This window comes from Rattus norvegicus, chromosome 4, assembly GCF_036323735.1.
Source record: "Rattus norvegicus strain BN/NHsdMcwi chromosome 4, GRCr8, whole genome shotgun sequence".
In the NCBI taxonomy this organism is placed as follows: Eukaryota; Metazoa; Chordata; class Mammalia; order Rodentia; family Muridae; genus Rattus; species Rattus norvegicus.
In genome coordinates this window covers 36,019,503-36,163,681 of record NC_086022.1, presented here as the reverse complement: position 1 = coordinate 36,163,681, position 144,179 = coordinate 36,019,503, and the positions used below count along the sequence as shown (strand labels likewise).

General features: G+C 40.3%; 1 protein-coding gene and 1 long non-coding RNA gene across 2 annotated transcripts; both read right to left on the bottom strand.

Moving 5' to 3' along the window:
- Positions 1-36,513: 36,513 nt before the first annotated feature.
- Sdhaf3 (succinate dehydrogenase complex assembly factor 3) lies at positions 36,514-96,719 on the bottom strand. Its single transcript, NM_001412565.1, has 2 exons — positions 96,530-96,719; positions 36,514-37,041 (listed from the first exon to the last, which is right to left on the bottom strand). Exons 1-2 carry the CDS (start codon positions 96,701-96,703, stop codon positions 36,838-36,840), a joined length of 378 nt encoding a protein of 125 aa, NP_001399494.1. The 5' UTR covers positions 96,704-96,719; the 3' UTR covers positions 36,514-36,837.
- Positions 96,720-118,142: 21,423 nt separating this feature from the next.
- On the bottom strand, positions 118,143-120,372 carry LOC134486725 (uncharacterized). The gene is made up of 2 exons (XR_010066097.1): positions 118,715-120,372; positions 118,143-118,354 (listed from the first exon to the last, which is right to left on the bottom strand). It is a non-coding gene; the product is annotated as an uncharacterized LOC134486725 (long non-coding RNA).
- Positions 120,373-144,179: the final 23,807 nt, after the last annotated feature.

Genomic DNA, 144,179 nt, shown 5'->3' with positions numbered 1-144,179 from the left:
AGAGCCCAGGTCCAGACGGGTTTAGTGCAGAATTCTATCAGACCTTCATAGAAGACCTCATACCAATACTGTCCAAACTATTCCCCAAAATTGAAAGACACAGCACTACCAAATTCCTTCTATGAAACCACAATTACTCTTATACCAAAACCACACAAAAACCCAAGAAAGAAAGAGAACTTCAGACCAATTTCCCTTACGAATATCGACACAAAAATACTGAATAAAATTCTTGCAAACAGAATCCAAGAACACATCAAAACGATCATCCATCATGATCAAATAGGCTTCATCCCAGTGATGCAGGGATGGTTTAATATACAAAAATCCATCAATGTAATCCACTATATAAACAAACTCAAAGAAAAGAACCACATGGTCATTTCATTAGATGCTGAGAAAGCATTTGAGAAAATTCAACACCCCTTCATGATAAAAGTCCTGGAAAGATCAGGAATTCAAGGCCCATATCTAAACATAGTAAAAGCAATATACAGCAAACCAGTAGCTAATATCAAACTAAATGGAGAGAAGCTTTAAGCAATTCCACTAAAATCAAGTAGGAGACAAGGCTGCCCACCCTTTCCCTACTTATTCAATATAGTACTCAAAGTCCTAGCCAGAGCAATCAGAAAGTGAAAAGAGGTCAAAGGGATACAAAATGGAAGGGAAGAAATCAAAACATCACTATTTGCAGATGATATGATAGTGTACTTAAATGACCCCAAAAGGTATGGGGGCATATGGACAGGAAACTGGGAAGCGAATAACATTTGAAATGTAAGTAAAGAAATATATCTAATAAAAAAAAATTTTTAAAAAAAATCTGAGCTCTAAATTTATATAAATCCCAAGCAAGCATATCAGAAAGTTGATGGGTTTTTCCAAGGGGAATGAAAACTGCATTTAGATATTAACAAGATATGAATAAGAAATGTTTTAATGCTAAGAATAAGCACATAAGTTTGTGAAGAAGGCAATTACATTCATATAAGGCTAAAAAAGTTCAGCAACAGTTATAAAGGTAGAAGTATGCAGTATGTTAATATAATTTCTATTAACATTTCTTTTCTTTAAAACACTGCTCAGAGACAAAAATACGGATCAGTGGTAGAGTGCTTGCCAACTTGCCTAGATACATGAGGCTTTGGATGACTTGCACTTGATTTCTAGCATGGATCAAGGGAAAAAGAAAAACATGGCATATGTATGTGGCTAATCTAGAATCTCAGACACTATAAGAAGTTGTGTATGATTAGTTTGTTTACCGTATAGAATCCAGATAAATTCTTCCACTACAAAGATAGAGCACCTACCTTTCTGGGCCTATGGGATAAAATGTATTAAGATTTGTCTTAATGTCTGGACAGTTCTGAAATCTGACTTGGAAATTTGAGTCTATTTCTATTTCTCCTTGACACCGGCTTCTTCTGCAAAGTGTTTGGACAGTCACCTTAAAATATTGCTGCAGCAACTAGAGTTAATGCTCACAAATGACATCAGCAATAGTTATAGCAACCACAGAATTGGCTATCGGTATTAAGAAGAGCTTTATTTGGACTTTTATTGAGATATCTATAAAAAACCCAACCTCGCTTTCTGAGTTTTGGAGCATCTTAAATTTTTATAATGTCTTGTTTTGTAACGTGGATCATGTTACCACAACAGATAATCGAACAGTATAATTAAGTACAGGCTTTGGATCACGCTATATCAGTTTACCTTTCCAAGCTGCTGGAGCCTGGTGGCCAACTATGTCTGTATAGCTGAGCCCCAATGCAAATTTTAGACACCACGCTATAAGCATCTGTCATATCATGTTGGAAACATGTCAGAAATTACCACCGTCCCTGATTCCACTGCACCAGGCCCTCTCCTCCCTTGGCTGACTCTGACTTTCATTTCTATTCTGTTGCTGTGAAGGTGGCTTTGAGAAGAACAGACCAGAGTGCATTCTACAGACTTCTCTAATGAACTGCAAATCTTAGGGAGGACTTGGTAAATTCTGAACTTGTCAGTGCTGGAAGGATAAAGGTGACCTTGAATACTCTGGAACTCTGCAGTGGATGACAGAAATAAGGATTTTGTGAGCTGCTCCCTAGTCTTTCAATCTTCATTGCAGCTTTTCCACAACCTACAGTTAGCTCAATAAAAAATTTACTTGATAACAAAACAGAAGCAAAACCAATCCACCAGAAAATGTTCAGTCAGGGTAAAGCAGACAGAGGCTCAATTTATTAAGTTACAAGAAAAAGATTGTCAAAATAACTCAGGGAAGGCCTGGTATTGATGCTAAATAAATGCTTCTTCAAATTGATTTTTTGTCAGGCATTTGATCATAATGAGGAAAGTAACCAATCACAGCATAATGACTTTCTGTAGTTTGTTAATCCTCCATCAGAATGACTTGAAGAACTGGTAGAATTTCTCAATGAATAGAGCGACTTGCCACCAAGCTAGACTATCTGAGTTTGATCCTAAGGACATATGTGGTAGGAAGAAAACAACTTCTCCAAAATGTCTTTACCTCCATATATACACATGTGTATGTATACACACACACACACACACACACACACACACACACACACACACACACACAAAATTAAGATTTTTAGAATTACTGTTTGAGAAAATTAGCACAGGCACCAGGCTTTGTGGAATGGGTGAGATACAGAGCTGCTTTCAAATATGGGAGGCAAAGGAGACAAGAGTAGGCCCCAGAGTCAAACAGTGATCAGAGAAAATGCTACTGGCCAAAGGACTAACACATTATACTTTATGAATTGTAAAGAACCCTCAGCTTGAGAATAGGACCACAAGTAATAAGTGTGAGTCACATTCTGGACCCATGCATAGCTGCTCAGCCAGCACCCTAAGCTGGGCCTGCCACTAGCCTATGAACACTTGTCTCACTTTATCTACAATCCATCTGTCACATCCTTCTAGCCTATCCTAAAATCCCATGATATATCCAGATACCCAGACCCGTAACACCTTCCACAACCCCCAACCAGCTTAGAGCTGTGATTGTCACTCCCAATTCCCCTCATCTACACAAGGTTGATCTGCCTCTTCCCCACTTGCTCTCTCTAACATGCTTCTTAGACAGAGGCCGTCACACATCTTCCCAAGCTCGCTCTTTTCAAGACCATGTTTGCTGGGTACCAGGCAGTCCCTGCTGGGTACCAGTCAATCCTGATTTCTGTCATCATTATCCCCACTCCGTTACTGTACTTTCTGCTTCTGTCTTGATGCTGTTTGTTCCTTTCCTTTTCTGGGGCCTTGCAGATTTCTGGTTTATCTTTGTAACTCGCTTTCTTTCTAGAAACATGATCTTAAAGCCAATTAGTTGAGTAAAGTAAGAAAAAATAGAGTCATGTCTTTTTACATAAAATTAATGTATTGACTGGAATTGTTTTGTTCTTAGAAAATAATGACACCATTTAACTTAATTTTCCCTATCATGTTTCCACATTTACAAAGGAAAAAACTTTTCTTTCACACAAAATTAAGTCCGTCATATGGGATGGCATACTTTGTTTACATGTGTTACCTTTTGGACATTGTCACTTCTCATAGCATGATGTTGTACAGTGATCTCTGCTTGCTGGATTCAATAAATCCGTACCGATTTAGAAACTTATTTACAACAAAATATTAGAAGAACTTACAACATTAAAAACAGCCTGGCTGCATTGTTCCATATTAAGCAAATTCATTATGAAGTATCTGATTTAAGGGAAAATGTTCTCACCTCAAAATCACCTATGTCCTGGTTGTCAGTGTGTTTGCTGAAAGATACAACTATGCTCCCTTGGAGTTCGGTTGTGCTTGGCCTGGTAGATGGGATTAGAAGAGATGGCTCAGGGGGTTGGGGATTTAGCTCAGTGGTAGAGTGCTTGCCTAGCAAGCAGAAGGCCCTGGGTTCGGTCCCCAGCTCCGAAAAAAAAAAAAAAAAGAAAAAAGAAAAAAAAAAGTGCGTGCAGAAGAGATGGCTCAGTGGCTACTCTTGTAGCAGATCTGTGTTTGGTTCCCAGTACTCACATGGTAGCTCACAACTGTCTGTAACTCCAGTTCCAGATGATCCAACACCCACTTGTGGCTACCAAAGGTACAGAGAACACACTGAGCAAGATACATACACCTGTAGGGAGAACCCTAAACAATGAGACACAGAAAATAAAAATAAAAAACTCTTTAGAAGAACAAGGGCTCACTTACCCAGGGTTTGGCTCACTTTTCAAAGAAATTCCCAAGGACATACTCACACAAATGTAGGGTCTTAGATAAAAATAGTCCTTTGATGGAAGAAACATGAAGACTCCTTTTCCAGTCCTCTTCCCAGAGGATGCTTCTTCACAGGCAACAGTAAGGGCCCAACCTAGAATGCTGTCTTGTTTGTACAGGTCTAGAGAAGGCCAGATGCCATGCTAGTTAAGATGTGAAATCCTCCAGCTTCATTCATCTCTGCATTTGTTCTCTAAACAGAATTACATCCAAAAAAGTTATTTCTCTTTTTCCCTTCGAATGAAAAATTAATATTCATTCACCTAATATTTCATTTTAAAGACAGTTTACCACTTCATAACAGTCTGCCTTAGTCATACAGTATTCTGACAAAAGCCTATAATGTCTGTGTCATCTAATTCCTCCTTGCATGCTCTAAAACCTACAGAGAACTGTGAAGGCAATTCACCTTTGTCCACCATTAGTACCTACCATTGTGTCATCTGCTACTACCATTGCTGGTGCGACAGGTGTGTTCCCAAGGTCTCTTCAGGGCTTCTAGTCAGAGCCAAACTGCCGATGACAAATGTCAAAAATGCCTAGGGCCTGTCTTGTGCATTGAAGCCAATACATACCCTCCTCATATCTTAGACCTTCAATATCCCATCATCCCTTTCATCATATATCCCCAAGAATTAATTAACCTGCTTTTCCCTTGTTATTGACTAAAACTATTTAATATTAGGTCAGAAAATTTAAAAGAACCAAAGCAGGTACAAGAGTCCCACAAAGCAAGATCTTTACTTGAATTAGGTAGCAAGAACCATAGTCAGGGACAACAACACAGGACAGGACAACTCGGGAGCTGACAGTTGTCTTAGTATTTGAGCAGATGACAAAAATCATTGTACTCAGGCCATACCTGATTGATTGATCAGGGCCGCAGAACAAACTTGGATGCTGAATTGTGAACCCATGCTAGAGTGTTATAGAGCTTTTAAAACCAAAATATAAGGGGTTGGGGATTTAGCTCAGTGATAGAGAGCTTGCCTAGCAAGCGCAAGCCCCTGGGTTCGGTCCCCAGCTCCGGAAAAAACAAAAACAAAACAAAAAAAAAAAAACAAATAAAACCAAAATATACGCTTCCTGGTTGCTGCCGCTGCAGAGAGCCCCTGGGCAGCACCCCACGAGCGAACCTGAGCCTCGGGACCACAGGTAAGACCAAAATTTCTGCTGCACGAAAGCTGCCTGGTGAGCTTGGGACACACGGAAGCAGAATTTCTCTAGGACCGGGCACGTTCTGTGTTTAGCGGAAGTCCCACACCAGCGGATCCCGGCCCGCAGCAGCTCTCTGCTCCCAGACCCGGTGAGAGAGAGACCCAACCGCCTGGTCAGGTGGGCACTCCTGAGGCTGCAGAGCGGAAGAGACCACCAACACTGCTCACCCCTGCCCACATCCCTGGCCCAAGAGGAAACTGTATAAGGCCTCTGGGCTCCCGTGGGGGAGGGCCCAAGAGCGGCAGGACCCCTGCGCCTGAGACACCGCCGGAACCTGAAAGAAACACACCGGATAAACAGTTTTCTGCACCCAAATCCCGTGGGAGGGAGAGCTAAACCTTCAGAGAGGCAGACAAGCCTGGGAAACCAGAAGAGACTGCTCCCTGCACACACATCGCGGACGCCAGAGGAAAAAGCCAAAGACCATCTGGAACCCTGGTGCACTGAAGCTCCCGGAAGGGGCGGCACAGGTCTTCCTGGTTGCTGCCGCTGCAGAGAGCCCGTGGGCAGCACCCCATGAGCGAACTTGAGCCTCAGGACCACAGGTAAGACCAAATGTTCTGCTGCAAGAAAGCTGCCTGGTGAACTCAAGACACAGGCCCACAGGAACAGCTGAAGACCTGTAGAGAGGAAAAACTACACGCCCGAAAGCAGAACACTCTGTCCCCATAACTGACTGAAAGAGAGGAAAACAGGTCTACAGCACTCCTGACACACAGGCTTATAGGACAGTCTAGCCACTGTCAGAAATAGCAGAACAAAGTAACACTAGAGATAATCTGATGGCGAGAGGCAAGCTCAGGAACCCTAGCAACAGAAACCAAGACTACATGCCATCATCGGAGCCCAATTCTCCCACCAAAGCAAACACGGAATATCCAAACACACCAGAAAAGCAAGATCTAGTTTCAAAATCATATTTGATCATGATGCTGGAGGACTTCAAGAAAGACATGAACACACTTAGGGAAGCACAGGAAAACATTAATAAACAAGTAAAAGCCTACAGAGAGGAATCGCAAAAATCCCTGAAAGAATTCCAGGAAAACACAAACAAACAGTTGAAGGAATTAAATATGGAAATAGAAGCAATCAGGAAAGAACACATGGAAACAACCCTGGATATAGAAAACCAAAAGAAGAGACAAGGAGCTGTAGATACAAGCTTCACCAACAGAATACAAGAGATGGAAGAGAGAATCTCAGGAGCAGAAGATTCCATAGAAATCATTGACTCAACTGTCAAAGATAATGTAAAGCGGAAAAAGCTACTGGTCCAAAACATACAGGAAATCCAGGACTCAATGAGAAGATCAAACCTAAGGATAATAGGTATAGAAGAGAGTGAAGACTCCCAGCTCAAAGGACCAGTAAATATCTTCAACAAAATCATAGAAGAAAACTTCCCTAACCTAAAAAAAGAGATACCCATAGACATACAAGAAGCCTACAGAACTCCAAATAGATTGGACCAGAAAAGAAACACCTCCCGTCACATAATTGTCAAAACACCAAACGCACAAAATAAGGAAAGAATATTAAAAGCAGTAAGGGAAAAAGGTCAAGTAACATATAAAGGGAGACCTATCAGAATCACACCAGACTTCTCGCCAGAAACTATGAAGGCCAGAAGATCCTGGACTGATGTTATACAGACCCTAAGAGAACACAAATGCCAGCCCAGGTTACTGTATCCAGCAAAACTCTCAATTAACATTGATGGAGAAACCAAGATATTCCATGACAAAACCAAATTTACACAATATCTTTCTACAAATCCAGCACTACAAAGGATAATAAATGGTAAAGCCCAACATAAGGAGGCAAGCTATACCCTAGAAGAAGCAAGAAACTAATCGTCTTGGCAACAAAACAAAGAGAATGAAAGCACACAAACATAACCTCACATCCAAATATGAATATAAAGGGAAACAATAATCACTATTCCTTAATATCTCTCAATATCAATGGCCTCAACTCCCCAATAAAAAGACATAGATTAACAAACTGGATACGCAACGAGGACCCTGCATTCTGCTGCCTACAGGAAACACACCTCAGAGACAAAGACAGACATTACCTCAGAGTGAAAGGCTGGAAAACAACTTTCCAAGCAAATGGTCAAAAGAAGCAAGCTGGAGTAGCCATTCTAATATCAAATAAAATCAATTTCCAACTAAAAGTCATCAAAAAAGATAAGGAAGGACACTTCATATTCATCAAAGGAAAAATCCACCAAGATGAACTCTCAATCCTAAATATCTATGCCCCAAATACAAGGGCACCTACATATGTAAAAGAAACCTTACTAAAGCTCAAAACACACATTGCACCTCACACAATAATAGTGGGAGATTTCAACACCCCACTCTCATCAATGGACAGATCATGGAAACAGAAATTAAACAGTGATGTCGACAGACTAAGAGAAGTCATGAGCCAAATGGACTGAACGGATATTTATAGAACATTCTATCCTAAAGCAAAAGGATATACCTTCTTCTCAGCTCCTCATGGTACTTTCTCCAAAATTGACCATATAATTGGTCAAAAAACGGGCCTCAACAGGTACAGAAAGATAGAAATAATCCCATGCGTGCTATCGGACCACCACGGCCTAAAACTGGTCTTCAATAACAATAAGGGGAGAATGCCCACATATACATGGAAATTGAACAATGCTCTACTCAATGATAACCTGGTCAAGGAAGAAATAAAGAAATTAAAAACTTTTTAGAATTTAATGAAAATGAAGATACAACATACTCAAACTTATGGGACACAATGAAAGCTGTGCTAAGAGGAAAACTCATAGCGCTGAGTGCCTGCAGAAAGAAACAGGAAAGAGCATATGTCAGCAGCTTGACAGCACACCTAAAAGCTCTAGAACAAAAAGAAGCAAATACACCCAGGAGGAGTAGAAGGCAGGAAATAATCAAACTCAGAGCTGAAATCAACCAAGTAGAAACAAAAAGGACCATAGAAAGAATCAACAGAACCAAAAGTTGGTTCTTTGAGAAAATCAACAAGATAGATAAACCCTTAGCCAGACTAACGAGAGGACACAGAGAGTGCGTCCAAATTAACAAAATCAGAAATGAAAAGGGAGACATAACTACAGATTCAGAGGAAATTCAAAAAATCATCAGATCTTACTATAAAAACCTATATTCAACAAAATTTGAAAATCTTCAGGAAATGGACAATTTCCTAGACAGATACCAGGTATCGAAGTTAAATCAGGAACAGATAAACCAGTTAAACAACCCCATAACTCCTAAGGAAATAGAAGCAGTCATTAAAGGTCTCCCAACCAAAAAGAGCCCAGGTCCAGACGGGTTTAGTGCAGAATTCTATCAAACCTTCATAGAAGACCTCATACCAATATTATCCAAACTATTCCACAAAATTGAAACAGATGGAGCCCTACCGAATTCCTTCTACGAAGCCACAATTACTCTTATACCTAAACCACACAAAGACACAACAAAGAAAGAGAACTTCAGACCAATTTCCCTTATGAATATCGACGCAAAAATACTCAATAAAATTCTGGCAAACCGAATCCAAGAGCACATCAAAACAATCATCCACCATTGTCAAGTAGGCTTCATCCCAGGCATGCAGGGATGGTTTAATATACGGAAAACCATCAACGTGATCCATTATATAAACAAACTGAAAGAACAGAACCACATGATCATTTCATTAGATGCTGAGAAAGCATTTGACAAAATTCAACACCCCTTCATGATAAAAGTCCTGGAAAGAATAGGAATTCAAGGCCCATACCTAAACATAGTAAAAGCCATATACAGCAAACCAGTTGCTAACATTAAACTAAATGGAGAGAAACTTGAAGCAATCCCACTAAAATCAGGGACTAGACAAGGCTGCCCACTCTCTCCCTACTTATTCAATATAGTTCTTGAAGTTCTAGCCAGAGCAATCAGACAACAAAAGGAGATCAAGGGGATACAGATCGGAAAAGAAGAGGTCAAAATATCACTATTTGCAGACGACATGATAGTATATTTAAGTGATCCCAAAAGTTCCACCAGAGAACTACTAAAGCTGATAAACAACTTCAGCAAAGTGGCTGGGTATAAAATTAACTCAAATAAATCAGTTGCCTTCCTCTATACAAAAGAGAAACAAGCCGAGAAAGAAATTAGGGAAACGACACCCTTCATAATAGACCCAAATAATATAAAGTACCTCGGTGTGACTTTAACAAAGCAAGTAAAAGATCTGTACAATAAGAACTTCAAGACACTGAGGAAAGAAATTGAAGAAGACCTCAGAAGATGGAAAGATCTCCCATGCTCATGGATTGGCAGGATTAATATAGTAAAAATGGCCATTTTACCAAAAGCAATCTACAGATTCAATGCAATCCCCATCAAAATACCAATCCAATTCTTCAAAGAGTTAGACAGAACAATTTGCAAATTCATCTGGAATAACAAAAAACCCAGGATAGCTAAAGCTATCCTCAACAATAAGAGGACTTCAGGGGGAATCACTATCCCTGAACTCAAGCAGTATTACAGAGCAATAGTGATAAAAACTGCATGGTATTGGTACAGAGACAGACAGATAGACCAATGGAATAGAATTGAAGACCCAGAAATGAACCCACACACCTATGGTCACTTGATTTTTGACAAAGGAGCCAAAACCATCCAATGGAAAAAAGATAGCATTTTCAGCAAATGGTGCTGGTTCAACTGGAGGGCAACATGTAGAAGAATGCAGATCGATCCATGCTTATCACCCTGTACAAAGCTTAAGTCCAAGTGGATCAAGGACCTCCACATCAAACCAGACACACTCAAACTAATAGAAGAAAAACTAGGGAAGCATCTGGAACACATGGGCACTGGAAAAAATTTCCTGAACAAAACACCAATGGCTTATGCTCTAAGATCAAGAATCGACAAATGGGATCTCATAAAACTGCAAAGCTTCTGTAAGGCAAAGGACACTGTGGTTAGGACAAAACGGCAACCAACAGATTGGGAAAAGATCTTTACCAATCCTACAACAGATAGAGGCCTTATATCCAAAATATACAAAGAACTCAAGAAGTTAGACCGCAGGGAAACAAATAACCCTATTAAAAAATGGGGTTCAGAGCTAAACAAAGAATTCACAGCTGAGGAATGCCGAATGGCTGAGAAACACCTAAAGAAATGTTCAACATCTTTAGTCATAAGGGAAATGCAAATCAAAACAACCCTGAGATTTCACCTCACACCAGTGAGAATGGCTAAGATCAAAAACTCAGGTGACAGCAGATGCTGGCGAGGATGTGGAGAAAGAGGAACACTCCTCCATTGTTGGTGGGATTGCAGACTGGTAAAACCATTCTGGAAATCAGTCTGGAGGTTCCTCAGAAAATTGGACATTGAACTGCCTGAGGATCCAGCTATACCTCTCTTGGGCATATACCCAAAAGATGCCTCAACATATAAAAGAGACACGTGCTCCACTATGTTCATCGCAGCCTTATTTATAATAGCCAGAAGCTGGAAAGAACCCAGATGCCCTTCAACAGAGGAATGGATACAGAAAATGTGGTACATCTACACAATGGAATATTACTCAGCTATCAAAAACAACGAGTTTATGAAATTCGTAGGCAAATGGTTGGAACTGGAAAATATCATCCTGAGTGAGCTAACCCAATCACAGAAAGACATACATGGTATGCACTCATTGATAAGTGGCTATTAGCCCAAATGCTTGAATTACCCTAGATCCCTAGAACAAACGAAACTCAAAACGGATGATCAAAATGTGAATGCTTCACTCCTTCTTTAAATGAGGAAAAAGAATACCCTTGGCAGGGAAGGGAGAGGCAAAGATTAAAACAGAGACTGAAGGAACACCCATTCAGAACCTGCCCCACATGTGGCCCATACATATACAGCCACCCAATTAGACAAGATGGATGAAGCAAAGAAGTGCAGACCGACAGGAGCCGGATGTAGATCTCTCCTGAGAGACACAGCCAGAATACAGCAAATACAGAGGCGAATGCCAGCAGCAAACCACTGAACTGAGAATAGGTCCCCTATTGAAGGAATCAGAGAAAGAACTGGAAGAGCTTGAAGGGGCTCGAGACCCCAAAAGTACAACAATGCCAAGCAATCAGAGCTTCCAGGGACTAAGCCACTACCTAAAGACTATACATGGACTGACCCTGGACTCTGACCCCATAGGTAGCAATGAATATCCTAGTAAGAGCACCAGTGGAAGGGGAAGCCCTGGGTCCTGCTAAGACTGAACCCCCAGTGAACTATTCTATGGGGGGAGGGCGGCAATGGGGGGAGGGTTGGGAGGGGAACACCCATAAGGGAGGGGAGGGGGGAGGGGGATGTTTGCCCGGAAACCGGGAAAGGGAATAACACTCGAAATGTATATAAGAAATACTCAAGTTAATAAAAAAAAAAAAAGGGAAAAAAAACCAAAATATACAAATATCTGTGCCAAATTACAGTTATATTTTTCCAATTGTGATTCAGGGACAGGGGACTTTAGAAATATGTCTTTGTGGTATGTTTATTTTGTTCCTATTCGTTGGGTCTTTCAACTATGGTGGGGCAATTTGCCTGTCATTCATATGGCAACTTGCCAACCAGGAAATCAGTTACCCACCTGTATATCTCCCCACCTCTCTACCAAGTAGGATGTCAGTTAAACGAAGGCCTTGGGAACTTAAACTTTATTTGACTCCTATTCAAAATGGAAGTTTTATTCAAAATGACTTCAGTTTTGTTCCTTCTTATATTAGAAGGTGAGCTGCCAGCAGCTTGGTGTAATATATTTTAAAAACTGTAATGAATATTTCTAAATCTAACACCTGAATTAGACATGGATAAAATCTACACGGTAGTTCATTCCACTGACAGGTATAAAGCCCTCTGTTCAATGAGTTATCATTCACTTAAGTAATAAAAAAAATGTTCTACCTGAGAGATATCTTTACACCTCTTGACAGATGGGTGGATTTCCTGATTTGCTTGTATGTCTTTTCCCTAATAGTTCAATTCTGGATGCTATTAATTAATCCTGCCTGTGATTTTTACTTATAAATCAGAATTCATCTGCATCTGCTGTAGGGTTTCATCTACAGTCAAAATGTTGATGTCCTAACCCCTCTGTGTTATAACATGAGCTTATGGAGTATAGGGTTCCTGAAGAAGAAATGGATAACAATGAACTCATTCCAGAGGATGTTAGAACTTAATCAAATATAAGCAGAATCTTTATATGAAGGGAGAAGATTTGTACAAGGATGCTGTGTGAAGAGGGCCATGTGAGAACTGAATTAGACTTGGAGTTTTACTTTAACAAGACAAAGAACACTTGGTTCTACTTGAAGCTAAAATAAACATGGATAGTTCTTCCCCTAGAGTTTTTGAAGGGATTGTGGCCTGCTGACAGTTTTATTTCAGACATCTTGCCTTGAAAATTTAAAAAAAGGAAAGGTTTGTTTCTTGAGCCACATTCTCTGTGGTACTTGGTTATAGCTGCCTTGGTAAATAACACATCAACCAAGTAATAACTTTGCCAACGATGCACTAGTCATTTTACCCAACAACTCCCTATTAGGTGTCCATTGCTGACTCAAAATGTATTTACTAGGAACACTAAGATCAATGGCATGGTCTCATTGTTCCCCAGAAACCTCAGTCCCAGTGAAGTGGGGAGGGCTAGGCAAAAGCCAGCTCTAAGCAGAGATGCATCATATGAGTAAACAATGTACAGTGCCTAAACAAACTGGGGAAAACACCATACAGGTGTTGCGATAAAAATTTAAAAAGTGGCAGAACCTGTTCCTGCAACTTCTCACTCCAAGAAGCTCTGGCTGTTTCTCTACTAGCCGCTTTCACACACTGTCCCATTGGTGGGTAAAATCAAAGTTCCAGAAACTCATAATTTAGCAATTCGATTTATATGTTAATAATCAATCAACAATACATCCACACAATAAATTCACTGCCAATTAATAAAGATTTAAACCACCCACCTAGACAAGATAAAATTGACCTAGTCCACCTGGATCTGGATCATCCTGCTCCGTGTTGTCTCCATCTTGAGTTCTCTTGCTCCTCCTCCTCCTCCTCCTCCTCCTCCTCCTCCTCCTCCTCCTCCTCCTCCTCCTCCTCCTTTCTCCTTCCTAGACTTTTTCCTGGCCTACCCTTCCTTCTCATCCAATGATAGGCTTTGCCTTATCCTGGACCTGCCTTGCTGCATAATGACATCATCCTACAGAGAGGTGACACAACATGTGTGTAGAAACAACTTGGAATTTGGTAGAAATGGGGGGGATGAGAAGAAAGGCCAGCATTCAGACAAAAAAAAAAAATCACGCGGACATTTTGCTGACATAGTCAAAGGAATCACTGGCCACATTCAATTCTATGGCAATGACTTCCTATAGTAGCATTGTGAAAACAAACCATGTAGTCTCTGCCTTCTGATATTCAGACACTTAAACTATCCTCTTACTCATTTTCTTAGAAGAGATATGGCAAAGTGAAATCACAGAGTCCTTCAAACACTCATCAAGTCTGGTTCAAAGAAGGTTCAATTCTGCTCCCTCAACTCCTCACCTGAAAGAATTATTTTAGCACTCAATGTCTTCTATAAATAATAGGACCCAGAAGAGACACCCCGTGTCAGGAGTCGGGTTCTGGTACTGAGACGCAGTAGCACTGCTGCTGCTAATGGGACCGGAAGAGGACCCTTCTATCTCTGCCAGATGAAGTAGCTGACTAGCAACAGCTATGGGGACTAAATGAGAGTTACATGCGTTCATTCATGTGGTGTCAATCTGTACAAGATTGATTCGTTTGCTTTTTATGCAGAGCTCAGAGAGAACAGTGCCAATTACTTCCACAGATAGCAAAGAACAATCCTGATGAGGAGGGCCTTAAGCATAGCTGTTCCTTTTAGAATAAAGCCCTTTTTTTTGCCTTTATCCGCCCTCTATCTCTCCGTCTCTTTCTTTTTGCCTCTCTGTGTCTCTCTTTCTCTGTGTGTCTCCTTTCCTCCCTCCCTCCCTCCATCTATCCTTCCTCCCTTATTTGCTATGCTTCCTCCTACCCTCCTTCTTAGAAAAAAAATTCAGAAATTGAAAAGCTACAACTAAAACAGAAAGGTCACATTCTTCCCAAGCTTTTCCCACCACCAACACAGAAATAACTAGTCTTAACATACCTACTGCTTTTTACTTGCCAGGTGCCATGCCACAAAACAATTCATAATTCATATTCTTTGACAGAGATATTCTCACTTGTACTGCGCAGCAAGTGGGGAAACTGAGATGTGATGTTAGATGACTTACAGTGGCACAATTAGGAGAATGGCAATACTCAAGTCAAGCCTATTTCAGCTCATCACCAGCAGTCCAGATAGGGCTTCTTGGCGTGCCTAGTTAAAACAAATGCAGAGATCTGCATCTCACATGCTCCAGACAGTGCCATCAGTAACCCTCTCCTGAGTTGAAATGCTATGCTGTTGCCTGGAAGACTATGTCTGGCAAAGAGTCTGCTCCTTCTAAGGAACAGAAAACAAGGTCTTTACAGGATGAAAGTCCAAATGCATGGTGGGCTCAAATGCTGTTTCATCAACTATGAATAAATCTAGAAAAACTGGTTTCCCACTAGAACTTTAGCCTACTGTTTTTAGCATACAAGAAAGTTAGGATCTGAGCATGGCTCTTCTCCACCATGAGTATTTGGTGTTCTAGTAGATGCTTCATTGATATTACAAGTGGGAGGGTTCTTTTTGTTACTATCCTGTTTTACAGGAAACATTTGAGACATATGTTTAGTATGTTTGAATTTATTCAGAACAAAAGCATCATGCATGCTTCTTCACTTGAAATTCAAATTTAAGCAAGTGTCTTTTGTTCTCTTTCATTGTTGTGTTTTGCTGTTGTACTGACTCTGGCAATGCTCCCTTTCCACATGTCCAAATACCAGCCCAGAGGCTATATGTCCTATCACTTTTTCTGGCATGGCAGTAATAGCAAACCTCTGCTAGTTTTTATTCCCTTCTCCCTTCCCCTGATAAACCAGTAGACATCAGGATGTCTTCTCATAGAAAGGAAGTAGAAAAAAAATGTTCTTTTCAAGAACTTTCCTCGACACTCTCACCCTTCCCAGTACAACCTCAGGATTTTAGTCTGAACTTTAAAGTCTTTTCCCATTGATGCATATTTTGCTGCTTTAATTGCTGATTGTTCAGTGTAAATTTTCATCTTATATCATCATGAAGCCCTCTTTCAGCTGGCTTGCTTTATGTATTTGTTTGTTTGGTTGGTTTTGCTTCATTAGCAGCAGAATTTTTTTGTGATTAAAAAAAATTTTGAGCCCAAATCATCAAGTACAAAGTAGTTGCTTAGTTTTTAACTTCATGACGTCATCACAGCTTGGTCTTAAGGTTTTGTTTTGCTTTGTTTTGTTGTTTTGTTTTTTCAAAGTGTAAAGTGAATAAACGTGTAACCCTAAGGAAGACTTAGGGTCATATTTTCATGTCACTGTGGTCAACAAATGAAAGAACTTTTTGTAATTATTTCCATAGTAGTTGGTAAGGTTTCAAACGGCCTCTCTGGGCCCCAGCTTTTCTAGCCTTCTCATATTTTCCTCATCCCCAAGTCAGCAAAGGTTCTCAAATGCTTGCAGTAAAAGTGTTTGTTGATTTCCCATACTATAGCCTTGCCACAAAACTAAGTCAGAGAGCAAAAATCCTGCAGACCATTTAGAGAACTAAGGAACTCAAGGTCTAGGCTAAGTCACTGAGTTTACAACTGAAAGCCATAGGGACACATGGAGAACAGAGAAGACAAAAACTTAAACACAAACTTAACACTCATATTGGTCAACTGCACAACCTCAGCAGAAGTAGTTTTCAACTATATAGGAAGTCAGCCCACTTATCGTTCACATTTCATAGAATATGCTCTGCTCTCTGTCACATTAATCATCTACTGTATTTGTCAGACTTGATTGTTTTCCTAAATGAAACTGACCCTCACTCTCAAGAAGACCAAACTGCATCTGATAAGTATTCAAAGGAATTAGCTGAGTGTATTCATTCCTGATCTCCTCTGAATTATCAATGTTTTCTGGACTACATGCCTCAACACAATTAGGTTTTAATCCATAGAAATTGTTAAATGATGGGTGGATGGGTTTGTAGCAACAATTACAGTGAAGTAAGTCCCATTTGTCAGAGAGAGGCAAAAAACTTGCCCTGATTTAACCAATACATCTTTCTCTGTTGCTTCTATAGCCCTTATGTCGCATTTTATGGCTTTCTGAAGTTCGTCATCCTGAAGACATAATTAACTGAACACCTTCCCTTTCCTACACAAAACCTAAGGACTCTGTGAGGAAAGTGAAGTAAAGTAGAAAGAGCAAACAGAGGGAAATAAAAGACTATATGTGTACAGCTTAATCTGTTGCATTTTGTGTGTGCGTGCCAGAATTCTTGCATGAGTTTTCAACTCCAAGTAACAAACCAGTCCTTCTCATCAGCATACCTGTAGAACACACTGGCTTAGATCATGAAATGAATCACACCCTCCCTCCTCACATTTTTATATTAAAGCTCAGTGTAACTGCATTTGGGAAGTTTTTGTTTGGTTGGTTTGCTTTGCTTTGCAGAGAAAATTAAAGTTACATGAGATTAAGGCTGCTGGCAATTTGATCTTGGACTTCTCAGCTCCAGAACCCAGACACTAAATTCCTGGTATTTTAGAGGACAAGCCTATCCTCTGTCCACAGGTACTTTCATGGCAGACTCTTGCAGGCAATGTCACTTGGTCTCAAAAGTAGATGATACATCAACTAATGAAATTTGTTTTAATGTAGTCCTATTTGCTTAATGCAACTACTTTCATATAAAGTAAGGTATCCAAAATAGTTTAAAAATATTTAGATACTTTAGGGGTTAGGGATTTAGCTCAGTGATAGAGCGCTTGCCTAGGAAGCGCAAGGCCCTGGGTTCGGTCCCCAGCTCCGAGAAAGAAAAAAAAAAACAAAAAACAAAAAACAAAAAAAAAAGAACCGAAAAAAATTTTTAGATACTTTAAACCTTTAGAAGTATTATGTTAATATGAAATATTGAACAAATCTGAAAATGGATCAAAGATAACTAAGACCTATGTTTGTGATATGGGGTGGTTTTTTTCTAGATAGCAGTTATAATCTCTTTTGTCAAGTGAACTTCCTAATAGCACAGAACAGTGATGTGGAGTAGAGTTACCCCAAATGATAGAAGTACTTACTGTGCCTAAACTAACTGCTACGACAAAAAGTTTGCAGATACTAAAAACCAAATTGAACATATGATTTGTCCCAATTGCAGCCCAGGGAAAAGAATACCCGAGGCCCAGCCCTAGGTTCCCATGCCAGGTATTGTGTAGTTAATATCACTTTAGCTTTTCACCCATCAGACCATGTGGTACAGGTCCTATTAAGATCCACACAACATAATTCTAACATCACCCCTCTTTGGTTTCCCAAATTACTGATACCCAGTAAACTCAACATCAGTTTCTCAACTTCCTTTATTCAGGCTTCTGCATTTGGTGAGCGAAATGGTTACTAGCTAAACTATCAATCTTATTCCAGCTTCAGGAATACTTGAATATAATTTATCATTAGTTAAACTTATTGAAAGAGCAACTGTAGTTAAATGGAAAATCCAAATGTTATATGCCTAAACTTTGTATGCCTAGTTGTCAAGATCATTTATTATACATACCACAGTTTATAAACTGTGGCTCCACCAAAAAATAAGAACTTGGCCCATCTTCCAGATATTCTTTAGTAGTCAACAAAGCTTTTGTTTGGGGATCCTAAACCCTATGGCTTCTTCTGCTGGTGTGACCCACGCTCACCTCAGCATCTCATTTATTGTAGCAGAGTATGTTCCAGTGCAAGTGACAGGAGATATTAGGAGTGACATCTGGGGCTCTATGACTCTAGATATTTTTTCCTCCATATCTTAAACCAATATCATGTTGTCCTTGGTAAGCCTATTATGTCTTAGAAGTTTGTGCCAATGTTCTTGTATTCATGTTCAGCCAGCCACACCCACCAGCATGAGACTTGGAAGCTAAAGTGAGCACCAGGTGGCATATGGGTAGAGCCAGCAAATCCTCTAGTAGAAACAATAACAGAAGCATTTGGATTTTCTGGAGTAATCCTTCTGCTATCTCATCTTTAAACTCCTATGTGTGATCAGCAAGCTAGCACAATAGAAACCCCCTCCCCACCCAACTACAGCCAGCTCAGATACAATACATCACACAGTTAAAGTGTTTGTTTTTGGTGTTGTGAATTCTAGAGGCCAACCATTCTAGAAGTTGCTAACTCTGTAGAGAGGTTTCTTTTCCTGCTGTTAAGAATCTTAATTCACAGAGTTAGAACTTTCGCCCTTTTACACTAAAGCAATTGTTGCAAAAATGTTTTATGACTCTTAGTTCAGATTTAATGTCTATGTAAAGCTCTAGTGAAAACCCACCTACAAACTATAAGGTATACAATTTGTTTTTCAGGCTATTGCCTGAAAACGGAGAGTCCCAACGTGCTACTTAAAACTAGTTTACGATTCCCACGTGTGCACACACATGATGAGGCAGGAAGACCTACAGTACTGAAGAGCGCTTCTTAAGGTTGGCTCTGACTTATTGGCCAGTCCATGTCACATCAGCAGGATATAGATTCCAGTACTCTATGGAGCAATTAACAGACGTGTGTTTATGGACCAATATGTGTTCTTAAGCTTTGAAACATTGTGAAAGCTACAGAGAAAGCAGGAATCATCTGGGGAAAGACAGGGAAGTAAAAAAGCTGTATAATCAAGGGAGAAATGGGAGAATCAAGCAAGCTTGAAATGTAAAGAAACCAACTGACAGGACATACTTGCATGAATATTGGTGATTACATGGATAAAGAACAGATATACTGAGACATAAAGCATCTTAAACAGACTCCTAATCTTTCATTCTACTGTTGTTCTGCCTGTCATGAACCAGAGGAAACCAGTAAAGCAATAACTAGGATTCCTTCATTGCGCAGATGTCTCCATATGGTTTCCAAATTTAAACACTCAAATTATGTGGCTACAGATATATGACCATAGCTTAGGAAGTTCCAACTGAAAAGTGTTACAACTGACTCCTTCTAACATTGTGTCCATGAAAATTCATGGGACTGTATGCCCACCTATTAATTTACTTACATACTCACTTATACACTTTTTAGTTACAATTTACCCCTAATTTCTGTCTAAATGAATAATACATTGTGGTGGTTTGAATATGCTTGGTCCATAGGAAGCACTATTATGAGGTGTGGCCTTGTTGGAATAGGTGTAAAGAAAAAGTGTTAGAGGAAGTGTGTCACTGAGTAGATGGGCTTTGCAGTCTCCTAGTGCTCAAGTTTTGCCCAGTGCAGTGCTCGAGTTCTGCCTGCAAAAGAGAGCTTCCTCCTAGCTACTTGTAGAATAGAGTCTCCTCCTGGCTACCTTCAGATCAAGATGTAGAACTCTCAACTCCTCCAGCAGCACCATGTCTGCCTGCACACTTCCGTGCTTTTCACCCTGATGATAATTGACTGAACCTTTGAACATATAAACCAGCCCCAATTTAATGTTGTCCTTATAACAGCTGCCTTGGTAATGGTGTCTCTTCACAGCAATGAAACCATAATTAAGACATACATTCTATTTGCATAGGACAAATAACTGTTCCTTTCTTAGAATCAAGGTTAATAGAAGTCTGTTTTTTATGGCTCCAGGAATGCAACCCAGAGCCTTGTGCATGTTAAGGAAGTACTCTACCACTGAGGTACATGCCTAATCCATAACATTGCTTTTGATCACATACATACATACATACAACTATGATTTGCAAATTTACTATTTAAAATGTAGTAAGAAGCTGTACATAGGTTCTGTTACAAACACTCCCTCATTGTGGCCAACCTAGATACCTTTATTGTTGAGTGCCTAATCTATCAATATCAGAGATCACTGATGAGTCTCTGGTATGCCAAAATTCCATAGGGGAGCAGAGAGTACATGATTGAGGTGAGGCAGATCGAGTACATAATTGTTGTCTCTATTTGAATGTAGCAATCTGATCTCATTGGAATAGACATGTATTTGGGATGTGAACTGACTTTCCCTGCTTATAGTGCTTTGTCAGAAGCACAATCATTGCTTGTTGGGTCAGTGGTTGGATCCATCTCTCTGCTAAGTCAATGGCTATGTATTGCTTCATTCACCACTCTGCTTTTATTAATCAGAGACTCCATTTCAGAAAACACACACATTGAGTTCATTAGGCTTCTAATTCAAATCACCAAGAAGCCATTAACCTAACAGAAGGGGTGATTGTGCCACTAATCAAACAAGTGAAGAAGATGCTAATCAACTGACCTGGGCAATTGATTCTGATGCCAAGAGGAAAGGGTGTGTGTGGGGGTGTGGGGGTGCTGCCTTAATTTGATGTAGCAAGAACTATGCGTGGAATCTAATGAATACTTGATACCCAGGGATTTGTGCACAAATAAAGCTTCAGAATGTCTCACTGAATACAAACATTTGTTTACCTGCTGAGAGTATAGCTGACAACAGAGGAAACATGATCAATAGGAGAGGAAGGAGATTAAAAACTGTTGCCTTGTGAGCACTGTAGCAGTAGTTACAGACATAAGGATGTATAAACAGATATTTTATTCTTTGCTCATTATTTAATTGAGTACGCATCTCTCTGTATGTTTCTATCTTCCTCACATCATTCTCATTTTATGCAAGTTTTGTTGTCGGTGGCATTTGTAATTTGGCCGTTAGATGACTAAATATTGAGGTGGAACAATGACTAATTTTGATGAATAATTATTATTGCCCAGAAATACTGTGCTTACTTATAAATGTTGGTGTCTTTGTGACTGGGACTTTGGGCATTTCATTTTGAAAGAAAAATGAACATATCTTTATGCATACAGTTCAGAGTTGTACTTCTGGGTGAGGACATGAAGTTGTATGTGCTGTGTTTAGAAGCCATGTGTATAGAAACATGATCACGTAGAGAGCGAGCAAAGGAGAGGGTGTCACCAATGGCTCCATCTCCCTTCTCCACCCTGCTTTTTCATTCTGAGGTATTGCCAAATGGTTTTTGGTGGTTTTATTTTGTTTGATTTGGTTGCTGTACTGTTCACCCATGGGAGTGAGCCTGGAGCCTCATACATACTTGGCAAGTACTCTAGTCCTGGATATATCAACCCCACCATCCCAGCCCTGCCAAATGCTTTTGCTAGGCTATGCCAACAAAGAGTACTGAGGAAAAACTACTGGCTGGAGAGGGAAGAGGCTTGCATTTCCTGATATTCCTGTTCCTTATTCTCAATGCACCACCCAGGCTCACTTTCTTGTTCTAGAAGAACTAGTGGAAAATTTGAAGCTAACTTTCTATTTCTAGAACTCACAAAAGTGATATTATCACAGTCTATGGAAGAGATGGCTAGTGAGCCATGCCTTACCCTTCTCAGAAGCACATGTTTCTGCTATGTTAGGCTTGGCCACTAAAGCTTTGAAAACGTGGTCATTTTAACCTCTTCAGTTTAGCTTTTCTGCCCTTGAACTGATGGCTGCTTCCTATATAGGCTGTCCCTGTACTGTCTCAAGGAACTCTTCTTGTTCTATCAGATCATCAATAGTCAACAATTTTTCATGTTAAACTCTCTTAGTTTTTGTCCCCTGACTGGACTCTACATGATACTAAGCACAGTCTGCATCACGGAGCATTTGCAGTACCAATTAAGGGTTTGTATTTATCCCAAATAAGATAACATTGAAGGATTTTTAAAAGAGTATATACAAATACTGTATACAAGTGTAAGACTGTATACAAGTGTAAATTTGAGAAAAATTATTACCATTGCCCCTTAGAGAATAGACTAGAGATTGCAGTGGCAATCAGGAGAGTATTGCAGAAATAGGAATGAAATTGTGGATGGTCTGATGGCTGCTTTTCTTTCAGAGGACCTGGGTTTTGCTTCCAACAGAAAGTGACAGCTCCCAACTGTCTTTAACTTCAGTTCCTGGATGTCCAACTTCCTCTTCCGGCAATCCCAGGCATCAGATGCACATAATACATATGCATCAATGCAGGAAAACACTCATATGCATAAATAAAAACATTTAAAAATTTGTATAAAGGGAAATTCAAATGAGATAGTGACCTGAACTAAGTAAGTGAAACCATAGACAGAAATCATGTGAATAATAGTTATTAGAATCCACAGGACTTGAGGCAAGGACTGCATAAAGGTAGAAAGGGAAAAAAACTTGACTAATGTGGAAATGAGAAAACAGTGCTTATCTAAGATGACACTTAACTCTGATAATGGCAGAGGCTAAGTCATCCAATGCAGAAACAAAAGGCAAATGTGGAAGGAAAATCAGGGTTAGAGCCCTCGGATGAACTGATTATCAAACTGAACTTGGAGCTTGGGATAGCTTAAGGTAGCTGTTCAATGGACAGAAGGATTCATAGATGTGTAGATTATGGCAAAGACTTTGGACCTAGAGACTGAGATTTGGGGAAAGTGAAGACATATCAGTCAAAGGAACTTGAGGAATATCCAAAGGCAATTAAGAAGAGATCTGTGGGCAGAATCTTAAGAACAAAATAGGAGAGAATGGGCATAATTATTTAGAATATGGATAGATTTCTCTTTTTTGGTCCAGATTTAGGGTCTATTTCTATGATCCTGGGTCCTTAGGGGCTTAGACGTTCTAATACTCTCCTTCTTTGGAAAGGGTTGTTACCATCTATCATTTGCTTCCTAGCCTGCCATGTCCCAGTACAGCAGACTCTGGTAAAGTTTTTTCTATCTATGGATATGACTGTTTAGATGAACAGAAAGGGGTACTTCATGTAGAACTGAGGCAGAAGTACTTAAGGGAATACCAAGACATCTGTGACCCATGCGAAAACCTCTAAGTGCTATGTGTCTTTGATGCAAATGTCTCAAGAGTCACTTGCTAGATCACAAGCAGTCGGTACTAACCAACTGGTCATCTTTACCAATCCAGTTGCATTTTCTTTTGGGAAGAAATATAATAGTGTAATGAATATACAGTTGCTGCCCAACATGAAAGAGTGACCATCTCACATGGCCCCGCTGACATGGACAGTGAATATCTAGGGTTTTGTTACCTCCTGCTCATGTCCTGATGTCCTCACCCATCAGCCTTTATTCATGCACCTCATAATAGACTCTGTAAAACTTATTAATGTAGGTGGGGGGAGCATTGACGAATGCTACATTTGTGGAACAGTCAGAGAACTTGAGAGAGTCAATTCTCTCCCTCTCCTATGTGGATTCCAGCTACTACACTCAAGTTGTCTGACTTGGCAGTGGGTGCCTTTACCTGCTGAGCCAGCTCACCAACTCCATGCTTACTTCTTGTGCCCTCTGAATACAGACAACTTCCACTCCAAACTGTGGCCCAGCAGCCATAGCCCTGAAGACATTCATACTACATACTGAGAACTGTCTACCAGAAAGCAGATCTCCAAAGCCCAACTTGCTTTATAACTACACCTGTCAATGCTATTGCACCTGTCAGAGGCCAAGCTCCTGCTTGCTCAGTATCCAGAGAAGGTACACCTGGGACAACATAGCAAACCGTGTGCCAATACTCTCTCCACTAAGATCTTTTCAAGTCTGTTCTTCCTTGGCAACTGTCCTAATTTGCTTTCCATTACTGTAATAAACACCATGACCAAAAGCAACTTTAAGATGAGAGGTTTGTTTGACATATGTATTCCAGTCACAGTTGATCACAGAGAGAAGTCAAGCAGCAGTAGAGGCAGAAACTATTGAGGAAAACTGCCTACTGGCTTGCTCTCTTATATAACTCAGGGCCCCCTGCCCACAAATGGTATCACTCATGGTGAGCTGAGGTTTCCCACATCTGTTGTGAAACAAGAAAATGCCCTATAGGCTTACCTTCAGACAATCCGATCGAGGCAATACCCCAACTAAGGTTCTTTCTTCCCAGATATATTAAGGTTTATGACAGGTTGACAAAATTATCAGGAACAGAACCATTAGCATTAGGATGATATTCTGTATAGTTCTTTTGATATCTCTAGCCACTCCTCTATTCAGGATTCTACATTAAGTTTTTTTTGAATCCTTACCAATATATTATTTTTAGACATTATTTTATTAAACATGTGTCTATTGAGAACCTACAATGTGGTCAGTCAACAAATCAAACGTCAAAGCCTTAAGGAACACACTGAGTTGTCTATAAGAAAGATAAGATTGGGCAAAACGTTAAGTGACATGGAGTATATCTTTGACTCTACAAGACCCAATGCTAAACTTGGAGATCAAATTCCAAGTTTTTCTGCTTTAAAGAAGTTGGTTTTTGTTTGCTTCAACTTGTTGTGTTGTGTTATTGTTGTTGTTTTATGTGTTTATATATGTGTGCTGAGATAGAGAGACAGAGACAGACAGAGACAAAGACACACAGAGAAAGAGAGCACATGAAGTTGAAGTTGGGTGGGTAGGGAGATGGGAAGGATCTGAGGGAAAAACATGATCAAAATATATTGTATGAAAAATTAAATAAAAATAAATGAATAAGGAATTGATGTAAAATATCGATTAATCTAAATCCAAGATGAATATTTTTAGTCTGCTGTTTAAATCAAATGGCTTTTGAGTGAGTTTGTCTTACACGTTCATTGTGACATACATTTTACATGTAAAATTATACTGTTCTTACAGCTCTGTCTTGGGTTTTCCAACGTGAGTGGCAGCCTTCACTGGCTATGTGTTACTATTCAGTTTAGTATTTTTTTCAAGTTGCTTGGAAATCATTATTCAATATTCACCTTCTTTCAGCTTTTGTACTAAGATAATTTGAAACCCTCAAAGGGTATGCAATTTGAGGTATCTGACATTGAACCCTATTTTATACTTACTAAACTAATACAAGTTAATCTTATAATTTGCTCAACAATAACCCATTTTTTTACAGGCCATAATTATTCCTAGCAGATCTCACAGATTTTTAAATAAGAAATGAAGCAGGATAAGTCATTTTTTTTAATTCACTGATGCTGAGAGTCAGGATACATTATTTGAACTGACGCATTCTGAAAAATGAAGGAATGGAAAGTGCGGTGAGAGACCCCACTTCAGCTTCTTCATACAGACAACTCTGTTACAGTATATAAAGCTAATTCAGCTATAAAAGTCTTCTAGATGTTTTTCTACCAAGTGTCCTACCAAGAGAATAGAGACTGGAAGGAAAGTTCGAAGAAGCAACCACCCAACATTCACTAAAAAAAAGCAACTTTTTTCCTTGTATTGAAATTAGATTTTTTTTTCTAAAATAATTTCCTGATATCCCCTCCCTCTACTACTCCAAGCTCCTCTGCACCTACCTGTCCACCTCAATCCACCCACATTCTGTCTCTCATTAGAAAGCAAACAAACTTCTAAGGTGTCTTAGTCAGGGTTTATATTCCTGAACAAAACATCATGACCAAGAAGCAAGCTGGGGAGAAAGGGTTTATTCAGCTTACACTTCCACATTGCTGTTCATCACCAAAGGAAGTCAGGACTGGAACTCAAGCAGGTCAGGAAGCAGGAGCTGATGCAGAGGCCATGGAGGGATGTTACTGGCTTGCTTCCCCTGGCTTGCTCAGCTTGCTCTCTTATAGAACCCAGGACTACCAGTCCAGGGATGGCACCATCCACAATGGGCCTTCCTTCCTTGATCACTAGTTGAGAAAATGCCTTACAGCTGGACCTCCTGGAAGCATTTCCACAACTGAGGCTCCTTTCTCTGTGATAATGCCAGTTTGTGTCAAGTTGACACACAAAACCAGCCAGTACATTAGGGATAATAATAAATTTAATATACATAATATGATAAAGTAAAACCAAAACTAACACATCAGGATTGGACAAAACAAACAAATAGAAAGAAAATAGCCCAAGAGAAGGCAAAAGAAAGAGACCCACAGATTCACATAGTAAGAAATTGCATAAAAACACTAAACTGGAAGACATAGTGTATATGCAAAGGGACTGGTGCAGACCTGTGCACACTGTCATAGTCTCGGTGAGTTCAGATGTGTTTGGTTATATTGACTTAGAGGGCCTTATTTTCTTGGTGTCCTGTATCCTCTGACGCTCTTATATTATTCCTGCCTCTTCTGCAAGGTTCCCTGAGGCCTGTGGGGAAGGATTTGATAGAAACATCCCTTTAAGGCTGAGTTTTCTTAAGTTTCTTATTTCTGTATTCATGGCTGTCTATGGGTCTCTCTATTTGCTGGTTCAGAAGGAAGCTTCTCTGATGATGGCTGAGTAAGGCACTGATCTATGAGTATAGCAGAATGTCATTAAAAATCATTTTACTGCTGTGTTTGTTTGTTGTGGGGTTGTTTGTTTATTTAGAACAGAGTTAATTTACTTTTACCCAGGATCTCTGAGCTATCTAGTCTCAGGTTTCTAGTCATTGAAACGGTGTTAGGTATGGGTTTTATTTCCAAGAGTGGACCTTAAGTCAAATTAGATATGGATTGGTTACTCCCACAAGATTATGCCACCATTGCCCTAGCATATCTCATGGGCAGGACCCCAGATAGATCAAAGACTTGGTGACAGTGTGGGTGTTTACATTTCTCTTTTGGTAGCATACAGAGTACCTTCCTGTACCAAAGAGACTAGCATATAGGGATGAAATCTCTATGTAGGAACCAGGTTGACTTCTCCATGTTCAGTGAGTGGTGTAGCTGTTGTCTTCAACAATGGGGCCTTGCCTTCAGTTTGTGGAGATCAACCTATATTCTAGGTAACAGAATGGGTAGTTTGGGGATTCCTATGGGACTCCTTTGGCCAACAACTCAAGACAACTGATATAAAAGCCTTCATCCTATATGAGTAGCACGGATTACAGATAGATATCAACAGTAACAAAAATCTTAACAGATTCATGAAAACCAAACAGCTCACTACTGAACAAGAAAAAAAATGGGTCAAGGAATAAATTAAAAATAAATAAAAATTTATTTTAGAATTGGATGAAACTGAAAACACAGCATAAGCAAACTTATGAGGTATAATGAAGATGGTACTAAGAGGCCAGATCATGCTTAAAATTATTGCCATTTTATAAAACCTGTGAGGGTCTGAAGTTCGCTAAACCTCCTTTGATAGTGCTCTTTAAGTTAGGGCAAATTTAAGGGAATTTTAAAGGAAAATGTGTATTCAAGGTACGTTCATATAAATTATTATGCAGGCTAATAATCATAAAACGAGCTATCCAAATGATTCCTACTAAACACTTTTGCTCATCTAAAATATCTAAACTGATAGAAAGTTGAACACTAACACCTTATGGTAAGTAATACAGTCCTTACTTCCCATTGTCTGTACTACTCCCAGAACATGTGCTTTTTCTTTCTTGAAGTCTCCTCTTCTCAGTAAAATTTTTGTTTATTGGGGGAAAAAAAGAAGCCAGATCATAGCACTAAGTGACTACATCAAAAAAAAGGAGAAATCTCATAATAATAACTTAATAGCACACCTGAGAGCTCTGGATGAAGAAGAAGAAATCAGACCCAAAAAGGAATAGATGGAAAGAAAAAAAATAATCAAACTCAAGGCTAATGTAAATAAAATAAAAACAAATAAGAAAAACAACATGAAGAATCAATGAAACAAAAAGTTGGTTCTTTAGGAAAATCAGAAAGATTAATAAACCTTTACAGAAGTTACAAAAATAAGGACCTAAAATGAAGACATAACAAATACTGAGGAAATCATAGAATCAGGATGTGCTTAAAAAACCTTTATTCCACCAAATTGGAAAAGCTAAAAGAAATGTATAATTCTCTCAGTAGGTAACACTTACCAAAATTAAAACAAGAACAGGTAAGCAATTGAAATAAATCTGTAAGTCCTAGTTAAATAGAAGTTATTAATAGTCTCTCCTTGAAATAAAAAAGGCCAGGACCAGATGGTTTCATCTCAGAATTGTACCAGACTTCCAAAGAAGAGTTAACACCAATATTCATCAAATTATTCCACAAAAAAGAAATAGAAGGAATATTGGCCAATTCATTTTTTGAGGTCATAATTGCCCTGATACCCAAACCATATAAAAAGAAAGAAAAATAATTACATACAGACCAATTCCCCTTATGAATAGATGCAAAATTTCCCTGTAAATAATTTGCAAAACAAATCCAAGAATACATCAAAAAGATCTTCCCTGATGACCAATTTGACTTCATCCCAGGGATGCAGGGATAGCTAAATACGTGTAAATCAATAGATGTAATCCACCATATAAACTGACTGGAAGACAAAACTGTATGATCATCTCATTAGATGCAGAAAAGTTCTTTGATAAAATTCCAACATCCTTTCTTGATAAAAGTTCTGGAGAGTTTAGGGATACAAGGGAAATACCTAAACATAATAAAGGCAATTTATCTCAAGCCTATAACCAACATCATCAAATTGAGTGGAGAGAAATTTCACTAAAATCAGGAAGCAATTTTACTAAAATCAGGAACAAGACAAATCCACTCTCTCTATACATATTCAATAGCGTACTTGAAGTCTAGGCAATAAGACAACTGAGAGAGATAAATGGGATACAAATAGGAAGGGACAAAATAAAATATATTTATTTGCAGACGATACAATAGGATATATAAGTGACCGTAAAATTTTCACTAGGAAATCCCTACTGCCAATAAACACTTTCAGCAAAATGGCAGGATCCAGAATTAACACACAAATATATACAAATGTATATAAAATGGCAAATGGACGTAGAAAAAACCATTAGGGAAATGACACCTTTCAAAATAACCTAGAAAATTTTAAAATTATTTTGAAGTAACTCTAACCAAGGAGGTGAAAGACTTGTATGACAAACACTTCAAGAAAGGAACTGAAGATATCAGGAAACAGATCTTCCATGCTTGTGGATCAGTAGGATATAGTGATAATAGCCAGACTACTAAAGGCAATGTATAGATTCAATCCAATCCCCATCAAAATTGCAACACAATTCCTCATAGAACTTAATAGGACAATTTTCAGCTTCATATGGGAACACACACACACACACTACCAAAAGCAATCCTGAATAATAAAAGAACAGTTGGAGGTATCACCATCCTCAGTTTCAAGTTGTAATACAAAGTATGTAAAAAACAAAAGAAAGGAAAAGGCATAGTATTGGCAAAGAAATAGACATATTGATCAAAGGAATAGAAATGAAGACCCAGAAGTAAGTTTCCACACCTGTAAACAACAAATAGCACACACACACACACACACACACACACACACACACACACACACACACACACTGTTGTAATAGTGACTTAACAGTTATGGGGAAAAAAATCTTCATGTGAGTGGCCCTCTATTGTGGTAATGGGAGATCCCAGCATGCTAGACTTCTGCAGAATAAACACTCTTTGCATTTACATATATTCGAATCTGGGTTATCATTCTTCAAATCATGGTCCCTTCCAATACTGTTCTGCTAAAGGGATGTAGCTATAAAATTCTGAATATAGACATTTTGCTATATTCATAAGTCAGTGCCTTCCTCATCCGTCATCAGAGGAGCTTCCTCTTGCAGCAGATGGGGACAAATACAGAGACCCACAGCCAAACAATGTACAGAGAGTGAGAGACCTTGGAACTCTCAGCTCTAGATGGGATGTCTCCATTAGCTTCCTCCCCTCAGAGCTCAGGGAACCATGCTGAAGAGGATGCAGAAATGTATAAAAGCTGGAGGAGATGGACAGCCTTGCCTTTCCCTGAACATTAAAGAGATGCTGCCAATGATTCATGTTTGCTGCAGACATCTGTAGAAATCCTCTAATTTGATTGAAGTGCCCTTCACACCTAATTTAAAAGGATTTTCATCATGAATAAAAGCAGAATGTTTAACAAATGCTTCTGTACCTTTCATCTGATCATGACTAACTCCTTTAGTTTGGTTATGAGGAATATGATCACAATTGTTTTTCTCATTTAGGAATGGATTCCCGGCATAAACCTGACCAGGTCATGAACTTATTTGCTAGATTTGTCTCAATAATTCTTCTCCATACACGTTCATAGGTGAAATTGGCCACTAGTTTTTCCCTTCTCATACTTCACGTGGTGCATGATAAAGCTAACAGGGGGAGTCCTCCTCTCTTTCTGCTCAGTGAAAAAGCTTCAGTTTAGAATTGTTTCTTTCTTGATACTTGGCAGTGCTTAGCCAAAGATTATTTAGGCTTGACCTTTTCTTTCTGGAATCATTATAAACTTTTGACGATATGTCTTTCATTGCTGTAGCAACATCTTTTTAGTGTATTTTGGTAACCTTAAGTTTTGAAAAGTTTGTCAATTTCTTCTGGATGTTATAAATGTGTTTTTAAGTTGTTTTTAATATCCTATCTATTGAATGTTACAACAGAAATAGCTGCATCCTCCTTTGTTCCTGTATGAGTTACTTTTTCTTTCTGTTAATCAACATTCCTCCAGATCTACCAATGATACAATCAATGATTGATTGTTTTTTTAAAAAATAATTTTTTAAAATTTATCCTTCTTGGCTTAATCATTATTTCCTTCTGTGGTTTATTTTTCAAAATTACTAATGTAGGTATATCCTTTTAGGTTTTTGAGGCAGGATCTCTCATGTAGCCAAGGCTGACTTTAAACTTACCACATAGTGGAAGATGACCTTGAACTGATGTTCTTCTTGTTTCCATCTCCTCCCAGGTGCTGGAATTTTGGGTGTCTGCTACCCTGCCTGGCTAAGATATATACTTCTCATATAAAACCTCTCTTTGTAGACACATTGGAGTGGATCAATTTACTCCAAGTGTTGTATTTTTTGTGTTAGCCCATATATCTTATTGGTCATTTTCATGGCTGATGAGTTTGTTACATTCCTGGTTTCTTCATTGACATGTGAATTACTGGGAATTGTGTTAGCCTTCTAAAGTATGAGGCCGCTTGATCACTTTCTTGCCATGTAAATAAAACTTTGAATTATCTTCCTAGTAAAGTTATAGCAATGATTTTGCCACTTTTATCATACACATAAAATTTCATCTGGCTTGTATGAAATTCAATATATCATGCTTCAGATGCAATTTTTCCTAACAGCATAAGTCATTTTCTTCTTCAACTACTTAAAATTGCCTTTAACTGGATCACTTTATCCTTTTTCTTTAATGAAAACAATTAATGACATTTTGCGTTATATCCATCATTATATCCCTTTGTTGTTGTTGTTGTTGACACCACAGTATCAATGCCATTACCTTTAGAAATCTACTTCAGCTCAGAGTCATGGTCGGAGGTGGAGGGACTGGATCTGGTAATGGTTGGTCTTCTTACTGACAGAATCCAAAGGCTATAGAAGTACCACATGGAGATTAAGGATGCCTTTTGTTTTGTCTCTTTGTCTTCTCTTATAAAGTCACCAGTACTCAGTCACGGGAGGGGGAGGGGGCTCTACCTTGCTGATTCTGTATAGTCCTGAAGCTCTCCCAAAGGCAGATTCTGTCTACCCTTCTAGTGCCTCACAGTGAAGATTACCCCAGACATGAGTTTCCAAGAAAATGGCCATTGTCAAACCAAAGCATCTATTTACTTTTATTTTTCAATTAAAATCTTGTTCCTTTATTTTTCTGTTTTCCTTATTTCATAATGTTTTTACCATTTCATTTATTTTTCTCCTACCTTCAAATCTGTATACTAAGTTCTGTATGGCTATTTAAAATTGCAATGCTATAAATCACTCATACTTAAAATTAACCAATACCAATACTCTTCTTTCAAAGTATCCAAATTTACACCAGCTGTGATTGTTACCCAATGTATTACTCTCCATGTTTATTTTAATTCTCTCATCTTTAACTACATGAAACATCAATATTCCTTCATACAGTAAATATATGCCTTAGACTCACCCATATTGAGATAGACTGAGAGAAGGTGAGGTGTTTTATTTTACTAAGAATTTTCAGGTGACACACTTACCTAATGTCTATATATGGTCTATCATCACTCTTGAAATATATTTGATTGATACAAAATTTTAAGTTGAAGCCATTTTTCTTCCCACAAATTAACAACAGCCATTCAGGTGGTTTCTGATGTCCATTACTGCTCTTGAGAAGTCAGGGAAATGTTTGACTGCAAACTTTACTGCACAGTGGTCACTATATCTGCCCACTGGATCTTCAATCACAATTTGTACTACCAAGAGTCTGGGCAGACATATTTATAAAGTCTACTATATATGAAATCCATTTACTATTGGTAGTATCAAGGGTCATGAATAGTCTTAAGATTCATAACCACCTAGTCCAAAGCTCAGAAGAGCAGATGAGGGTGGACTTTCTCATTTACACATACCTGGCTTACACTGTATTTAAGGGTCCTCTAGAGGCAGTTCACTGTGAGATTCATATCCTAAGGGTGACCTGATATGTGTTGAGCCAAGAGGCAGGCTGCTCTAAATGGTTTCCTTTTGTTTCAGGATTTACATGACTAATGGTTTCCAAGTACCTTCTGAGAACTATAAAGGAGGAGGAAAGAGGGCTATGATTGGGCCACCAGGACTGTTCAAGGACTTGGCTTGCACTCCCTGATACTCTTTTGAAGGTTATCTGGACTTTGGCCTGCATTTAAGTCCGTGCTCCATGCTGTCATTAGAAACCATGTAGAAATCTGTGATCTGTGCTTCTGTCAGCTGTAAAGGGCAAAGAAGCAACCTTTGCTGTGGTATCAATGACTGTAGACTCACAGTGGAGACACAAGCTTCTGTCACAACTCTTCCCTGTAAACCCCTGAAACAGTAAAAGCCTAGACAGGAAACTATCAAAGAGAACTCTTGTAAATGTGATAAGGACAATGAAGTATAACTCTCCACACTGATGGCTTCTGGCAGCAGAGCAGGTTGGGAAGAACTGTTTTCCTTAAGGGGCTGGCCACTGGGAGTTTGACCATGGTCCAATGAATATATGAGCAAAATAAATTAGACTTCTTCCTTTTTTTCTGGGGCATCTCAAGGGTGGGGGTGGACCAAGGAAGACTAGGAGGTGTGATTGGGGTACATGATATGAAATTCACAAATAATATGTTGGGGGGAAAGTATTTTGGGGTTATTTCCTATAGGTATGAATTAGTGAGGCTTTCACATGCTAGATGTTGTTTCATGAACTCTGATACTTTCATGCACAACAGCCTCGGCATCTTTTGTCCTGAATTTTTAACAATTCTTATTTAAGGCCCTCCTAATCTATAAAGCCCATTGAAGGTTTTGTTGTGGTTGTTTTTGTTTTAAATTCCATCTCTATTTCTCTAAGTTCTATTTTGGTCTTTCAAACATGTGATGTTTTATTTCCTACAGCCATTTTAACTACCTTTTACTTGCAAATGTTTCATTCTGTATTGTACTTTTGCTAATCCCAACACCAGAGACTCCAGGAGGTGTGTCTCTATTGTCTTATTTATGAGGCTAATTTACCTTATGGGTTTATTTAAACTTGGACAATTATTTGTGGCTCTGGTATCTTCCCAAATGGTTTACATTTCTCAGGTACTTACTGGACATCACTTTATAGAAACTTTATAGAATAAAAGTATTGTTTTAGCCACAAATTGAATTTGTAATGACCAGCAACTCTGCCCAAGTATTCAGAAGGCTTTCTTCTCCCTTACTCTGCTAGTGTACAGTCATAATGGTACTGGCTTCAAGGAAAAACAATCTTCTTGAGATTTTCCACATCAGACGGGCTCTGAGCTGTGTGTTTGGCACACACTGTATTCAGGGACAGTCAAATCAAACCTGAAACACCCTCAGGCAGAGGGCTTCCGCATTTCTACTTGTAGAAGTTGGCTTTCAAGTTCCTTTGTCCCTTAGGATACCAATAACTTGAGTGTTCCTTTCTATCCCACCTAAAAGTTTGAGCTCCAGTAAGAAAGGTGATCAGTTGTATAAAGTCCACCATGTTACTGAAAAGAAAATCTATTGCTTTATGAAAAGTCTGTTTCAAAGCATCTCTTCTTGGTTACTAACAACACCAGTGATTTTTCCATGTCTCAAAATACCTTTGTAAACCAACATTGTTGGCCGAACAGGGTGATTAATCTCCCTCACAGGCTTAGGTCCCCTGGTGAAGGAGCCCATGTGGCAACCAGGAGAGCAAGTTTCTAATGATACTGGTGGAAGTGTGCCAGGCTCTCAAGTTTGGACCATACGTTTGTTCTTTTGAGCAGATCAAGTTCTAAGGCCAGCTAGATGGATGAGGAAGGAGCTACACACTTATAGACAGAAATGGCTGTCAAGAGCGGCAGAGAGCTAGGGCTACTGTGCACTCTACCACGTGGCGTTATCAGAACTCCTGAGGAGGAGACCTCTAGGGAAATGTAACATCTAAGCTGAACTGCAGACTAACTCATGAATCGGGTATATGTTAATATCATTTGGTTATTGAGAAGGGAGGAAAACTAAGTTTAATTTTTAATATTAGAAAGATCACATATAAAAAGCATATAAATTTTAGAAATAAGGGTTAGTTCAGTGTAGGAGGTATGAAGATCCTTGTGCTCACAGATAATAGGCAAACATGGAATGTTAAACACACAGGGGTGGTCCTTTAAACGGCTGCACTGGCTGTTACCTGCCCAGCAGGTTAATAGCCTGTTGACCTGAAAGGAAAATTATACAGATTTAAGGTTTAAAAATATGAAGTTAAAAGAGTATGTTTCAACTCAGGACTAAACACTGTGAAAAGCAAGTCCAGGCAGCCCCGCCCTGCCGCTAGAACTAACAGACCATAAAAGGAAAGGAATACAGAACAGACCAGGAGTACCGGATCTGACCCACAGGCCACCTGGCAGGAAGAGATAAGCCCCCAGCCCCCGACATCCAGGATGCCCCAAACCTGCCAATGTGTGTAGCTATACCTTATTACCTCATCAGGTGAAATAGCCAATCATATGTGAACATGTCTATGTGCCTCGTTTGAATCCACCAATCCCCATAACTATGCATCTGCTTCTGTACGCCCGCTTCTGCTTCCCCAATCCCTATAAAAGCCCCATGCTGGAGCTGCTGGGCGCGCAAGTCCTCCGAAGAGACTGTGTGCCCGCAGGTACCTGTGTTTTCCAATAAACCCTCTTGCTGATTGCATCCGAGTGGACTCGGCTCGGTCATTGGGCGCTTGGGACTCCTCCTGAGGGAAAGGTCCTCTCCGGGGGTCTTTCAGACCTAGACCACACAGGATTCTCCCCAGACCCTTAACTCCAAGACCCTTATCATGAGCTTGTTTTTCTCAATCTAAAGAACCTATCTTTATACAAGTGTCACAGGTAGTTGATCTAAAGAACCCATCTTCCCTCTACTAATCCACTCCTTTTAAGACTAGGTCTCCTACTGAGTCTGACACTTGCTGCTTCAGCTACACTGGCTGGTGGGCTGCAGGGATGTTCCTGTCCCCGCTTTCTCATCACTAGGATTAAAGACCTGCATCTCCATACCTGCTTTTCACATGGGTACTAGAATCTGAACTCAGGACTCGTGCTCTTGCAGCAAACACTTTACGAGTTGAGCTTTCTGCCTGGCCCAAATTGTGTCACTTCAGTATCCAATAGGTCGCCCAACATAATGCAGGTTTTGATAAATTAATTTAAAATGTATGGGTCAACTTAGTATTTTTCATCTCCCCAACCTTTAGACAATAGCTGATATTCTTAATGATTGAATCTTAAAGCTTTTCTTAATGCTTTCACTGTGACTCAAAGAGGAAATTCTGAGTGATAGCTAGGTATGGACAACTAAAGGAAAATAGTGGGACTTTCAGAATCACAATGTCTAATAATAAACTTATTGGAATTCCACATCTTCTGTTATTATATGTTTATTTAACTGATGAAGCGAGAGACAAATCAGGGGGCTAAGGTTTGATGGGAATAGAATTTAAAACAAATTCATATACAAAAAATTTTCAGCATAATTCCAAAGTGTACTTTCTTCAGTCCAGAAGTTAAATTCCATAAAACTACATTCCATACAGTAAGTAAATGTCGTTGCACTGATGGCATAGTGCGCCATTTGTGATCTTGATCATGCATTGTTCATACTGTGCAAAAATAAGACAATTCCATGAAGCAGAAAGAGTATACTTTTAGAGTCGATGAATAGAGGAGGTGCGTTAAGATTACTGTATCACAAGTGTGGTTTTGTAGACTCGGTGATACTGAACTGCCGATTCGGCTTAGTAGCTTCCTGCATTAGCTCCTGCAACTGTCCGATTTGCTCATCACGAAAGTCATTGAGTTTTTCTTCTGGGAGAGAAGTGCCAAAGCATGCTTTTCCGCTTGAACTTTGTCTGCTGTCCTTAGCTTGTTGCCACAACACTGCTGCATATGTCTAGTGAAGACACACAGAGAAAGAATGGTTAGATATGCACACTTCCTGAGCCAGAGTATGGCAATTTCTCATTCCCAAGTCACCAGCTGGGCTCCATCACTAAATTTTCTGCAGTTGATTAAACAGATACAAACAGTCACAGTTTTAGTCTTCAGACATGATTTCAAGTAGATCTTATTTTAGGATTCTAAACCATTTTTTGCAGACATTAGGAAAGTCCTTAATCTGCAAACGATTGGTAGAGGTCTGCCTTAGAAGTCAGATGGTGTACAAAACCACAGACACCTAAGTATATACATGCTTAGAAAGCTTAGAAATGGACCTCAGAATCCAGGAAGAGGGCTATTCCTCTCTCTGCTTTACCTAAACATTTTAATCACTACACAAAGTCTTTAAACCTCTTAATATTTAACATTCATCACTGTGAAGATCTCTATGTTTAATAGTGTAATTTAGCTTTTAGTGGTTGGCCTAGTATTCTATTAGTCTCTGCAGTCCTCCAAAGGGAAACAGATGCACCAGCAATTTTCAGTTCACAAAGTTAATGATTTGGTATTCATACTGAGTGAATAGCTAAAATGGGGGCTACTCAACCTGGTCTGGACATTTGAGTTGTTCATAACTACTAGACTTGCCAACTGTTGGGGTATGGGATTAGCCATGCACTGACCACTTAGACCCCAGTCTCAGATATGTTGAAAATGTATTGAATGCTTGATTCAGAGTGATCAATCAGGACCACAGAAAAGCACTTGGGAGCCTAAGTGTGGTACCAATCTTATAGGAATTTTATAGGAAAAAACAGGTGCCAAAGTATAAAAGGCAGGCAGGGAAGTGGTACATGTTTGGCTAACTAGACCTTTAAGCTGATTGGTCTTAGTAAAGTAAGAGGGGCGGTACATGAGCAACATGGAGGTTGCATACAAAATAGCTGCAGTTATGTCAGACCATATCATCAACATCACTGAAGGAACTTTGGTTTTAATTCCATACATCTCCCTACATTAGAAATATTTTCTCAATACTTTGCCAAAATTCACCTCATAAAATAGCACATATCATAAGCTTCATCAACTCTGCTTCTAAGTTTAGGCCACTAAACAGGGTTTCTCAATTTGGGCACAAGTGGGGTTTTGGATAATTTGGTTAATTCTTTTGCTATGGGTAAAACCTTTTTTAATGTTGTTGGATTTTAGAACATCTCTGACCTCTAACTACTAAATGCTAGTAGCACCCATTCCCCAGTCAAAGATGTCTTTAAATATTGCCTGTGTCTTCTGGCAGACAGAAAAATTTCATGGTTGAAAACTATTCCCAAGGAAGCTTCTGAACGCGTAAATAAATAGCACACACACACATTTCCACAGAGATATCATTGTTTAAAGGAACAGTCTATTTATACTTCAAGAAAAGAAAATTTATCCAAACTATGGATGATAAAGAAGTAACAGCAATAAGGTAAGCAAAGAAGTATAGCTATTACAAATACGGCCTGTGTACCAACATGGACTCATCTCTTTATGAAAGGAGGGGTACTCTAAAAAAGCATGCCTAAGGAACAATTAAGAAATGGCAAAGTCAAATTAAACTCACATGAATATAAAGGGGTTTTAAAGAAGGCAAAAGAGCCTAAGCAAAATTTGGAATACATCGATTTTCAAACTCTTTATGAAACTATAGTAAACAAAATAGTATGGTATTGGCTCTGTGGAAAACTGGGAGCCAAAGGCTGCAAGTTATAGTCCTTGGTTCAGTACTGCTGAGTGGAATCCTAGAATGACTGAGTACACTTTAGGGAGAGGCATTTTTCTCTAGGTCCAATACTTTTCTTTCTGGTTGAGAATAAAAGGAGTACAAATTACCTATCAAAACTATTAAGAAAGTGCTGGTATATTAGCCTTCCAGCAACCCCTGAGAGTAGTAGTACAATCTATACTTGCTTTTTGCCTTTTAAGGAAATGTGAGTACAGAACTCAAAAAAAAAAAAAAAATCAGAGCTGACCAACAGCCAAAACCAACACAAACGAAAACTGTGGAGCGGGCTGTGGAGGCGCACACCTTTATCCCAGCACTTGGAAGGCAGAGACAGGCAGGTCTCTGTAAACTGGGCTGGCCTGAAACTCACAGAGTAAGTTCCAGGGCAACCAAGGCTACACAGAGAAACCCACAGACAAGTGATTTAAAGTAACACACCTCCTTGAGAAGCAAAATCAATAGAAACACCTCTCCCCATAAGAACCTGAAAGCTACCAGAATAGTCGAACACTAGGATTTAGAGCCCCTCAGCCAAGTCATTTAGACAGACTAGTTCAGAAGTACTCAGCGGGTCACTGGGACTATGAAAATAAATTTAAGTTTTGGTTCTTTCTGACCAGATTTTCAAGTCACTGACAGAATATCCTTTCTGTTTACAGTGTGTGCTAGCACCAGAAAATAACATATGATATTTCTTCGCTCCTAAATCACATTGATTACAGAAAACAAGGCCGAGAAACAATACCGCTATCATTTTTTTCACATAGCCTCAGTGAAATTGGGGCCCAGGCCCCTCTGTCCTGGTCAGTAACCCTAGTTCCAGACTCATAGCTGAGAAACACAGTGTGCAAGTGTGCAAAGGTCTTTGTTAGGACAAGGTAAGGGAATGTTCAAGAAAAAAATGGTTCACAAATGCTCTTTCCATTGTCTAATAGGAATTCTCTATCCTTGGTACTGGACATGTACAGATGAAAACAGCCACAGCATCAGGAATGGTGAGTCAGCACATCGAGGAAGCACACTCTTGTGGAGAGCTCAATGACAACACTGCTCTGACAGTAATCAATGTAATACGTGCAAAAGATGCCATGCAACACATATAGTCATAAGACTCTTTTTTTTTTCATCTTTATTAAATTGGGTATTTCTTATTTACATTTCAAATGTTAGGAAACCCTTTCCCGGTTTCCATGCCAACATCCCCCTAACCCCTCCCGCTCCCAATCTATATGGGTGTTCCTCTCCCCACCCTCCCCCCTTTACCGCCCTCCCCGCAACAATCCCATTCACTGAGGTAGTTTTAAAACACATTTTCCTGGTTATCTGAAAGAGCCATGGTGCTAAATGTATTATTTGTATACTTGTTTTTATATAGCTACTTTTGCTTTTAGAAAAAAATATTGTTACTCATGTTGCATCATGGCACTTATTCTTGTAAATCCTATAAAATATCATCTTTAATTTTGTTGATTCTCTATATATGATTATGATGTAGTCATGCCTTAACTTATTCTATTGTTTTAGGTGTATGGTTTCTTCGCTGCATATATGTGCCTAGTGCATGTGGAGACCAGAGGAAGGCAACAGATCTCCCAAAACTATGGTTACCAACAGTTGTTAACAGCAGAGCCATCTCCCCAGCCCTACAACCTTTGCTCTAATGGTACAATTTCATCAATGAATTTTGTAATACTTTACTATGTTATTATTAGGTCTCTTTACTGTGTGAGTGTATGTGCAAACCAAACCAAACACCAATTATCAAATTATTAATTATCAGCACTAATTATCAAATTATTAGGACATCTTTAATCAGAATTCCCAAACATGTCTATATATGTCTATATATAATGATGACATCTGGACCACCTACCTCATGTGACTGTGGTGAGAATGAAAATGGTAAATAGTTAATACTTTTAACAGACATTTATATCCAGGCTATAAAATTCTGTCTTTGCAGGTAACTCCACTCCCAGCTTCAAGGCTCCTCTTACGGCTGGTGGCTGCTTATCTCTGGGTAAAACATAAACATCTTCCCCTCTTTAAAAGATTTATTTATTTGTTTTATGTATGTGGCTGTTTTGTCTAATGCATATTTGCACATTCAAAGAGGGCATCAAATTCCATTATAGATGGTTGTAAGCTACTGTGTAAGTGCTGGGAATTGAACTCAAGACCTCTGTAAAAGCATCCATCTGTCCAACTCCCATAAGTGTCTTCCTTATGTTAATCCTGTTACTCTTCCTCATACTTTATCCACCCTGCTCAGCACTTATCCAGACATAAAACATTCTGTGTCTCCCCCTGACAGATTATATGAAAAACAGTAATTGCAATAGAGACAGGGCTCGGGGTGACCTTCTAATCATAATGAAGCACATATCAAGTCTAGATTTTAACAAGAATCAACAAACTAAAGATGTAGGTCCAGGTGCATTTACAGTGGAATTGTATCTGAGATTTATAGTTAATACTTCTTTTTTCAAAAAATTTTTATTAGATATATTTCTTTACTTACACTTCAAATGGTATTCCCTTTCCCAGTTTCCTGACCATAAGCCTGCATCCCCATCCCCTCCCCCATACTGGTGTTTCCCCCATCCACCTCCCTTACTGCCCCCTCACCCCAACATTCCCCTGCACTGGGGCACCAACCTTGGCAGGACCAAGGTACATCAGTACATCATCTGCTTCTGTGCTTTCTGGTTGGTTGGTTTGTTGTTTTTTATTACATATATTTCTTTATTTACATTACAAATGTTATTCCCTTTCCCAATTTCCTGTTCATAAGCCCCCATCCCCTTCCCCTGGTGTCCCAACAAGGCTATTCTCTGCTACAAATGCAGTTGGAGCCCTGGGTCAGTCCATGTATAGTCTTTGGGTAGTGGTTTAGTCCCTGGAAGCTCTGGTTGGTTGGGATTGTTGTTCTTATGGGGTTGCAAGCCCCTTCAGCTCTTTCAATCCTTCTTCTAATTCCCCCCAGGGGGGGTCCTGTTCTCAGGTCAGTGGTTTGCTGCTAGCATTGACCTCTGTGTTGGACATGCTTTGGATGTGTCTCTCAGGAGAGATCTATATCTGGTCCCTTTCAGCATGCACTTTTTAGCTTCATCAATCTTAACTAGTTTGGTGGCTGTATATATAAATGGGCCACATGTGGGGCAGGCTCTGAATGGCCGTTCCTTCAGTTGCTGCTCTAAACTTTGCTTCCATATCCCCTCCTATGGATATTTTTCCCCCTTTTAAGAAGAAGTAGGAGCATCTGCATTTTGGTCATCCTTCTTCTTGAGCTAGTCAATACTTCTTAAGTTACTTTAGAATAGAACACTCCCAAACCCCTTCTATGATTCCAGTACTACTTTTATATCAAAGGCAGATAAACAAACATATACACAAACAAACACAGATCTCCACAAAATACTTGCAAGCCAAATATAAGCACATGTTCGTAATCCCTGCGCTTGAGAGTTGGAGGCAAAACGAGTGAGTCCAACCTGTACTACACCATACTGACTCTCAAAAAACAGAACAGAAACCAAAACACAAAACATCAAAAACCAAAACAAGAGGATAGAGAGATGGTTCAGTGAATAATAGCACTATCTGCTCTTCCAGAGGACCTGGGTTTGATTCCCAGGACCCACATGGTAGCTCACGACTATCTGTAACACCAGTTCCAAGAGATCCAACATTCTCTTCTGGCTTCTACAGAAACCAGGCACACACATGGTTCACAGACGAACATGCAGGCAAACACTCATATACCTAAAACAATAATTTTGAAAGTTAAAAACATCGTTGAGTATATTAAAATGGAAATTCAATGTATGTGGTATCTCAGGATGAAAAAATAAACCACTATTTATTATTAGCTTAAGAAAACATTCTGTATGCAATTATGCATTTGTTTATATTTATATATAACTTTATATTTAGCATAGGAAAGTTTCTAGGAAAGTTATGTGGAATTATATATTTGGTTGTGAATAATTTCACTATAAACAAAAAGCCTAAACTTTATACACATTAAAAAAAAGGCATATTTCCATGATGGTCAGTTTCTGACCATTAATAATGCGTGTGCCAACAGAACCCGTCAAGCCCACCTGAAAAGCACTGTCGTGTGTTCCGTAAATGTGGCTCCATGCTTAAATACAACCCACTACGGAACACCACACTTGTTATAAAACTGCTATTTCCACTGAGCTCTTACTCACTCTTTTAAAACAGAACAACTTCATAGAATTAGGAGCATATTAAATGCTCTTTAGTACAATTTAAAACTCCATAAATAGGATGCAAACATTATTGATTTCTACAGATGTCCAGTTATCACAATAAGCATAAATACAGAGTTTATAACTTACTTCACTCAGTTGAACTGAACGTTTGGATCTAGCTGCAAACGTGCTCTTACCTGCTAGACTGCAGGACTTGGGTGGTTTCTGGTTTTTCCTTATTGTTTGTGTATGCATGCAGCACATGAGACCTAAGCACTTTTCTAATCGTGTTATATAGTTTTACCTATGGACACAATGAGCTGTAGCTCTCCAGCATGGACCCATGTTGTAAAACGCTTAGCCCTCTAGTTCTCCTTACCCCCATCCAGACAAGCACTCTGTACTCCAGTTTTATTAGTGCAATAGTTTTAAATACTTTATGTAAGCAGGCCCAGGCAGTGTGTCCCCTGACTGGTCCTTTTCAGTTAGCACAGTTCCTGCAGAGTCATCTATGTTGCTGCTCATAGCAGGTCCTTCCCTGGAATGCTCAACACTGTGCAATTCTAAGGTTGTCCTTACCTGTTCTTCTGATGTCACTACAATAAGCTATTCTGAATATTGCTGAGGTGCAGAAAACAAAGTGGTAACATCTCATCAAAATCTTGCTATCAGTCATTCTGGATAAATGTTGTATCCAGGTTGCTTGATAGCAAACTATTTTGCTTTTACTATGGAGACACTAGCATACTGTGTCCACAGTGGCTATACCTTTTTGCCTTTGGAACCATGTGCAAATGCTCTAACTGCTTCACATGCTCACTGTTATTTGTTACATCTCGCTAGCAATGCCTGTCCGCCCAGGTCGGCAACGAGACCTCACAGTGGCTCAGCTCGCATTTCCTAATGGCCCTGATGCTGAACCTCTTCCCTCCTTCCATTTGGCATTTGTGTATTTTATTTAGAGAAATGTCTATTTAAGTCTTTACCCTGTTTTTTAAATTGAGTTATTTGGCTGTTTGTGTTGTAGGTGTTCTATACATATTTTGAATATAAATCCTTTATGAGAAGCTCAGTTTCCATGTTTTTTTTCAATTCCTTGGGTAGTCTAAGAATTTTTGACTATCTTCTTTGGTCTTCAGAAAGAATCTTTTGGTCTTATATCATCCCACTTGCTCAACTTCAGATTCATTGTTGTACTTTTGGTGTTCCAGCCAAACACTCTCACTACCTCTGCTTCTAGAAGTTCTACTGCGATGCCCAGGCATGGCAGCACTCAGACTACTGCAGTGTCCTGTCCATGGCAGTGCCTTGCAAATTACAGTGCCTTGTCTTTTACGGTGCCTAGTCTATTGCAATGTCCAATCTATTACAGTGCCCAATCCAACTCAAGTCTTTAATCCATTTTGAGTTGATAATTTTTGGATATCCAGTTTCATTCTTTCCTGTGTAGAATCCAGTTTACCCCAACAACTTTCATCACTGTGTATTCTTAGTGCTTTTAAAAGATAAACTAACTTTATGATGAACTTACTTTCAGATTCTGTTCTGTTCCACTAGCCTGTCTTTGTGTGTACCACACTATTTTAATTACTATGTCTTTGTAATGTATTTTAAAATCTGGAACATGTGATATGCCTTGGTCGTTCTCGACTGCTTTTGGCTATTCAGACCATTTGTGATTCATTATTGTTCAATATAAAAAATCACTAATGTTTAATTTTTTATTTATGTATATGAACAATTTAGCTGTATGTATACCACATGTGAGCCTAGTACCCTCAGAGGTCAGAAGTCATCAGACTCCTTGGAACTAGACTTACAAATGGTTGTGAACTGTGAAGTCAGTGCTTGGAAGTGAACTTGGGTCTTCTACAAAGCAACTAGTGTTCCTAATCAATAAGCCATGTCTCTAGCCCCATAATTGGTATTTTGATATGGTCAGTATGTAGCTTTGGGTGATAAGAAAGTTTTTAACTATATCAATTATTCTATTTTGTGAGCATAGACTCATTGTTTATTTTTGTTTTTGGTTTCTTTCATCACGCTTTTGTTTTCAACATATAATTACTTCATCTTCTTAGTTTATCTTCAAGTATTTTGCTTCTTAGTTGCTATATAACTGGCTCCATTTCAAATAGTTATCATGGAAAGAAACATGTCTGGTTTTTGTATGTCATTTGTATCCTATAACTTTACTAAATTTGTTGATTGGTTCTCATGGCTTTTTGTTACTTACAGGCACAGAACTTCAGTTCCGACCACACAGTACAAACTCTCTTTTGTACGGCATATTTCACTCAGCAAAATAATCTTGTTTTATTCATGTTGCAGCAATAGTTATTATTACCAAACAGGGTGTCAAGATATGTTAATATACTCCTAATGGCAGCTAAATGTTTAAGCTTTTTCAAATTCAAGTTATTACCAACAAAGCCACTGTGACTTTTAAATCATGTCATCCAGAAATCAAAAGAACCTTCCTTCTTTCGTTCTGACTTTTTTCCCTTTCTTTCTTCATTGTTCTATCTAGGGTTTCACTCTTTAAAGAAAGTGGTGAGAATGGCATTCTGTTCTTAGAGGAAGCACTGAGTTCTAGTGTTGAGAAGCATTCCCATTTGCAAACATGACCTAATTTATTACAGCAAACTGGAATGAGAAGCATGGCAGACACTAAGCCTCAGATTCCTCCATTACCAACCCAGTGATGGCACAGGCTGGACTGCACACGCTGCCCCCAGGCTCCCAAGTGCACCCCTTCCTATCTCCTCATTTCACGTCCTGTAAGACAAGAACATTCAGAAAATAGAGCGCTAGAGTAGATAGGGTTCATGCTGATATATCCCATAGGAAGTTTCTGTTTCATGCAGTTTAATCTACAGTGTGTACAGGTACTGTTTTGTACTATCAGTCCAATGGCATAAGAATATTTTAAATATTATTAAATATCAAATAGTCATAAGTAGAATTTTCTTAAAATCACTATTCTTCATTAGTAGTCAAATTATTAATGTTCTCTAAGCCAATGTGCTGGGGAGCATACTTTCCATCTCTTTGCAGTGAATAGTCCACACAGCCCTCCTTTTATTACCATATATACATATATATGTTACTTGGTAAAATACTCTTAGGGAGCAATTAAACTACTTTGATCACATGCTTCTTTTTCATATTCAATTATGGACAGATATTTGAAAGGATAATAATTTACAGATCACTAGATAAAATATTTTCAAATTGTCAAGAGGTCTACATTTTAAAATATAGTTTTGAAATTGTATTTTAAAATACAGTAGGATTTTTTTTTCAGACTTTCAAATAATGAAAACCTCTAATATGGAAATTAGTGACACACATGGTAGTTCAGATACTGCTGTCCTTAGAATGTCTGCACACTTGGAAATACAGTGTTACATATGAGAGGTGTGAAGACCAAAGGGAACGAGGATGAGAAGAGAGAGGGTGACAGAGGGGGTAAGATCGGCTTAAGGACTAGACAGCAGGAATTTAATATGTATTATAGTTACTGTTCATGCTGACTCAGCGAAGATGGAAAACTCTGGTCCTGTGGTGACTGGAGAGTTAAGATAAGGACAAAATAATGGCCATCGAATGGCTCTGAATACAGCCCCTACCTGTAGCTGGTCTTAGCTGTTTTGTGGGCTCTTCTTTTTCCTTCCCCATTCCAACCACCCCTGGTTTTATCAGCTATCACCAGATAGGACAGAAAGGAACATAGGGGGAGAGGGACAGGGAGAGGGACAGGGAGAGGAAGAAACTCCCCTGCTTTGCTGCAACTCCTTTATCTGGTCTGTCAAGCAATGTATGCAAAGTGTCTTGATTTCTGACTTTCCCTGTTCTGTATTCTAGGCTGCTTTCTGAGGTGATGATAAAACACTGACCAGACTGCAGAATGTCAGACTTAATGGAACACAAATAACATACCCTTCTTCTAAAGCAGCGCTTCTTAACCTTAACACTGGGACCCTTTAATACAGTTCTTCATGTTGTTGGGACCCCCAACCATAAAATTGTGCTGCTACTTCATAACTGTAATTTCACTATTATGAATCATAATGTAAATATCTGTGTTTTCCAATGGGCAAGATGACCTCTATAGAAGAGTCATTCAACAACCCCCCGAAAAAGGGTCACAACCCACAGGTTGAGAGGTTCTGCTCTAAAGGCTCAGAGACCACTGCAGAGGAGGAGGCAGAAAGAATATCAGAGGCAGAGGCAGTGGTAACTACAAGGAAACAGTGTCTTCAGGGCACAGTTGGACAGCTGCACATATGAAATCATAGCAGCTATGACATTGGCACAAGACCTGTACAAGCACAAACCACATTAAATCCCATCATGGAGAGGGGACTGGGACACCAAAGTTCTACTCCTAGCTAAGGACTGACTGACAATTCTTCACTCCTGGGAGAAAAGAGGTCAGCTTTCTCTGAAAGTGTACCCAATAAGTTAACCATGCTCCAGTGGAAAGCCACACATCCAATCATATGTGGCAGCATAAAATGGTACTGACTGGGGGAGAGAGGACACAAAGTTGGGTGGAAAGGGAAGTGGGGGTGAAACTAGGAAGATTCTGTGGAGGGAGGATGAATATAATCAAAACACACTGTACAAAAAAGTTAAACACACACACACACACACACACACACACACACACACACACACACACAAACCAGTCTGACCAAAAGCAACTTAGGGGAGGAAAGGGCTTCGTTCATCTTCCCACCGCAAACATAATTCATCATCAATGAAAGTCGTGAAGGCATATTGCTTTGGGTTCCCTCCTTGGCTCATGCTCCGCCATCTTTCTTAAAGCCTAACCCACCTGGATGGTGCTGTAGGAGAGGGGCCAGGTCTCCTCACACATTATCAAGACAACCAGTTCACAGACAGGGCCACAGGACAAGCTCATCTGGGCAATACCTCAGAAGAGCTTGTCTCTTCCCAGGTGACTCTAACTTGTATAAAGCTGACAAAAATAGGACATTCTTCTACTATGAAAACTTCATGAAGTGAATATCATGTTAGAACATGAAATTTGGGGTAACCCAAGTATTCTCAGGCCATGGCCAGCTCATTTTGGCTGGAGAATAAGCTATTAATACACTCTAATAAACTCTGTCGGTGTTTTAGAGGCGAGAGCTGGGGAGTTTGTTTTGTTCAGTCATTTGTTTAGGGTTTGCTTGTGGTTTTTGAAGAGTGTTTTGTTTCATTTTGCTTGCTTGAGACAGGGTCTCTCTATGTAGACCAGGCTGGCCCTTAACTCACAGAGATCTGCCTGAGTCTGTCTCCCGAGGGCTGGGATAAAAGCATGTGCCACCAGACCCAGCTTTTATTTTACTTTTTTGTTTGTTTTTACATCATCAGAAGAGAAGGGAAGAGGGAAAGAAAGGATGTGAGGGAAGAAGAGAAGAAAGGAGGGAGGGAGGGCAGGAGGTAAGGAGATGAAAGGAAAGGAAGGCTTAAGGCAAGACGAAATTAATCTGTAAATCTGCAGTAAGTTACAAATGATTTTATGCTTTTAAAAATAATAAGAAAAGTCCTATTGAGGCAGGAGAATGGAGCAGAAGGTGAGACGCAGAGGACCTGGTGTAAACCCTTACAAAATTAGTACCTACAACAAAAAAAAAACTCTACTTAAAACAAAACAACATAAAACAAACATAGTTGGTTAAAAGCTGAAACCAACCCCTCCTCTCTTATTGGCAGCTAGAAGAGGTTAAGAGCACTACGCAGACACTCCAAAGTCTAAAGATGCCCACTGTCACCTACATAACAACACAAAATACACATCCCTGGGGGAGGGCTTAAGATGCCAATTAATCATATGAAACATGAAGCTGTATGTTGAACTACATGTAACAAATACAGAGACAGACAGACACAGAAAGACAGAGAAAGAGAGAGAGAGAGAGAGAGAGAGAGAGAGAGAGAGAGAGAGAGAACCAAAAGTCCCTCAAGCTCTGTGACATAAAAGCCCAATTCCCCCAATTCAGTGTACAGTACTGAGCTACTAACTCTTTGCTTTGCCTGTTGACTCCTTTGGAAATGTCCCTCCTATCAGTAAACTGTCTCTGCTTGGTCTGAGACACAGGAACCAGACAGTCCTCTGGAAGTTTCCTGTTTGACACTAGCAGATGTCACTGTTTCACAAATGTCTTAGCACACCTTGATTATAATTGTTCTACTAAGCTCAGTCTCTCCCCACCCCAATCCTTTGCCATCTGCTCTAGGCCAACTACAAATTCAATAGTCTAATTTCAGAGCAGAAGCACCCCCTTTCACTGAAATACCATAGCTACAGTTGCCTATAATGACTGTCTGCTGGCTGGTTTCCCATTAGCCAATGTTTAGCCCATCAAGATAGAATAATGCCCTTACAAACCCTTGGAACTAGATACCAGCAAAAATGGCAGAGTAGAGGATTTCAATGAACTCTCTCCAAAGGGGACTATAACAAAACACACTTTCTCTGAATTTTAGGAATTAATAGAATGTTTACCAAGTCACATATTTAGTCAAGAGGAAATAGCAAACTCTTGATTCTGGCTTTGTGATGCTCTAAGTTTGACTTTTTCTCGTGATCTGCAGAGATGCAGAGAGCTTCAAAGACATCAGCCCACACTCCAGACACAGTCACCCACTACAGGGGAAATACAACAGAACTTATTCTCAAAGAACTGAAGTTGTGGACTCTGACCAGTTTGGTGGCTACATGGGGGCGGCATAAAAGGACTGCCTTTCTCTTCCTTTCTTGGAACTTCCCCAATGCTGAGGCGAACCATGGGGAAGTTCTGTGAAAAACATGTCAGGCATATAAATGTCACTGGTGCCTGGAGCAAGGGATAACTGCTAGGAGCCAACAGCAGCCTGACCATAAATAATAGCACGAAGGATTGCAGACCAGGAGGCTTACAGCTGGTGGGCTCTGAAGTGAACCTGCGTGTTTCTGAGAATCTAGTGTCATGCCCACATGTCTAAAAGGAGTTAAGTCCAGTGCCACCGCCTAGAAGAGATTCACAGGAAGACCACCTAAGCAAGAACAACTACACTGCAGTTTATGAGAGGACATTAAGGTTTTTATCGCTGTAATCCCAGACACTGGGATTGTTAAAGGAGCTGGAATTACATAAGTAGTGTACAAGAAACTACAGAACTTGAAAGACAGGTGTGTGCTTTTGCTAGGAAGGGAACCTATTTAATGGAAAATAGATGACTTAATCATACTATGTTCTGTTAGTATTTCAGCAAGCAGATTTCATTTCTACTGTTTAAAGACATTAAAACAAAACAGTATATATGGACTTCATTTTCAACAAATTATTTTTTAATATGTTGGCCACACCTCACAAATCTTAAATTTCATAATATAAATCAATAGAAAATGGAAGTATACATACACTTTTAAGTTTTCTAGAATGTTTATTTCACTAAGTCAAAGAGAGTAGTATCGTGTGGGGATTTTCTGGAAAAAAATAACCATGGATAGATTTTTAAGCTAAAAAATAGACATACAAACCAGCCAATAGAAATCTAGGAAAACTATATTCAAGTCTATGCAGTTATTCTTCTGAGTGAAATGCTTCCCCTGGGGACTATAAGATAAGTGAAGAGCCCGGAACGAGAAAGTGTTAAAGTCTAAAGTACAATGGTGAAAGCCACACCTGCACAGCACTCTCAGTCCATGTGCTTCAACAGCGAGACAGCCTCGCATGCAGACACAACAGAGAATTCAGAAAGCAGACCTATCAACAGCTGTCAGACACAAAATACCAACCTCTGTGAACTACTGTTGCCACACCATGCCATACCATATTCCTTCAAGTCCAAGTTGCATACAAATGTCAGTGACTACATTTTGTAATATATTAGCATTAAAGACTTGCCATTTAATAGGATTTATGGTGTTTTCAATTTTCAGAATGTCAAAATATGCAGGGTAAGCCTACAAGCACCAAAATTAGTAAGCAGCAATGCTAAGATGAAGGCTCAATGCATACAGTGCATATCTTCATTGAAAGATTACAGATCTCCACCCCAACAACCACAACAAAATAGGAGCTGAATCCCTATCAGTAGTTACCATACACTTAAGTGTAGTACTACATGAAAGTGTAGACTACCCAAATACTGCTTTATAGAAAATCCACTCAGTAGCATAGGAATTGGTCAAAATGCCTAGCAATATGCCTCATTTATAACTATTTTCAGAAAATTCTATGAATCAAAGTTCTACAAGTTAAAATAAAACTACAGAAGAAAATGATTTATCCTAAAACTTTGCTAAATTAAAAGGCTCTTTGGGAACAGGCAGGGGAAAACCTTTTTGGAAACAAAAATTTAGCCTTAAAGGAGTCCAAATAGTCCAGGATTTAAGCTACAGTCTGCACACTAATTTTCCTTACAGAAACAGCCTCATATTGGGAGCTGGACAAGTATCTGTCTTCTGTTATCTTTTATTGGTGCTCATATTAATTATACCCATAGACATGGCTATGTGACTTCAATAAGTTACAACTCATACTAAGTTAAATGAACTAACAACAAAATGAATAAGATACATTAAAAGATGATTATCATGAACAATCTGCAGCACTGAGGAAGCAAAGGCAGAAGGATTTAAAGTTTGAAATACTCCTGGGCTACTTTAGGTGAGAAGTATCAGACACACACACACACACACACACACACACACACACACACACACACACACACATCTATTGATCAAAAATGATATGATTAATATGAACACTAATAAAAGATAAAGAAAACTGAAAACAGACATTTGTCCAACTACCAATATAAGTTTATCAACCATTAACAAGATAAAAACAATGGCAAAATGTTCCCTTGATATGAGAATGGCACTTTACATCTGTGATCTTCTCAAACACCATACCTTTATGTTCATAATAAAAATGCCAGAAAATTACAACAAGGAAACACCTATAAAATACAGGTGAATAGTACTTCTTGGTATTGTCAAACCCAATCACAGGAAAACACACATGGTATGCACTCATTGATAAGTGGATATTAGCCCAAATGTTTGAATTACCCTTAATGCATAGAACACATGAAACTCAAGAAGAATGACCAAAATGTGAATGTTTCACTCCTTCTTTAAATGGGGAACAAGAATACCCTTGGCAGGGAATAGGGAGGAAAAGTTTAGAACAGAGGCTGAAGGAACACCCATTCAGAGCCTGCCCCACATGTGGCCCATACATATACAGCCACCAAACTAGATAAGATGGATGAAGCAAAGAAGTGCAGGCTGACAGGAAACCGGTTGTAGATATCTCCTGAGAGACACAGCCAGAATACAGCAAATACAGAGGCGAATGCCAGCAGCAAACCACTGAACTGAGAATGGGACCCCCGTTGAAGGAATCAGAGAAAGGACTGAAAGAGCTTAAAGGGGCTCGAGACCCCATATGTACAACAATACCAAGCAACCAGAGCTTCCAGGGACTAAGCCACTACCTAAAGACTATACATGGACTGACCCTGGACTCTGACCTCATAGGTAGCAATGAATATCCTAGTAAGAGCACCAGTGGAAGGGGAAGCCCTGGGTCCTGCCAAGACTGAACCCCCAGTGAATGTGATTGTTGTGGGGAGGGCGGTAATGGGGGGAGGATGGGGAGGGGAACACCCATATAGAAGGGGAGGGACGGGGTTAGGAGGATGTTGGCCGGGAAACTAGGAAAGGGAATAAGAATTGAAATGTAAATAAGAAATACTCAAGTTAATAAAGATGAGAGAGAGAGAGAGAGAGAGAGAGAGAGAGAGAGAGAGAGAGAGAGAGAGAGATCCCCAAGGAAAGCCGCTGAAGACTAGAGGGAGTAAATAAAAGAGAGACCCACAGAAAGCCGCTGAAGACGAGATGGAAGACTGACAGAGGAGACTGACATAAACCAGCAGGTAGAGAAACTCGGAGAGACGCTGAGAAGACGCCAAGAAAGAAGTGAGCTGGGACTGGAGAGGTAACTAACCAAGTGGTAGACACAGAATACTTAAACGAGTTAAATAAGTTAGGAGCCGAAGCTATGGCCGAAGCATTTAATAACTAATTAGTCTCAGAGTCAATATTCTGGTAGCGGGGACTGGGAAGGAAAAGTAGATTTTAAAAATTATTTTAACACCAGCAAGTCCAGTTTCAAAATCTGAGCCTTTTGTTACCCTATGACATTTAGCTGAAAGACAGAGAGAAGAGTTGGGGGGCAAGGAGAAAAAAACCTAAATTTGGAGTCTGGAAAAGTACAGGAACATCTCTGAAGACCACCTCCAGATGGACTCGGCCCAGCCATAGGCATCTGGAAAGTAATCGGGGTAAGGGGGTGGGACAGATCAAGGGACAAGTCCACAAGCACCTGAGTTCAGCAGCATCCCCATTCTTCCCGCTGAGCCCCACCCCTCCCAGTCATTTGTTTATTTTCCAACTCAAGGTAACTTGAGATCCTGACACAGTTAAAAGAAATATTTTTTTTTTTTACAAATTGTAACGTGAGACGTAAACGTTTGATGTTTAAAATAGTTTACTGTGCAGTTTTGCTGTGGTGATGTTGAGAGTGTTCACCATTCATTTTATTTTATTTTACTTGCTTGGCCTTTTTCCCCCAAACCAGGAATGGAACACAAGACTTTGATCAAGTACGCTGAGCAGGTGCTCAACCATGGAGTCACGTATATCCCAACCCTACTTTTTGTTTTAACCCAACTTCATTTGGAATTTAAATCAGAAGCAAAACGAGTTACACCAAATGTATAACAATTGCAATCATTTAACACAGTGCTTTATTTTTTTTCAAGATAGTTTCCCAAAAATGGTCTATATAAGTAATTATCGAATATTCAACACACGCCATTAATTTACATGACTTTATAACTTCCAGGAGATTTGAAGGTCTGACTGAGGTGGGTTATACTGGTTTGTGATGTAGCACCCATACTATCTCGTTTCCTCCAAAGGAGCCAAAGGAAGGTGGCCTGTTCTCATCTGCATCTTTTGCCAGTGTGCTTGTGTCAGAGCCCCTGGCTGTTACCACAACACAGTCAAACTTCTGCCACCCAGATCTCGCCATTATTCTCAATGATCTTTTTATCCATTCATCTGTAAATAAACGGTCTGGATAAACTATTGCTGACTTCCTTCCTAGGTCCAATCTATAAACGGCAGGAATGAAGCAGAAGTTATTACTAAAAAAAAAAAGTCATTGCGAGCCAGGTACCTCAGACCAAAAGTGCATGCATGGTATGTACTCACTAATAAGTGGATATTAGCCAAAACATACAGAATAGCCATGAAACAGTCCATATGAAGTTTAACAAGAAGGAAAGCCCAAGTGAAGATCCTTCAATTCCACTAGAAGGAGAAACACAATAATCATAGGAGGCAGAGAGAATGAGCAACCTGGGTGGGGCGTTGGAAAGGGGGAATGGAAAGGGGGCAGGATCACGTATGGGGGGAGACAGGAGAAAAGCCCAGAGGACCAGAAGAATGAATGGAAATAGGCAGCTGTGGGGTGAGGTCGGGATGGGATAAGGGGGGATCTTCAAGAAAGCTCCAGGGACCTGGGATGTACGTGGCTTCTATTCAATGGAGATGACCTTAGCCAAAGTGCCCAACAGTGGAGCGAGATGGAACCTAAAGAGACTACTTCCAGTAGATAGACATGGCCCCCAGGGAAGGCCTACCTTCAAATTTTTTGACTCACTATTGTTCCTGTTTGAAAGAAATGCAGGGACAAAAATGGAGCAAAGACTGAAGGGAAGCCCATTCAGTGACTGATCCAACTTGGGATCCATCCCATGGGTAAGCACCAAACTCTGACACCATTACTGATGTCTTGCTGGGCTTGCAGACAGAAACCTAGCATGACTGTCCTCTAAGAGGCTCTACCAGTAGGTGACTGAGATTGATGCAGATATTTACAACCAACCATTAGCTTGAGGTTGCGGAGCTCTATGGAAGAGTTAGGGAAAGGATTGAAGGAGCTAAAGGGGATGATAACACTATAGAAAGAACAATATCAACAAACTCTGTCCCCCTCTGAGATCCCAGAGACTGAACCACCAACCAAAGAGCATATATGGCCTAGCCCATGGCCCCCGGCCTTTATATAGCCTTAGTGGGAGAGGATGTGCCTAATCCTGAAGACTTGATGCCCCAGGGAAAGGTGGGGGTGGGTGGGTAAGCACCCTCTCAGAGCCAAAGGAGAGGGAGAATGGGGTGGAGAACTCTGGGAGGAAGGACCTGGAAGGGGGTGGGGCAACATTTGGAATGTAAATGAAAAACTTTTTTAAAAGGGGGAAAAAATGGGGGTTGGGGATTTAGCTCAGTGGTAAAGTGCTCGCCTAGCAAGGGCAAGGCCCTGGGTTCGGTTCCCAGCTCCGGAAAAAAAAAAAAAAGAAAAAAAAAGGGGGGGGGGACCTCAGCCCATTCTGAAGTATTTGGAATGAAAATTTACTTTCATTACTGTTAATAACTTCCCTTGAGAGAATATTGGTCTTTGATATTTCAGAATTTATAAAACAATATATGCTTCAAACACAAATGGTATATGCTTCAAAAGTGTGAAGGTCATAACTCTGAAAATAATAACAGTCACCATAAAAATAAAGAGAAAGGTGTTGTTGTCCATACATCACCAATTCTTTTCTGTGTGTGCTCTCAATGTCAGAATGAGGGATACAAAATTATCTCACAACTTCTGGTTCAAAGCAGCTTATATTTTAGTGATGCAGCAGACAAGGGGGAGAGTAATTACCACCAAGGAATAATGAAAAGGAGTGAGTATATAATAATTGCCTGAAATAGAAATGAACACAAAGTTCAATGGGAACACTTCAGCTGAGAGATGAGACACAACAGGAAAGCTCTCCAGAACAAAGTGCCATCTAACCTAAGTCTAAAGGACACCAAGAGGGGAAGCAAGGGAAGGGGCGAGAGGTGGGTGGAGGGCCCAGACTTGGGTAGATAGACTGGGAGGGAACAAACAAAAACAAAGCTAAATGACACATGTGCAGTTTCATAATGAAATACATAATGAATGTATGCTAACCTAAAAAATTAATTTAAAATTAAGAGGTAAGGAGTTGGCCTAGAAAGAAATCAGTTCATAGAGGTATTACAAGCTCCTTTGTCCAATGCAGTGCCCATAACCCATGTGACTACTGAGTACTTAACACATGATTACTGAGACAAATTGAGAACTATGATGAATTTTGTTTTCTCTTAATATGACTAATCTCTTTACTAAATTAAAAAAGCAATTTAGTTCAAGAGAAACAGTCCTTTCAACAAGTACGACTTTAGTAACTGCATACTCAGAGAAGCAAAAAGCCTTGAACTTAAACCCTAAACTACACACAAAGTAATTGAAAATGAATTGCATATAATGTAAGCTAAAGAACTATCAGGAAAGTACAGTAGAAAATGTGATAACTTGACACCAAAAGCCGGACCCATGAAAGAAAAACCTGATAAACCAGATCATCAAATGAAACACTTGCTCTAAAGATTCATTTTAAGGGAATGCGGAGAAAACAATACATGTCACATACACAAACAGACTGAAATTCAAAATGTAAAAACTCTGAACAGCAAAAATCAATCTAGAAATGGGGATGAAAACCAGAAGCACACACTTCACCAAAGAAAACATGACGATGGCCAATGTGTATAAAAACATACTTGTCGTCTCTGCTCCCAAACCCCATGGGAGAGAGACCTCACCGCCTGGTCAGGTGGGCACTCCTGAGGCTGCTGAGCGGAGGAGACCACCAACACTGCCCACCCCTGCCCATATCCCTGGCCCAAGAGGCAACTGTATAAGGCCTCTGGGCTCCCGTAGGGGAGGGCCCAGGAGCGGCAGGACCCCTGCGCCTGAGACACCGCCGGAACCTGAAGGAAGCAGACCGAATAAACAGTTCTCTGCACCCAAATCCCGTGGGAGGGAGAGCTAAACCTTCAGAGAGGCAGACACGCCTGTAAACCAGAAGAGACTGCACTCTGAGCACATCCAGACGCCAGAGGAAAACACCAAACGTGCCATCTGGAACCCTGGTGCACGGAGGCTCCCGGAAAGAGCGGCGCAGATCTTCCCGGTTGCTGCCACCGCAGAGAGGACTTAGGCAGTACGCACGAGCAAACTTGAGCCTTGGAACCACGGGTAGGACCAACTTTTCCCCTGCAAGAAAGCTGCCTGGTGAACTCAAGACACAGGCCCACAGGAACAGCTGAAGACCTGTACAGAGGAAAAACTACACGCCCGAAAGCAGAACACTCTGTCCCCATAACTGGCTGAAAGAAAAGAGGAAAACAGGTCTACAGCACTCCTGACACACAGGCTTATAGGAAGTCTAGCCACTGTCAGAAATAGCAGAACAAAGTAACACTAGAGATAATCTGATGGCGAGAGGCAAGCGCAGGAACCCAAGCAACAGAAACCAAGACTACATGGCATCATCGGAGCCCAATTCTCCCACCAAAATAAACATGGAATATCCAAACACAACAGAAAAGCAAGATCTAGTTTCAAAATCGTATTTGATCATGATGCTAGAGGACTTCAAGAAAGACGTGGAGAACTCCGTTAGAGAACAAGTAGAAGCCTACAGAGAGGAATCGCAAAAATGCCTGAAAGAATTCCAGGAAAACATAAATAAACAAGTAGAAACCCATAGAGAGGAGACACAAAAATCCCTGAAAGAATTCCAGGAAAACACAATCAAACAGTTGAAGGAATTAAAAATGGAAATAGAAGCAATCAAGAAAGAACACATGGAAACAACCCTGGACATAGAAAATCAAAAGAAAAGACAAGGAGCTGTAGATACAAGCTTCACCAACAGAATACAAGAGATGGAAGAGAGAATCTCAGGAGCAGAAGATTCCATGGAAATCATTGACTCAACTGTCAAAGATAATGTAAAGCAGAAAAAGCTACTGGTCCAAAACATACAGGAAATCCAGGACTCAATGAGAAGATCAAACCTAAGGATAATAGGTATAGAAGAGAGTGAAGACTCCCAGCTCAAAGGACCAGTAAATATCTTCAACAAAATCATAGAAGAAAACTTCCCTAACCTAAAAAAAGACATACCCATAGGCATACAAGAAGCCTACAGAACTCCAAATAGATTGGACCAGAAAAGAAACACCTCCTGTCACATAATAGTCAAAACACCAAACACACAAAATAAAGAAAGAATATTAAAAGCAGTAAGGGAAAAAGGTCAAGTAACATATAAAGGCAGACCTATCAGAATCACACCAGACTTCTCGCCAGAAACTATGAAGGTCAGAAGATCCTGGACTGATGTCATACAGACCCTAAGAGAACACAAATGCCAGCCCAGGTTACTGTATCCTGCAAAACTCTCAATTAACATAGATGGAGAAACCAAGATATTCCATGACAAAACCAAATTTACACAATATCTTTCTACAAATCCAGCACTACAAAGGATAATAAATGGTAAAGCCCAACATAAGGAGGCAAGCTATACCCTAGAAGAAGCAAGAAACTAATTGTCTTGGCAACAAAACAAAGAGAAGAAAAGCACACAAACATTAACCTCACATCCAAATATGAATATAACGGGAAGCAATAATCACTATTCCTTAATATCTCTCAACATCAATGGCCTCAACTCCCCAATAAAAAGACATAGATTAACAAACTGGATACGCAATGAGGACCCTGCATTCTGCTGCCTACAGGAAACACACCTCAGAGACAAAGACAGACACTACCTCAGAGTGAAAGGCTGGAAAACAACTTTCCAAGCAAAGGGTCAGAAGAAGCAAGCTGGAGTAGCCATTCTAATATCAAATAAAATCAATTTTCAATTAAAAGTCATCAAAAAAGATAAGGAAGGACACTTCATATTCATCAAAGGAAAAATCCACCAAGATGAACTATCAATCCTCATCTTCGGTTGGTTTATATACAAGTGTGCAATTTCTAGGCTTGAAAGTAAAATGATGCTATCTGGTGCTGGATAGAGGAGCTTTATTTTTTATTATGGCAGCTTGCTATTTTTGTAACATGGTGATTTGGTTGAACACAATAAAGTACAGTAGTAACTGATCTCCCCTTCTTCCTGGATGAGTGAGCAGATGATTAAATGTTGATGTCAGCATCCTTGAGCATATTCAGATGAGCTTCTGCTTCTGTTGAAAAGGATGCTGTGTTTGATTGTGGTCCGAAGCTTTGAAGCACTACTTGGCATCTCCTTCCTTGGAGGTCTCACTGTTTAAACATAACAGATTTGATAGCTTGTTGATAAGGTGAGGTCCAGCTTGTCTCCACTAGGTCATTTTCATGTGAATCCGGTGGTTATACGGTTTTGTTTTAGGGATATTTCATTTTTTTAATAACGGTTTTAGCTGACATTCATGGAGAGAATGAATCCTTAGAACTGTGCCACTAGTGAAAGGAAATCCTGTCTAGAGTATGTTTCTTTACAAAGCTGTGTCACACCATCCTTTGGGCTCTCTGCTGGAAAAGTAGAATCAAGTCTCAAATAATGCCTTTTAAATTGTATCCTCTAGTATTATAGATGTAGGACAGTACTGTATCATACCTCTGTGGATGTAAAATAGCTTGTACCTGCTTTATGATACGTAGTAGTGACCGTGCTTTATCAGAGCTGTTTTTAATGATGTTGCTCAGAATGTTTTCTTTCCAGATGATGACTGAGAAGCTAATTTAAAAAAAAAAATGGTGCCAGGTACCACAAGAGTAACAGAACTGTGCTGTTTTCTCGGGTTTTGTTTTTTTTACTTTTTTTTTTTTAATGGAGTGTGCTGGATGTCTGTACAGATTTGTTCAGATGACTGCAGAACCTGGAAAAGCTGTTGCTGCTGTTGATGCATAACACACTGCTATTATTGGTCTTTTTATATAAACATAAATATATATATATACAGATATATAATTTGAATTTTTGGAAACTTTAGCTGTGCTGTCAACTTTGGAAAAAAGTATCCCCGTTTACTGTGTTGAGTTGGCACTGTACAGAAATTAACAGCCATATTGGTCTAGAAATGTTGAACTTAAGTTTTTTCCATTTGTACAGGGGTAACGCACTGTATTAAATATGTAAGGTCTTATCTACGTGGGTTTGATTACAAAAACTAATAAAGTATTCTCTAAATTAAAAAAAAAAAGAAATTACCCAGCAAAAAAAAAAAAACATACTTGTCATCTTTAATGTTGCACACTAAATAACATCCCTATGTGATTAATCTTGATTTTCAACTTGATGGGATTTGGAACTATTTAGAAGACAGACCTAAGGGTTGGGGATTTAGCTCAGTGGTAGAGCGCTTGCCTAGCAAATGCAAGGCCATGGGTTCAGTCCCCAGCTCCGAAAAAAAGAAAAAGAAAGAAAAAAAAGAAGACAGACCTATATATAACAAAGGTACAGCCAACATTGTAATAAACAAACAAAACTCAAAGCATTCCCATGGAAACTAGAAACAAGACAAGGGTGAGCACGTGAGATTGAGATGCCTTGGGTCCAATACCCAGCACCACATTAAAAAAAAAGTAGTTTATTCCTAAAACCATAGCACATATATCTGAGAAAATGATTGTAATCAAGTGTTGAATTATATAGCAATCATATTCTGGTTTATAAAGAATTACTCACATCACACAATATAATTGAGTTTAATAGTGTTAAAATTAAGAAGGAAGCTTCATTTTCCTATACTAACCCCGTATTTTAAAATCAGTTACTGTCTCAAGATAGGCTTCCCTCAACTCCACCGGCATATTTCTACTCTTGGGATTTCACACACCCTAAGGTCCTGCCAGGGCCATGGCAATTTCAGAACCATTCCCTTGAGACCCTGGAACATTGGTTCTCAACCTTCCTAATGCTGCAACTCTTTAATATAGCTCCTCATGTGTGGTGACCCTCTAACCATAGAACTATTCCGTTGCTACTGTTTTAGGTAAAGTACAGGCTAGGTACATGTAAAACTTGTATAGCAAATTGAGTATGCAGTCAACAAGCACTTTGTTCCTGGGACAATAATTTTGTCATTTATTATATGATGCAAATCTGATAACTATTTACTTACTGTTTGATAATGCTTTTAATTTTGTAGTTCCTTGGGCACCCATAATGTGCTAACAAAAAAAGTTTCTCTTGAAAGAAAAATATAAAATCTCTGCTAATAATTTCATGATAATACATGGTATACTGTAAAGCCACTGGTTACATACAATGAGTATACACATGACTACTAAGCATCATATTTACTTTAAAGATAATCTGGAGTTCTTTTAAGGCTGTACAGAGTCATCATGTATAGCTACTGTTTTGTGGCAAACCATTTCCTGGGGTGATACAAGAGTCACAGCTACTCATACCAGATACACAACCTAAGATGGACCCAAAGTACAGATACCAGGAAAGTCCAACTTGGTAAACCAATGACTTTTACAGGAATATGGGTGAGGGATTACTTACAGGAGCACAAATGACAAAAAGGTAGCTGCATCACCAAAGCCCACCCAAACATGGGTGCAACAGCTTGAAAAAGTTGGGAACCTGGAGCACACTGCACAGCCTGCAGGTAGATCAACAGGTTGAAGAATGTTCTCTTTAGGTGCCTCAGGCATCAATCTTTTTTAAGCAGCCTGGCTGGTTTCTGCTTCTTCCAGGCAGCTTTGCTTATCTGAGAGACTTCTGTATAGCTTTTCTCCTCTCAACGTCTAATTTGCAACTCAGCTTTACTATGCCTGAGGCAGGGACTCAGAGCTTTTGGCTTTTAAGACAGCAGTAGCCTAGTGAATCTGGTCAGTTTCAGGGACTTCCTGAAGCTATTTTGAGTTGTTTACCTTCCTGCTTAAGGATGGAATGTTTGAATCTCAATTATCACTTAACAACTACACTTCTCACATATTGCACTGGGAATATATCTTTTAAGAATCAGATCAACTTACAACTAATCATCTAAGTTAATTTCATGCATTTTTAGCCTAGATTTTTGTGCATATATAAAATATAAATCAGCAATTATTAAATTGACAGCAAAAAAAAAAAGAACCATTTGGCAAACATTTAAATGAAATATTGTATCAATGCTACAAAATGCTTTAACTAAAAAGCCAATTAATTAGCTCTAATGAGATCTTGATTTGTTTTACCAAATTCATGGAATAACAGTAAGGCAATTACAAAAAAATATTCTTAATGATGTTGTAAATTCAGTTTTTACAAGTTCAGCAGTGAAGAAAAATTATTTGGTTCTAGTGTTACCACCAATCCACATTTAAAGCAGAATGTCAAAGGAAGTAACAATGTTCCTTCTAGACACCCGCAGATCCCGGCCCGCAGCAGCTCTCTGCTCCCAGACCCCGTGGGAAAGAGACCTCACCGCCTGGTCAGGTGGGCACTCCTGAGGCTGCAGAGCGGAAGAGACCACCAACACTGCCCACCCCTGCCCACATTCCTGGCCCAAGAGGAAACTGTATAAGGCCTCTGGGCTCCCGTGGGGGAGGGCCCAGGAGCGGCAGGAATCCTGCCTGAGACACCCCCGGAACCTGAAGGAAACAGACCGGATAAACAGTTCTCTGCACCCAAATCCCGTGGGAGGGAGAGCTAAACCTTCAGAGAGGCAGACAAGCCTGGGAAACCAGAAGAGACTGCTCTCTGTACATACATCTCGGACGCCAGAGGAAAACACCAAAGGCCATCTGGAACCCTGGTGCACTGAAGCTCCCGGAAGGGGCGGCGCATATCTTCCTGGTTGCTGCCGCTGCTGAGAGCCCGTGGGCAGCACCCCACGAGCGAACTTGAGCCTCGGGACCACAGGTAAGACCAACTTTTCTGCTGCAAGAAAGCTGCCTGGTGAACTCAAGACACAGGCCCACAGGAACAGCTGAAGACCTGTACAGAGGAAAAACTACACGCCCGAAAGCAGAACACTCTGTCCCCATAACTGACTGAAAGAGAGGAAAACAGGTCTACAGCACTCCTGACACACAGGCTTATAGGACAGTCTAGCCACTGTCAGAAATAGCAGAACAAAGTAACACTAGAGATAATCTGATGGCAAGAGGCAAGCTCAGGACCCCAAGCAACAGAAACCAAGACTACATGGCATCATCGGAGCCCAATTCTCCCACCAAACAAACATGGAATATCCAAACACACCAGAAAAGCAAGATCTAGTTTCAAAATCATTTTTGATCATGATGCTGGAGGACTTCAAGAAAGACATGAAGAACTCCCTTAGGGAAACACAGGAAAACATTTATAAACAAGTAGAAGCCTACAGAGAGGAATCGCAAAAATCCCTGAAAGAATCGCAAAAATCCCTGAAAGAATTCCAGGAAAACACAACCAAACAGTTGAAGGAATTAAAAATGGAAATAGAAGCAATCAAGAAAGAACACATGGAAACAACCCTGGATATAGAAAACCAAAAGAAGAGACAAGGAGCTGTAGATACAAGCTTCACCAACAGAATACAAGAGATGGAAGAGAGAATCTCAGGAGCAGAAGATTCCATAGAAATCATTGACTCAACTGTCAAAGATAATGTAAAGCAGAAAAAGCTACTGGTCCAAAACATACAGGAAATCCAGGACTCAATGAGAAGATCAAACCTAAGGATAATAGGTATAGAAGAGAGTGAAGACTCCCAGCTCAAAGGACCAGTAAATATCTTCAACAAAATCATAGAAGAAAACTTCCCTAACCTAAAAAAAGAGATACCCATAGGCATACAAGAAGCCCACAGAACTCCAAATAGATTGGACCAGAAAAGAAACACCTCCCGTCACATAATAGTCAAAACACCAAACACACAAAATAAACAAAGAATATTAAAAGCAGTAAGGGAAAAAGGTCAAGTAACATATAAAGGCAGACCTATCAGAATCACACCAGACTTCTCGCCAGAAACTATGAAGGCCAGAAGATCCTGGACTGATGTCATACAGACCCTAAGAGAACACAAATGCCAGCCCAGGTTACTGTATCCTGCAAAACTCTCAATTAACATAGATGGAGAAACCAAGATATTCCATGACAAAACCAAATTTACACAATATCTTTCTACAAATCCAGCACTACAAAGGATAATAAATGGTAAAGCCCAACATAAGGAGGCAAGCTATACCCTAGAAGAAGCAAGAAACTAATCGTCTTGGCAACAAAACAAAGAGAATGAAAGCACACAAACATAACCTCACATCCAAATATGAATATAACGGGAAGCAATAATCACTATTCCTTAATATCTCTCAACATCAATGGCCTCAACTCCCCAATAAAAAGACATAGATTAACAAACTGGATACGCAACGAGGACCCTGCATTCTGCTGCCTACAGGAAACACACCTCAGAGACAAAGACAGACACTACCTCAGAGTGAAAGGCTGGAAAACAACTTTCCAAGCAAAGGTTCAGAAGAAGCAAGCTGGAGTAGCCATTCTAATATCAAATAAAATCAATTTTCAATTAAAAGTCATCAAAAAAGATAAGGAAGGACACTTCATATTCATCAAAGGAAAAATCCACCAAGATGAACTCTCAATCCTAAATATCTATGCCCCAAATACAAGGGCACCTACATATGTAAAAGAAACCTTACTAAAGCTCAAAACACACATTGCACCTCACACAATAATAGTGGGAGATTTCAACACCCCACTCTCATCAATGGACAGATCATGGAAACAGAAATTGAACAGAGATGTAGACAGACTAAGAGAAGTCATGAGCCAAATGGACTTAACGGATATTTATAGAACATTCTATCCTAAAGCAAAAGGATATACATTCTTCTCAGCTCCTCATGGTACTTTCTCCAAAATTGACCATATAATTGGTCAAAAAACGGGCCTCAACAGGTACAGAAACATAGAAATAATCCCATGCGTGCTATCGGACCACCACGGCCTAAAACTGGTCTTCAATAACAATAAGGGAAGAATGCCCACATATACGTGGAAATTGAACAATGCTCTACTCAATGATAACCTGGTCAAGGAAGAAATAAAGAAAGAAATTAAAAACTTTTTAGAATTTAATGAAAATGAAGATACAACATACCCAAACTTATGGGACACAATGAAAGCTGTGCTAAGAGGAAAACTCATAGCGCTGAGTGCCTGCAGAAAGAAACAGGAAAGAGCATATGTCAGCAGCTTGACAGCACACCTAAAAGCTCTAGAACAAAAAGAAGCAAATACACCCAGGAGGAGTAGCAGGCAGGAAATAATCAAACTCAGAGCGGAAATCAACCAAGTAGAAACAAAAAGGACCATAGAAAGAATCAACAGAACCAAAAGTTGGTTCTTTGAGAAAATCAACAAGATAGATAAACCCTTAGCCAGGCTAACGAGAGGACACAGAGAGTGCGTCCAAATTAACAAAGTCAGAAATGAAAAGGGAGACATAACAACAGATTCAGAGGAAATTCAAAAAATCATCAGATCTTACTATAAAAACCTATATTCAACAAAACTTGAAAGTCTTCAGGAAATGGACAATTTCCTAGACAGATACCAGGTACCGAAGTTAAATCAGGAACAGATAAACCAGTTAAACAACCCCATAACTCCTAAGGAAATAGAAGCAGTCATTAAAGGTCTCCCAACCAAAAAGAGCCCAGGTCCAGACGGGTTTAGTGCAGAATTCTATCAAACCTTCATAGAAGACCTCATACCAATATTATCCAAACTATTCCACAAAATTGAAACAGATGGATCACTACCGAATACCTTCTACAAAGCCACAATTACTCTTATATCTAAACCACACAAAGACACAACAACGAAAGAGAACTTCAGACCAATTTCCCTTATGAATATCGACGCAAAAATACTCAACAAAATTCTGGCAAACCGAATCCAAGAGCACATCAAAACAATCATCCACCATGACCAAGTAGGCTTCATCCCAGGCATGCAGGGATGGTTTAATATACGGAAAACCATCAACGTGATCCCTTATATAAACAAACTGAAAGAACAAAACCACATGATCATTTCATTAGACGCTGAGAAAGCATTTGACAAAATTCAACACCCCTTCATGATAAAAGTCCTGGAAAGAATAGGAATTCAAGGCCCATACCTGAACATAGTAAAAGCCATATACAGCAAACCAGTTGCTAACATTAAACTAAATGGAGAGAAACTTGAAGCAATCCCACTAAAATCAGGGACTAGACAAGGCTGCCCACTCTCTCCCTACTTATTCAATATAGTTCTTGAAGTTCTAGCCAGAGCAATCAGACAACAAAAGGATGTCAAGGGGATACAGATCGGAAAAGAAGAAGTCAAAATATCACTATTTGCAGATGATATGATAGTATATTTAAGTGATCCCAAAAGTTCTACCAGAGAACTACTAAAGCTGATAAACAACTTCAGCAAAGTGGCTGGGTATAAAATTAACTCAAATAAATCAGTAGCCTTCCTCTACACAAAAGAGAAACAAGCCGAGAAAGAAATTAGGGAAACAACACCCTTCATAATAGACCCAAATAATATAAAGTACCTCGGTGTGACTTTAACCAAGCAAGTAAAAGATCTGTACAATAAGAACTTCAAGACATTGAAGAAGGAAATTGAAGAAGACCTCAGAAGATGGAAAGATCTCCCATGCTCATGGATTGGCAGGATTAATATAGTAAAAATGGCCATTTTACCAAAAGCAATCTACAGATTCAATGCAATCCCCATCAAAATACCAATCCAATTCTTCAAAGAGTTAGACAGAACAATTTGCAAATTCATCTGGAATAACAAAAAACCCAGGATAGCTAAAGCTATCCTCAACAATAAAAGGACTTCAGGGGGAATCACTATCCCTGAACTCAAGCAGTATTACAGAGCAATAGTGATAAAAACTGCATGGTATTGGTACAGAGACAGACAGATTGACCAATGGAATAGAATTGAAGACCCAGAAATGAACCCACACACCTATGGTCACTTGATTTTTGACAAAGGAGCCAAAACCATCCAATTGAAAAAAGATAGCATTTTCAGCAAATGGTGCTGGTTCAACTGGAGGTCAACATGTAGAAGAATGCAGATCGATCCATGCTTATCACCCTGTACAAAGCTTAAGTCCAAGTGGATCAAGGACCTCCACATCAAACCAGACACGCTCAAACTAATAGAAGAAAAACTAGGGAAGCATCTGGAACACATAGGCACTGGAAAAAATTTCCTGAACAAAACACCAATGGCTTACGCTCTAAGATCAAGAATCGACAAATGGGATCTCATAAAACTGCAAAGCTTCTGTAAGGCAAAGGACACTGTGGTTAGGACAAAACGGCAACCAACAGATTGGGAAAAGATCTTTACCAATCCTACAACAGATAGAGGCCTTATATCCAAAATATACAAAGAACTCAAGAAGTTAGACCGCAGGGAAACAAATAACCCTATTAAAAAATGGGGTTCAGAGCTAAACAAAGAATTCACAGCTGAGGAATGCCGAATGGCTGAGAAACACCTAAAGAAATGTTCAACATCTTTAGTCATAAGGGAAATGCAAATCAAAACAACCCTGAGATTTCACCTCACACCAGTGAGAATGGCTAAGATCAAAAACTCAGGGGACAACAGATGCTGGCGAGGATGTGGAGGAAGAGGAACACTCCTCCATTGTTGGTGGGATTGCAAACTGGTACAACCATTCTGGAAATCAGTCTGGAGGATCCTCAGAAAATTGGACATTGAACTGCCTGAGGATCCAGCTATACCTCTCTTGGGCATATACCCAAAAGATGCCCCAACATATAAAAAAGACAGGTGCTCCACTATGTTCATTGCAGCCTTATTTATAATAGCCAGAAGCTGGAAAGAACCCAGATGCCCTTCAACAGAGGAATGGATACAGAAAATGTGGTACATCTACACAATGGAGTATTACTCAGCTATCAAAAACAACGACTTTATGAAATTTGTAGGCAAATGGTTGGAACTGGAAAACATCATCCTGAGTGAGCTAACTCAATCACAGAAAGACATACATGGTATGCACTCATTGATAAGTGGCTATTAGCCCAAATGTTTGAATTACCCTAGATGCCTAGAACAAATGAAACTCAAGTCGGATGATCAAAATGTGAATGCTTCACTCCTTCTTTAAAAGGGGAACAAGAATACCCTTGGCAGGGAAGAGAGAGGCAAAGATTAAAACAGAGACTGAAGGAACACCCATTCAGAGTCTGCCCCACATGTGGCCCATACATATACAGCCACCAAACTAGATAAGATGGATGAAGCAAAGAAGTGCAGACCGACAGGAGCCGGATATAGATCGCTTCTGAGAGGCACAGCCAGAATACAGCAAATACAGAGGCGAATGCCAGCTGCAAACCACTGAACTGAGAATAGGACCCCCGTTGAAGGAATCAGAGAAAGAACTGGAAGACCTTGAAGGGGCTTGAGACCCCATATGTACAACAATACCAAGCAACCAGAGGTTCCAGGGACTAAGCCACTACCTAAAGACTATACATGGACTGACCCTGGACTCTGACCTCATAGGTAGCAATGAATATCCTAGTAAGAGCACCAGTGGAAGGGGAAGCCCTGGGTCCTGCTAAGACTGAACCCCCAGTGAACTAGACTGGTGGGGGTAGGGCGGCAATGGTGGGAGGGTTGGGAGGGGAACACCCATAAGGAAGGGGAGGGGGGAGGGGGATGTTTGCCCAGATACCGGGAAAAAGAATAACACTCGAAATTTATATAAGAAATACTCAAGTTAATAAAAAAAAAATGTTCCTTCTAAACTGAGAGCCTTAGAGAGGAATGAATTTCATCTGAGTTGCGGCATATGTATAATTCATACTGTGCCCAAACAATCTGTTGTCAATCTCACACTTTCCTAAAAACTCTGCCCTCTATTTCAGCACAATTATTGTCAAAATCTTGCAATAAAACCACAGTGGGTGTCAGCTGTTCATGGTAGTGGATGCTACAGTGTCTGTACAATTCATGTGTGAATCAACCTAAAGGACCTACAATGACACTGGGCTTTTTTTGTAATCTAGCACCCTAAATTTTAGTTGCATTTTGTTCAAATAAGTCACCATTGATCAAAGTATTGATCAAATAAAGAAACAAAAGCTGGTGATTTCAACAGTTTAAGAGGTAGCTTGTAAACCGGACACTGAAAGTCACGGCCAAGGAACCATCAGTCATGAAAGCACAGCCTATGAGGCTTCATCTTGAAAAAAATTTGTAAGTGAGTGTCCAGCCTCTGGAGTGGTATTAGGGACACAGGGGTCTCCTGTTTAAAGTGGGACGTACTCATACGTATGCCAAAGTGGGAAATAAGCACATGATTTGGAGCATCTGACTCTGTCAAAGCATTCATAGTAATCCGAAACAGCGACAACTGATGGGACAAGTTGTTTCACAAACTTCCAAAGAAAGCTCATCCAACTGGAGACAAAAAGACAGTGCCTGCAAAACATTCAGGTTTAAATGTTTAAGGCACTTAACCACACCAAACACAGTGACGATGCTGACGGAAGAGCATCTTCCAGTAAGCAGAATTCGCATTGAGAGTCTCTGCCTGTCTCAGCACCCCCATGGAGGTCAATATTCACAGAACGCACCTTCAAAAAGACTTCAGGAAATTTTAAGAAATTTTTAAAAATAAAACCATATGTATATTCTTTAGGGAAAAAAGACAGCTTTGGCGATATAAACAGCTAAAAGTACAGTGGTATAGCCTATGACTAGTCATTTTATATTCTTTTTACAATGGTCTTGTAATCATATCACCCAGATATGTTTTCATAACATGAAAACTTACTTTCACAGCGACACTCATTCTAAATAATTATATCACAGTTTTAACGATGAAGCCTGGTTTTCTAAGTCAGCTGGTTGGTATTTCAAACGTGTAGGGAGATGGTGCCTTTGTGCTTCTTTCATTCCCTGTATGCTCGGCAACCTGATAACAAATTATGCAGAACCATGATAGAAAGGGAGAAGGAATGGCAGGAGGGTAGCGGGACAGTTAGGAAAGGAGTTAGGAACTGCTGGGTTTCAATGAGAATGGCTACCACAGGCTCGTAGATTTGAATGCTCGGTCACTAGGAAAATTGAAAGGATCAGGAGGTATGGCCTTATTGGAGGAAGTGTGTCACTGGGGCTGGGCTTTGATGTTTCAAAAGCCCAAGGCAAGCCCAGCATCTCTCTATCTACAGATCAGCATGTAGCTTTCAGCTTCTACTCCAGAATCATACACACCTACAACATGTGGCCAGGTTCCCACCATGACGACAATGGGCTAACCTCCGGAACTTTGAGCATGCCCCACTTACAAACTCTCTTATATAAGTGTTGCATTAGTTGTGATGTTTCTTCAGAGCAATAGAACACTGGGTCAGAGATGTGAACTTGTTCAAAATACATCATATAAAATTCTCAAAGAATAAAAATACAAATACTGTTCTAAAAAAGGAAAAAACATTAAGCTCACTGAAAAACTGTCAAAATGTTACTGACTGAAAGTAACCAATGTGTTTTTATAATGGAAGTCATTACCATCTACTATTCAAGAACAGAGAGAAAAGAAGAGTTTGACTTTTTTCAGAAGTTTTCTAAATCTCTAACTTGACATTTTAGGATATCATACCACTCTTATCCCCATACTCCAACGGTCTGTTCTGCCCATGTAAAAGCTGTCTGTATCCTCTTAAAAAGGTCACAGACAGGATCTTTTGTTCTAGAAACATGATCAACACACACTCAGATACATTTCATATTTGGTGAGTACACAGACTACATGACTGGAAAGGCTGAAAGGATTGAGGGCTCTAACTGCTCTCCAGTTTCCAGGACCCATGCTAGGCAGCTTACAACTTCCTGCTCCTCAGGGGCAGTACACCCGACTTCCTCTTCTGATACTCCAAAGGTACCTGCACTCATGCACATAGAAACATACACTCAAATAGATCTGAAACAAACAAAAACCACTATCTTGTTAAGGTTAGATTTTCTTGTATTTTGTTTAGTTAATTTCCTATTAATTAATTGTGTGTGTGTGTGTGTGTGTGTGTGTGTGTGTGTGTGTGTGTGTGTTGGGCATGTTAGGTCAAAGAATAACTCTCAGGAACTGGTTCTCTCCTGCCCTCTTGTGGATCCAATATCAAATACGGTCTGACCACTTGGTCCACTGAGCAATCCTGCAAGCCTTTGTTGGTGTTGCTGTGTTCGTTACTACCTGCAGTCATTAGTATGTAGGATGGTAATAATGGACATTTACATAACATATACTGAATGAATTTCTTTAGTTAAGAACAGTAAAATATGCAGAAGACTTTGAAAACAGTGCAAGAGAAAGAAGGCAAAAAAATCTAATAACTTAATACAAAAGATTGTAATAAATCAATTATTAATTTTTCAAATAAAATCATTTTACATATTAGTTTTTACACTGGAGATAACAAGTAAATCTCAATTTCTCCTAACTTAAGAAACACAATTACATAAAATGCTATTCAGAAATACTCAATGAACTCTTCAAAATGGATTAAAATATCATAGAAGACATAGGAAGAACAACTTTATTTTCAACTCAGTATGCACAGAGGATATACAGAATCGCAACAGCACACCTAACTTAAATAATTCATGCATGTTGGTACTAGGACTAAAACAAAGTTTCTGACTTCCGACTGTAAAGTCTTTCTATACATAAGGATTTTCTGCCACCAAGTGGAAGGTTGTGAAATTACACATAATCTTTAAAACTATGCCTGAGTTTAGCCTCAGGTTCAAATACAAATAGCTAAATCCAGTTGTAAACCACTTCAAAGGAAATGTTAAATTCTGCATAGCCAGTGGGCATGTTCCATCTCTCTTCTTTCTGAAGAAAATGGTGTTGACTGCAGCATAAGGAAACCATACCGCTAGCACTCAGTTTCAGGTTTCCTCCATATTACTCTTTAAACATTCCTATTTCTCCCTGCATCAGGCACTTAAAATACTACATTAAACAAAAGAAAAAGAATAATATACTACTCAAACTTGTTTTGAATAATTAGAAATCTCAGATATCTGCTAGCAGGTCTTTTTTTTAAATCAGGTTTTTTATTTTATGTGTATGAATGTGTGTGTGTGTATCTGTGTGTGTGTGTGTCTGTCTGTGTGTGTGTATCTGTGTGTCTGTGTGTCTGTGTGTGTGTGTATCTGTGTGTCTGTGTGTCTGTGTGTGTATCTGTGTGTCTGTGTGTGTGTATCTATGTATGTGTGTGTGTGTATCTGTGTGTCTGTGTGTGTATCTGTGTGTCTGTATGTGTGTGTGTGTGTGTGTGTGTGTGTGTGTGTGTGTGTGTGTGTGTGTAAACCATCTGTATTTCTGGTACCCTCAAAGAATCAGAAGCAACATAGAACTGGAGTTACAAATGGTTGTGAACCACCATGTGGGTGCTGAGAATCAAACCTGGATCCTTGGAAGAGAAAAAAAATGCTCTTAACCACTCAGCCATCTCTGCAGCCCCCATGGTAGCAGTTTTTATAAAGACAAAACATGGATTCATTGCCATATAGCAAGACACTAAACACTGACCAAGTCAGGAATTGAAGAGTTCTACATTCTCATATCTATGAAGTAGCATTTAAGAAGTTAAGCCTCGATGTGAGTTTTCAATTTTTATAAACACTATAGTAAATACACTTGACTGGTTAGCTTTTGTGAAACTTGGACATCAGTATAGTCAGTGACTTTTTTCCTAAGGCAGTGATTCTCAACTTGTGGCTTCAGACCCCTTGAAGGTTAAACAACACTTTCAACTGTGGCAGAATTTACAGTTATAAAGTAGCAAAAAATAATTTTATGGTTGGGGTCATCACAACATGAGGAACTGTATTAGAGTTGCAACATCCAGAAGGTTGAGGATCACTGCCCGAGGGGAAGAATGCTTTGCTGAGTATGTGTTATAGATGACTTCAAAGCACAGACACAAGCAAAGCACTGTTCCTGTCCTCACAGAACCACAAGATCCTGATGGCAAGGCATACATGCAACTATAATATGACATTGGAAACAGTAAAGACCAAAGAAAAGTAGCACTTTTGGAAATTAGAAGACAAAGACAGTTGGTGGTCATTGGTAGATGTAAGGACAGCATAGGATCATAGGATTGGAGCTATTTTGAAACCATTTTAGATTCTGATTATGTAGAAGACTCTTACTTATCCAATTGAGTGAAAAACAAAACTACAAGGTCAATTTCAGAGTACAGTTCTCAAATGAATTACCACAGCATAGAAATTATGACAGCAAGCACTCAACCACAGGAGAGAAAATGCATTGGGATAAGACTTTGAACACTTTTCAATTCCAGGGTCTAGAGAGGTCAATGTTTTGAAATTGAAACAGAACCAGTTTTCAAAAAGGCAGTAATCTGATCAACACCACACAGGTGAAATGGAGTATTACAAGATTCCTCATCAGCTTACCACCAACACAGCAGCTAGGATAAGAACAACAGGTCATAATTCTGAAACCAAAAAGAAAAGTGAGTCCACAGGATTTTACAACAAATTGGATATGGAAGAGAAGAAAATATGAGTGATAAAATTATGTAATTTCAGGACCCTCAAATCTCTTATTAGTAAACCCTATCTTCTTATTAACCTTCCTACTCCTCATGAGAGCCAAAACCACCATTAAAGTTTATTATACACTGTGCTCAGGGCACGCAAATACTATCCTACTTAATCTTTAACCTTAGATGCCATATTGCTAGGAATACTGTGGCTTGGGATGATCTAATTATCCAATAACAAACACTAAGTTTACCAATGTCTCCCAAACAAGTCCTACCAAGGTCAGAACCTCCTTAATTTACAAGATTAGACCCAAACAGGTGCTTTTGGGGTAGTCTGTCCATACACTGTGTCCATACACTACTAACCAATGTCAGTCAATATTAATATCAATCAATGTTAATCACTGACCGTCAGATTCTCCTCTGCCTTGTAAGTGGCTAGTGTAACAGGATACCAACATATACATATGAATTTAAGGCATGTGTCAATGGACATTTATGATATTTTAAGACTTCTAGTCAATAGCAAACCATTAGTAATTTAGTTTGGGAAAATCTAGAGGTTATATGTGGTGCCCCTATAAGATTGCCTTATTCAAGAATTAACTATCTATACTTTAAAGGGGAAGTAAAAGATTACTTTTATTATTGAGTCCAATAAGTCAGAAGTAGTAGGCTCCTAGATAAACCTACAAAAACCTTAAGACAACAACCAAAACTCCAGCAGTTCAAAATTTACTGTGACAGTTACATTTTCTCTTTTTTCATTATATATCTATCATATTTATCTACATTACTGAACGGGTGTAGCGGACCTGGTGGTGCATGCCTTTATTCCCAGCACTTGGGATCCAACAGCATGCTGATCTATCCAAGTTCAAGGCCAGCCAGATTTATACATCAAGTTCCAGGTCAGCCAGGGCTACATAGAGAAATCCTGTCTCAAAAAGAAGGAAGGAAGGAAGGAAGGAAGGAAGGAAGGAAGGAAGGAAGGAAGGAAGGAAGGAGAAAAGGGGAGGAAACAGTTGTGCTGTGTGGTAGTATGGGAGTGTATGTATATCTTTAGCACCAGCACTCAGGAGCCAGAGACAAGGATGTCTCTTTGAAACTGAGACCAACTGGGTCTACACAGGAACTCTCTAAGTCCATAGCATACTTAGTGAGACCCTATCTTAAAAAATAAATAAATAAAAGGATAGGAAGGAAGAAAGAAAATAGTTTATGACAAATTATATCTCAGTATTCAAACTAAGAGGATAAATTATCAAAATCTTCCAACTATTAAATCAATAAACTCATGACTACAATCAAACTATTTTAGTAAACCAATGCACATATTCAAAAATACCATATATATCCAATTAAATAACTGCAGACTGAGCTGGAGAGAAGGCTCAGTAATTAAGAGCATTGAGTGCTCTTCCAGAGGTCCTGAGTTCAGTTCCCAGGAACTACATAGTAGCTCATAACTATCTGTAATAGGTTTCAATGCCCTCTTCTGGTATGTCTGAAGACAGCTACAGTGTACTCATAATGTAAAAATAAATAAATCTTTTAAAAAAATAATTGCAGACCAAACATAAAATTTTAAAGAAAAAGAAATTATGGACTCCATACCTTGGGCTCCATTTTCTGGCCCACAACTCCTCCTGTTTCCCAGAGGCTATGCCAGCATCAGGGATCTTAGACAAAACCCTGTTCTATGTCCTATGCGCACTAACTCCCCTTAAAGCACACTTACAGCACCCCATATCTCCTGGGCTCCATTTTCTGTCCCACAACTACAGCAGAAAGCCTCTGCTTTCCTGGAGCCCATGCAGGTTCTAAGGACGCCAGAGGCAACATTGGCACACAAAACTCCAGAGGTCATGCAGGCCATAAATAATTCAACAGAGACACTCTACTAGACCTCAAGACTTGCTGATCACCAGAATCCCAGGCTACTCAAGCCAGAAGATGGAGAAGAAACAGAAACTGAGGGGGGAAATGCACCAAAAACATCCATCTAACAAAGATACACTCAGAAATCAGCACCTAAACCTCTACAACTTCAAAGCCCACATGGCTAGAGGTCCATGGCTAGAGGTCAATATAAGAACACAATCAACAAAAGTCATGACGACATGGTGCCACCAGACCGCAGTAAGCCCTGGATAGTCCAACCCAGAGCTGACACACAAGAAAATAACCTTAAATCTAACCTCATGAATGATGTAAGCTTTTAAATGGAAGATGAATAAATTCCTTTAAAATAAATAGAGGAAAATACAATTAAACAGGTGAAGGGAATGAACAAAAGCATTCAAGTCCTGAAATAGAAGCAATTTTAAAAAAAGCACAAACTGAGGCAACACTGGAGACAGAAAACCTAGGTAAGTAAACAGGAACTATAGATTCAAGTATCCAACAGAATACAAGAGAGTAAAGAGAGAATCTCAGGCGTAGAAGATATGATAAAAGAAATGATAAACTGGTCAAAGAAAATGTTAACTGCCAGGGAACCTGAGACACTAACTATGAAAAAAAAAAAACCTAAGAATAATGGAAATAGAAGAAGGAGAAGATTCCCAACTCAAAGGACCAGAAAATATTTTCAACTAAATCATAGGAGGAAATTTCCCTAACCTAAAGAATAGATGCTCTGGCAGCCTGAAGACGACAGCCTCCTGGCTGCAGTCAGATCAAGATGAAGAACTCTCCGCTCCTTCTCCAGCACCATGTCTGACTGCATGCTGCCATGCTCCCCACTCACTTCTTGAAGTTTTAGCTAGAACAATAAGACAACTAAGGAAGACTAAGGGGATACAAATTGTAATGGAAAAAGTCAAAGTATCACTGTTCACAGATATACGTGTGTGTGTGTGTGTGTGTGTGTGTGTGTGTGTGTGTGTGTGTGTCCCCAAATAAACATGGTGGTAGTTTGAATGCTTGGCCCAGGGAGTGGCACTATATGGAGGTGTGGCATTGTTGGAGGATATATGTCACTATAGGCTTGGGCTTTAAGACCCTTGTCTCAGCTGCCTGGAAGCCAGTCTTCTCCTAGCAGCCTTCAGAGGAAGATACATAACTCTCAGCTTCTCCTGCACCATGCCTCCTGGGACACTGCCATCCTCCTGCCTTGATGATAATGAACTGAGCCTCTGAACCTGTAAGCCAGCCCCAATTAAATGTTGTCCTTTTAAGAGTTGCTTTGGTCATGGTGTCTGTTTACAGCAGTAAAACCCTGAGACAGAAGTTGGTAGCAGGGACTGAAGTATTGCTGATAGGTCTGACCATGCTTACTTTTGGAAGATTGTGGATTTGGGAACTTTGGATCTGGAAACCAGTAGAATGCTCTAGGTATGGCTTCATGGGTTATCCTAGTAGGAGTATGGAAGATTTTGTTGTTGAGGGTGATCTGAACTATGAAAGCCTGTCTTTAAAGGTTTCAGAGTTGAAGAATTTTAATATGTGGTGAGAGACTGTTCTTAAGATATTTTGTTGAAGAATGTAGCTGCTTTTTGCCATTATCCAAAGAGTTAGCCTAAAGGTAAAGAGATTTTGATTAATTGCATTGACAAAGGAAGTCTCAGAAAAGTCCAGCACAGACTTTGTCCTTTGGATTACTCTCACAAAGAGCTTTATGATAAAGCATAGCAAGCTTAAAAAGAGAAAATATAAAATGTATGGTTCAAGTAATAAAGGGGCACCAGGAAGTGAAATGGACCTGAATCATGTTTAAGGAGATAAACAGATTAAGAGAGTGGTGACTTTTGGGCAAGACCCCACCCAGCTAAGCTTAAGTCCAAGCTTAGGTCAGGAAACAGAGCTATGCAGATCTCTGAGTTCAAGGTCAATCAAAGGGCAAGTTCCAGGACAGCCAAGTTTAGATAGTGAAAAAATTGGAAAACAGAAAGCTGGTGATAATGTAATAGAACAATGGGCCGTGTTCCTGCCCCAGCAAGCAGCAGAACTCGGCACCTTAAGACATGTGACTCTGGCTTTAGAGCCCAGAATAGAAGGGACTACTGGGATAACTGATGCTGGTTAGCTGGAGCTAAGAAATTAGAGGTGTTTAAGAAGAGACCAGCATCACTGAGGTGAGATCTAGAAAGTGTTTTCTGAGAGCACAAAGAAGCTGTGTAAGGGTCACCCAGGAGGCATGAGTTTTGAAGGTATGAAGAAGTTGTGGAGAGGAACTGAGGCTTGGTACTGTGAGAGGTCAGGGGAGGCCGTTGGTGAAGGTACAGCCTCAGATGCATTGACAGTCCAGGACTGAAGGGGTCATGCTAAGTTGAGGCTCAGCACCATGAAGAGAGCCTATAAGAGGTAAGGTCTAGTTACAGTAGAAGATCCCAGTGTATCGGACATGCCAGTTGCCATAGGATGATCTCCAAGAACAGCAGCAGAGGCAGAGTGGAGTCAACCAGAGCCTAGAGTGCTACAGAGGGCAGAGCTGGAGATGTGACCTAAGCCCTTTGGAGGAGCCCAGAAGATCATGTGTGGATCCCAGACACTGGACTAAGAGGCTGTAGAGTTGGCATTACCTTGAAGAGCCCAAGATGTTTGAGATGCCAGAGCCATGGGATATCTGCTGAGGAAAGCTGCTAACAGGGAGTGGAACCAGCCCAGGAGAAAGACGTTTGTTGCAATCAACACAGATAAGAAAGGATTGAAGATGTGAAGACTGCTTTGGCATCAGACATGGAGATGCAGAGGTTAAAGTTTGCCCAACTGGTTCCCCATCTTGCTTTGGGCATTACAGTTAAGGGACTGGATGAATCTCAGGAGAGACTTTAAACGTTGGACTTTCAACATTGTTGAGACTGTGATAGAGTATGGAAACTTTTGAAGTTGGAATAAATGTATTTTGCAATATTTATGTTTAGAGCCCCATAGACTCATATGTTTGAATAAGCCTATGAGGGGCCAGGGAGTGAAATGTTCTGTTTTAAATATGCTTGGCCCAAGGAGTGGTATTATAAAGAGTTGTGGCCTTGTTGGAGGATATGTGTCACTATGGATGTGGGCTTTAAGACCCTCATCCTAGCTGCCTGGAAGCCAGTCTTCTCCTAGCAGCCTTCAGAGGAAGATATATAACTCTCAGCTCCTCCTGCACTATGCCTCCCAGGACACTGCCATCCTCCTGCCTTGATGATAATGGACTAAGCCTCTGAACCTGTAAGCCAGACCAAATTAAATGTTGTCCTTATAAGAGTTGCCTTGGTTGTGGTGTCTGTTCACACTAGTAAAAGCCTAACACCATCAGTGAAGTGACAAGACACAAAATTAACTCAAAAAGAAAAAAATCAGTAGCCTTCCTATATAAAAAGGATAAAATAGTTGAGAACGAAATTAGAGAAACAACCCTTATCAATAGCCTGGAATAATATAAAATATCTTGGTATAACTCTAACCATGCAAGTGAAAGACCTGTATGACAAAAACTTTGAGTCACTGAAGAAAGAAATTGAGGAAGATATCAGAAGATGGAAAGATTTCCCATGCTCATAGATTGCAAGTAGGATTAATATTGTAAAAACGGCCATCTTCCAAAAGCAATCACACATTCAATGCAACTCCCATCAAAAGTCTAACACAATTCTTTATACACCTTGAAAGAATAATTCTCAATTTTATATGGAAAAAACAAAACAAAACCCTAAGACAGCTAAATAAGTCCTGTACAATAAAGAACTTCTGGAGGTATCATCGTCCCTGACTTCACGCTGGACTGCAAAACAATAGCAACTGAAATCAAAACCAAACAAAGCAAACAAATAACAACAAAAAATGCATGGTATTGGCATAAAAACAGACAGGTTAATAAATATAATTGAAGAAATCCACACATATGGACAATTGATTTTTGACAAAAAAGGCAAAACTATACAATGGAAAAAATGTTGCTGGTCTAACTTGATGTCTACATGTAGAAGAATGTCAATCTATCATCCTACACAAAACTCAAATTCAAGTGGACCAAAGACTTCAACATAAAACTAGATACACTAAACCTAACAGAAGAGAAAGTAGAGAATAGCCTTGAATGCACTGACACAGGAGGCAACTTCCTGAATTCAATACCAACAGCTCAGGCACTAAGATCAACAATTAATTAAATGGTACCTTACAAAATGGAAAAGCTTCTGTTTGAAAAGCAAAGGATACTGTCTAATGACAAAACTGCAGCCTACAGAATAGGAAAAGATCTTCACCAACCCTGCATCCAACAGAGGGCTGATATCCAAAATATGTAAAGAGTTCAAAATTGGACATCAACAACCCAAATAACTCAATTAAAAACCAGGGTACAGATCTAAACAGAGAATTCTCAACAGAGGATTCTCTACTGGCTGAGAAGCACTTAAAAGAATGTTCAACATCCTTAATGATCAGGGAAATGCAAATCACAACAACTCTGAGAGCCCATCTTATACCCATCGGAATGGCTAAGATCAAAAACTCAACCTCAGCTCATGCTGGTAAGGATGTGAAGCAAACCAGCACTCTTCCATTGCTGGTGGGAGTGCAAACTTGTACAGCCACTTTGGAAATCAATTTGGCAGTTTCTCAGAAAACTGGGAATAGTTCTACCTCAAGATCCTGCTACAGCATTCCTGGGTACGTACCCAAAAGATGCTCCATCCTACTACAAGGACACGTGCTCAACCATGTTCATAGCAGCTTTATTCATAATAGCCAGAAACTGGAAACAACCCATATGTCCCTCAACTGAAGAATGGATACAGAAAATATGGTTCATTTATACAATGGAATACTATGCAGCTATTAAAAACAAAGATATCATGAACTTTGCAGGAAAATAGAACAAGAAAAGATTATTTTTAAATAAGGTAACTCAAACCTAGAAAGACAAGCATGGTATATACTCATTTATAAGTGGATAATATCCATAAAAGATAACCATGATACAATCTACAGATCCAAAGAAATAAGGAGGGCTCAGGGGAAGATATGTGACTCACTGAGAAGGGGAAATAGAATAGACATCATGGGTGGATGGGGGAACTGAACAGGGGTGGAGGTGGGATTGGGTACAGGAGGAATCAGATGTGGGGAGGATGGAGGGAGAGTACTAGGAGAGACAACAGAAATGGGATGGGGCAAGGGGGGAGACATCTCTGGGACAAGCTAGAAATCTAGGGCAAAAGCAAACGCCTAGCAATCTATAAGGGCGACCCTAGCTAAGACTCCTAGCAATAGGAGATGTGGAGCCTAAAGGGGTCATCTCCTGTAACGAAGCAAGACTCCCATGACCAAGACAAATGTCTAAGTGACACAGACAAACTCTGCAGGCTGTGCTCTAGATGATTCACTAAACAAGACTTTACAGAGTTCACAGTTCAAACTATACTGTGTGAAGCTAGGCAAGGATTCATGACACTCGTGTGGCCACTGTGGCTGTTTTTATAAATATGTGTTTGCTATGCCATCTACCACCATTCTGAGTTTTGTATACAAAGGCCTGAAGTCCTGAAACTTCTGATATTTTTTAAAAGTAATGCAAATATAGCATAAATACTTCAGTGCTTTAGAACTTAGAAAACAAAGCATGCCTTTTCCTTTAGACATGCCTCAATTACAGTGATTTAGGAGTAAAGAAGAGCACAAACTTGTAAACAAGGCAAACATGATCCTCCCTTGAGAATTGAGCTAATTAAATCTGCACGCAAAGAGAATAAGTTGATACCGCTGAGACCCAGCAGAGTGAGCTAATTGGCTAAATCTATTAACAGATATAGCAATAATGTGTAGCAAAAGTAGCTGACATTAAAATACAGGATTGAAAGAAAACATCAGTATGGGTCCAGATCTGCCTAGGGAAATGAGGACACGGAAGCCTCAGGACCGTTTGCCACTGCGGGTGCAGTGAGGCCTGACGAGAACGCTCTCCAGCCCACTCCACTTCTCTTATTTGAATTTCTTGCCCATTAGGCAACTGTGTAGACACTGATCCAGTTCCCCAGGAAGCTTAACAGAGGTCCACAGCCCCTCCTGTACAAGTTTAACGTCAACGAAATCCTGAGAAACAAAGATGCTTTTAGATATTCTGACATAGCTGAACAGTCTTTACTCACTGCACTTAATGCAAATAGTCTTTTTTTTTTTAATGTATTTGATGACAGGTAACAGCTACAGCCCCAGATCCTAAGGGCTGTTTTGTAACATTCATTGTATACTCCTTGTTAATCTTTACAAAGTCTAAAATCATACTTTGTTTTGAGATGCCCCTGAGAAAGGATCCCCTGGAAGTGAAGGCAAATATTCTGATTCTAGAAAAGGATACACTCTTCGTGAGTCCCTCTGGTTTATATGTCATTATTATGTAAGCTTAATTAGCATGAGTCTGAGACCAGCAATCCAACATCTTTGGGTATCTTGGTAAAGTCCAATCTAGAACACAAGATCATTACTGGGCCTTAATCAGATCTTAGGAATGACATGTGCTCACCTCAAGTCTCTTCCCTAAGCCTACTACCAGTTTCCAAGCCACAAAGGGAGCATGTTCACTCACCTTCACAAGACAAAACAAATATTAATGGATACCCCCCTCCTACTTCATTGATACCCTACAAAACTTTTCAAAAAGTAAAACAACTAAATGTGCTTATTACTAAACTAAGTTATTGGGAGATCCTGGAATACTTACACTTTACCTCTATATTCTAAATACTTGTTCTAATGATAAGGTGAATTGTAAAACAGTCTAATTTAAAGATACACATATTTAGAATTCCATTTCATTTCTAAAACTCAGTAAGAAATCAGAAAGCTATATAGCTGGCATCAGTATGTATACAAAATGAAAATTCCAAGATTAGCATATAAAATAAGAGGACGAAGGCAAGAAATATGTCATTGAATGTTGATACTGGGTTCAGTGAATGAGTCTGACTCAGGCTGGTTACAAAATTATTGAGAATATTTGACTGCATTTTAAAGTAACACTTTTTCCCCTTGAGACAGTTTCTCTGTATAGCCTTGACTGTCCTAGAACTAGCTCTGTAAACCAGACTGGCCTGGAACTCAGAGATCCACCTGCCCCCACTTCCTGGGTGCTGGGATTAAGGGCGTGCACCACCGCCAACACCTGGCTCAAGAAACACTTTCCTCACCCATTTAGAGCCTGCCCCACATGTGGCCCATACATATACAGCCACCCAATTAGACAAGATGGATGAAGCAAAGAAGTGCAGACCGACAGGAGCCGGATGTAGATCGCTCCTGAGAGACACAGCCAGAATACAGCAAATACAGAGGCGAATGCCAGCAGCAAACCACTGAACTGAGAATAGGTCCCCTATTGAAGGAATCAGAGAAAGAACTGGAAGAGCTTGAAGGGGCTCGAGACCCCATATGTACAACAATGCCAAGCAACCAGAGCTTCCAGGGAGTAAGCCACTACCTAAAGACTATACATGGACTGACCCTGGACTCTGACCCCATAGATAGCAATGAATATCCTAGTAAGAGCACCAGTGGAAGGGGAAGCCCTGGGTCCTGCTAAGATTGAACCCCCAGTGAACTAGACTATGGGGGGAGGGCGGCAATGGGGGGGAGGGTTGGGAGGGGAACACCCATAAGGAAGGGGAGGGGGGAGGGGGATGTTTGCCCGGAAACCGGGAAAGGGAATAACACTCGAAATGTATATAAGAAATACTCAAGTTAATAAAAAAAAAAAAAAAAGAAAAAAAAATATCAGATAAAAAAAAAAAAAAAAAAAGAAATGTATATAAGAAATACTCAAGTTAATAAAAAAAATAAATAAAAAAAAAAAAAGAAACACTTTCCTATGATAACCAAAGAAGTGTGCTCTTTGGAGACAATCTAGAAAATCTGAAGTTCAAAGAAAAAAATTCAAAGTCTCCTTCATCTTATCAACAGAGATAGACATTGTTTACATCTAATTATACCAAGAGCAGTTCCATGTTATACATTCTTCAAAAACCTTTTCCTAATAGCTGCCTTCCAACGTACCAGCTTATAGCTATGTTAGAATTCTTTTCTATTCCTGGACCAATGTCTTATTGGTACTATATCCAATGTACATATTTGTATGGAAATATAATAGTCCGTTAGACTTCCTTTTGCCCATTTTTATTTTTAAATTCAAGAGTTGCAAAATTTTATTTAAATTTAATTATATTTTAAAATACATTTTATTATCAATCTATTGGTATAAAACATGTCCTGAAAATTAACAAAAAGTATGAAAGATAAAAAAAACAAGACTGTCTCTGAAGAGTGTACAGTAAATAGATTAAGCCATTTGATTAAAGAGGCTAAGTCATCTCATGATACTATTCTACAAGAAAAAAACACACTTTCTGGCTTGCCACTAATTTAAAGCATAAAATATATTGCTTTTCTACTGAGACAACAGAGGTGTAAAAACATTATTTAAAAGTTTACAGAAAAATATACAGTTAATGTGACAGTTTAACATTTCTATGCTAGCAATTTCTCTCACTTCATTACTGAAATATATCTTTTAAACTGCCAATGTGAGGCAAAATCAACTCAGAATATCCACAGATAAAAATTATTAAAGTATTTAAATATTGGTCATGATACATTATATCAAATGTATAGAAAATAATAATTTTGAAGTTACCTTTCCCTCAAGAAAGAGCAAAATAAAATAAAAGAAAAATTTTGGCTAATAAAGAGTTAAGAAAAAAAACATCATTTTATACTGCAAGAATTCAATAAGTTTTGAAAATATTAATTTCCAAAATCTGAGGTAGGCTTTCTTAAGGTAAAAACACAGCTCATCACTATTGTACTTCTATAAGCCATACCATCTTCTTAAATAAAAGCCATACTATCTTCTTAAATAAAGCTTTATCTTCTTCATCATTAAAATGAAGAATCAAGGTCTCCAGGGGAAAATGGCAGGCTGGAGAAATGACTGGATCTTATTTCTCCTCTCTTTTCCAAAATGACACGAAACCAGAAGATAGAAAATGTTTTAAGGAAAATCCATAGTGACTACGAACTCAGCCAAGAGATTTCAGCAGGCTGGAAGGCAGAAGGCAGGAGGGAGTCATGTCTCAGAGACATCAGGGAAGAATGCAGCTAGGGAAAGGTCACTATACCGTAACCACCTGAACTCAAACACCACACTTGTAACTGAATATGAGGAGGAAAGCCAGCAGAAATGAAGTTCACCAAAACTCTGTAATCCACAAAGTAATGCCCTGGTCAACCATGACTGCGTACATGGAGAGTCCTACAGCAGCTTCTTACTGCTTTACTCAAAAATATAAACAGATTACCAAACCTCACAAGACACTGGACAAACAAAATAACACAAATAATGTCCCCAGAAAAGATGAATTAATGGTCACTGAAAAGGAAATTAATTTTTATTTTGCATGTATGTCTGTCCAGCACCCATGGAGACCAGAAGAGTTATAGATGGTTGTGAGCCACCATCTGGATGCTAGGAACCAAGCCTGGGTCTTCTACAAGAGCAGCAAGTGGTCTTAACCGCCAGGCCTTCTCTCCAGCCCCATATACTGTTTATTATCACAAGTTTTCCTACACTGGTTTTTAACAGTATGTACAAGGATTTTGTAAGGCTAAATATGTCTTAGGGTTTTATTGCTGTGAAGAGACACCATGACCAAGATAATACTTATACAGGAAAACATTTAATTGGGGTTGGCTTACAGTTTCAGAGATTCAGTCCATTATGAACAAGGTGGGAAGCAGGGCAGTGTGCAAGCAGACAAGGAGCTAAAGAAGCATCTGAGAGGTCTGTCTTGAGCTGCAGGCAGCAGACAAAGCTGCCTCCAAAATGGCATATTTCCTCCTAAGAGACTACACTTACTCCAACAAGGCCGTACCTAATAATGTCACTCTCTATGACCAAGTGTTAAAACACGAGAATCTATGCGGGCCATTCCTATTCAGACCACTACATCATATTAAATGAAACAATTTTTTTAATCTTTTTTTAATTGATTCTTTTCTAATTTCACGCCATACACCACAATCCCACTCAACTCCCTGTTCCTCCCTCAGCCCTTGCAACATCCCAGCTAAAGAAAAAAGTAAAACATAAAAAGACAAAAAAAAAAAAAAAAAAAAACCAAAAACCCTCACCCATGGAAGCAGCAGTGAGTCAAGCATGTTACAAAGCAGCCCCATTTGTCCAAACGTCTTTACCTAGGAACCTTCATTGCAATGAGTTACTGGTCCGTTTCCGGGCCTCTGGCTTCTGATACACTCTCAATATTGATCCTTACCAGTGCTCCTCTCTCATATCCTGCTGTTGCCCTGTGTCCTGCTTTGGATCTGCAAGACTGACCCCTTCCCATGCTCCAGCAGCTCACAGATGGGGTAGATGTTGGAGTTGACTAACTCAAAGTTCTGAAACTATGCCTGGGTAGTAGCTGCCTTAGTCTGCCCAAAAGGCACCTACGTTCCCCAACTCAGGCCATCTCTGCGTTGCTCAGGCCAGGGGTGGGGCCACCACTCCTGCCTGCCTGTGGTGGCTAGCAAGGGGCAGGACTGGCTCTCCTGTGCCCACGCCATGAGGGCCAATTCTCCTGCCCTCATGGCATCTGGGCTGTTCACTCACACCCACAGCACCAGAGTCAGCTCTACTGTGCTGTCCAGGCGCTGTGCTATCCTGAGTGCGGTAGCCAGTGGTAACATGGGCCGTAGACATCGATACAGACCCGTGCCGCAGGGCCACAGACCCAGATAAGGCCTCAGCCTACTCATATCAGACTATCCCTCATCACCCCCGAGTCTCCAGTTCCAGCTTCTCCTCATAGTGCACACTTCTCTTTCGCACACTTCTCTTTCTCCCACTTCCCATCTCTCCATCACATATTTGCTCATTGTAGTGGTGCCTGCACTTGTTAACATCAGCAATGACATCATCTTTTATAATGTAGGATGCTTAAATGTTTGTCTAACCCAAAGATTCCAAAGGAAATACATCTCTGGCCGAAGTTGAACACAGCACAGAAAAATTATAATTCAACATATACTCGTGCAGTCTCATGGTTGAACATCCACCACAACCAACTAGAGAGAATTAGCAAATTAGTAGATGATGGGAAGTAAACACGGCAGGATGTGTGGAGATGGCTGTGGTCTCCACTCTGAAGGTACTGCTCTTCTCCCTGGGGCTAGGATGCAGCTCAGGGGGTCATAGCCATTCACACAGTGGCTGGCTTTCTCAATGGAAGGAGGCATAGGCTCACTGGCACTTGCGTTTGTTACTGGCTCTACTGAGGGACCGTGTAATTGACCCTTCCCAAGGAGCCAGGACATCAACTGCCTTCACACCTCCAGTTCCGTCTCTCTTTACAGCACACAAACTGCCATGCTTTCTCTCCCTCTTCCACCTCTCCACCGCCTATTTGCTCACCTATTTCCCACCTCATCTAGGCCCCATGAGGGTCCCAGACCAAAACAATTGTTCCAGAGTAAAAGTGCCTTAAAAGTCATAATTTAATCAGTATTACATAATTTAATCAGTAATCAGAATTACTTTATTCCTTTTATAGTAGTTATTAAGAGCATGGAGTTGCAATCCATTTGTCTCAGCAATTCAAATATAACTTTTCAGACTTGATATAAAATGATTATCATTAGCAGAATATTAATATCCTAGCCAGGATTTTAAAACAAAAGTATGTGTGCATATACAACAAGTACATCTCAAATTTTTATGCTGAATTTTAATATAAAGGATTATATATGAATGTTAATTTAACTTATTTTACTTAATGATTTTTACGATGTCATTTATGGTTGCTTCACTTGAACAATATATTTGAGTTTTATATTGGATGTTAAAAATAAGAGGGAGTTTCACTTTTCTATTCTAACTATCCCTTTTATTAGTTTTTTTTTAAAGATTTATTTATTTTATTTATATGTTAGTACACTGTAGTTCTCTTCAGATACTTCAGAAGAGAGCATCCCATTACAGATGGCTGTGAGCCACCATGTGGTTGCTGGGAATTGAACTCAGGACCTCTGGAAGAGCAGTCAGTGCTCTTAACCACTGAGCCATCTCTCTAGCCCCCCTTTTATTAGTTATGCTCTCAAGATATGATCCCCACCCTCCACCAGAGAATTTCTACTACTGGGTCTCATACACCTTCCAGGGCCATGGCAATGCCAGTATCATGCCCTGGAGCCTTTAGAACTACAACCTAAATGAACTTGCAGCTTCTCTTCATAGTGCACACTTCTCTTTCTCCCATTTCCCATGGAGAGTAGCTTAAGTTGCAGGTGGATGTGAGCTTTTGATATGAGCTTGGCCACATCAAGGACTCCCGATGCCTCAGAACCCGGGGAACAAATAGCAAGACCTTCCCCTCGGTTAGAATACAGATGTTGGCAGTGTGTGTAGCAAGTGCTTCCCTCTCCTGATGACTCAGCCTGAGGCTGCTCTCCTACAGAGATTATGACTGGCCTTCAGGTAGGTGCTGTATATAGTAAATATACCGAGTTCCCAGGCTGCCGGTGCATCTCCATGGGAACACACATTCCACCCAATCTCCATTTTGTCTGTGTGTCTGTCATTCCCTATCACCCTAAAGAGGTCAATTCCAAAGCACAGCAAACCTTTTTCTTCAAAAAGACATCCAGCCTTAGATATTTAAAGCATTACTACACATTCTATAACTCAAGGATGCCCTGGTGCATACCTTCTCTTTATTCCTTTTATCTGATAGTTAAAGATCAAGATTGCCTAAAATAGCTTTTCTTTTCTTTCTTTTTCTCTTTCTTCCTTCCTTCCTTTTCTCCTCCTCCTCCTCCTCCTCCTCCTCCTCCTCCTCCTCCTCCTCCTCCTTTTATTTTTTGAGACAGGTTTTCTTTGTGTAGCTGTGGCTATCTTGGAACTCACTCTATAGACAATGCTAGTCTTGAACTCAAGAGATTCAACAGCCTCTGCCTCCCCCCAGGGCTGGATTTAAAGGCGTGTGCCGCCACCTCCTGGCCCTAAAGCATCTTAAATGATCTAACTTACATGCCATCACTATCATATAAACCATCACCATTCAATGAACCACCACACACAGCAGCTGCCATGAGTAACATACAAAATAAACCAAGAGCCGAGCAGCCTGCTGACACTTGGTAGAGCCATCCCACACATGTATAATCCATGTAGTATGGATCAGTAATTCACTCCTTGTCTCCCAAAACCTAAATAAGACAAACTACAAGTGGTGCTCAAAAGCAACCAGCTGAGGTCTTCAAGTTAGATGAGGCACAAAATTATTAAAAATAGCACAATGCCATCCAGCTCCAATTATACTAAGTTAGAGAAACTTTAAACATGCATGACAGGCTACTTTAGTCATTTCTTTTTATCTGATGATCCACTTAAAAATCACAAATAAAAAATAATGCCTCAGATGAGTTACAAGGGTTACATGAACTCTTGTTAGTTAAAATATGAGGTTTAAATTTCTACTGATTCATCAACTACAAGGACCTAATTCCATAGAATACTTTTTCTTCACTCCAAGAACTGTATTAAACTACTAGACCAGTAGAGAAGATGAGCCATTTCTTCCCTACAAAAACATCTCAACTAATACATTCAGGTGGAATATTGGAAACAGCGTGAGCACTGGGACACAATCACACCACATAGCCATGAGTGCTGAATCAAGGAAGTTTAAGGAGAAAAAGTGGTAGCCTCAGAGTTCCTGGTCCAAAATATGTAGTAATTTCAAAGGAAAAAATATTGACCCAGGTTAGTAGATAGAAGCATTTACTTAGCTAGCAGTTTGGAAACCCAAGACCATGACGCTAGCAACTACTGGCACTGGTGGAAGTCTTTTGACTGCATCATGGCGGGAGTGTGTGTAAGAAGGAACGATTATATTCACATGACCCAGCAGGAAGTAAGAGAGGTTGGGGATGAGGGGTGTGTGTGTGTGTGTGTGTGTGTGTGTGTGTGTGTGTGTGTGTTCACACATACAAGACAAGTACTCCTTCACTAAACTGCCTAACCATTGACCAGTCAGCCACTTGTGTTTTATTTTGAGATGAGGTCTTGATAAAGTACATAGGCTACCCTTAAACTTTCAAGTCCTTTGCATTTGGCCCTTGGATACATAGGATTACAAGTATGTGTCACTGCACTGAGCTCAGGCTGTGGATTTTCTTTGTGTTTATTTTTATTACAACAACCAGCTCCAACAGGAATTTCCAAGATTCCTGAGACTACATCAGTCTCCACCATCAGTGATGCCCTCAATGACCCGATGGCCTCACACTGGGGCCCACCTCTTAAAGTTTCCACTTACTCGCTCAGTGGGAATCAAACTGTCAGCATGTGAACTTCTGGTTGATAAGCTTAACTAAACTACGGCTTTGACTTAACACTAAAGACTCCCAGCAGATATCACCTTAACCAAACTATCATCACATTTATAACATGTACCCTTTGTACAATGTGTTGACGACACTTCCCCTCATAAGATTATTTGAAGAATGTACATCAATCTAATTATGACAAAAGATCAAATAAACCCAAATCAACAAATCGCTCTAAGTAACAGAAGAGTACTTTTCATAAAAATGTCAAGGGAAGACTGAACAACTGTCAAGGAGCTACAGGACAGTAAAGAGGGTGAAAATAATGCCAAATGAAGAGTGGAATCCAGATCTGATCCTGAAACAGAGTAGGAATAGTTTTGAAAGTAGTAGTACAGTGTGAATTAAATCCCATAGTTAAGAGTTCCCCAGCAATGTTAACTTTCTACATTTAGATAAATGTCCCGGTATATGTTAACACAAGGGAAAGCAGAGTACTGGGTGTATGCAAACTCCATATTGTCTTTGCAACTCTACTGCAAGTCTAATTATTTTAAAGTATTAAAAAAACCAAACAATGGCATTGCTGTCACCAAGCCTCCTGCGATCATCAACACATTTACCCAGTTCTCTTGTACCCTTTCCTTCAGCTTTTTATGAACTTATCCTAAGTTCTAACCTTTTCTACATTTTCCTTACACTTTCTAAGTTCTTAGACTTTAGGACTTCTCAAAGTAGACGGTTTTCTTCTCAGCACAGATAGTCTTCCCATCTGGCTTCAAATTTACTTAATAGACATGACTTTACAAACACCTTATTAAAGCTTTGATGTAATTAACAATATAAAAAAGTACTTTTTAAATACACTAGCATTAGCCTTTGCAGATCTCTGATTTCAAGGCCAGCCTGGTCTACAGAGTGAGTTCTGGGACAGCAAAGGACACACAGAGAAAACAGTCTCAAAAAAAAAAAAAAAAATGAGATGCCTATCATAAATACCACTATTTACAGACTGTAAGACTGGAAAAATTAACTGTTATGACATTTAATAAAGGATGCAATCTGAATTTAAATCTAGTTTTTATGATTCCAATACCAACTACATATTTAAAGAAAGTGTTTTTCATTCAAATAGATTAAATCTCCCTAGCTCCTAACAACCAAATTACATATAAGAAACCAAGACTTTTAAGAAAGTTCTACATTGCATTATTATATAGTCCTCTCTTAAAACTTCAATAATTTGGCCTGCACCTGGAGCTGACAGTGCAGACAATCCTGAGAGCACAGGTGAGCCCACACTTCTGCTCACATTCTTGGCCCAAGAGGAAACCACCTAGAGTCCTCTGGACACAGGAACCTAGAAGCAGTCTGGGACAGGATCCTTCCATTTTCTGCCTGCGCCCAGAGCTAACCCTGAGTCACAGTTCTCTATACCCAGATCCTGATGCAAGAAAGCCAGGCTCCAGAAGTGCTGACACACAGGCTTATAAGAGGGTCAGACCACTGTAAGAGACAGCAAGACCAGCTAACACCAGAGATAAGCAGACAGCAAGAGGCAAGGGCAAAAACCAAGGCCACATGGCATCAGCAAGATTTTGATTTAAAATCACAACTCATGATGATGTTAGAGGACTTTAAGAAGGACATAAATGACTCCCTTAAAGAAATACAGGACAACACAGGCAAACAGGTAGAAGCCCTTAAAGAAGAAACACAAAATTCCCTTAAAGAATTACAGGAAAACACAACCAAACAGGTGAAGGAATTGAACAAAACCATCTAGGATCTAAAACTGAAAAAAGAAACAATAAAGAAATCACAAAGGGAGACAACCCTGGAGATAGAAAACCTAGGAAAGAGATCAGGAGTCACAGATGCAAGCATCACCAACAGAATACAAGAGATAGAAGAGAGAATCTCAGGGGCAGAAGATGCCATAGAAAACATTGACACAACCAAAGAAAATACAAAACACAAAGATCTCCAAGCCCAAAACATCCAGGAAATCCAGGACAGAATGAGAAGATCAAATCTAAGGATAATAGCTATAGAAGAGAGCAAAGATTCCCAACTTAAAGGGCCAGTAAATATCTTCAACTAAATTATAGAAGAAAACTTCCCTAACCTAAAGAAAGAGATGCCCATTAACATACAAGAAGCCTACAGAACTCCAAATAGATTGGACCAGAAAAGTAATTCCTCCTGTCACATAATAGTCAAAACACCAAACACACAAAACAAAGAAAGAATATTAAAAGCAGTACAAGAAAAAGGTCAAGTAACATATAAAGGCAGACCTATCAGAATCACACCAGACTTCTCACCAGAGACTAAGAAAGCCAGAAGATCCTGGACAAATGTCATACAGACCCTAAGATAACACAAATGCCAGTCCAGGTTACTGTATCCAGCAAAACTCTCAATTAACATAGATGGAGAAACCAAGATATTCCATGACAAACCAAATTTACACAATATTTGTCCAAAAATCCAGTCTTACAAAAAATAATAGATGGAAAACTCCAACATAATGGGGGAAAACTACACCCTAGAAAGAGCAAGAGAGCCATACAAACATAATTCCACAGCTAACAACAAAATTAACAGGAAACAACAATCACAATTCCTTAATATCTCTTAACCTCAATAGACTCAATTACCCAATAAAAAGGCATAGACTAACAGACTGGATACGTAAAAAGGACCCAGAATTTTGCAGCATACAGGAAACACAGCTCAGTGACTAAGACAGATAATAGCTCAGCATAAAAGACTGGAAAGCAATTTTCCAAGCAAATGGTCCCAAGAAACAAGCTGGAGTAGCCATTCTAACATCCAATAAAATTAACTTTCAACCAAAAGTTATCAAAGAAGATAAGAAAGAACACTTCATATTCATCAAAGGAAAAATCCACCAAGATGAACTCTCAATCCTGAATATCTATGCTCCAAATGCAAGGGCACCTACACCTATAGAAGAAACCTTATTAAAGGTCAAAGTACACATTGCACCTCACACAATAATAGTGGGAGACTTCAACACCCCACTCTCATCAATGGACAGATCATAGAAACAGAAACTAAAAAGAGACACAAGAGAAACTAACAGAAGTTATGAACCAAGTGGATTTAACAGGTGTTTATAGAACATTTCATCCTAAAACAAAAGAATATACCTTCTTCTCAGCATCTCAGAGTAAGTTCTCCAAAATTGACCACATAATCAGCAACAAAACAGGCCTCAGCAGATACAAGAAGATTGAAATAAGCCAATGCATTCCAGCAGATCACCACAGATTAAGACTGGTCCTCAACAAAAACAAAAACGACAGAAAGCCCACATACACATGGAAGCTGAACAATGCTCTGCTCAATGATAACTTGGTCAAGGAAGAAATAAAGAACTTTTTTCTTTAAAAAAAAAATAAAATTTTTAGAATTTAATGAAAATGAAAGCACAACATACCCAAACTTATGGGAAACAATGAAAGCTGTGCTAAGATGAAAACTCATAGCTCTGAGTGCCTGCAAAAAGAAATTGGAGAGAACATACATTTGCAGCTTGACAGCACACCTAAAATCACTAGAACAAAAAGAAGCAAATGCATCAAAGAGGAGTTCATGGCAGGAAATAATCAAACTCAGGGTTGAAATCAACCAAATAGAAACAAAAAGAATTATACAAAGAGTCAACAAAACCAGGAGCTGGTTCTTTGAGAAAAATCAACAAGATAGATAAACCCTTAGCCAAACTGATCAGAGGGCACAGAGAGTGTATCCAAATTAACAAAATCAGAAATGAAAAGGGAGACATAACAACAGAATTTGAGGAAATTCAAGAAAATGTCAGATCCTACTACAAAAGCCTATACTCAACAAAACTGGAAAATCTGGATGAAATAGACAATTTTCTAAAGAGGTACTAGGTACAAAAGCTAAATCATGATCAGATAAACCATCTAAACAGTGCTATAACTTCTAAAGAACTAGAAGCAGCCATTAAAAGTCTCCCAAACAAAAAAGAAACCCAGGACCAGATGGGTTTAGTGCAGAATTCTATCAGACCTTTATTGAAGACCTAATACCAATACTGTTCAAACTATTCCACAAAATATAAACAGATGGAGCACTACCCAATTCCTTCTATGAAGCTACAATTACCTTTATACTTAAACCACACAAAGACCAAAACAAAGAAAGAGAACTTCAGACTAATTTCCCTTATGAATATTGACGCAAAAATACTCAATAAAACTCTCACAAACCGAATCCAAGAACACATCAAAACGATCATCCATCATGATCAAGTAGGTTTCATCGCAAGGATGCAGGGATGGTTCAATATATGGAAAGCCATCGATATAACCCACTATATAAACAAACTCAGGGAAAAAAAAACACATGATCATCTCATTAGATGCTGAGAAAGCATTTGACAAAATTCAACACCCCTTCATTTAAAAAGTCTTGGAAAGATCAGGAATTCAAGGCCCATACTTAAACATAGTAAAAACAATATACAGCAAACCAGTAGCCAACATCAAACTAAATGAAGAGAAACTTGAAGCAATCCCACTAAAATCAGGGACTAGACAAGGCTGCCTACTCTCTCCCTACCTATTCAATATAGTACTCAAAGTCGTGGCCAGAGCAATCAGACTACAAAAGGAAATCAAAGGTATACAAATTGGAAAGGAAGAAGTCAAAATATCACTATTTGCAGATGATATGATTGTATACTTAAGTGACCCCAAAAGTTCCACCAAAGAACTACTAAGCCTGATAAACAACTTTGGCAAAATGGCTGGGTACAAAATTAACTCAAACAACTTGGTAGCCTTCCTCTACTCAAAGGATAAACAGCCTGAGAAAGAAATTAGGGAAATGACACCCTTTCACAATAGAGCCTGCCCAACCTGGGGATCCAGCCCATATACATACAGCCACCAAACCCAGACAATATTGCTCATGCCAAGAAGTGCATTCTGACAGGAGCCTGATATAGCTGTCTCCTAAGAGGCTCTGCCAGAGCATGACAAATACAAAGGCCAATGCTTGCAGCCAATCATTGAACTGAGAATGAGGCCCCATTGGAGGAATTAGAGAAAGGATTGATGGACCTGAATGGGACTGCAACCCCATAAGAGCAACAATACCAACGAACCAGAGCTCTCAGGGACTAAACCACTACCCAAAGAGTACACATGGACAGACCCATGGGTCCAGCTGCATATGTAGCAGAGAATGGCCTCGTTGGGCACCAATGGAAGGAGAAACCCTTGGTCCTGCCAAGGCTGGACCCTCCAGTGTAAGGGAATGTCAGGATGGGAAGGTGGGAAGAGGTGGGTGGATGGGTAGGGGAACACCCTCGTAGAAGAAGAGGGAGGGGGCACAGGATAGGGAGTTTATGAATAGGAAACTGGGAGAGGCAATAACATTTGAAATGTAAATAAATAAAAAAATCCAATTTTAAAAAAAAGAAAAAAATTTTCAATACCTCTACAATCAAGAAGTATAGAATTCAATGAAACTATTTTTACCCTAGCCTACTCTGTATGTTGTTTTAAAGGTAAAAATCACTTCAGCCACTATCAGTACGAAAAATCTTTCTACTTTCTCAGAGCAGTTTCTTTATATCTAGAAGCACTCTAGTAATAATCAATTCCTTTCACCTCCTGATATTTACAAAGAGGGAGGAAATCCTACAAGACTCTCTCAGCATCATGCAATACTCTTTTTTCCTTCATTCTTAAGGGCAAAAAAGTATTCTGCCCGTAGAGACGGCTCAGTGAGACAAGTGCCTGCTGCCAAGCCGCACAACCTGAGTTTTGATCCCCAGGACCCACGTGGTGGCAGGAGAGTACAGATTCCCTTGGCTTAGTCCCTGACCTCCAGTACCCCACCCCCCGCCTCATATACACATAAATAAATAAATAGGTAGTTAAAATAAATAATGAGAAAAGCGAAAAGTCAAACAACTAAACCCAAATGCACGCATCTGCTTAAGAATTACCCATAGCGCAGCGCATGTTTAAACGTTCCCAAGGACTTAAGGACCTGAGGAAAACAACTTTCACCTGACTTAACTCCCGCCAGCATTCCCCTTTACGAAGTGTAATCCTTCAGTCTTTTCTGTGTTATGTAATTTATCTGTCAAGCGGAAAGCTCACTAAGGCCCTACAATTAAAAATTAACAAATGATCGAAACAAGCCTCTACGTCTCGCAGCTAAGTAATGACATCATGTTAATTACACGGCTGTCACCTACAAAGGCAACGCAAAGGACAAAAGCCGGCGAACTTTCGGAGCACTTAACAGTCAGTGGTGGGGTAACTTCAGACACTCGACCCTCATCTCTCCAACACCTGGCACCTCTGGACTCTCAGAAAGTTGATCTGAACGTCAGGGAAACTGCTCGAGCAGAGTCTGTGGGGGAAGCAGGGGGACTGACGACGGAGCTTGAAGTGCTGTTTAACCAGCTTTAGGCTGTCTGATTCGGACGCCCTGTTCGGTCGTGCATGCCCAACCCGGAGCAGCTAGGATGGTGGTCTCTAAGCCGAAAACCACTGAAGGTCAGGGACAAGGGGGCGGGGAGGGGGCATCACTTGCCTCCCATTCCTTTAAGAAACGCTGGGCCTCGCCAGGACCAACGGTCTTATGTCTCCTAAATTCGTCCTTCACGTACTGGTCACCCAGGGCTTTGAGGTCTGGGGGTAGAGCCCGATGTAGCTGCAAGATTCGCCTATATAAAGACCGGACTCTTGAAACATGCCTCCCGGTCATCGCGCCGCGCGTGCTCGACCAGCCGCGCCTGCGCAGAAGGTCGGCACGGCTCCGCCCCACCACAGAGCGGGCGGAAGAGAGCACACGACCTTCATCCGGTTTGGTCCTTCATAGAATCTTGTCCTTCCGGAATCCCGATTTTTGGAGCTGACAGAAACCTCCGCTCCCTCTCTGCTAAAGGCGCGACTGTGGAGGAGTCGTAGCAATTTCTCGAGTTTCCTAGAAAAATGCTGTATAAGATAAAGTCTTGTCTGAGCGAGTTATTTGTTACGTTCAAAGATAACTCGTCGTCGCTTCCATTAGCTTGTTCCTTCTTATTAAACTTTTGAGAAAAACTTCATCAAACTCAATCTCCTCCAAAAGAAAAACCCTTGCTTGGCTAATCCAAAGTGTTAGGCCTCTGAAACAGTGTGGGATTCACAGCTCTCTCCAAACATCCCACGTCCTTTGCACAGTGCTGTACATGGAGTTTATGCACTACAAGTATAGCTTCCCGATAATTAACACAGGAGAGCCCTGACTGGTGGATTCTGTTGTTCCAGGTCAAATTGGCTGTGTAAGAATCTTGGGAGGTATTTTAAGTGTATTTTTCCCCTAAGGCTATGATCTTGGGGATTTTTATTAAATAATATGTGATAAAAACGAGAAATCTAGATATTCACAAGTCCAAACTTGCGTAGAGGTGATTTAAAAAAAAAAAAAGAAAGAAAGAAAGAAAAGAAAAAACTTAACTATTTTCAAGAGCTGGTAGCTCCTTGTCCTTACTTTTTCGTTCCTATTACATTTTTAATCCTTAAGTAAATCCTAATGACTCTGCCACCAAAACCATGCAGGAATCAGATATTTCCACCACACCATGTACCATAATTATCTCCAATAGGCTAGCTACCAGATCTGTGTTCTTCCCTGTGGCCATGTTGAACTTCAGTTATGATCTGCCTAGGCTGTAATTAGATAACGTTGTTCCTCTACTTGACAAATCCTCAGTAGCACTGTTACTGAACAGCTCAAAGTCTCTATACCTCTAGAATTTAAATTTTCTGTTTACTCACTCCCTAGTCAGTTCCAGTCATATTGGCCTTCTGGTTCTTCATCTCTGAAAAGGCTGGCACACTTCCAACAGAGGCCTTGTTTGGAGCATTTTGGGGGGCCTGGAGGAAGCATCACTTGCCTTCCATTCCTGGAAGAAATGCAGGACCTCACAAGGACCAATGAGTCAGCTCTTTGTTATGTGACCTTTCCTAACAGTCTTGTTTGAAACTGTAACAAAACCAAGCTAAAACTCCCATGCCGCTCCTGCAGTTTACCTTCTCTATAATACTTAGCACACCGTATTTTACTTAGTTACTTATTCTTGCCTCTCACTAGAATACTCAGGGGAAGAAGTTCTTCAGGAGGAAAGAGTGTTTTCCACTGCTATCTGTGCTCTAGACATGTAATAACCACATTTCTGTTGCATTGACACATAGAGTTTATTAATGGAGTTGAACTCATCAGAATTTGCATGTTGGTAAAACACAAGAGTGTGAGAACATGTGCTGTTGTCTCACAGACACAGGATTGCTGTCTGTGTAACAACTATGAAATCAAAAAACGACCATAGCCTAAGATATTTTGCTCATTTCCAGGTCTCACTACTGTACCACACAAATAAGAAGCACTCCAGTATTGCCTTGAATAGGGTTTTTCCTTTTACTTAACTTTAAAGAAATTATTTGCCTAAAATACTATTTTATTGGATTTAATTTGGTATTGTGACAAACCACATTAATGGCAAGGATTGAAGAGCAGTGTGGTTATTTTATTTCAGGACATTTTGGTTACCAAATTTCATCTGTTAATATCCCTGAAAATTGAAAATTATTTTATTCTAGTTTGCTATTTTTCCTGGTTTCTCTTCGGGCTAAATTAGCAAGTATAATAAATTCCTCTTTCAGAGCCAATGCTCTTTATAAAAACGTGGAAAAGACATTCTGCCAAGGAACTAGTGAAAGAATTGATTCAGCCTGAAGGGAACATAAAAGATCCACAAAGCACTATCAAATCAATGATCAGAAATGGAGGTGATGGGCAGAAAGATTCTAAGATATGGTAGCATGGTTATACCTTGAGAAATGTAGTCAAGCCATGATAGTGAGAGTAGTGGAAGATGAGTTGTTTTTTCCCACGATGAGCAGTGCATTATTTGGTGAGTGAAACATTCTGTTTCTCTGATTCCAACTCAGCTGCCCTCTGAGCTTGTCCTCAGTTGATGGTCAAAGTATCCATCAAATGAAAATAAGATTTGAGTTGAATTCATGGCTGTTGATCCAAATTAGTTACACTTTGTTTTGATCACAAGAGGAATATTAGAATTGGAAGGTCATAGAAACAGGAAGGGTTTGTATGGATCCCCTCCACCACAAACAGAGGTGGGAGAAGAGGTAGAAATGGCGTTTGACAGGCAGAGAGATGTTTTGGCTGAAAAGAAATAATAATAATGAATAAGGAAAACAACCAAAAAAAAACCCACCAAACAAACAAAACACAGATAGGAAGCACCTACGTATGGCATGCTGAATTGATACTTTACGTTATATTCTAGTATTCATAATGAAATGTAGAAAACAGGTCTTCCTATCAATATCAACACATTTTCCAGGGCTCAGTAGTTAAGAGCACTTGCAGCTCTTACAGAGAATGTGGATTCAGTCCCCAGCACCCACATAGCAGCTCACAGCCATCCATTACTGCAGTTACAGGGGCTCCACCTCTCCCTCCTGGCCTCCATTAGTATCAGTCATACACATGGTACACAGACATACGTGCAAGCAAACATCCATACACACAAAATAAAAATCTGGCCCAGTATTTGTTCTGTACTCAGGCACTCTTCCACTGAGCTACACTTCTTTCCTCCTTTTAAAAATGTCGTATTCTGCTTAGCCTGTTAGCAGTGGTCAGCACGACTGACCACCTCAGCTACCATCCAGGCCCAGAGTTGGTCCACCCAACATCTGCTCCATGTATGATCTGATGCAGTACGTGAAGGAGCCCATCCTGCAGAACTAAAGGCACAAAAATCTCCACAATTCTGGGCAACAGCAAAGGCAGTCTCAATGATGGTCCAGTATTTATGGTGTGACAGAAGCCAGAGGCCTTGAATCATTGCAATGAACATTTGCATGTAAAGCTGTTTGGGAAAAAATATATGGTGAACGAATATATGCTGGAGAGGTGGGAAAGATTGAGAGGAATGGAGCAGAGGAAGAGGCAGAACTAGACATTGTGGCAGGTATGAGAGAAGGCTGCAGCCAATGGAGGAACAGGTTGTTACCTGGTAGGATTGGCAGGATGGTATGCAGCAATCTGAAACTTATGCAGAGTTGCCCCTCACAACCAACAAGCTTCCTGGTCACACAACCACTTTGGCTCTGGGCAACAACGGGATGTTCTAGATGAGAAACAGTTCAGTTACTGCATTCAACCTCTTTGAAAGACCTCCATGGTCCATACTCCTCCTAGAGGCTATGCTAGTCCTTGGATGTGCTTTGGCAGAGGGCCATGTTGATGTCCAAGGGTTGTATTGCCATTTAGAGAAAGAGGAACATAGAAGACTTCTGTAGCAACCCCTACCTCATCCCAACCACCATTTGCCTCCAAAAGAAAAGGCCTAAAAAGGAAGCTATCAAAAATAACTCTTAAAAATTGGAAATAGACCTACCTGAAGACCCAGCTATACCACTCTTGGGCATATATCCAAAAGACACCCCACCATACCGCAAGAATACATGCTCCAGTCTGTTCATAGTGGCTTTATTTGTAATAGACAGAAGTTGGAAACAACCCAAACATCACTCAAATGAAGAATGGATACAGAAAACGTGGTTCACTTACACATGGACTATTACTCAATGATTAAGAATGAGGACATCTCCAGTTCTGCAGGCAAATGGATGGGACTAGTAATTATCATCCTAAGTGATGTAACCCAGATCCCAAAGGCCACACATGGTAAGTGCTCACTAATAAGTGGATATTAGCCAAAAAGTACAGAATGCCTAGGATACAACCCACAGAATTTAAAAAGTTTAATGAGCAGAAAGCCCAAGTGATAATGCTTCAACCCCACTTAGCAGCAGAAAGAAAAAAATCATGGAAGGCAGAGGGAGGGAGTGACTTGGGTGGGAGAGGGGAGGGGGGAGGGAAAAGGGGAGCAGGATCAAGTATGGGTGGGGGAAAGACAGGAGAGAAGCCCAAGGGGCCAGCAGAATGAATGGAAATATGCAGTCTCAGAAGCTGAGAAGTGGGGAGACCCTCTAGAAAATAACAGAGACCAGGGAGGTAAGAGACTCTCAGAACTCAACGGGGGGGACCTTAGATAAAATGCCCTACAGTGTGAAGAGGAAACTTGTAATCCACCTCTAGTAGATAAACTGGGCCTCAAGAGGAGGAATGGGGTTGCCATAAACCCACAGTCGAAATTTCTGACCCAGAATTGTTCCTGTCTAAAAGAACTTCAGGGACAAAAATGGAGAAGAGACTGAGGGAAAGGTGGTCCAGTGACCATCCCAACTTGAAATCAATCTCATGGGGAATCACCAAGGCCTGACACTATTACTGATGCTATGATGTGCTTACAAACAGGAGCCTAGCATGGCTGTGCTCTGAGAAGTACAACCAGCAGCTGACTGAGACAGATGCAGATACTTATACCTAACCATTGGACTGAAATCAAGAGCCCCTATGGTTGAATTAGGAGAATAGAAGAAGCAGAAAAGGAAGGTGACTCCATAGGAAAACCAGCAGTCTCAACTAACTGGGATCCCAGGGAGCTCCAAGAGATTGAGCCACCAACCAGGCAGCATATTCCAGCTGATCTGATACCCCAAGACACATATAACAGAGGACTGCCTGGTCTGGCCTCAGAGGGAGAAAGATGCTCCTAATCCTCAAATGACTTGAGGCTCTCCCAGGCCTGGAGGTGGGAGAGCATCCTCTAGGAGACAGGGTCCAGAATGAATGGAATGAGGAATGGTGGGAAGGGGAACCAGGAGGGGGAACAATGGCTGAATTGTAAATAAATAAATTTAATAATAATAATAATAATAATAATAATAACTCAAAACAATGATAAGATGCTGAAGTGTAGCTCTCCACAGTTGACAGCTCTGGTCAGGGTGTGTGGGTGGGGAAGGACTCAATTTGCTTTAAGGGGCTGGCCTCTGGGAGTTTGACCATGCTCCAGTGAATATATGAACAACACAAAATGGACTTCTTTTTTTTTCTTGCTTTTTCCTTTTTACTCTCTCTCTCTCTTTTTATATTTTGTTTCTTTCTTCCTTTATTGCTGGGGGCGGGGGCATATGTCACAAGAGTGGGGAACAGGAAATGAGTGTGATAGGATTGCATAATGTGAAATTCCCAAATAAAAACAATAAATACTATGTTGAGGAAAAGTGTTATATTCCAAAACGCTGTCTCATTAAGTTGCCCCAGACAGTCCTCCAACCCTCTCTGTCTGGCCTTGAATATCTGCCTCTGCCAGATAAGTAGCTGGAATTATGAATGCATAACTGCTGGGAGCTATACCTTTCATTAAAAAGTTCTCCTGAACGTAAAGACCAGGGAGGTGAACACGGCGACTGGTCTACTCACAGTGACTCCTCACAGTCACCCGGTCAATGCCAGAAACAGTTTTCATTCCTACCTTGAACATTAGGTTTATCACCACACCGAGGAGGTGGCAGATACGTAAAGAAAAGAATTCTTTAGATACTTTTACTTGGCGTCTGCATATTTCTAGTTACTGAAGTGCAATGATGAGGACATGAATAAAATTTCAAATTAAACATGAAGTTCAAAGAAGCAAATAATTTCATGGAAAATCTGTTCTACAAAACTAAGCTTAGACAGTAGTCTTTTTGGTATGTTCCTGAATCTCTAAAACCATTATTTGCATAAATAATGGCAAAGAGAAGTAAGTGCAGTTGTATTCGGAAGGGAAAACTCTAAGTGTGCAAGTGATGTTTTCAAATACTGTTGTCTGTGGATGGGTATGAGGGAGTCAGCCAAAAATCTAGGTAAAATTTTATTCTTGCTAATTTAATAGCTATCATCAGACTGTGTTGACCCACCAGTACCCAAGATTGAGTAATAAGACACAGAGACTTATTACTATTTATGAAAACTTGGGCCTTAGCTTAGGCTATTTCCCAACTGGCTCATATAACTTAACACATTTATTATAGTTTTTGTTTGCCACATGACCTGTTACCACCAACTAGGTTCCAGCATATCTGACTTCTTCTGTGTCTAGCTGTTGAATGCCCTGCTTCTTAATTCTTCCCACAGTTCCTATCTCTGCTCAGAAATCCTGCCTTTCCTCTCCTGCTTTGCTATAGTCCATTCAGCTCTTCATTAAACCAATCAGAAGGCGATGGAGAAGAATGTTTTGAAAACAATGAGACAGGTGATACTTCACAAAAATAACAATACCGAAGTCCAGACAGTACTCAGCACTCTGGTGGTACAGAAATCAGCATTTGAATAACACAGACAATCTTACACTGTGCACAAAAAGATTATCCAAGCAAATAACAAACGATTAGCTCTAAGGATAAAATGATCATTGCCATAGACACTGATTAAAAAAAATAGCAAATTCAACACACTTTCCTGATAACAATATTTTTCCTGATAATAAGAAAAACCAAAATTTTTTAAGGAAAACAGATGAGTTCTGTAGTATAAATGCCAGTATCTTAGTTAATGAGAAATCACTTGACAGAGGCAAGATTTTGTACAAAATAATAACAATGAAAACCTAATGTCTTTGCTTTCTTGGATGTGCAAAAAGGGATCACACTAAAATACTGATTTTAAATTGTTTCCAGAGGAGATAGAATGAGAGTAAAATGGAAAGAAAGCAGGGAAAATGAGATGTTTCTGAGTTTGTACTTAATACTTTTTAAGTTTAAAATATGTTTACTAAAACAAACATTTAATTAATTTATTTAGTTAAGTAGTTAGTTGGTTAGCTGTTTTTGGTTTTTCCTTTTTTTTTTTTTTTTTTTTTTTTTTTGGAGCTGGGGACCGAACCCAGGGCCTTGCGCTTGCTAGGCAAGCGCTCTACCACTGAGCTAAATCCCCAACCATGTTTTTGGTTTTTCAAGACAGGGTTTCTCCGCGTAGCCTTGGTTGTCCTGAAACTCCCTCGGTAGACCAGGCTAGCCTTGAATGCAGAGATCCTCCTGCCTCTGCCTTCCGAGTGCTGGGATCAAAGGCATGCACTACCCTTCCCTGATTAAATGTATTTTTAAAGCTTTCAATAATATTAAAAAAACATTTAGAACTGTATCTTCCTGTTATTTTGGACATATAATGTAAGGGTCTGAAATTTGCTGAAGGAAGACCGCAGACAAAACAAAGATCGTTTATTCATCAGAAACCACTAGCATGCTAGGGTTACCATTGTTTCCAAATGGCAACACCCACAGAGACATTGAGTTCCTTTTCTAAGAGTACTGTTTAATTGCTTCTGAGACGGCAGCAGACTTCTAAAACTTAGGGCACATTCCAAGAGGTTGCAGAAACCATTAACTAAAAGTCAGGTGTAAACACAGGAGATAAGATAATTGACTTAAGGGGAGCTGCGGCTTACCATGCAGACATGACCAAGTCCAAGAACCACACCACATACAACCAGTCCCGCAAATGGCACAGAAATGGCATCAAGAAACCCCGGTCACAAAGATACGAATCTCTTAAGGGGGTCGACCCCAAGTTTCTGAGGAACACCCAAGCTTGGGGTGAGCAATGAAAGCCAGACGGCTGAGTTTGCGCTGGAGCCCTTTGGCATCTTGGGCTTGACGGCCTGAGGCTTCACGAGGGCTTTGATGGCCTCTGCTTGTGCACTCACTGCCTTGGCATTGTTGGCCTGCATCTCCTTCAGACCTTTCTTGTTGTGCTTCTTGGCAAAGCGCATGTTCCTCAGAAACTTGGGGTCGACCCCCTTAAGAGATTCGAAGCTACATGGCCAAGGGTCAAACCAAGGCAGAGGCCAAAGCTCCAGCCCAGGCTCCCAAGGGTGCCCAGGCCCCTGTGAAGGCCCCATAGAAAAGGCTCCTGCCAGTGTGAAGACAGATGGACCGCTGTGACACACCTACCTACACACTATTTGCAGATGACCAGTGTCCTATGCTGTTTTTACAAATAAACTTGAGACAAGAAAAAAAAAGATATTGACTTAAACAAATTTTCAAGAATAGCTTAGTTATAGTCTTAAACTTTTCCATGACTCTGCAACTAGTAACAAATGGTAAATGTTAGGCCAGATCATTGTTCCTAGCGTATATGCATGTAGGTATCCTCTGTTATAACCTCTTATTCAATTTATGACTGAATTTATATACAAACTCACAATGAGTTTTTGTTTCGTTTTGTTGTTTTTGTTTGTCTGTTTGTTGTTTATTTTACCAAGTGAACACAGGCACTGAGCGTCATACCAGTACTAAGAACAAAGGGCAGAGATAAGTCCCCTCCTCTTCTCTCCAGAGACTACAACTTAGAGAAGCACAATTCCCTGCCAAGGCTATACCTAGCCTCCTGCTGTGTCTGTCACTTTGAGGTACTAACTAGAAGCTGCAACTACCTGCCCCAGAGCAACTCAGACAGGCAGATCAGCTGCAAATCAGAGTATCACACACCCAGGACAGATAGCAAATGGCCCATGGCCTAGTTTTTGAGTGGAGATAAAGTGAGACATAAGAAATGGACTCCTCAATAATGCTAAATTTGTTCTAAAGTTTGCAGTTACATCTGTTTTCTCCTTACCCAAAATTTATTTAGTTAACATGAAAATAGATTTTTATTTTGCTTTTATAATTTCAAATTTTATGGAATAAGTGAACAAGTCTTGCAATGTTTGAACTCATAGGTAAATGGAGTTTCTTCAGATTCCTGTCGAAATCTACTACAGAAATGCATGAGTTTCTGAGGAAGTTTTAAATATGTTGTCTTTATTTTGGGTGTACAAAGTTCTTTATGTCAGTCAACTGTGTTTTAGTGCAAGCTTAATACATTACTCCAATTGTCTCTCTGCCTTATTTGATCTCCTTTTTTCATTTTAGAAAGCAGGGTCTTATGGGTTGTGAATTTATCCTTCATATCTATTTTTGTTTTGTGTGTTTTGAAATTATAATTTGTCCTTATACCTTTTGTCCATAGGAAACAATTTTAAGACTTATCAGTATTTTTGTCTTCAGTTGTATTTTATTACACATTAACACAATTCACAATTGCTGCAGGACCTTTATGACACAGGATAACCAGAAAGAGACTCAATGAGATTCCAATATTGATGGTGGCACAGAAGCCAGAGACCTGAAACCAGACCAGTGACACACTGCAATGAAAAATTGCAATCAAAGATGTGTGGACAGAGGGATGTACTGTGGGACACACTGTGACACACTACAGCTTCCAGGATGAGATGTTTTCTATGCTTTGTTTAGTGTGTGTGTGTGTGTGTGTGTGTGTGTGTGTGTGTGTGTGTGCGCGTGTGTGTGTGTGTAATTGGGAAGGAAGTTTGCAAGGGTGGAGGGCAGATACAGGGAACTGGTAGGTGAGTGGGACTGGGGTGTATGATGTGAAATTCAGAAAGAATCAATTAAAAATTTTTTAAAGAAAATAGTCCATAGGAACGCCAGTCATACACCTGTAATGAGTTACCAAAGTTCAATGAGAGTTAAGAAGGGTCTTGTGGAGAGAACTTAATCCCTTTATCTTATCTTTATGAGGAATACAATAAACAAATAAACAGATTACTGAATATCACAAAAAGTTATGTCCCCTGGAACTTCAGTTATAGGTGTTTATCAGCTATCCAGTATGGGACTGAGAACCAAACTCAGGTCCCTTGGAAAAGAAACAAGCACTGTTAACTGCCAAGCCATCTCTACAGCTCCAGGTCTTATTTGATCTTTTTAAGATAGACACTTACTAAATAACCTAGAGACACATATATGTGTGTTTATATCTAAAAATAATAATATATGACTAGACACGGATCCAAAAAGAATTTACAAGTCTATGAGAACAGAACATATACACACATACATTAAACACATGGTAAACATAGACAGACCTTGCGTGATTTCAGAGATGGTGAAACTAGGGGCAAGAGATGCCAATTGACCTCCACACTGAGGAATTTAGACCACAGGGAGTTCTAAAGGACACATACGCAAGACTGAGCCAGTAGGACACAGAAAGTGTGGCCTCTAAATAGAATAATTTGATATTTATATGCAGAAGTGCCTATTAAACAACTGAATAAATACATATTTTCATAAAGGCTTTGCATGAACCCATGAAGACAACACATTGTGCTTTGGAGATCATGATTCAGTCAACTGTCTGCTGCTGAACTAAAAAGGAGAGGAAGATCTCCAGGGGTTGATGACCACTTGGAGGTAGGCAGTGCTCCAGAGAACAGCCATGAAGTTATGAAGAACCCTGTATTTAAGAATTAATCAGATATGGGAGAATGGAGGAGGGGAGCACATCAATATCATCCCCATGTTTTTCTTGTGCAAATATTTCTAACTTACAGAAAAGTTAAGAAGATAGCTGGCTTGTGGAAATGTATTCCATTTTGGTGATAAAGAGTTGGAAGGGGCAGCCTACACTACATGTTGAAAAGTTGACAAATGTACTATCCCATGATGATATAAATAAGCCATTCTCAATTAAAAATGGGCTCCATGGGGGTATGGTTTTACATATCCACTTTCTGTCATGAAAATAAATGACTTAAAACCTTGGACTGTCTCTTTTCATTGGGATCTGGCGTGGGTAATCATGGAGAAGCCCTTTGCCTATAAACCCTCCATCTAATCACCCATAGAAGGCCTCTCTGCACTCTCAGCCATGACCACCAAGCCCAAGCCCAAGTCAAACCAAGGACTCATGCCCTCCGGAGCAGCCAGAGCTCCCCCTCCCTTCCCCACCCCACTCCAACACATCCCCGGCCGGGCTAGATCCAGTCTTTAGGCCTGCACTCCATTCTTAGCTCTTCTGAGGCTTCCAGCAGTGCTTGGTGTCCAAGAACCTGAGAACCAGACAGCCTGGCCTTCATCACAGGCCGGCAGCTGTCCCACACCTCATACTGCACTTCCCCACCTTCAGAGTGCTGTCCCTGGACTTCCCTACAGCCCAACACCCCCTACCGAGCGATGGCGTGGGGTAAGCATGGTCAAAAATTCCCAAGACCCACCTCACTGAGCAGCTGTGCCCTGTAGAGGAGCAGACGCACAACTCTACAACTGGCACTACCAATCTGGGACAAACCAGCTGTAGCACACCCCCAGCTGGCAACCCATACACAAAGACCCACATTGAAACTCCACCCTCCTCAAGGACTGTAACCCCTGACCTAGTTCTAAAGACCTAGGCCTCCAGCCTCCTCCCTCTGCTCCCCCACCCGCCGGGATGTCTCTCCACAGGTTCCTAGCCTCTGCTCTCTGCCCCTCCCCCAGGCCACAGAGGACTCCTGCACAGCTAACAGAGCCGCATTTCAGAAGGAAGCTACCCTGAGTTCGCTAATTCCCCTGCCTGCCAGCCTAAGCACAACCCAAGGTTCCCTTTGGTCCCCTGAGGGGCAAAAACTAGATCCGCACTAGCCCTCTGTCATGGGCCAGCAGCCTGCTGCCACTTCCACTAGAAACCCAGCTACTGTGGTGCTGCCTTTCACTCCCACTGGCCCTGATGATAACGGTGCTGTGAAGCCTCTATGCTTCTTCCTTTGAGCTTTTCTTCCAAGTTGGCCTTTCATCTCCTTCCTCGCTTCATTTAGAATATACCAACCAAGAAAAGACAAATGGGGATCTGTCTGCTAGAGCACAGAAGAGCAGGCCCTTCCCCCCTGCACCTAGACCCACCAAAGACAATGGATAAGATCTTGCTGCTAAAGATTCAAAAGAAAAACACACCTACACACCTGAATAACCCAAAAGATTTCAGGCTTTGTTTAAATGCTTGTTCTTCCTAACAAAAACACCTAAAACAATGTTTGTGCCTTTCAACTCCAAACTTTTCATGCTTCTTTATTTAAATGTTTATTTTTCTCCCTAACATTATGTTGTTGTAAAATTATAAAAAAGAAGGTTTCTTTTACCTCTCTCTTGATCCGGCACCATAGTGCCCTATGACATCTGTTGGATATCTTTACCTCAGTCAGCAAAGCATCTCACCAGCTTTGCTCCATCCCATATCATACTGCCAATGGCTACCCTCTGAGCCTGGCAACAATGTCCCTACTTGTCTAGTTCCCAAGGCAGGCTGCCACCATGCCAGACATACACATCCCAATTCCAGCCACCACACACTCTCTTGAATTTAATTAAATCGCCTCATGAAAGAACACAAAACACAATAACATCAGATGCAACTGATAACCTAAACATACAAAGCCCTGTATACATCCATCCCTTAGGAATATTCATAACAACTTGTAAGTGTGCAGAGAGGAATCTTAAAATCTGCCTCCATGTTCTCTCGGCTGCTTCTCTCTTTCCTTGCTCTAGTCTCCTCCTCTTCTCTAAAACTTTTCTCCTGCCCATCCTTCCTTCTCGTCCAATGACAGGCCTCATTCTATCTTTTTTTTTTATTAACTTGAGTATTTCTTATATACATTTCGAGTGTTATTCCCTTTCCCGGTATCCGGGCAAACATCCCCCTCCCCCCTCCCCTTCCTTATGGGTGTTCCCCTCCCAACCCTCCCCCCATTGCCGCCCTCCCCCCAACAGTCTAGTTCACTGGGGGTTCAGTCTTAGCAGGACCCAGGGCTTCCCCTTCCACTGGTGCTCTTACTAGGATATTCATTGCTACCTATGAGGTCAGAGTCCAGGGTCAGTCCATGTATAGTCTTTAGGTAGTGGCTTAGTCCCTGGAAGCTCTGGTTGCTTGGCATTGTTGTACAAATGGAGTCTCGAGCCCCTTCAAGCTCTTCCAGTTCTTTCTCTGATTCCTTCAACGGGGTTCCTATTCTCAGTTCAGTGGTTTGCTGCTGGCATTCGCCTCTGTATTTGCTGTATTCTGGCTGTGTCTCTCAGGAGCGATCTACATCCGGCTCCTGTCAGTCTGCACTTCTTTGCTTCATCCATCTTGTCTAATTGGGTGGCTGTATATGTATGGGCCACATGTGGGGCAGACTCTGAATGGGTGTTCCTTCAGTCTCTGTTTTAATCTTTGCCTCTCTCTTCCCTGCCAAGGGTATTCTTGTTCCCCTTTTAGAGAAGGAGTGAAGCATTCACATTTTGATCATCCATCTTGAGTTTCATTTGTTCTAGGCATCTAGGGTAATTCAAGCATTTGGGCTAATAGCCACTTATCAATGAGTGCATACCATGTATGTCTTTCTGTGATTGGATTACCTCACTCAGGATGATGTTTTCCAGTTCCAACCATTTACCTACAAATTTCATAAAGTCGTTGTTTTTGATAGCTGAGTAATATTCCATTGTGTAGATGTACCACATTTTCTGTATCCATTCCTCTGTTGAAGGGCATCTGGGTTCTTTCCAGCTTATGGCTATTATAAATAAGGCTGCAATGAACATAGTAGAGCACGTGTCTTTTTTATATGTTGGGGCATCTTTTGGGTATATGCCCAAGAGAGGTATAGCTGGATCCTCAGGCAGTTCAATGTCCAATTTTCTGAGGATCCTCCAGACTGATTTCCAGAATGGTTGTACCAGTTTGCAATCCCACCAACAATGGAGGAGTGTTCCTCTTCCTCCACATCCTCGCCAGCATCTGTTGTCCCCTGAGTTTGTGATCTTAGCCATTCTCACCAGTGTGAGGTGAAATCTCAGGGTTGTTTTGATTTGCATTTCCCTTATGACTAAAGATGTTGAACATTTCTTTAGGTGTTTCTCAGCCATTCGGCATTCCTCAGCTGTGAATTCTTTGTTTAGCTCTGAACCCCATTTTTTAATAGGGTTATTTGTTTCCCTGCAGGCTAACTTCTTGAGTTCTTTGTATATTTTGGATATAAGGCCTCTATCTGTTGTAGGATTGGTAAAGATCTTTTCCCAATCTGTTGGTTGCCGTTTTGTCCTAACCACAGTGTCCTTTGCCTTACAGAAGCTTTGCAGTTTTATGAGATACCATTTGTCCATTCTTGATCTTAGAGCGTAAGCCATTGGTGTTTTGTTTAGGAAATTTTTTCCAGTGCCCATGTGTTCCAGATGCTTCCCTAGTTTTTCTTCTATTAGTTTGAGTGTGTCTGGTTTGATGTGGAGGTCCTTGATCCACTTGGACTTAAGCTTTGTACAGGGTGATAAGCATGGATCGATCTGCATTCTTCTACATGTTGCCCTCCAGTTGAACCAGCACCATTTGCTGAAAATGCTATCTTTTTTCCATTGGATGGTTTTGGCCCCTTTGTCAAAAATCAAGTGACCATAGGTGTGTGGGTTCATTTCTGGGTCTTCAATTCTATTCCATTGGTCTATCTGTCTGTCTCTGTACCAATACCATGCAGTTTTTATCACTATTGCTCTGTAATACTGCTTGAGTTCAGGGATAGTGATTCCCCCTGAAGTCCTTTTATTGTTGAGGATAGTTTTAGCTATCCTGAGTTTTTTGTTATTCCAGATGAATTTGCAAATTGTTCTGTCTAACTCTTTGAAGAATTGGATTGGTATTTTGATGGGGATTGCATTGAATCTGTAGATTGCTTTTGGTAAAATGGCCATTTTTACTATATTAATCCTGCCAATCCATGAGCATGGGAGATCTTTCCATCTTCTGAGGTCTTCTTCAATTTCCTTCTTCAGTGTCTTGAAGTTCTTATTGTACAGATCTTTTACTTGCTTGGTTAAAGTCACACCGAGGTACTTTATATTATTTGGGTCTATTATGAAGGGTGTCGTTTCCCTAATTTCTTTCTCGGCTTGTTTCTCTTTTGTGTAGAGGAAGGCTACTGATTTATTTGAGTTAATTTTATACCCAGCCACTTTGCTGAAGTTGTTTATCAGCTTTAGTAGTTCTCTGGTGGAACTTTTGGGATCACTTAAATATACTATCATATCATCTGCAAATAGTGATATTTTGACCTCTTCTTTTCCGATCTGTATCCCCTTGATCTCCTTTTGTTGTCTGATTGCTCTGGCTAGAACTTCAAGAACTATATTGAATAAGTAGGGAGAGAGTGGGCAGCCTTGTCTAGTCCCTGATTTTAGTGGGATTGCTTCAAGTTTCTCTCCATTTAGTTTAATGTTAGCAACTGGTTTGCTGTATATGGCTTTTACTATGTTTAGGTATGGGCCTTGAATTCCTATTCTCTCCAGGACTTTTATCATGAAGGGGTGTTGAATTTTGTCAAATGCTTTCTCAGCATCTAATGAAATGATCATGTGGTTCTGTTCTTTCAGTTTGTTTATATAATGGATCACGTTGATGGTTTTCCGTATATTAAACCATCCCTGCATGCCTGGGATGAAGCCTACTTGGTCATGGTGGATGATTGTTTTGATGTGCTCTTGGATTTGGTTTGCCAGAATTTTGTTGAGTATTTTTGGGTCGATATTCATAAGGGAAATTGGTCTGAAGTTCTCTTTCTTTGTTGTGTCTTTGTGTGGTTTAGGTATAAGAGTAATTGTGGCTTCGTAGAAGGTATTCGGTAGTGATCCATCTGTTTCAATTTTGTGGAATAGTTTGGATAATATTGGTATGAGGTCTTCTATGAAGGTTTGATAGAATTCTGCACTAAACCCGTCTGGACCTGGGCTCTTTTTGGTTGGGAGACCTTTAATGACTGCTTCTATTTCCTTAGGAGTTATGGGGTTGTTTAACTGGTTTATCTGTTCCTGATTTAACTTCGGTACCTGGTATCTGTCCAGGAAATTGTCCATTTCCTGAAGATTTTCAAGTTTTGTTGAATATAGGTTTTTACAGTAAGATCTGATGATTTTTTGAATTTCCTCTGAATCTGTTGTTATGTCTCCCTTTTCATTTCTGATTTTGTTAATTTGGACGCACTCTCTGTGTCCTCTCGTTAGTCTGGCTAAGGGTTTATCTATCTTGTTGATTTTCTCAAAGAACCAACTTTTGGTTCTGTTGATTCTTTCTGTGGTCCTTTTTGTTTCTACTTGGTTGATTTCCGCTCTGAGTTTGATTATTTCCTGCCTTCTACTCCTCCTGGGTGTATTTGCTCCTTTTTGTTCTAGAGCTTTTAGGTGTGCTGTCAAGCTGCTGACATATGCTCTTTCCTGTTTCTTTCTGCAGGCACTCAGCGCTATGAGTTTTCCTCTTAGCACAGCTTTCATTGTGTCCCGTAAGTTTGGGTATGTTGTACCTTCATTTTCATTAAATTCTAAAAAGTTTTTAATTTCTTTCTTTATTTCTTCCTTGACCAGGTTATCATTGAGTAGAACTTTGTTCAATTTCCAAGTATATGTGGGCATTCTTCCTTGATTGTTATTGAAGACCAGTTTTAGGCCGTGGTGGTCCGATACCACGCATGGGATTATTTCTATCTTTCTGTACCTGTTGAGGCCCATTTTTTGACCAATTATATGGTCAATTTTGGAGAAAGTACCATGAGGAGCTGAGAAGAAGGTATATCCTTTTGCTTTAGGATAGAATGTTCTATAAATATCTGTTAAGTCCATTTGGCTCATGACTTCTCTTAGTCTGTCTACATCTCTGTTCAATTTCTGTTTCCATGATCTGTCCATTGATGAGAGTGGGGTGTTGAAATCTCCCACTATTATTGTGTGAGGTGCAATGTGTGTTTTGAGCTTTAGTAAGGTTTCTTTTACATATGTAGGTGCCCTTGTATTTGGGGCATAGATATTTAGGATTGAGAGTTCATCTTGGTGGATTTTTCCTTTGATGAATATGAAGTGTCCTTCCTTATCTTTTTTGATGACTTTTAATTGAAAATTGATTTTATTGGATGTTAGAATGGCTACTCCAGCTTGTTTCTTGGGACCATTTGCTTGGAAAATTGCTTTCCAGTCTTTTATGCTGAGCTATTATCTGTCTTAGTCACTGAGCTGTGTTTCCTGTAGGCAGCAGAATGCAGGGTCCTCGTTGCGTATCCAGTTTGTTAATCTATGTCTTTTTATTGGGGAGTTGAGGCCATTGATGTTGAGAGATATTAAGGAATAGTGATTATTGCTTCCCGTTATATTCATATTTGGATGTGAGGTTATGTTGGTGTGCTTTCATTCTCTTTGTTTTGTTGCCAAGACGATTAGTTTCTTGCTTCTTCTAGGGTATAGCTTGCCTCCTTATGTTGGGCTTTACCATTTATTATCCTTTGTAGTGCTGGATTTGTAGAAAGATATTGTGTAAATTTGGTTTTGTCATGGAATATCTTGGTTTCTCCATCTATGTTAATTGAGAGTTTTGCAGGATACAGTAACCTGGGCTGGCATTTGTGTTCTCTTAGGGTCTGTATGACATCTGTCCAGGATCTTCTGGCCTTCATAGTTTCTGGCGAGAAGTCTGGTGTGATTCTGATAGGTCTGCCTTTATATGTTACTTGACCTTTTTCCCTTACTGCTTTTAATATTCTTTCTTTATTTTGTGCGTTTGGTATTTTGACAATTATGTGACGGGAGGTGTTTCTTTTCTGGTCCAATCTATTTGGAGTTCTGTAGGCTTCTTGTATGTCTATGGGTATCTCTTTTTTTAGGTTAGGGAAGTTTTCTTCTATGATTTTGTTGAAGATATTTACTGGTCCTTTGAGCTGGGAGTCTTCACTCTCTTCTATACCTATTATCCTTAGGTTTGATCTTCTCATTGAGTCTTGGATTTCCTGTATGTTTTGGACCAGTAGCTTTTTCTGCTTTACATTATCTTTGACAGTTGAGTCAATGATTTCTATGGAATCTTCTGCTCCTGAGATTCTCTCTTCCATCTCTTGTATTCTGTTGGTGAAGCTTGTATCTACAGCTCCTTGTCTCTTCTTTTGGTTTTCTATATCCAGGGTTGTTTCCATGTGTTCTTCCTTGATTGCTTCTACTTCCATTTTTAATTCCTTCAACTGTTTGATTGTGTTTTCCTGGAATTCTTTCAGGGATTTTTGCGATTCCTCTCTGTAGGCTTCTACTTGTTTATTAATGTTTTCCTGTGTTTCCCTAAGGGAGTTCTTCACGTCTTTCTTGAAGTCCTCCAGCATCATGATCAAAAATGATTTTGAAACTAGATCTTGCTTTTCTGGTGTGTTTGGATATTCCATGTTTGTTTTGGTGGGAGAATTGGGCTCCGATGATGCCATATAGTCTTGGTTTCTGTTGCTTGGGTTCCTGCGCTTGCCTCTCGCCATCAGATTATCTCTAGTGTTACTTTGTTCTGCTATTTCTGACAGTGGCTAGACTGTCCTATAAGCCTGTGTGTCAGGAGTGCTGTAGACCTGTTTTCCTCTCTTTCAGTCAGTTATGGGGACAGAGTGTTCTGCTTTCGGGCGTGTAGTTTTTCCTCTCTACAGGTCTTCAGCTGTTCCTGTGGGCCTGTGTCTTGAGTTCACCAGGCAGCTTTCTTGCAGCAGAAAAGTTGGTCTTACCTGTGGTCCCGAGGCTCAAGTTCGCTCGCGGGGTGCTGCCCATGGGCTCTCTGCAGCGGCAGCAACCAGGAAGACCTGTGCCGCCCCTTCCGGGAGCTTCAGTGCACCAGGGTTCCAGATGGCCTTTGGTGTTTTCCTCTTGCGTCCGAGATGTATGTACAGAGAGCAGTCTCTTCTGGTTTCCCAGGCTTGTCTGCCTCTCTGAAGGTTTAGCTCTCCCTCCCACGGGATTTGGGTGCAGAGAACTGTTTATCCGGTCTGTTTCCTTCAGGTTCCAGCGGTGTCTCAGGCAGGGGTCCTGCCGCTCCTGGGCCCTCCCCCACGGGAGCCCAGAGGCCTCATACAGTTTCCTCTTGGGCCAGGGATGTGGGTGGGGGTGGGCAGTGTTGGTGGTCTCTTCTGCTCTGCAGCCTCAGGAGTGCCCACCTGACCAGGCGGTGAGGTCTCTTTCCCACGGGGTCTGGGAGCAGAGAGCTGCTGCGGGCCGGGATCCTTGGGTGTGGGACTTCCGGTAAACACAGGACGTGCCCGGTCCTAGAGGAGTTCTGCCTCTGTGTGTCCCGATTTCACCAGGCAGTTTTCTTGCAGCAGACAAGTTGGTCTTACCTGTGGTCCCGAGGCTCAAGTTTGCTAGCGGGGTGCTGCCCACGGGCTCTCTGTGGCGGCAGCAACCAGGAAGCGCCTCATTCTATCTTGTACCTGCCTTCATCTGCATAATGACATCATCCTATAACATTAGTGATTTGTGTCCAAAAAAAAAATTTCAATTTGTTTAAGATTTCTTTTAAGGTTCAAAAATCATACTTAATGTACTCCCACAGGTCAAAGCAATTATACTGATAACCATTATTCAATCCCTAATTAACAATCAGTTTTCTTTCACAGACAAACTGTTGTTGCCTATCCCAGATTATCATGATATTTCCTTCCTCAGCCATCCCAAGCAGACTTAAAGGATGCCTTCCAGGGTTAAATTCCTCAAACACCCTTGCTTGTCCAGGATCATAACAACAGACCATGATGTGCTCCCAAGCAAACCAACCCACCCTATGCAGACATCCCGTTGCTGGGGTTCTGCTCCTCGGTTGTGATTCCCCTACAGGCTTAATTCTACAAAAGAAAAGGACAGGGCTGCTCCCACAGATCCAGCTGAGACTGAACGCCACCTCCTAGGACCTGCCTGGACAACAAAGCTGCCTTCCTCAGACACCTCATCTGACTGAAGACTCCTGAGACACATGCTGAGACCCGCAGAGGACAGACTTGAGAACTTCCAGCTACAGATGAACTCTCTTGCCAAAGTCAAATGGCTACTGAACTTGGGGAAAGTTGCATGATAGTAAGGAAAACATGATGTCTATCTAGATTAAGCAAATGTTGTTTAAAGCTGCTGTTAATACCCTCACAAACCATGCAACCCAAGTACCAATTAATTGGTCCAATAATCCCTTGTCTTCCCAACCCACACCTCACCCCTCCTTACCCCTCTGACTTAGTTGTGCTACCCTTCTGGCATGTGTAGTGCTTGATACTTCCACCCCACCCAAAAATTTCACTACAAATGACACAGTCATGCCAGTGATGCCACTCCTTTAAAAAAGTAAAAGGGTGAGATGTGGGACCATGAAAGGTAGCTTAGTCACCAGTTGAGCTAAGGCTCAAAGCACTGGAGACCCTGAAGGGACAGTAGGCCCTTTGCCTGTTCCCAGGCACCAGGTCCCTGTCACTAGCACAGCGCCCCCATAGATTTGTGGCCATCAGTCATGTAAGGGAAATGCCCCAAGCTCCTCCACTTGTAGAGGACGTGACCTGTCGTCATGTAGGCTCAAGACAGATCTCCAGTTTAATGAGGTACCTAAAGGACTGGAACCTTTCCTTCCCAGACACTCCTCCCTGCAAAAGATATTTAATCTCAGGCCCACCCTGAGAAATAGGGTATGGTTTTACACATCCACTTTCTGCCATGACAATAAATGCCTTAAAACCAAAAAAGGGGCGGGGGAGGGTGGCTTCATGCTAAGCCACTTGAACTAGGTTTCTCTCAGAAACTCCAAGGATGAGTCTGGAGCATTGTTAGTGCTTAAAGTTTCCCCAAAGTGATTCTAATGATCAGAATCATTAATTTGAAATTAAGAAGCAGTGGTTAAATCTCTGGCTTAGAAATACTTGGGTGATAGGAGAGATGGCTTGGATCTGGCACATCCTTCAGAGCCTCGTGTTTTTGAGTGCCTGTTTTTTCATTCAATATATTATTGGTGGAGGCTGTGGACCCTTTAGAAGTTGTGACCACGGGGGTTGGGGATTTAGCTCAGTGGTAGAGCGCTTGCCTAGGAAGCGCAAGGCCCTGGGTTCGGTCCCCAGCTCTGGAAAAAAAAAAAGTTGTGACCAGCCTGACAGAAGCAGTTCATCTTCAAAGTTATATCTGTCTCGTGAGAACTGGCCCTGCAAACTGTTCCCAGGTAGAGACTCCTTCACTAAACACTATTACTGTTGTGGGTTCTCTTACTTTCTGTGCCACAATGGATCCCCTTCCTCCCCTCTTCTAACTGTGAGGCAAAAATAAATCCCTTCACTCTTTTTGGCAGAGTAATTGTCTTAGCTATTTCTTTGTCATTGTAACAAAATACCATGACCAAGGCAAGTTATAGAAGGAAGATACCTGAGCCTACTTCCCTGTCCTAGCCCAAAGTCGTATTCTTGCCTGAAGCCTACTTCTTCATTCTAGCCTAAAATCAGATTACTGCCTGAGCTAACTTCCTTGCCCTGGCCCAATGTCAAAATCCTGCCAAGTGTCCCCAAAAGCTATCCATAAATATCTTAAAAAACAAAAACAAAACCCCACTAAGACGCTGCTGAAAAGTAGTCATTAGGTGTTCTGCAAAAAACTATTTTATGTAATTAATAATATTTAAGTGGTAAAAGGGTTATGGCTAATGACCCAAACCTGTAATTCTTGCTACTTGGAAGGCTGAGGCAGAAGGGCCACAGTTCAAAGCTAGCCCAGGAATCTTAGCAAGACCCTCTCTCAGAATCAGCAGGCTTTTTTTTTGCATTTGCATACATGCGTGAGGCCCAGGTTCAATCCACTGCACCTAAAATTTAATACACAAACAAAACATAAAAGTCTGAGAGAGTGCAAAGTGAACACAGCTGAGACTGTACATCTGAGTCACATGCTCATGTATAAGGTGGAAAGTACATTAAGGTTCTCTGGAGAGCTCACCTCATGATCTCTCTACACGTGTGTCTGGGGTAATGATTTAAGCTTTCTTAATAACTAATGAATATTAAAATATAGCTTGGTCTATCCAATATAGATACTCTTTTTTTTTTAGTAGAATAAATTTATTGAGTATACTGCAAGGAGTACAAGACTGCACAGTGATTGGGAGTGCAGGTCTATGAGCCAAACTTGGTACTAACGAGCCACTAAATCTTATTGTCCTGCATACCTTCCATGAGCATGCTTGTTCATATCCCGACTCCTCTCAGAAGCACCCTTCCGTCTCTGTCGCCTTCCTGTATTCTCCTCGTGGGATTATTCCACTGAACTCGTTTAATAGAATATTAAGGTTAAAATAAATCTATCTCCTGTACCTTCCTTGTAAACGACCGTCCTACCATCAGCTTCTTTCCATTGTCATACTTCAAATGTTCTATCCCCACTTCGTCCGTTTCCATGCCCACTGCCCACGTAACCTCACACACTGTTCCTCTGCATCGTTTCTCCAAAATCCCTGGTCACACCCTTGTCTCAATCTTTCTAGAAACCTTGCTGTCATTGACTTCTATACAGCTGTGCAGTCGAGGTGATCGCATTACCAAGGCCCCATCATTCATGTCTCCTTGGTTGGCTACAATTCTTTGAACACCCATAGATTCAACCCACCTCCCTATCAGAGCCCCTGCTGTTTCCAGCAATCGATGTGTGTCTGCTGCCCCCTCCTGGCCAAGGTTTTATTCAATTACTGCAGGGCCTCAGAGCCCTTACCTGGAAAACAGCCCGAGCTGTTTCCAAACCTCCTCACATGCTTCTGCCCTCCCCTCAGTCTCAGCTTTCCTCTCTAGCCACAGGATTAATCCCATTTTCCTCCTGTGACCTTTTCCTTCTTCCGTGTCCTCCAGCTGACCTCGATTCAAAACTTGGACAGCTTCTGTGACATCTTTTCGTTGGTATTTGTTTTTGCGGAATCCTCGCCAAGACTTCTTTTGTAAGCCAGTAAACTTTCAATCTTCTTTCTTTGCTACACCTGAATTCTATCCATCCTTTAAATGTGAAAGGACCCTAGCTGGCCTGAGCATGACAAAGTTGGCTAGAACAAGTCTTGCTTTTCCCCCATTCCCTCTCTCTCACTAAAAAACCGTTAGACTGCACTCTTATAGCTAGCTATCAGGGTTTGTCTTCTTATTTGACCACTTCCTCTTCTTGAGGCTGACTACCAAAGTCCAGCCATCAAAGTGCTGAAGTTCATCAACCAAAGGTTATCGCTGCCTCACCTAATTAATATGCCCAATCAAAACGAACCAATTCGCCCTAACACGGACTTTCCCCTTCTCATTTATTAACTGCCATTTGCCGAAGGGCCACTGTGGTCACCTCTCTAACCATACTCTGCCCTTTGTCCTCCAGGGTAAATATCTCTTCCCCTCTCCCTTGTTCCTTTCCCCTTCTCCCTCATCCTCTATCTCTGTCTCTTGTCCCCTGCCCTTTGTTCCTTGGGAAAAATTAATCTGCTTTGTGCAGAGAACTTGATCTTGAGCTGTCTTGTGCTAATACCTGTTCGTTTGATTTCTTTTCAAGAAGATGCTATTATTCTTCAGGTTAGATTTTTTTCCTGGCTTCTAATGAGATCTATAACAGTTAAATTCATCTGTTTGAGAAATGGTCTCTCTTGGCACTAAGCTGTGCCACCTTGGTGGAGAAGAGGGATGGTTAAAATAAAACTGATTTCCTTAGACTGCCTTCACATCTATTTTTTCTATTAATTAATAAGATGTAACTTCTCTGCTCGACATCCAGACTCCATATGTTGGAATTGTCAGTGTTTGATGCTTCTCCATGGAAACAGCTGTGGAACTCCTATTCTGTCATTGTGCTTGGCCACCTGGATTCTCACACAGAAGTTATACCCAAGCCCTTTACTCCATAAAAGCACAGTGGTTCTCCTTCTTGATTCTAGAAGTGTTGGTTTTGCAAATTGTAACCCCATGCAAACCTGTTGGGCCTGCTGAATCAGGATGAATCCTTCTGTATCTGATTGACTCTCAGCATCAACAAGGGGATGAAATGTTTGAGTCAGATTTGTCTTAAGAAGACATTTGTTATTACTCAGACAGACTGAGAAAAATATTACTGAAAAGTTAAATAAAACTCTTTTTAGTTTGTTCATGATATAGGCATGATAACAATGAATGAAGATTACATATTTAGGGCTGAAGAGATGGCTCTGAGGTCCTGAGTTCAATTCCCAACAACCACATGGTGGCTTATGACTGTAGGTAATGGGATCTGATGCACTCCTCTGGTGTGCATAAAGACAATGACAGTGTACTTGTGTGTGTGTGTGTGTGTGTGTGTGTGTGTGTGTGTGTGTGTGTATGATTTGTGGAATGAAGAGAAGACCCAATCAATTCAGGAAACCACATCATTTTGTGCCATCTCCACCATAGCGTGTCTCCTGGAACCATGGCTATGGACAATGAGGGATAAAGCAAAGGCAGACACTGAGGAAACAATAGACATACAAGAAAATCTGGGTTCAGATAGTTTATCTGATGGAGCGTCACCAAAAACCACCTCAACCCAGCACCTCACTGTATTTATTACTACAGCACAGGGACAAGGGTGATCTAGTCCTTGTGAGAGAGCAGTCTCCAGCTGTAAAGATCCTCTAGGAGGAAGCCACCATTGACAGATTTTTGGACATACTGGGTGATCATTTATCAACATTGGAACTTGGACCAGAGAAAAGCTCTGCTTTCCTTCCTCCTGCCCCAGCCCTCCTAGTCTAATCCCATTCCTAAGTGTCAGCTCCTGATATCTAGAAATACATCTTACCTGGAATCTTAAAAGAATTTGCTACCTGTCAACATACAGACAACACATTCTTCTGAGAATCAGAGAGGGCAACAACCAAGGAACAAAACACCCGTCCAACTGAGAGCAACAGAAACCAAGAAACAAAATACCCACTCCAAAAAGGGAAGAACCAGATATCGGCTCCTAGAATTAACAATCTTCCCAAATCCAAATACCTAGATGTCAGCATTAAAAATAAAATCGGTAATCATGAAATAATCTTGTATTGGATGTTATGTTGGCAAAAGGTGGACTAGTAGTCCTAAATTTTTCTTGTCAACTTGATGGATCAGGAATCACTTACAAAATGTACTTCTGGGTAACTCTGTGGGGGTGTTTTCTGGTTTAACTGTGAGAGCGAGATCCTTTCCAAGAGCCTGCAGTATTGTCTGGCTGGATCCAACGTGTAAAGAAGAATGAACCGAAAATCAGTTCTTTAGCCTGGATTCCATCACTTATTGTTGGTAAGTGCATCAACTCTGTGGCTAAACAAGAGAGGAGAGGTCACAACTCTCAGCCCTATCAATTTTCCAGCGTGGACTGAAGACCTAAAGGCCTCCAGGAACTATCCAGGGTTCTAGGATCAGATCAGAACTTGAAAGGCAGCATGCATGGGTTCTCAGCCTGTACAGTGTGCATACGGCCATTACTGAGCAACACACCTATATCGTGTAAGTCAAATCAATGAATTTCCCTTGTAACATGTGTCCATTCTATTACTTGTATTGCTCTAGGGAAACCGGATTATATAGTTCAGGGATCCAATTCTCTATGTGACTTTTAAAAAATAAATCAAGTTGTGTTATTTAAATTAAAAGAAAAAAAATCAGTAACAGCCAGGACAATATGTCTCCACTAGAGCCCAGAAGTCCTACCACAAGATCCTGAGTATTATAACATATCACAATATAGCATGAGAAAAACACCTTAAATAAATATTTTATGAATGTGACCTTGGTCATTAAAGGGAAATTAATAAGTCCCTTAAAATCTATGAAAACACAAATAGTAGAAGGAAAACAATAAAACAATTAAAGACCTGAAAGTGAAAATAATTTTTAAAAAAAATAGTCCAAACTAGGAGAAATATGGAAATAAAAATTTGGGAACTTGAATTGAAACCTCAGAGACAAGCCTCACCAACAGAATGCAAGAGATGTGAGAGAGAATCTGAGGCATTAAAGAGAATAGAAAACATGGATACCTCTGTCAAAAAAAAAATGCTAAATCTAAAACACACCAGGTACAATAGATCTAAGAATTCTGAGATGCTGTAAAAAGAGCAAACCTATGAATAATAGGAATAGAGAAACGAAAAGAAACCCAGCTCAAAGACCCAGAAAATATTTTCAGCAAAATCATAGAAGAAATTTTCCCTAAACTTCAGCCTATAAGATACAAGAAGCACACAGAATACCAAATAGACTAAATCAAAACAATAAGTTATCACATAAAAATCAAACCATTAAACATAAACAACAACAAAGAATATTAAAAGGTGTAAGGGGAAAGGACCAAGTAACATATAAAGGCTGTCTAGAAGAAATACATCTGACTTTTCAGTGGACACTTGAAGTCTTAGCTAGAGCAATAAGGCAGTTGAAGGAGATCAGAGGGACGCACATTGAAGAGGGAGAAGTCAACATATCTTTATTGCAAATAATGTGATAGTGTACATAAGGAACCCTAAAAATCCACCAGGAAACCCCTACAATTAATAAATGCTTACATCAAAGTAGGAGGATACAAAATTAACCCACAAAACTCAGTAACCCTTCTGTATACTAATGACAAACACGCTGACAGAGAAATCAGGAAATGACACGTTTCACAATAACATCCAATAATATAAACTTTCTTGGGGTAACTCTAAGCAAGGAAGTTAGAGACTTGTATGATAAAAATGTCAATGCACTGAAGAAACTGAACAAGGTATCAGAAGATGAAAGGATCTCCCATGCTCATGGGTCAGTAGGTATACCATAGTAAGAACGGTTATCCTACCAAAAGCAATCTATGGATTCAGTGCAATCCCCATCAAAATCCCAACAGGATCCATTTTCATAGATCTTCAAAGAACAATTTTCAGCTTCATATGGAAACATACACATACACATGCACATACACACGCACACACATATACACACACACAGAGACACACAAACACACAGACACACAAACACACCTGCCAAAACCAATCCTGAACTTCTGGAGGTAGTACTATCCCTGAGCTAACCTGCACTACAGAGCTATAGAAATAAAAATGACATTGGCACAAAAACAGATATGTTCATCAATAGAGGGAATTGAAGACCCAGACATAAATCCACATATCTATGGACACCTGATTTTTGATAAAGAGGTCACAAATACATACTAGAAAGAAGACAGCAACTTCGACAAATGGTTCTGGTCAAACTGGGTGGCTGCATGAGGACAAATCCAGATACAGTCATACTTAATCACCCTCCACAAACCTCAGCTTCGAGTGGATCAAAGACCTCAACACAAAACAAGACACACTTCTGTTCTATCAGAAGAGAAAGTAGGGAATAGCTTTGAGCTCCTTAGCACAGGGAAAGACTTTCAAACAGAACATCATTAGCACAGGCTCTAAAAACAGTAAGTGGGACCTCATGAAACAGAAAAGCAGGGCAAAGGATGTTGTGATTGAATAAAATGGCAGCCTGCAGAATGCGAAAAGATATTTTTGTTTGTTTGTTTACCAAATACATATCAATAGTGGACTAATAACCAAAATGTATAAAGAACTAATACACACACACACACACACACATACACACACACACACACACATACACACACACACACACACACACACACACACACACAGTATCCTAGCTGGTTTTATGTCAGCTTGACACAAGCTAGGGCAATATGAAAGGAAGTAATCTCATCGGAGAAAAATGCTGTATAATGTATTTATTACTAACAATGTCAGGGGAGGGCCTAGCTCATGGTGGGTGGTGTTATTCCTAGGCTAGTGGTCTTGGGTTCTATAAGAAAGCAGAGTGAGCACTCCATGAAGAGCAAGCCAGTAAGCAGAACCATTTTATGCCCTTGGATCAGCTCCGGCCTCTAGGTTTCTGTTTGAGTTCCTGTCTCAATCTCCTTTGATGACGCACAGTGATATGGAAGTATAAGTCAAATAAACTTTTTCCTACCCAACTTGCTTTTTGATCATGGTGTTTCATTGCAGCAATAGAAACCACAACTAAGACATTAAGAAAACATCCCCATATTGGGGTTGGGGATTTAGCTCAGTGGTAGAGCGCTTGCCTAGCAACCGCAAGGCCCTGGGTTCGGTCCTCAGATCCGGGGGGAAAAAAAAGAAAACATCCCCATTAAAACTGGAATACATGTCTAAATAAAATTCTCAATAGAGAAAACTCAAATGGGTGAGAAACACTTAAAGCAATGCTAGCCATTGGGAAATGCAAATAAAAACTACTTTGAGACTTCATCTTACTCTTGTCAGGATGGCCAAGATCAGTAACGCAAGTGACAGCTTATGCTGGTGTCCATGTGGAGTAAGTGGAACACTCATTCATTGCTGATGGGAGTGCAAACCTGCATGGCTATTATGAAAATTAGTGTGGTGGTTCCTCAGGAAGCTGGGACTAGATTATCTCAAAATCCAGCTATACCACTCTTGGCCATATAACCAAAGGATGCTTCATCGTAACACAGAAACCCTTGCTCAACCATGTTCACTGTTGTTCTAATAGCCAAATGTTGGAAACAATTGGTTGTCCATCAACAGAAAATGGATGAAGAAAACATGTTATGTTTACACAATGGAGTATTCCTTAGCTATTAAGAAAATGAAATCAGGGGCTGGAGAGATGGCTCAGTGGTTAAGAGCACTGGTTGCTCTTCCAGAGGACATGAGTTCAATTCCCAGCAACCACATGGTGGCTCACAACCATCTGTAGTGGGATCCAATGCCTTCTTCCGGTGTGTCTGAAGATAGCTACAGTGTACTCATATACATAAATAAATCTTTTTAAAAAAAAAGAAAATGAAACCAGCTGGGTGCGGTGGTACATACCTTTGATCCCAGTACTTGGGAGACAAAAGCAGGTGGATCTCTGAGTTCCAGGCCAGCTTGGTCTACAGAGCAAGTTCCAGGATAGCCAGGGCTACACAGCAAAACCCTATCTCAAAACAAAACAAAAACTAAAACCATGAAAATTGCAAGTAAACAGATGGTACTAGAAAATCATCCTGAGTGAGGTATACCAGACCTAGAAGGACAAATATGGTATGTATTCACTCATTTGTGGATATTATCTGTGAACAGAAGCCATCATCCATAGACCTGTGGAGGATAAGTATATAGTAAGGAGCAAGGGGAAAGATAGATTTGGTTAGGAAAGGGAAATAGAATAGCAGCTATGGATGGATGGGAAGGCTGGAACAGGAGGGTCAAGTGGAAAGGGACAGAGAAGAGTGGCATCCAAGAGGGAATATGGAGAAAGATATTAACAGTGCTAGCAATTGTACTTGTGACCTCTTAAAGGACAGCCAGTGTTCCTAACCACTCAGTCATCTCTCCAACCCCCATTTATGTATTTACTTACTTAATTTCATACTTATGTGAGTGTGGAAGTATGTATATGTGTGTGCATATGTGTGTACCCACACATGCACACACATGGACACCATAGTATGTCTAGAGTCAGAGGACAACTCTGAAGAAGTCTTTCCTTTCACTGTGTCTTATACTGAACTCAGATCATGAGGCTTATCAACCAGTGCTTTTACCCCTGAGCCATTTTCCAGAGAGCCACTCTTGGTCAATGTCCAGAAAATAGGGCACTGTAGCATGCTCCCCTAATAATGGGACATCTGTGTCACATGCTTTTCCCTAAGATTTAAAGATGACTGTGGAAGAGCAGTGGGAGCAGAAGTCTTTAATGGAACACTCTTTACTAGTTATGACAGGGCTGTTGCATACAGGATCGCACAGCAGCTGTGACTGTGTGCTCAAAACTGAACAAGGTCAAAAAAAAAAATCCAGCATTGAAGGGGAAAGGTTCATGAACCTTAGTGGAGGAGACATTGGTAGTTAACGGCTGCTGTGGAGCAAGAGTCAGGAAGAACATGTCTGTATTCTTATTGTTTCATCATTAGATGTCCATACTCTACATCCATTTTTTTAAAAAATTCTTTTTACTGCCTGAGAACTTTATACATGTACACACATTTTCATTAAACTCACCCAAATGTCCCCTCTCGATTTCACATGCTTTCCTTTCAAACCCACAGTATTACTTAGTGCTACCTCTATGGGCACAGGTGTGGGACTGTCCACTGGAGCCTGTGTAGCTCTTCATGAACATTCTTCATTTATGTATATAGGATTGAATCACTCCCTTTTAAATAGCTCTCATGGAATAGACAATTCAAAGTTACTTTATGGTACCATTTGTAAGCATATAATATTAAAGGAAGCTTTGTTCATAGGTACTCAATTTAAATGTGCACATTTAAAATTCATTTCTTTAAATATCCATGGGCTAGGGAGATAGTCCATTGAATATACCGCATTCAGTACTAGTACAAGCCTGGGTTCAAACCACATAAAAGCCAGGCATGGCAGCGTTTGTCTCGAATCCCAGGAAAGAGAATGGCAGAGACAGGCAGATGCCTGTAGTGTTCTGGAAAGATGCTTTAGCAATCCTTGAGCTCCAAGTAAAGTAAGAAATCCTTCCTAAAAAAAAAAACCCATGGTAGAATCTGGGTGGGTGGCACATGCCTTTAGTCCCATTACTCTGGAGGCAGAGGCAGGTGGATCTCTCTGAGTTCAAGGTCAGCCTTGCCTACAGAGTGAGTTCTAGAACAGTCAGGGGCTACAGGGAAAAACCTTGTCTTGAAGAAAAGATAAATCATAAAACAATAAATATATTGACATAATTATATGGATATAATATATTATATAAACATATATAGTATATTGTCTGAATATATATATATACATTCAATCCTTTAGTCCTCAAGAGGCAGAGACAAATGAATCTCTGAGTTCAAGGGCAGCCTTGCATATAGAATAAGTTCCAGGACTGTCCTGGATACACAGAGAAACCCTGTCTGAAAAACTGTATATACATATGTATATGGTAGACCTGTGGACTAAACACACACACACACACACACACACACACACACACACACACACATACATGTGCACAGAGACATATAAACACACATATTTGCAAACACTAAGAGACATACTCTGTCTATATGTGGGTGATTGCCTAAATAGTAAGATAAATACAGATATAACTAAAGAAGAGGGTTGAAATTTATTCCTTTTATTCCCTTAGCAAGCTCCTAGTAAATCCATCAGATTACAAAGGGCTGCTTAAGATACCTAAGTAAAAGCCATCTCTCCTGATCATATAGCATGACTCCCACAGTGTTCTCCTCAGAGAACCTATGAAAAACATAATAAGGTAGCCCTGAGGGAAGAATGGCCTCTCTAAAAGGACTTCATTATAAACTGATGCCTCTCACCTTTAATGAGCTTGTGAATCAACAGAATTCCTTGATAAAGGCAAATGCAGATTTGGTTAAGCCAGGACGGGGCCTTAGGCTGCCTTTCTAACTGCCTCTCTGGAACTGTTACTATGGACAACATCCTGCAAGGACCATAGTTCCACAGCATCCCTCACATTGTGTGCTAACAGAAAGTGGCATCTTGTGACTTTCAAATCCAATGCTCTCCATAATATTATATGTGCAACATGGGTCTTTTAATGTTCTTTGTAAATAGAGTTCCTTCAAATTGAAGTGCAATTTAAAATCTTCAAGGAAAAGAGCAAGAGTGAAACTTTGTCTTGGAGACAAAGGTAGGAAAGAAAATACTCTACAAGCGCACAGGGCATAATCAGTCCTGTTTGGGGAGGTTGGTCTTCAGTCTGGACACTTGCCCGGCCTGGGGAGATAGCGTTTATACTGGGTAACACACTATGATTACTAAGTACTTAAAGCTGAAAGTTTTCTGAAGGTTCACAATTGCCTAGTTGAATTGCTTTAATGCGTTTGGATCATCATTATATTACCCCACGAGGAATTTAAACAAAACATAAACATGTATCTAAATGGACTTAGAAGAAAGCTTGTTGTCCTGTCTCCTGTTTTAATTAGATATGTCTTACATAAGAAACATATAAATGCAGACTCTGTGGTTTCCCAGCAAGGCTGCAGCACTAAGTAAATCCACCAGAGTATTATTTTGTTTGCTTTTTCTCCCTTAATTAAGTTTTTAAAGTTTCCTTAGCTCGCTGTGTGGCGGCTTCAGCTTTGGCAGCTGGGTTTGTGGTGAAAGGGGCTGAGAACACACACCAGTCTCTCTCTCTCCCTCCCTGACTACACGTCCCATGCAGCTAGATGGGAATGCAGAATAAACAGGAGGGGGAGACATTCATCTGCACACTAGATGCCTTCATAGAAATCCCCTCACGCCACGCTTAAGAAGAACTCATTGTTAATGGTGGCGGTTGAGGGGTATCTATGCCAACTGTGCAGAAAGCTTTCCAAGGCTTATGAAAACCAGGGGCAGTGTCCAACTCTACAATGCCAATGCATTCGAGGACTTAGCTTATCTTCATCATAGATCTCTGGACTGGAGACCAGCTTCGATGGCTTCACTGCTTGGAACGCTGAATAACCCAAAGGAGGCAGCACAGGAGCCTTGGGCTTCTCCTCTTTTTAAAGGCCTAAGAGGAGAAATCCAGAGTTGGCAAAAGACCTACACTGCTAATGGTTCTGTAAATGAGAAAGCTGAATAATTTCAAATTTTTATTTAATCTCACTTTGGCTGGGTTTGGTTTCGTTTCATATTAATTAATTATGTAATGTAAAACTGAGAACAAACAGGAGCATATGTACAACAAAAAGTATGTTTGCCAGTATGGCCGGCTCCCAATATATACATTTAAGCTGATATGACTCACACAACATGTGGGTATGCAGGTATATATTGTTTTGTTTAAAGGGAGAAAACTTAGCAGACTCCTATAGCATCCTACAGTTTATGGTTCTGTTCTCTAGGTTATGTACTTGAGTTAGATTCATAAAAATACACATGTGAACTAGCCTATACATAGAAAAAGAAGAAAGAAATATACCTAAATACTTACAGTGGTTGGTTAAGAATAAAATTACAGTTGATTTTTTTTATTTTTTTTAATTTATTTAATACTTAATAATAATTCTTTGGTTTCTGGGCAAACATCCCCCTCCCCCCTCCCCTACCTTATGGGTGTTCCCCTCCCAACCCTCCCCCCATTGCCGCCCTCCCCCCACCAGTCTAGTTCACTGGGGGTTCAGTCTTAGCAGGACCCAGGGCTTCCCCTTCCACTGGTGCTCTTACTAGGATATTCATTGCTACCTATGAGGTCAGAGTCCAGGGTCAGTCCATGTATAGTCTTTAGGTAGTGGCTTAGTCCCTGGAAGCTCTGGTTGCTTGGCATTGTTGTACATATGGGGTCTCAAGCCCCTTCAAGCTCTTCCAGTTCTTTCTCTGATTCCTTCAACGGGGGTCCTATTCTCAGTTCAGTGGTTTGCTGCTGGCATTCGCCTCTGTATTTGCTGTATTCTGGCTGTGCCTCTCAGGAGCGATCTACATCCGGCTCCTGTCGGTCTGCACTTCTTTGCTTCATCCATCTTGTCTAATAGGGTGGCTGTATATGTATGGGCCAAATGTGGGGCAGGCTCTGAATGGGTGTTCCTTCAGTCTCTGTTTTAATCTTTGCCTCTCTCTTCCCTGCCAAGGGTATTCTTGTTCCCCTTTTAGAGAAGGAGTGAAGCATTCACATTTTGATCATCTGTCTTGAGTTTCATTTGTTCTAGGCATCTAGGGTAATTCAAGCATTTGGGCTAATAGCCACTTATCAGTGAGTGCATACCATGTATGTCTTTCTGTGATTGGGTTAGCTCACTCAGGATGATATTTTCCACTTCCAACCATTTGCCTACGAATTTCATAAACTCGTTGTTTTTGATAGCTGAGTAATATTCCATTGTGTAGATGTACCACATTTTCTGTATCCATTCCTCTGTTGAAGGGCATCTGGGTTCTTTCCAGCTTCTGGCTATTATAAATAAGGCTGCGATGAACATAGTGGAGCACGTGTCTTTTTTATATGTTGGGGCATCTTTTGGGTATATGCCCAAGAGAGGTATAGCTGGATCCTCAGACAGTTCAATGTCCAATTTTCTGAGGAACCTCCAGACTGATTTCCAGAATGGTTGTACCAGTCTGCAATCCCACCAACAATGGAGGAGTGTTCCTCTTTCTCCGCATCCTCGCCAGCATCTGCTGTCACCTGAGTTTTTGATCTTAGCCATTCTCACTGGTGTGAGGTGAAATCTCAGGGTTGTTTTGATTTGCATTTCCCTTATGACTAAAGATGTTGAACATTTCTTTAGGTGTTTCTCAGCCATTCGGCATTCCTCAGCTGTGAATTCTTTGTTTAGCTCTGAACCCCATTTTTAATAGGGTTATTTGTCTCCCTGCGGTCTAACTTCTTGAGTTCTTTGTATATTTTGGATATAAGGCCTCTATCTGTTGTAGGATTGGTAAAGATCTTTTCCCAATCTGTTGGTTGCCGATTTGTCCTAACCACAGTGTCCTTTGCCTTACAGAAGCTTTGCAGTTTTATGAGATCCCATTTGTCGATTCTTGATCTTAGAGCATAAGCCATTGGTATTAATAAAATTACAGTTGATTTTTAAAATTCTTTTCTTTATGACTTTTCAGCTTCTTTCTTCTAAATCTCTGGGTATTTTAAAACAGAGAGAAGACTGAGCAGGCCTGACATTTATTCCCAGCTCTTGGGTAGAAAAGCAGGGTGTGGTAACACAGATCTCAGAGCTCCTATTGGAACCCAGGAGGCTCAAACAAAATTGCCTGGAAGCTCCTAGTCTGGCAAGCCAGGAATACAGAGCTCAGTAGCAAAGATAACAAAAGAGACTCTGCCTCAATATGATAGAAGGTAGGAACTGACCCCAAAAGATATCCTCTAACACATACACACACACACACACACACACACACACAGAGAGAGAGAGAGAGAGAGAGAGAGAGAGAGAGAGAGAGACATGCATGCGTGCACACGCACACGGACACAAACACACACAAACACATACACACTTAAATTAAATAAACAAGTAAAGGGGCAGGAATGATAGCTCAGAGATTAAGAGAATTGGCTGCTCTTCCAGAGGACTTGGATCTGATTCCCAGCACAAACATCACAGCTCACAATCACCTGTAGCCCCAGTTCCAGAGGATCTGACTCCGTCTTCTGGCCTCTGAGGGTCTCAGACATACATGTGGTACACAAACATAGATGTGGGCAAAACACCCGCACACATGAAATTAAATCTACAAAAAAAATTTAACATATAAAACAATAAAAAATTAGACATGAAGACAATATTACAATCAAAAGCATACGCTTTCTTGTTGATTCAAACCTTATAATTACTTTGCACTGATTACCCAATTCAGTCATTCAGTGCAATTTATTTCTGTCGTCTATTTGACATGGGGAATTCGGGCTTTGTTTACCTTTTGGCTTGCTTGTTTTGATATGAGGACTGAACCCTATGCCCTCTGTGCTCTAGCCAAGTGCTCTACCATGAAACTAAACCCCAGTCTTTGTACTACATGGTTTATCTAACAAGTATCTCACTGACTGTTTTCCATTTGGCTGAGAGAAGGGCATTAGAAACATGGACTCCAAGAGACTCTTGCTCTTGTAGTAGATCTTCCTTGCGCTCTTTGCTCTCCTAACAAAAAGAATCACTCTGGCACAGTGATTTTTTTTTTGATTGTTAGACCTTGACAGAAAAAGAGTCATCACTTAATGACACAGGGGTAACTACCATAGCAAGGAAAATAGGTATATACGTGTTGTACCTATTTTTTTCCAGAGCCTTTTCTCTGGGACTGTTTACATCAGGGAAACTTCCGTACTCCTCTGGTAAGCACAAGGAGCTGGTGGGGAGCCATTGCTGCCCTCCCTGTTGAAGAGCCTGGTGTCTAGGAAGTTCCAGAGAATGCTCTGAGAGGCCAGGCACATCAAACAGAAGAAACAAAAAGTGATAAAATGCTCAAAAGCCAAGGGTTAACAAAGATGCTTAGCTAAATATCGACCTTTGAGACAGACCTTCTGAGGATGCCCTGGGTTCCAGAAGAAATCACTGTGATGAACATCTTCCATCTAACCGTTAAATTCTGGTGCTGCGACACTGTCTAGGTGTGGGTTAGTAATTGAAGAACAGAGCAGGCAGAGCCACAGGGAAAAAAAGAGAGAAAGCTTAAAACATATCTATTCTTGTTTTAAGCCACATTTGGGGCAGTTTCTCTACATAGCACAGATAAACAGGACCAACACGAAAAATGCAGAGCCCACTAACCAATTTTGCCTGTGACCATGAGCCCTTTGCCTGACAAATTGGACATACATACCACATAGGAATCAGGAATCCTAGTCTTAATTCTTTCATCTATCTTGATTTTTAATGATGACTTTAAGAAATTCACTTTGAGGGACTGGAGTTCATTGGTTAAAAGCAATTTCTGTTCTTGTAGAGGACCAGGTTTGGTTACCAGCACCCAGATGGCAGTTTTTAACTAAGTCCTTCACTCCAGTTCCAAGGGACCTGATGCCTCTTTTGGCATCCAAAAGTACCATGTGACCATACATACATAAATACATACATACATACATACATACATACATGCAAAACACTCATATACATAAAATAAAAATAGTGAATATTCTTGAAGTAATTCACTTCTTTTTCAAATCTCACATCTACACACTAAAAGGAGTACATCTTTGTTTCCCACATGGCTTTTAGAAAGGCTCTGTCAGGTCAGCAGGATGCAATGGGAGCGATCTTCCCAAGGAAGATGGTTAGCAAATACAGGCTGTGGCTCAATGTCTGTCCTCGTGTCTGACCATCTTCATGAAAACCTTGTAAGATGCTGAAGCCACATGAAGTGGATGATAATCCGATAGCTTATCTCTAGCCCACCCCAACAAACTTGATAAAGACTCTGATAATTCTCAGTCATCTCTGGCCTGTTGAGTTGCCTGTGAAGAGTGCTGGCCTCCCTACAACAAAGAGAAATACGCTGCCACTCTAAGTGCTTTTTCTTCATAGGGCCCAGGCCCTTGGCTTCTCAGTAGGAGAAACCATGCAAAAAATCTCTCCGAAAGGCCTGTTTGTAATGGTAGATCTCTGTGAGATCTCAGGGGTGGTCAGGATCAGGTCTGCCAGGACCACAACCCTTTTCAAAATCTTTCCTTTGGCAGTTAATAAATCTCTTAGAATCCCTTTGGAAATATATTTTCCCCGAGAATAATCATCCTGGCAATAAGCGGAGAAGAATGTGAAGCTGTGTCCCAGGAAAGCCACGTCTGAGGTCCTCGCTCAAGTCCAGTGCTAGTGTGGTGTGGTGACTGCTGAGGGGAAACTTTGCATTTGCTATAGAAACCAGGCTTTGCGGCTGCTCAGCGTGGGTGGCCCCACAACCAGGTGGGAAACAACCACAGGGGCAGGTCTGAGCCTTGGGTCACTTCCAATGTGCACGAGTATGTAGAAAGAGTGAAATGGATTATCTTCCTGTCTATTTAGACATTTGACCCGTCACTAGCCAAAAATAGAATCAGAACTAGCCTATCCCCCCCCTCCCTAAGACTTCTAAATGATGAATGCCTTCCAAGATAATGTATAGACTTTTACACATGGGCAGTTTGAACTGTCAGTCTGTAAAATTTGAGTGAAGGCCTTGAGTAGGCTCATTATTGGTTAAAAAGGTTAACACAGCTCAATATTTTCAAAACAAAAAGATGGACACAGGTGATTGACTCTGAACTAGGCAGCGTCCTGGAAATATAATTAGACAGCTTTATTGAATTCAGCGCACTATATTTTTATTGCATCAAGATAACTAATAACATAAAAAGATGTTAACTTAAATAAGTGTGTTGTGTTTCATAAGCTATGTTTCAGGTGATATTCTACTCCCTACTCTTGCAAGAATAAGCACACAAAGACATTTTTGCTTTTGGGTTTGCATAAGCTCCCTTCGGTTTTTAGAAATCTATTATAGAGGTAGCAGGGTACTTAAATGGGTAAACACATGACTCTTTTGACCTGATTTGGTCCCTGAGATAAAGGTAAAAAGGCCAAATGAGGTAGCACATCCATACCATCCCAGCACCAGCATCCTAAAACTAGGTGAGATGTGAAGACAGGAGTCTCAGTCAGATGCTTGCACACACAGTGAGGAGGTAGCAGAAATCACAAGAGAGATCCTGCCCCAAAAACAAGGTAAAAGGAGAAAGACAATTCCCCAAAAGTAAAATTGTTCTCTGACCTCCACATGTCCCTCACATGCGTACCACCTCCCACCTACCTCATCCTCCACATACAAAATAAAAAGATAAAACTTTTAAAACCTAATGTATACCAAAACTTAATTCTAAAGGCGACTTTGATTTCCCTTAGTAAAAGTATTTGAAGTACTAATTTGAGGACCAGAAAGAATACGCATATTTTGATAGATTGATCATCTAAACTATTAGTAAAATTTAAAGAAGAATTTTTCTACTATTATAGTTTGTAAGTCTTTCAGGCCCTTTGGTGGGAGCATTCAGGGATCTAGCCTGAGCCATTTAATGTCTGTTAACAGATCTGCCCTGGCTTCTTATTGGCATGCATTCCTGTGCCACCCACGGAGACCTCCAAATGTGGATCTAAGGACTGCTGAGCCCTGAACGCTGTTTTTGTGTAATTCTGCCAGTGGCCACCCTTAAACCTCAAAAGAATGAAGGGAGAGCAAAGATATGCAGAAAATCTATGTATTTTTAAAACCCTGAGGCTACTTACATGAATATGAGCTCTTCTATTCTGTCCCCTGTTCAGCCTGGGTCCAAAACACCCAGACCCCTCTGTGCAGTTTGGTCTGGGTTCTGGGCATGATCTTTGGCTGAGCTGTGTGTGCATATGTACCAGCCTGTCAAGGACTGACCCACTCCCCAAATCCAGACTAACCACAGCCCGAAAAGGGAAATTTTCATTTGGTAAAAAGAGTGTGTGAGTTGTGAGCCCTGGATCAAAATACTTTCCTGTACTGTCTTTACATGTTAAATAAGACTGTGCTTTATACTTTGAAAAAGCTTGAGGATGCGTGCGTGCACGCACGCACGCACACACACACACACATGCACACATATACACACACATACACACACACATACACACACACATACACACACACATACACACACACATACACACACATATACACACACATACACACACATACACGCACATACACACACACATGCACACATATGCACACACATACACACACATACACACACACATACACACACACGTATACACACATACACATACACACACATATACACACACACATACACACACATACACGCACATACACACACATACACACACACATACACACACATACACACACACATACACACACATACACACACACATACACACACACATACACACACACACACACACACACACACACACACGCACACACACACATGCTCCAGCAACTTTGGGTTAGCACACGACAAACAAGGAGAAACTACAATAGACATTTGAACCTTGACTCTCGACTTTCCTGCCGACGGCCCCGACACTGAAAGCTTTGTCCCAGGTTGTACTTTCAATTTTGTTCAGAGTTCTGAATTAAAGTGCGAGGAACAGTGCTTAATTATACGTTAATTTTGCCATAATCTGGAATAAATTAGATGATTGCCTAGTTCACAAAAAAATTTATTATAATCACAAATTAGGATTTGAGACTTTGAAGCACGCACTTTGAAATTACTTCCCATCCAAACCTCTTATTTTAGAGATGAAAAAAAAAATGAGGACCCACTGTGATTAAATGGCCTGCCCGAGTTCATACAACTAATTAAAAGCTAAGCAAGAACTAGATTCTATGCCTCTCGCTCCTCCATCAGACTGTTTGGGTCTGTTTCTCTTATACCTCAGGTCTTAATTAGTTATAATAAGAGGTAGCAGTGAGCTGGATTAAACAAAATGGTAAATAGACCTCCTGTCTTCTTACTTTGTTCTTTGGTGCTTTAAAACACATAGGGGTTTGCTTTGCTTGATTTATTTCATTATTTTTATATGTGCAGCAACATCTAATGATGAGATATCTCAGTTAAAAAAAGGGTTTTGAGCAAATTACACTGAACTGTTAGGAAAATTAACGGATCTGTCGTCTGAGAAATAGCAGACAGATGCTGACATTAATATCATGGAGAGTGAAGGCAGACAGGCATCTAGGATAAGAGGAGAGTTTATTTTTCTAGCTTTATACCACAGGGAACAAACCGCATGGAGGCAGAAGTGACTTCACGGGGAAGCACTAGCCGTGGTTTTAGTCGCACCATAGGGATAAGCCCAAGTTTCCTTATACTGTCCTCCTTGGGTTCTTATTGAAGCAAATCTTACAGTTTGTTCTTCTAGCTAAGGTGTACATAAACCACCTCTCCATATATATGGTACACCTAGACCTGAGACCACAAGGTTTTGACTAGGCTGCTAATTACATTAAACACATTAATATCATCAGAAAAGAACTTTGGAATGAAGATTTCATCTTGGGCTGCTAATAATATGTTTGATTTTGAAATAGTTATATGAAGCCATGAATGATTCTTAGTTTTTCTTTTAGCTTTACATTCAGTTATTTGCGTGTTTTGGAGTTTTTCATTGTTTTGAGACAGGGTCTTGTTGTATAGCCTAGTATGGGCTGTAAATCCTAATCCCTTCACCTTAGCTCTCCAAATGCTGGGATTACAGCACACAAACCTCTCCTAGATTCATTCCTCTTTCTCAATAGAGTAAAAAATATTTATTAAATGCTTACCCAGGTGCCTGTTACTATAAGGTAAGTGGTTGTCTTGTTTGAACAAATTTAACATACCATACATACATTTGGTCCTTTTTCCATGGCTAAAACAGAGTACCACAGGTGGTGAGAATTACAAAAGCAGGGAAGAAGGAGGGAGAAGAAGGCTTTTTATGTTTTTAGAGGCTGGGAAGCCCAAGAGTGCAGTCCCAGCATCTGCCCAGGAGGGTCTTTGTGCTGCATCCTTACATTGCAGAACAAGCAAGGGCTGGGAGACAGAGGAAGCAAGCTTTTATGATTAGACACTTCGTGCCTGGAGTAAGTCCATCCAACAGTCATGCCATTCTAATGACCAGATCACCTCCAAAAGGACAATTCCCCAATTCTATCATAAAGGCAATTAAGCTTCAGCTAAGCTTAAGAAGGGACATCCACCAGAAGAGACTGCTCCCTGCACACACATCTCGGACGCCAGAGGAAAAAGCCAAAGACCATCTGGAACCCTGGTGCACTGAAGCTCCCGGAAGGGGCGGCACAGGTCTTCCTGGTTGCTGCCGCTGCAGAGAGCCCCTGGACAGCACCCCACGAGCAAACCTGAGCCTCGGGACCACAGGTAAGACCAAATTTTCTGCTGCAAGAAAGCTGCCTGGTGAACTCAAGACACAGGCCCACAGGAACAGCTGAAGACCTGTAGAGAGGAAAAACTACACGCCCGAAAGCAGAACACTCTGTCCCCATAACTGACTGAAAGAGAGGAAAACAGGTCTACAGCACTCCTGACACACAGCCTTATAGGACAGTCTAGCCACTGTCAGAAATAGCAGAACAAAGTAACACTAGAGATAATCTGATGGCGAGAGGCAAGCGCAGGAACCCAAGCAACAGAAACCAAGACTACATGGCACCATCGGAGCCCAATTCTCCCATCAAAACAAACATGGAATATCTAAACACACCAGAAAAGCAAGATCTAGTTTCAAAATCATATTTGATCATGATGCTTGAGGACTTCAAGAAAGACATGAACACACTTAGGGAAGCACAGGAAAACATTAATAAACAAGTAAAAGCCTACAGAGAGGAATCGCAAAAATCCCTGAAAGAATTCCAGGAAAACACAATCAAACAGTTGAAGGAATTAAAAATGGAAATAGAAGCAATCAAGAAAGAACACATGGAAACAACCCTGGATATAGAAAACCAAAAGAAGAGACAAGGAGCTGTAGATACAAGCTTCACCAACAGAATACAAGAGATGGAAGAGAGAATCTCAGGAGCAGAAGATTCCATAGAAATCATTGACCCAACTGTCAAAGATAATGTAAAGCGGAAAAAGCTACTGGTCCAAAACATACAGGAAATCCAGGACTCAATGAGAAGATCAAACCTAAGGATAATAGGTATAGAAGAGAGTGAAGACTCCCAGCTCAAAGGACCAGTAAATATCTTCAACAAAATCATAGAAGAAAACTTCCCTAACCTAAAAAAAGAGATACCCATAGACATACAAGAAGCCTACAGAACTCCAAATAGATTGGACCAGAAAAGAAACACCTCCCGTCACATAATTGTCAAAACACCAAACGCACAAAATAAAGAAAGAATATTAAAAGCAGTAAGGGAAAAAGGTCAAGTAACATATAAAGGGAGACCTATCAGAATCACACCAGACTTCTCGCCAGAAACTATGAAGGCCAGAAGATCCTGGACTGATGTCATACAGACCCTAAGAGAACACAAATGCCAGCCCAGGTTACTGTATCCAGCAAAACTCTCAATTAACATTGATGGAGAAACCAAGATATTCCATGACAAAACCAAATTTACACAATATCTTTCTACAAATCCAGCACTACAAAGGATAATAAATGGTAAAGCCCAACATAAGGAGGCAAGCTATACCCTAGAAGAAGCAAGAAACTAATCGTCTTGGCAACAAAACAAAGAGAATGAAAGCACACAAACATAAACTCACATCCAAATATGAATATAACGGGAAGCAATAATCACTATTCCTTAATATCTCTCAATATCAATGGCCTCAACTCCCCAATAAAAAGACATAGATTAACAAACTGGATACGCAACGAGGACCCTGCATTCTGCTGCCTACAGGAAACACACCTCAGAGACAAAGACAGACACTACCTCAGAGTGAAAGGCTGGAAAACAACTTTCCAAGCAAATGGTCAGAAGAAGCAAGCTGGAGTAGCCATTCTAATATCAAATAAAATCAATTTCCAACTAAAAGTCATCAAAAAAGATAAGGAAGGGCACTTCATATTCATCAAAGGAAAAATCCACCAAGATGAACTCTCAATCCTAAATATCTATGCCCCAAATACAAGGGCACCTACATACGTAAAAGAAACCTTACTAAAGCTCAAAACACACATTGCACCTCACACAATAATAGTGGGAGATTTCAACACACCACTCTCATCAATGGACAGATCATGGAAACAGAAATTGAACAGAGATGTAGACAGACTAAGAGAAGTCATGAGCCAAATGGACTTAACGGATATTTATAGAACATTCTATCCTAAAGCAAAAGGATATACCTTCTTCTCAGCTCCTCATGGTACTTTCTCCAAAATTGACCATATAATTGGTCAAAAAACGGGCCTCAACAGGTACAGAAAGATAGAAATAATCCCATGCGTGCTATCGGACCACCACGGCCTAAAACTGGTCTTCAATAACAATAAGGGAAGAATGCCCACATATACGTGGAAATTGAACAATGCTCTACTCAATGATAACCTGGTCAAGGAAGAAATAAAGAAAGAAATTAAAAACTTTTTAGAATTTAATGAAAATGAAGGTACAACATACCCAAACTTATGGGACACAATGAAAGCTGTGCTAAGAGGAAAACTCATAGCGCTGAGTGCCTGCAGAAAGAAACAGGAAAGAGCATATGTCAGCAGCTTGACAGCACACCTAAAAGCTCTAGAACAAAAAGAAGCAAATACACCCAGGAGGAGTAGAAGGCAGGAAATAATCAAACTCAGAGCTGAAATCAACCAAGTAGAAACAAAAAGGACCATAGAAAGAATCAACAGAACCAAAAGTTGGTTCTTTGAGAAAATCAACAAGATAGACAAACCCTTAGCCAGACTAACGAGAGGACACAGAGAGTGCGTCCAAATTAACAAAATCAGAAATGAAAAGGGAGACATAACTACAGATTCGGAGGAAATTCAAAAAATCATCAGATCTTACTATAAAAACCTATATTCAACAAAATTTGAAAATCTTCAGGAAATGGACAATTTCCTAGACAGATACCAGGTATCGAAGTTAAATCAGGAACAGATAAACCAGTTAAACAACCCCATAACTCCTAAGGAAATAGAAGCAGTCATTAAAGGTCTCCCAACCAAAAAGAGCCCAGGTCCAGACGGGTTTAGTGCAGAATTCTATCAAACCTTCATAGAAGACCTCATACCAATATTATCCAAACTATTCCACAAAATTGAAACAGATGGAGCCCTACCGAATTCCTTCTACGAAGCCACAATTACTCTTATACCTAAACCACACAAAGACACAACAAAGAAAGAGAACTTCAGACCAATTTCCCTTATGAATATCGACGCAAAAATACTCAATAAAATTCTGGCAAACCGAATTCAAGAGCACATCAAAACAATCATCCACCATGATCAAGTAGGCTTCATCCCAGGCATGCAGGGATGGTTTAATATACGGAAAACCATCAACGTGATCCATTATATAAACAAACTGAAAGAACAGAACCACATGATCATTTCATTAGATGCTGAGAAAGCATTTGACAAAATTCAACACCCCTTCATGATAAAAGTCCTGGAAAGAATAGGAATTCAAGGCCCATACCTAAACATAGTAAAAGCCATATACAGCAAACCAGTTGCTAACATTAAATTAATGGAGAGAAACTTGAAGCAATCCCACTAAAATCAGGGACTAGACAAGGCTGCCCACTCTCTCCCTACTTATTCAATATAGTTCTTGAAGTTCTAGCCAGAGCAATCAGACAACAAAAGGAGATCAAAGGGATACAGATCGGAAAAGAAGAGGTCAAAATATCACTATTTGCAGATGACATGATAGTATATTTAAGTGATCCCAAAAGTTCCACGAGAGAACTACTAAAGCTGATAAACAACTTCAGCAAAGTGGCTGGGTATAAAATTAACTCAAATAAATCAGTTGCCTTCCTCTATACAAAAGAGAAACAAGCCGAGAAAGAAATTAGGGAAACGACACCCTTCATAATAGACCCAAATAATATAAAGTACCTCGGTGTGACTTTAACCAAGCAAGTAAAAGATCTGTACAATAAGAACTTCAAGACACTGAGGAAAGAAATTGAAGAAGACCTCAGAAGATGGAAAGATCTCCCATGCTCATGGATTGGCAGGATTAATATAGTAAAAATGGCCATTTTACCAAAAGCAATCTACAGAATCAATGCAATCCCCATCAAAATACCAATCCAATTCTTCAAAGAGTTAGACAGAACAATTTGCAAATTCATCTGGAATAACAAAAAACCCAGGATATCTAAAGCTATCCTCAACAATAAAAGGACTTCAGGGGGAATCACTATCCCTGAACTCAAGCAGTATTACAGAGCAATAGTGATAAAAACTGCATGGTATTGGTACAGAGACAGACAGATAGACCAATGGAATAGAATTGAAGACCCAGAAATGAACCCACACACCTATGGTCACTTGATTTTTGACAAAGGAGCCAAAACCATCCAATGGAAAAAAGATAGCATTTTCAGCAAATGGTGCTGGTTCAACTGGAGGGCAACATGTAGAAGAATGCAGATCGATCCATGCTTATCACCCTGTACAAAGCTTAAGTCCAAGTGGATCAAGGACCTCCACATCAAACCAGACACACTCAAACTAATAGAAGAAAAACTAGGGAAGCATCTGGAACACATGGGCACTGGAAAAAATTTCCTGAACAAAACACCAATGGCTTATGCTCTAAGATCAAGAATCGACAAATGGGATCTCATAAAACTGCAAAGCTTCTGTAAGGCAAAGGACACTGTGGTTAGGACAAATCGGCAACCAACAGATTGGGAAAAGATCTTTACCAATCCTACAACAGATAGAGGCCTTATATCCAAAATATACAAAGAACTCAAGAAGTTAGACCGCAGAGAAACAAATAACCCTATTAAAAAATGGGGTTCAGAGCTAAACAAAGAATTCACAGCTGAGGAATGCCGAATGGCTGAGAAACACCTAAAGAAATGTTCAACATCTTTAGTCATAAGGGAAATGCAAATCAAAACAACCCTGAGATTTCACCTCACACCAGTGCGATTGGCTAAGATCAAAAACTCAGGTGACAGCAGATGCTGGCGAGGATGTGGAGAAAGAGGAACACTCCTCCATTGTTGGTGGGATTGCAGACTGGTAAAACCATTCTGGAAATCAGTCTGGAGGTTCCTCAGAAAATTGGACATTGAACTGCCTGAGGATCCAGCTATACCTCTCTTGGGCATATACCCAAAAGATGCCTCAACATATAAAAGAGACACGTGCTCCACTATGTTCATCGCAGCCTTATTTATAATAGCCAGAAAATGGAAAGAACCCAGATGCCCTTCAACAGAGGAATGGATACAGAAAATGTGGTACATCTACACAATGGAATATTACTCAGCTATCAAAAACAACGAGTTTATGAAATTCGTAGGCAAATGGTTGGAACTGGAAAATATCATCCTGAGTGAGCTAACCCAATCACAGAAAGACATACATGGTATGCACTCATTGATAAGTGGCTATTAGCCCAAATGCTTGAATTACCCTAGATCCCTAGAACAAACGAAACTCAAGACGGATGATCAAAATGTGAATGCTTCACTCCTTCTTTAAATGAGGAAAAAGAATACCCTTGGCAGGGAAGGGAGAGACAAAGATTAAAACAGAGACTGAAGGAACACCCATTCAGAGCCTGCCCCACATGTGGCCCATACATATACAGCCACCCAATTAGACAAGATGGATGAAGCAAAGAAGTGCAGACCGACAGGAGCCGGATGTAGATCTCTCCTGAGAGACACAGCCAGAATACAGCAAATATAGAGGCGAATGCCAGCAGCAAACCACTGAACTGAGAATAGGTCCCCTATTGAAGGAATCAGAGAAAGAACTGGAAGAGCTTGAAGGGGCTCGAGACCCCAAAAGTACAACAATGCCAAGCAACCAGAGCTTCCAGGGACTAAGCCACTACCTAAAGACTATACATGGACTGACCCTGGACTCTGACCTCATAGGTAGCAATGAATATCCTAGTAAGAGCACCAGTGGAAGGGGAAGCCCTGGGTCCTGCTAAGACTGAACCCCCAGTGAACTAGTCTATGGGGGGAGGGCGGCAATGGGGGGAGGGTTGGGAGGGGAACACCCATAAGGAAGGGGAGGGGGGAGGGGGATGTTTGCCCGGAAACCGGGAAAGGGAATAACACTCGAAATGTATATAAGAAATACTCAAGTTAATAAAAAAAAAAAAAAAGAAAAAAGAAAGAAAAAAAAAAAAAGAAATACTCAAGTTAATAATAAAAAAAAAAAAAAGAAGGGACATCCAAGCCGTGTGCTACGTTCTTGTCATCATAATCACTAAGAGGGGCGGAGACATGAAAAAGAAATGTCAGAGTCTCTGCCCTTGATGCTGATTTTCTCCTTCATATCCTAACATTGTTTTTGTTGGTGGTCGTGTTAACAGAAATGTAGTAATGGAACTTGTTTATGGTTTAACAAATTATATGGGGAGACAAAGCCTGCCTATAAGTAATATTAGTATCCTATTGATGACAAAGAACTACCTGGACAATAGCTGGTTTTATTTTGATAATGCTTAT

What these genes read in the sequence shown, in the direction of transcription:
- Sdhaf3 (NM_001412565.1), bottom strand. Translation starts at nt 96,703, where the DNA reads ATGACCGGGAGGCATGTTTCAAGAGTCCGGTCTTTATATAGGCGAATC. An exon ending in GTTTCTTAAAGGAATGGGAG is followed by an intron (nt 37,042 to 96,529) that starts GCAAGTGATGCC and finishes TGTCTTCACTAG; the next exon opens with ACATATGCAGCAGTGTTGTG.